This window comes from Aedes aegypti, chromosome 1, assembly GCF_002204515.2.
Source record: "Aedes aegypti strain LVP_AGWG chromosome 1, AaegL5.0 Primary Assembly, whole genome shotgun sequence".
Lineage (NCBI taxonomy): Eukaryota > Metazoa > Arthropoda > Insecta > Diptera > Culicidae > Aedes > Aedes aegypti.
Genome location: NC_035107.1, coordinates 218,565,507 through 218,709,685, shown reverse-complemented (window position 1 = coordinate 218,709,685; position 144,179 = coordinate 218,565,507). Strand labels below are relative to the sequence as shown.

Here is a 144,179-nt window from a genome sequence, read left to right as displayed (position 1 = left end):
CCTATCAGGATATATTCATTAGACTTTGGGTAAGCATATTATACAACGAGTGTCGTGGACTTTTTCGCCAATCGATAAGAAATGCCGGGGGTCCTTGCATTACGAACCTCCGTTGTGTTCGACGCGCTGTCTCGGCGCTCTTGTATATATTTTTACCTTTTAACTTTTTTTTAATAAACATTTTTATTTGACCCGCGCGCGCACCTCGCGTAAGCTTTTAATTTACATTTTTTTTATCGACGCGTGTGCAAAATGAAGTGTGGTGTTGTGAACTGTACACAAAACGACAATCGTTTTCTTTGGCGCTGCCAAGGCAACTGTAAGCGGACCTATCACGCTGCCTGCATTTGCGTACAACGACACCACGAAGAAATTTTACGTACCTTCATGCTTCCTTTGTGCCAAGACTGTCAGGATAAATTCATTCCTGAATTTAATCTTAATGAACTGTCCACATCTTTCAAACATATCTCGGAAAGTATTGGACATTCATTGACAGCAAACCACAAATTAGCAACTAATTTTAATAGCCTTAGTGCTATGCACGACGAGACGCTGGCACATTTTGAACAAATGCTGAGCGAAATTAAACGGAGCATTTCCATCGTCAACAGTAGCAGCAAGACAAGTGCCGCAGAAATAAAACATCAACTATCGGCACTTCTTGACACACCTCCAACAGACCCATGCGCTGCTGTAGAAAAAGCGGTCAAATCAGCAGCAACCGCAGCAGTAGAAGAAATAATAATATCAACATCAGCTGCAGAGCACTCCATTGACCAACTGCCCCAATTAATTAATGACTTGGTCGACAAAAATGCCATTCTAGCTTCCGATGTAAAATCGCACATCGAAGAAATGGCAAAAACATTTTCGGCGACACATACACATACATGTGAACCAATAATGGCAAACAACTTAGCCAATGAATTGGGGAACATCATCAAACACTCCCCCAGCTGGCGCATGCTAGGCAATAAAAAAGTATGGAAGCATGACTGGACTGAATATGACGCTAAACAGCGTTCACGTCGTACACAAGAAAAGAAGGAAAAGAAGGCCAGACGAAGGAGGAAACAACGCCAAGAAATTTACGCCAGGAATCAAAACCACCGAAACATCAACAACAACAATAACAACAACAACAGCAACAACTACAACTACAACAACAACAACAATGGCAATAACAAAAACAACAACAACAGAAGCATCAGTAACATCAACAACAATAGCAATAGCAGAAATAACAGTACCATCAGCAACATCAACGACAACAACCACAATATCGACAAAAGTACTACTAACAACACAGAAATCATTTCAACGCACATGAATTCTGTGCGTGGAAATTCGTCATTACCATTGGACAAAGAACTTTTGGCAGCGGCACGTGTACAATTTTCTCAGCCGCCAAAGAAGGACAATGGACCAAAATTCATAAATTTCCAAAAAGGGGAAACCATCAACCCTTACCCGACCAGAACCAAATAACAAGATTATAACACATTTCTATCAGCAGCTGTTAAAAATAACAGAAGTTGATAAAATTTTGTTATCAAGATGGCTTTGTTCTCAACTTGTTATATTTTTAGTAACAAATTTATAACAAAATTTATTATATTTTTGACATCGCATTTATAAGTTTGTTGCAAATAACATCCGATGTCATAAACAGTAACACAGTTTGCAATAATTTTGTTATTTTGTAACATCCTTGCAACACATTCTGTAATAATGTTGATATAATTGTAACAGGGTTTGCTATATTTTAGTTTAATTTGGTGCAAATTTTGTTAGAATTTTTGTTATTTTAACTACTAACGGTACATGTTTTATAACAACTGGTGATATAAAAAAAATCATATCAGGGGAACACATTCTGTTATAATCGTGTTTCTTCCGTCTGGTCGGGTATCGCCCTGAAAAACCTGTCAGGCTTGAAAACCCTCCACTTTTTGACCCCATGCGTCCACCTATAGTCAGACTCACGGAAGAATCTGCAGCCGGGGACCAACGCTTCCTGAAAGCACGTCTACGGGACCCGAAAATCATGGACATAGTGCGGACCTATCTTTCATTCTTGCATGACCAGACCCCTTCAACATGTATTCGTGGACTTACCAAAACTAGCGCATCTTTGACATTAGCAGCAGAAGGACTACCAGCGGACACAAATCTTTTGCGCGAAATTTTCTTGGACGTTCACGAAGAACTCGGAATTTCGCGAAGCGACGCCTTAGAAGACTTGAAGTCGTACCGGACATTCTTATCCAGCGAGCGCATACAGCGACTGCAGCTTACCAGGGGGAGTGCTAATAAATTTTGCTCAGCCGGCTTACAAAATTTTCGAAAATAAAGACGCATCCCTTGGAAGCAGACATCACTGACGTCTCCACAACATCCACCCAACACACGCTACCTGACGCACATAGTAATGTAAGTATTACAAATAATCCAAAAATTTCTTCGTCTTCTCAACAGAATGCGACTGAAATTCTGGTATATTGCCAAAATTTCAATCGCATGAAAAGCTCAGCCAAAATGAAGGAAATTCAACAAAAACTTCTTCTTCTTTCAATGTAATTCTTGGAACTGAAACTAGCTGGGACGAAAGCGTAAGAAGCGAAGAAATTTTTGGAAACAATTTTAATGTATTTCGGCACGACCGAAATTTGCAACACTGTAATAAGAAGTCCGGTGGTGGAGTTCTCATAGCCATCAATGCAGACTTTACTTCTGAAGAAATTGAAACTTTCAAACACAAAGAATTCGAAAATGTTTGGGCTAAAGCTCTTATTAATGGAGAAACGCATATTTTTTCATCCGTGTATTTTCCACCTGAACACGCTAACAAACATTCTTTTGAATTATTTTTCAAAATTGTCGAAACTATTATTTTAAATATGGAACCTGAAGCAAAACTGCATATTTATGGCGACTTCAACCAACGCAATGCCGACTTCATTGCAGACAACGAAAATGAATCACTTTTTCTCCCAGTAGTAGGCGACTACAATACTTTACAATTTTTATTCAACAAAACATCATATTTTGGCCTAAATCAAATTAATCACGTAAAAAACCAGCAAAATTCTTACTTGGACCTCTTATTTACAAATTGCACTGAAGATTTCTGTGTGTATACATCATTATCACCTCTATGGAAAAATGAAGTATTTCACACAGCAATTGAATACTCAATCTTCATACGTAAAACTTCTCTCCCCAGCGACTGGGAGTACGAGGAAGTGCCGGAATACAATAAAGCAAATTACAAAGAAGCCAAACGTAGACTATGTACAATTAATTTGCAACATATCATAAGTATTGAAGGAAATGTCGACACCGAAGTAGACAAGTTCCATTCAATTATTCAACAATTAATTAATGAAACTGTGCCAACAAGAAGAAAAAGACGTATACAAAATAACAAATTACCGGTGTGGTTTAGCCCACATCTGAAAAACCTAAAGAACAAGAAACAGAAAGCGTATAAATTATACAAAAAAGAAAATACTGCCACCAACTTACAAAATTATCATGACATATGTAACCAACTCAACTCAGCCATTAACTCCGCACATGAAGAATATAATCGTAAGGTCGAATCCGAAGTCAAATCATGTCCTAAAAACTTTTTTAATTATGTGAACACAAAATTAAAAAGTAGCAATTTCCCTTCGCGAATGCATTTTGACGGAAACGTAGATGAAAACTCTTCCGATATCTGCAACCTCTTTGCAGATTTCTTCCAAGAAGTGTATACCACCTACTCTGAAGAAGACCGCAACCGCAATTTCTTTTCTTTTTTCCCAGAAATTTCTAATAGTATATCTATTGAAAAATTATCACAACAAGAAATCTTATCGGCACTAAAAAACCTGGACGCAACTAAGGGAGCAGGACCGGATGGCATTGCACCCGTGTTCTTCAAAAATCTCTCAGAAGAACTAACCCTTCCCTTAGAACGCCTTTTCAACATGTCTCTAAATAATGGAAAATTCCCAGCAGCTTGGAAATCCTCATATTTGGTGCCTGTTTTCAAATCAGGTACAAAATCTGACATACGGAACTATCGCGGAATTGCCATTATCTCATGTATTCCCAAACTCTTCGAATCTCTCGTAAACGACAAAATTTTCAAGCAAGTAAAAAATCAAATTACTTGTAGGCAGCATGGCCTTTTTAAAGGCCGCTCAACATCTTCCAATCTGCTAGAATTTGTATCTTTTATTCTCAACGCAATGGACAATGGCAAGCACGTAGAAGCCCTCTACACTGACTTCAGTAAGGCATTTGACCGAATCGACACACCATTATTAATCTCCAAATTGCAAAAAAAAGAATGGAGCCAGGACTCTTGAGTTGGATCCAGTCATATCTATCACATAGGAAACAAATTGTGCGCTTTCAAAATAAATTATCAGCACCCATTTCTGTAACCTCTGGAGTACCCCAAGGTTCTCATTTAGGCCCACTTCTTTTTATTTTGTATGTAAACGACATTTCCTTTTTACTTAGAAAAATAAAATTTCTTATATATGCAGACGACATGAAGCTCTTCATGGAAGTAAGTAATTCTAGCGAAGCAGAAGAATTCCAGAATGACATTAACTTATTCTTAACTTGGTGCCAAAAAAGTTTACTTCAGCTCAATATCAAAAAATGTAATTCAATAGCATTTAGTCGAAAATATGTAACACCACCAATTGAAGTATTTTTAGGAAATCAAGTAGTGCAGAAGTGTAAAATTGTTAGGGATTTGGGCGTAATCCTAGACTCTAAACTCACTTTTGTAGAACATTATAATTCCATAATAAATAAAGCAAACAACATGCTTGGCTTCATTAAGAGGTTCAGCAACAATTTTCAAGACCCATATACTATTAAACTATTGTATACTACATATGTAAGACCAATTCTGGAATACTGTCACCTAGTATGGAACCCGTATCATTTCGTACACGAAGAACGCATAGAATCAGTACAGAAGCAATTCCTTTTATACGCCCTTCGGAAATTGAATTGGACTGTACTGCCACTTCCGTCGTATGAAGCACGCTGCATGCTCATCAACTTGGAAACACTTAAGCAACGCCGGGAGTTCGCAATGATTCTCTTTATAAACAACATTATTCCGAACCATGTAGACTCTGCTGCTCTTCTTTCTCAACTAAACTTCTACACACCCTCTCGGCATTTAAGAACAAGAAAATTATTTTCAGAAAAATCATGCAGAACGCATTATGCTCAAAACGAACCAATAAACCGTATGATGCGTCAGTATAATGTACATTGCGAATTCATTGGCATTACTATGTCCAAAGAGCAGCTTAAAACACAACTAAAGAACAATAGAAGTAATCCATAGCATGTACGAAAGTATTGTAATTATTGTATGTAGTCTACCTATGCTTGACGAAATAAATAAATTAAAATTAAATAAATTAGATGAGTCGTGTTTTCCGTACGCTGTAATGAGTCAAGAAGATGATGTTCCGTTGGTCGTTCACTTCCCGCTCGAGCAAGAGGGGGAAAATAACCAGTTGGCCACCATAGATGAAATCGACCAAGCAAATGAAGAAGAGGACGTAAATGATGAAGACTCGATTGAAGCACCGAAAAACGCGCTCCCTTCGCCCACAGAAAAACGCGAAATTCCGAGAGAATTGCCGTCGAGGTCTAGCGGACGGGAGCGCAGGCTCCCAGGTAAGTTATTTGACTATTTTACCGGTTTTAGAGCTATTTCTGGCGAATCGATTTCCGCAGATATACCAGAGTCGTTTGATGAGCTGACAGAGCATGCTGATCGAGCCATGTGGATGGCTGCTGTGCGAGACGAACTACGTTCCATGGAAAAGAACAAGGTCTGGCGTTTGTCAAGCTGCCCACAAGGAGTTAGGCCCCTGAAATCGAAGTGGGTGTTTCGGTTGAAAGATAATGCGGCTGGCAACGCGTCCAAACATAAGTCGAGACTGGTGGTGAAAGGATTCCTGCAGAAGGCTGGAGTCGATTACGAGGAGACATTCGCTCCGGTAGCAAGACTTGCCACTATCAGAACGGTTCTCGCTGCGGGTGTCCAACAAGGATTCCACTTCCATCAAATGGACGTCAAGACGGCGTTCTTGCAAGGCGACCTGAAGGAAGAATTATAGATGGCAATTCCTGATGGCGTAACAGCACCTCCCAATACAGTGTGCCGTTTGCTCAAGTCACTGTATGGACTCAGGCAATCCCCAAGGTGCTGGAACGAAAAATTCAACGATCGATTGCTGAGCTTGGGCTTCCGACGATCGCTACATGACTACTGCCTCTATGTCCGGGTAGTACCAGGAGACGAAATTTACATAATTCTGTATGTGGACGATTTACTCATCGCTGGAAGGAATATTGAAACAATCGAAAACTTGAAGAAAGCTTTAAGTTCAAGTTTCAAGATGACGGACTGCGGAAAAATCAGTCGTTTCCTAGGTATGAAGCTAGAGTACGATCGTGAAAACTGTTCTATGAAGCTTTCTCAAGAAATGAATATCGACAAATTATTGATACGCTTCAAGATGACGGATTGTAACCCTAACAAGACACCTATGGAGAAAAATCTGACTGTTTCCCGCGAAGGTAAGGCGACTCAGGAGCCGTATCGTGAGCTTCTGGGGAAAATATGTGCACAGCATCACTAGGCCTGACCTGTGCTTTCCCGTCGGATTCCTCGGCCGTTATCAACAGAAGCCAACAACCCACCATTGGCAGTGCCTCAAACGTGTGGTACGATACTTGAAAGGAACAAAAGCAAAGCACTTGAAGTTCGTACGCAACGAATCAGCGGACCCGTTGGTCGGATATGCTGATGCAGATTGGGCGTCGGATGCAGAAGATAGGAAATCAGTCAGTGGCTACGTGTTCACTGTATTCGGAAATGCTGTATCGTGGTCGAGTAAAAAACAGGTAACTGTTGCTACATCTTCAAGCGAAGCGGAGTACGTGTCCTTGAGTTCTGCTGTTTCGGAAGCCATCTGGTTGTCAGGAGTAATGGCAGATCTTCAGCTGAAGCGTCCATCGGATCCGGTCGTAATCTTTGAAGATAACCAAGGTGCTATAGGTATGGCGAAAAATTGTGAAAGCAAGAGATCAAAGCATATAGATATCAAGCACCACTTCATCAGAGACCACATTGCAAACGGACGAGTAGCAGTGAAGTATATAAGTACCGAAAACCAATTGGCGGATTTGTTCACTAAACCGGTGGACGCGGTACACTTGGAGAAGCTGTGCCAGGGCCTAGGATTGGCCGATTGAGAGGGGGTGTTGGCGTAGTAGGCAATCGGACGTCGCCTCCCTCTATTGAGTTGTTAGGATCCCCTAGCAACAACCAGTTACCTGTTGGTGAAAATTAACAAACTGGTTTATTCCATAATCAAACTCCGTTCGGTTAACACCTAATAAACCTTGTAGTAATACAACACCACAATCTCACCCGCTTCATATTTCTACGAAGCACATACTCATAAATTAAACACTTCCTCTATTTGAGACAGCAACAACCTAAAATCTGACCACCCATATTTGACCTACTGGGAAAGTCTCAGCAGGCCAAGTTTACACAAACTGTATTCTGCCTTCCTTATTATGATACCTCCAAATTGTTACCATATGTGCACAACAAGCACTGTCCGCATTTACGACATCTGTTTATCAAATATACCAAGCGTTGTGCTCACTCCTCGTTCAACCATTCTTTACCACATTAGGTTACCACTTAAGCCTTCTCCGAAATAAAGATTCATTCGTTAACCATCACTCAGTTAGTTAAGTCAAGTTTAATATCCGAAGTCCGGTAACCTATTACATGGCTGACCGTGACGAAAGAATTAGCTCGTCGGTTTAAAGTGAAAATCTGGTGTAACTGAAGCAAAAATGGGTTCAACCCAAGGGGGTGGTCACTCTACACAGTTGGTCGGCGCACATTCTTTTTAAATGTGCCTTCAGAGTGCCAATGTGTGCCGAGCGTGCCAAGCTAGCTATAATACCATATGCTATAAAAGCGCAATGAACTGAAATTACAAAGACACGATCTCAGCTAAGACAAGACGTGACAGGTCAAAGTACAAAAACGAAACCAATTGCCTGTCAAAAAAGACCTTTTCTCATTGATCGTTTTGGCAAAGGCCTACTTTCACATCGTTGAGTTGGATTGCAACAGGGCACTTTGTTGCTAGCTCGGCCGTGTTGCTAGTTCGTACATTAGGGTTTTTATCAAAAGTTTAAAAAAAATCCATGAAATGTTTTTGTTTCAAAACTATTTATATTCGATGTTAAGTTTGCCCAATGTTCTTCTACAAAGTCAAAATAAATAAAAAATACTCTATCAGGTGCAATATAATGGAAATTGTTAAAATTTTCATGAAAAACATCTCCGGTTTTGAATATTAACCGAATAAATAAAAAACAAAGCACCCTCTACTGCACTAAATGAATGAAGCGTGCAAGAAACAACCAAAATGTGTGCTTTGAAATTTGATTTTTTTTCTCAAGATTTGTTTAAAAAAGATACTGGTAGCACTGGCTTTTGTATCGTCAAGGTTATCGACTGAAAAACAACGGGGCAGTCTCTGTTGAGCTGTCACGTCCTGTCCTAGGATCTCAGCAAACATTCGCGATGACGGAGGCAATTACCACAGTTGACCCTATGCGTGAAGCTCCGATTTCTTTACATGGCAAAGCATAGGAAGTCAATTTTCAAATGCTTCTAAAAAAATCAAAACTAAATTTAATTAAATTCTGTTAAGTGTACGAGGTTAGATATATGATAAGCTATAGAATCCGCAGAATATTGAGGAAAAAATATAAAAATCAAAATAATGTGTCTATAATGTAGCCCATCAATAGTCTATCAACATGTACTGAAAAGAATTTAAATAGCTATTGTAATTAATTTTATATAAGCATTTGAAATTTCACTTCCTATACCTTGCCGGGTTAAATTTTCGACGCTTCACGCATAGAGTAAACTTTTTCCAGATGGCAGCACCGTACCTTCGTTAGAGCGGATTGACATCTGAATTTTCTGTCAGTTTGCCTCTCATTCCACAATTTTTCTCTAGAAACGTTATTTTGCAAATTTAGGCAATAAGTCAAACTAGTTACACCGCAGCGTCCTTTTAATTTATTTAATTTAAATTATTTTCAGGATTTTATAATCAGCCATTCATGTTTTGCATCTGTATCCCAAAGCATGCCAGTTATTTGATTAATAAAGAAATTCAGTTTAAATTACATGTAACATTTCACAAATTTTTGTGGTTCTTTCTCAGCTGTTAACTGGGTAAGCGGTATTATAAAACTACAGACAAGCAGACGTAACAGCTAAAACCAGAGTTTCCATCCATCCGGAAAAAGCGGAAAACCCCCAGGAATAACAAAAGGCCGGGAAAACCCAGGAATTTGAACAAAATATCGGGAAAATATGTATTTTTTTACTAGGGGGAAGTCTGCAAACAGACCGCACCAACGACGACCCACTAAAATTAGCCTATGCACTGTACATGAGAAGTTCTTGTTGAATTGCTCAAGTGGTGTACAGTGCATCGACATTGCCCTTGGCCTCAGACCCTCATCTCCCCGGAACCACCTTATGGTATGGGGAGGGGCCAGTGCATGTAGCACAACACATTTAGGTAGCATTATCCTTTTATATCATGGAATCAAGCTTCAAAATAGGCTTTCGAGCCCATCCCCTCGGCCGCCGTTGATCACACCATGGAGTATGAAATTCGCTTGATTTAAAACACAAATAATGTTATTGTCGTAGGTAGCTGAAATCACATATCCTTTCCGGAAACCATTTAGTTTTGTGAACCTAAAATGTAAAATAATCAAATAATTAGGATTAAAATGTTTTCTAGTTCCATGCGAAAAAAATGTCTAGGTGACAGCAAACAAAACATTAGCGAACCATGGCAAGCTAAGATTTTTTCTTTGAATTTTCAGTTCAGTTTTATAGCAGACACATTATGGTAAAATTGTGCTGCTAAACGTGCTGATGTGCGCCCAATGTGCGTAGGGCGCACTGTGTAGAGTGACCACCCCCTTGGTTCAACCGAAACAAAACCAGCAGTGCCACCGGTTACACACGAACAAATTGTGAGCATAATCAATGCTAGCAACGCGAAAAACAAGGAACACGCCGAGAGAACCACAGTTTCGACGTACACCTTAGTGGCCATAGTGATTTTCGTACTTATTTACCTGGCGTATAAGTTAATCACTAACTACGAACGTATGCGTACCCAGACACGCGTGAACAATGCAGTTAGCCTGAACAATCTGAAAACAAGTGTAGTTTAATGCGCGTGGACAAAAGTTAATAAGGGAACACTCACTCAAAATGTATCAGCCAATTGCGCTTTTCTGTGTAGCTGTAGCTCTTATGCTAGCGACATTCTACATCTTGTGCGCGATAATCGAACAACAACTCAATGAAGTGTCACTATTTCACTAAACGAAAACACGGAGTGCACTTGAAAAGGCTTTGAAAAACAGACTTTGACAGTTCACAAATTCAGCAACGGTATCGAAGTGATAATAGTAAAGTACGTCAAACCACCGCACAATGGTCGGGCTCCATATAAAAAGGCGGCCAAAACTACCAAAAACTTTTTTGAGATTTTTATGATTTTTTAATTTTAAAGTATACCTCATGTGTTATATTATTATGATCCTTAATTGAAATTGAACTAAAATTTAAATTTCTATGATTTTTATGACGGCAAACAGGCTGAAGTCAAAAAATTGAAAAATGTAACAATAAAATAAAGCAAAAAATTTATAATTTAGGAATGCAATATTTCCCCAAAGTTACCCACTATCTGAAAGCTTATGGTTCATCACTTTTATCGAGCATAAGGATGAAAAAAAATATTTGGTTTAAGTTTTAATACTATTCAATATTACATTTTAGTAATTTTGGTGATTTTGAATATGAAAAACAACTCTTGTCGCGTCATGTCGCCGCCATTTCGAATATTGCACATCAAAAAACATCCTTAGATCTCACAAAAAACCTTTAAATTTTTTGCAGAAATTTGCTGATTTGCAAGTTAGAGCTATTTGAATAATTCAATATTTTACATATATTTTGACGATATTTTTCATACAAAGTTTATTTAAAATTTATTTAACCACTATTCATACACATTTTGATCAAACTCAATCAAATATAAACAAAATTTGTGCTCGGTTTGATAACAATTTTAAATTAAAAAAATATTTTTTTCAAAGTTACGTAATTTGTGAATAATCCCTTCTGAAACAACAAAAACGCCAAATAACATATTCATATTACATATTTCATCGATTAAGGCGATAAAAATAGTTTTGGCCAAACTTCACTTTTTTCCGACCATTGTGCACCGATAGACAAGTGACAGTTTACAAAAAAAAAGCAGGTAGCTGCTCAACTGTCCCGCAGTGCAAAACGTAGCCGTGATGAGCCAAGCAGAATTAACAGTACGACAGTGCAAAACTTAGCCGCATAGCCGTGATGAGCCAAGCAGCACCAGCAGTACAACAACAACAAGGTATTGGCCGAGTATGAACAGGAACAGCATTGTACAAACATGTATGTATTAGATAACTTGATATGTATTCGATTTTGTTATGAATTACCCGAGAAAACAAATCCCACCAATAGCAAACATGTTATTATTCCCAACTATCAGGCAAGCAATAAGCGACCTAAAAAGAATCAAAGACAACCTTAAAAAGTCAATCTACAAGCAAATTTCTAAAGACACTTTAGAGTCGAATCTTAATTTAGCCAAAGAATTAAAAGAAGTGATCGAAAATTGTCTAGACGAAAAGTTCCAGGAATTACCGTCCAACGAATTCAACGAAATCTGTAAGCAAATTAGAGACATCTATTGGGAAATTTGCACAATAACTAAACGAAAGTTAGCCAGCTCAGACGAAACGCCAAAAATGCTGCCGCCGGAAGTTAATTTTGACCTGAAAAATGCTATTGCGCTGGTACAACCATATGATGATCCGCCACAACAATTGGAAGCCTTCGTTGACGCAGAAAGTTTACTGTCGGAATTAATCAAACCTGACCAAATGCTTACTGCAACAAAATTTGTTAAAACAAGGTTAAGTGGGAAAGCTCGTCTAGCTTTACCCACTAACGTAGCCACACTCCAGGGAATAATCGACGCGGTATCGAATAACTATAAAAGTACTGAGTCACCAGATACAGTGTTGGCAAAATTAAACAGGTTAAGATATACACGCGCAGAAAACTTTTTGGAACAAGTTGAAGCGCTTTCAACCCAATTGACCACCATGTACATCCAAAGCAAGATTCCAACAGATGTTGCCACCAAAATGGCAACGAAAGCTGTAGTCGACGCCTTAATCAACGGCATATTTGACCTACTGGGAAAGTCTCAGCAGGCCAAGTTTACACAAACTGTATTCTGCCTTCCTTATTATGATACTCCCAAATTGTTACCATATGTGCACAACAAGCACTGTCCGCATTTACGACATCTGTTTATCAAATATACCAAGCGTTGTGCTCACTCCTCGTTCAACCATTCTTTATCACATTAGGTTACCACTTAAGCCTTCTCCGAAATAAAGATTCATTCGTTAACCATCACTCAGTTAGTTAAGTCAAGTTTAATATCCGAAGTCCGGTAACCTATTACAACCTAAGCTTTTCATTTCTGTTAAACTGTGCCTATTATTTGGAGTTTCCCTGCCATTCTCTTCAAGATACCGGCCTTCTTGATACCGCAATAACAACAACTACAGAAAATATGTACTCTACGCTAAAAACGGTGGCATCCTATATATCTACTGACCTGCGCAACATAAACGAAGAAATTAGCCGATTAAAACAATTATCAATTGACACAGCGGCAAGTTGCGCGATGAATTCAAATCCAATGCTGGGGCTGGACATCCTGGATGAATTGAAGTCTTTGTCCGCAAGTATATTGGCAAATAAAAATACCATGGCTCTACCATCAATAGAATATCCAAGTTTGGATGCCGAATTGAATAATAAAATTGCTGAAGTGTCAGGATGACGCCTACTTGGAAACAAAAAAGTTTGGAAAGCCGATTGGACGCAATATGTTATACGTAAAAGCTCAGGAGTACAGCGTCAGGAAACTCTGATAGGTGGATTAGCCAATAGGAAAGATTGGCGTGAGTTAAATCCCAGCTCCTGGGAACCGGGAGACGTGACGCTAATGTCAACACCGATCCGTGGGGCCGATGTTTTGCTGAATAGCCGTTACACCGTGGGATTGTCATCGCTTAGCTAGGGCCATCCGTAGGTTAGATTTGATTAAAAGTAGAATAATAAAGTTAGTCTTAGTTGAACACCAGAGTTGAACGTTTCGGCTTTTTATTTCAAAAGAAGTCCGAGGCCGAACCTTGACTGTCGCCCGGCAATAGGGACCTTGTTCGCGGGAAGTGTATAATCGTTCGAAGTGAAAATCCCCAAATGAAAGTGCAACGAAAATACTGTTTTTTTTTTCAAGAAAATCGTGCCGAGCAGCAAAGCCAGGGACACTGAGAAAAAATCGCGATCGGTGTAAGAAACCGTAGAAGCTGAAAAGCAAAAAGGACAACTTCGACGCACCTGTTTGTTGTCTGTTGATAAGTGTTTTAGAAAGGACAATTCGTAGGAAAGTTGAAGGTGAAGCAGCCAATGTTCTAAACGCAAATAATGTTCTGACCAATTGGTTGGACATTAAACACACTCTGATTCTTTACTATAAGGATCAGAGATATCAAAACACTAGACTTTCAATTGACTTTTATAAATAAATCATCCAATAAATCTCTAAATTCTTAGGTACTTATCAAGTACTTCAAAATATTTGGATTGCCAAAAATGATCACTTTCGACCATAAATCAGGGTCTAGAAATGCTCGGTTTGAGGAATTCCTAGAGAGACAAGGAGTCGCTCTGCACTTTGCTAGTGACAGTAGGGGCTAGTGAAATTGTGGAACGCTTCCACAATACAATGCTTTGAACTGCCTCATAACTGCGTTATACAACGACTCAAAACATAGCGCCACCAATTTGAAACATCGAAACCGCTCGCGATAACATCAAGCCAATGGCAATGAAAGAAAACGACAAAACAAAATCGACAGACGCTCAACGTTACAAAAATCTAAATGAAAATCAAGTATTGGTCGAAAAAAGGTGAAACCGCACCCCTCCGGCAATCGATACAGATTGATAGATATTAAAGAACAGACAGACAAGACGATTGATCAGGTTAAATTAGAAGTTGAAGACAGGGCTTGCAAAGAAGATATATTAGGGCCGTGGATTAAAACGAAAGAAGAGATGGGAATTTTAGACATCTCCGGTAGCCCCGACGCGTAAGATTTGCGAATAATAAATAAAACAACAAATTCATTGATAGATCAAAATAATGAACAAATCAAAATTAACCGGCACTTCGAAAATAGGATCAGTTATATGTATTCGTCTGTATTAATGATCATTTCAAACGTCTCGAATGAAATTGTCGACAGGATGAATTCAGTCATTTTGTTATGTAATATAGATGAACTAATCAGACATTTAGAAACGATAAAAGAGGCAATCGCATTAGCTAGGGCAAATCTCCCCAAAAGCCGTCTCATCACCGCACAGGAGTTTCAGCTAGCCAGCTAACGGAGCAGCCCCATGCCAATACAGGAGTGTTGCATCGCTTCCATTTAAACAATGAAAGACCAAGCATCATCAATGAAGCTTTCGAGGGGCTTCAGATTCTGATGTCATCAATTAAAAATGAGCTGGCTATCATTAACAAATCAAGTAGCTTGGCTGGAAGCGTTGCAACCATAAAAAATCACATAACGACGGTTCTTGACATAGTTGCCCAGAAAAGTAATGATCATTTGACAAATACGTCAAAATCTTTTAAGTCCGATGTATCCACTGAGCTACGAAACATAAATGACGATCTATGTCAAATAAGTCAACTGCCATTGGATATGGCTGCCACAACGTCTACAAGTACGAACCCAAATTTATTTGTGGATATTGTCGACGAGCTGAAAGCATGGTCAGCAAACATAATATCTACAAAAGGCATCGAACCGTTGACACATGAGGCGAATCCTAGTTTAGAAGTTGAAATGGAAAAATTCTGAAGTTACTTCAGGATGGCATTTATTAGGCGATAAGAAAATATGGAAGGCCGATTAGAGAAAAATACATCGCGAGAGGCAGCAAAAAATTGCTGAAAAGGCCAAACAAAAACGTAAAAGGCGAAACAGATTGACCCAAAACACACAAAAACCCGCAAGGAGTAAATATATGAGTAATAGTCATCCGCGTCCAGCCACCGTGAATGATAGAAATTACAATGAGCTGAGCTATAACAGATGTTCCATCATCCATCAAGGAAATACGAGTAAGAACTGTTACAACCGTAGCAATATTAATGCCGCTGGTGATATTGACTTCGAAGCAGATACTCCTTTTCTAGATAGAGCATTACTAGCAGCGCACCTTCCACCTTGGTCATTGTTTGGAGGATAGAGCATTCTTCCCATGATAATTGGTTTCGTTATTCTCTTCAGTGTTTTGTTCCACAGAATAGCCAAAATAAAATTGGAGACGGTTCCAAACGTCAACGATCAACATGCTAACCTAAATGTCGGGAAAAACACCGACAACTTCAGAACATTTTCAACAGCGGACACCATGTCCCAGGAAGTACTTTGGCAAATTCCAACGATGGTTCAACAGACCTCAGCAACAGCCGCAAAGTTAAACAGCATCAGAATTTCATCGATTGGCAACAACGGCAATCGATCGGACTTCGCATCAGGCAACACAAGATGCAGCGTAGGCATTGTGGTAATAATCTAAGTGTGACATTCAGTTAGTTAAATAAAGTCAGTTGTAGTTAGGCAAGGAAACCGAGTAGACCTTTTTTAAAAAAAAATGAACTCTCCATCGCGAGATTCTTAACTTGCGCACTATTTAATGCGCAAATGGAAACCCCAACAAGGTATCCGCAATTAAACAAATTCTATTAGAAAACCAAAACGATTTGGCCACTATTTTGTCACACCTTGTAGCATTCCTGCTACGCATTAGACATAGGATTTTTCCAAATCGATTCCGAATCTAAATCCAAATTAGCACAATCTGCTTACCAGATGTGTACGCTCATTATCACGGTCATAAAACAGTAACGTTGGTTATTTTGAATTTGATGCGCTTGCGACCTTTACCTGCAGACGCTGTATTATTATTGTTTATTACTCACGTAGAGAGACCGTTAAGCATGTCTCATGGTTATGCCGAATTGCAACCTTTGCAAGGGCGTCACCCGAGCTATGTTTACGATGCCTCACTCGGGTTATTCCAAATATTGTCTATAAACTGTCTGTGTGAGGTAACGTAAACTTAGGTAAATTCTAGTGGTAGAAAACTTAGATATAAGCTAACGAGAAATACATTATTCACTTTTTTTCTGAATCCAGATACAGTCGTGAGTAGTCTTCATTCTTGATGACAGTCGTGATATACCGTGGCGAAGTTCTAATGAAACAGATGTGATTAGCAGTGATGTTATTTGGCGAACCGCGACTAAGTGGCCAATGACCTGCCTTCTCCAGAAAAAATAAGTTCAGCGCCACGAAACAAAGTGTTGCTTAAGTGTTCGTACAGAGTCGTGCAGTAATAAGTGCTAAAATGGGTTGGTTCACATCAGATAACTACATCACGAACCAAGTGGAAATGAACACCACGGAAATGAGAATCCTAGTAGGCGTGTGATAATTGTATTCGTGATTATTGCGTATCTACTGCTGCGTTTGCATAGCAAGTACATGAAAAAGGGGATCAAAAACGTGGTTCAACACGAGATCCAACTGAACAATGTAAGAAGTTTGTGATCACTAAGAACAACATAACTATCGCGTGTGTTGCTATATGAACATAATGAATCGTGAAAATTGTACACATGTTTTACTCAGTGTGTGATATGTGGGGCTGTTTACCTATAATCGTAAGCACAACAACTACCACGACCCCGTCAACTACAATCGAAGAAACGCAGAGTAACGTTTTGAGCACGGACGTTAATCGTGTAAATAAGCTAGTGGAAAATAGTGAAACTGTCGAAAATCATCTGATATTCGTGATAGCAACATTGACATTAATAATTGTGTCAACAGTGATAATTAGCGCTGTTTGGTACAGACGCAGACAAAAGAAGAAAAGAAGTGAAAAAACCAAATTGATTAAAATAGTCGTTTTGATGGCACAACAGTCCGTTCTAACGGACACGTCAACAGTCAGGGGCGAACGGTCAGCGGTCAATGACCACCCTGAGAACGCATCACAATTCCAGGGCGAACAGTCACAAGACACCCTGAAGACTCATCAATTACCAGGGGCGAACGGTTGCCAGACACCCTAAGAACGCATCACAAGTCCAGGGCGAGCAGTCACCAGACACCCTGACGAAACAGCACACACCCAGGGGCGAACGGTTACCAGACACCCTGATGAAAATTTCAAGCCTCAGGATAAGTACCCATCAACAAAGATGATAATAAATAAATAGAAAATGTAGATTTATAGTTTTTCCATGGTCAAGTGGTTTCGGTAAATTATTTGAAACATTCTGAGTAGGTAGATCGCTTAACAGGCGATGTGTTCAATTCTTGGTCGAATGAAAGAAATGTGTTGTATGCTTGGGCAAAACGTGTGATTTTTCTTCTAAATGAGCAGATTAAGTTTTATCGAGGATTATATCTCCAAAGAGTTTACAAACCTCCGGAAAAGCGTCAACAAGGCCAAAACCCTTGAGACGATAACCTCGAAGGAAGAAACTTTAGGAAATTTATTCAGCGAGTATGTCAGTCTTTTGAAGTCAAGCAAGAAAGAATTTGAACAAAAAGGCACTTGGAAAGCGCATTACGAAACTTATGAAATAACGAAGACGAAATTTGAAGGATGCAGACAACTTTTATCTAAAGCAATTATCAGTTCTAGAACACCAAAATATAAGTTAAAAACTATTGCAAAAACTATCATATTCGTTAATCGTTTAGCGCCTCCAAAAGTCTGCCCACCAAAAATTCAATTTAAAACAGTCGCGAGACTAAGCATACTCCTGAAGCGTTTTTCACCCTCAACCTCTCAAATTCCTCGTCCTCCAAAAATTAAATTCAAATCGTTAGCAAAACTTATCGTATTATTACGACGGTATAACTTTCCGACAGTGTTCGCAGACGCTCAAATTATCAGATTCAAAACACTTGCGAAGCTAATCATCTGGTTAAACCGATTCAACAAAATGACTGATTTTGACATTAAAACGGCTCCTGCATTAGTCCAGCCATACAATGGAGATGCAGATGGCCTAGAAGCATTCGTCGATTCAGCAAATCTTCTAAACGAATTAGTCAAAGCTGATCACAAACCTTTGGCAGCAAAATTTTTACGAACAAGACTAACGGGTAAGGCAAGGCTTGGCTTACCCGAAACGGCCAATACAATTGAACTGATTATTGACAACGTGCGAGACCGTTGCCAAGAAAAGATCACTCCGGACAGCATTATCGCGAAAATGAGGAACGTCAAACAAAAACAGTCCGTTCAAACACTATGTGATGAACTGGAAAACCTTACGGCAAAATTAAAATCCGTGTATTTAGGTAATAAAATACCGGATGATGTGGCGTCAAGTATGGCCAATAAAGCCGGAGTAGATGCCCTCATAAACGGTGTCACTAATAGTGAGACAAAGTTAATTTTAAAAGCCGGAACTTTCAACAACATTAGGGATGCCATTACAAAAGTTGTGGAGAACTCAAATTCTCCTAGCCCGCCAAATGCAGAAATTTTCACACTTTCCAGCAGAGGTAGGAATAATTTCAGCAACAATTTCGGTAGAAATGACTACCAACGAGATTTTCACGGAAATGCAAGAAACTTTCAGAGTAATCATCAAAGGCCAAACTACAACCGAGGATATGGTCAAAATTCTAGAAGACAGTATTTTAATCGAGGTTACAACAACAACAATCATAACCGTAACTACGATTCCCAGAACGAGAACCGTAGCCGCAACTATGATAATCGCTATCGTAATCGCAATAATAATGCTGATAATAGACGTTACGATAATAACAACCGTAACGACAATAATAGCAGTCGAATTAGTGAAGGCCAAAACAGAAGTCGAAATGTGTATTACGCGGAAAACGAGCAAACGTCATCGGCCCGTCCCCAGCCGGAGACGAACGCACCCACCGGGGTTGCTCAACCAAGAGCGTAAAAGTTTTCAATTTAGACATAAATTACACTAATTTTGTTACTCTGAAACTAGAGATGTGTGACAAGTCATGCACTCTAATAGTCGATACGGGAGCGGATGTTTCGTTAATCAAAGAAAACATCCTACAACCCACAACCAATATATACACAAATCATAAATGTATGATTAACGGAGTAACTAGTGGACAAATTGAAACCATCGGTATTTCACACACAAATATCCTAATGAACGGCGTTAAAATCCCACTCAATTTTCAAGTTGTCGATAAAGAATTCCCTATTGCAACAGATGGAATTCTTGGTCGAGACTTCCTGGCACACTATGGTACCAAGATTTGTTTGAAGACATGGCTTTTGACTTTCGATTACCAAAATAAAACCTTTGAAATTCCGATCGAGGATAAATTCGATAGCAAAATCATTATCCCACCCAGGTGTCAAATAATTAAGGAAGTAGATATTGAAGGAGTCACCGAAGATTGTGTCATTATTGGTGATCAAATGGACCCTGGAGTTTTCTATTCTAATACTATCGTAAGCCCAACATCGAAATATGTTCAAATTGTCAATTCGAAAGAACAACCTGTTACAATTCACGTTACTGCCTTCAAACCAAAATTGATACCACTACGAAAATTCGAGTTCAAAACGCAACCACGTAAGGTTAATCGTAAAAAGGAAAGGTTGCAGAAATTATCCGATGAAATAAGTTTAGAGATTTACCCAGAAGCAAAGGAAAAGTTGAAGGAACTTTGTTTCAAATATAACGACATTTTCGCTTTACAAGGCGATACTTTAACAGCAAACAATTTTTATAAACAAAAAATCACCCTTCAGGACGGAAATTCTGTGTACATCAAAAATTATCGGACCCCAGAAGCCCATCTTGAAGAGATCGATAAACAGGTTAACAAAATGTTAGCCGACAAAATAATCCAACCGTCGATAAGCTCTTTTAATTCGCCAATTTTACTAGTCCCTAAGAAATCAGAAACGGATGAGAAAAAATGGCGTTTAGTGGTGGATTTTCGTCAATTGAACAAACGAATAATCCCAGACAAATTCCCACTGCCACGCATAGATGAAATTTTAGATCATCTGGGCAGGGCAAAGTATTTCACAACTTTGGACTTAATGTCCGGATTTCATCAAATTGAACTTGATGAAAACTCTAAAAAGGCAACAGCTTTTTCAACAACTACTGGGCATTATGAATTTAATCGATTGCCTTTTGGTCTAAACATTTCTCCAAACAGCTTCCAGAGGATGATGACGATTGCATTAAGTGGATTACCACCGGAATGCGCATTTTTATACATCGATGACATTATTGTCGTCGGCTGTTCAGTTAATCATCACCTAGCGAATCTCGAAAAAGTTTTTGAAAAATTAAGATTTTATAACTTAAAATTGAACCCGTCGAAGTGTAACTTTTTCAAAAACGAGGTTACCTATTTAGGTCACCACATTTCTGACAAAGGCATACAACCTGATAAGTCCAAATTTGAAGTTATAAAAAATTATCCTGTACCTACGAATTCTGACGAAGTACGTCGTTTCGTAGCCTTTTGCAATTACTATAGAAGATTCATTCAAAATTTCGCTAATATTGCCTACCCGCTCAACAAATTATTGAGGAAAAACGTTACTTTTAGCTGGACAACAGAATGTCAGGCAGCATTCGATACTCTTAAGAGCACACTAATTTCACCAACAATTTTGCAGTTCCCTGATTTCAAAAAGCAGTTTATCTTAACAACCGACGCGTCTAAAACAGCTTGCGGAGCAGTGCTTGCTCAGCAACACGGCAATATTGAACTTCCTATTGCATTCGCCAGTAAAGCATTCACGAAAGGCGAATCCAATAAATCGACTATTGAACAAGAGCTAATTGCTATTCATTGGGCAATTATGCACTTTAGACCATACCTCTATGGCCGAAAATTTTTAGTCAAAACGGACCACAGACCTTTAGTGTACCTATTCTCAATCAAAAATCCTTCATCTAGACTGACAAGGATGAGAGTAGATCTTGAAGAATTTGTTTTTGACGTTGAATACGTCCAAGGAAAACTTAATGTAGGAGCCGACGCTTTGTCTAGAATAAGCATCGACTCCGAAACTCTGAAAAATATACAAACGCTCATTGTCCAAACGCGAGCTAGCTCAAAGAAACTTAAAGAAAAAGATCGAGAACCAACACAGAATAGCAACGATATGCCTGAGCCTGATCAACTCAATGCGTATGAGGCGTTGAACTTAAGTGAAGTTTTTGATTTACCAAAACTCGTCATAGAATTAGCACGAGGAGACTTTAAAGTCAGAAATGTAGAGATACGAATATTCAACAAAACAAAAAAATGTCAGCTAGCGACATCAAAAGGTAAGCTCATACCTGAGAACACAAACATTATGGATATCCTGAATGAAATTGAAAGAATGGCCACAAAAATGAATATCAATGCTTTAGCTCTAGCGCTAAACAGCGATATTTTTCAGCTTGTTACTCCACATATTTTTAAGGAGAAATGTGCACAAGAACTGAATTCTCTGCAAATAATTATTTATCAGCCTAAAAGGCTTGTTGAAAGTAAAAATGAGCAATTAGAAATCATCAAAATCAACCATGACACCCCTTTAGGAGGACATGTTGGCGTCAACAGATTATATAAGAAGCTTAATAACCTATACAACTGGCCCAACATGAGAAAAACTATTACCGATTATGTCAAACAATGCGTAAAGTGTAAAGAAAACAAACACGGTGTAAAAACGAACGAAAACTTTACATCGTTCCCAACAACATTTAAAACTTTTGACTCCATTGCTATGGACACCATTGGACCGTTTAACAAATCAAATACAGGCAACAGATATGCATTGACTATTCAATGTGATCTGTCAAAGTACGTTGTCATTAAACCAATTATTGATAAATCCGCAAACTCAATAGCGAAAGCATTTGTAGAAAGTTTTATTTTAATTTACGGAGCTCCATCTGTCATCAGAACGGATCAGGGCACCGAATACAAAAATGAAGTTTTTGAAAAAAATTCAGAATATTTACACATAAATCAACAATTCAGTACGCCTTATCACCCACAAACAATTGGAGGTTTGGAACGTAACCATCGTTGTTTGAACGAGTACATCAGACAGTTTGTGAACGAATCCCAAACTGATTGGGATGAATGGTTACCTTATTATGCATTTTGCTATAACACCACTCCAAACACAGATGTTCGGTACACACCTTTTGAATTAATTTTCGGAAAACCTCCCAACCTCCCTCAAGATATCCGAAATCCATCCAAAGTTGATCCAGTATACAATACAGATTTATATTATCAAGAATTGAAACATCGTCTCCAAAAAGCAACAATAACAGCTAGACAAATCATAACCAAAATCAAAGATAAGCGAATTATTGATCAGAGTGTAAAAGCAAATCCAATTAACGTAATGATAGGAGATAAGGTAATGTTAACAAACGAAAATAGACGTAAATTAGATAAAGTATATAAAGGACCATATTACATCACAAAAGTTGAACATCCGAATGTAACTTTATCGGATAATAACGGATATACTACAGTTGTGCATAAAAATCGTATAATTAAAATTTAATCACTTCTTACTCTTCCTCTTCTTCAGGGGGAAGGGGACAATCACATTTAATAAATAATCTTATATCAATTATTCTAAAAAAAAAAATAAAACTGGAAAATAATATTGTAATACATCACTGATTTAATCACAAAGGAAATATTCCATAACATATAACATATAAAAATATAATATAATAAAATAAGCTACCACAGACAGAGTCTACGCAATATTTGAGAATAGCTTCGCTATTCTTTCAAAAGGGGATAGGTGTAGCATTCCTGCTACGCATTAGACATAGGATTTTTTGCAATTTCTCATCGTAATAGGCTGATTTTCATCACGCCAATCTGTCATGAAACGGCCTACTTTCCTGCACTGAAGTATGCAGTGCGGGAATAGTCATTACCTAACTGAAACCAGTACTGTAATGATTCATTACGCAACGCTTTCTCATTACGCAACTGTTTTGAGTTGCGTAATAAATCATAACACAATAATTTCCCTGAAATTGTAAAATGATGGTGAATGCATTCTGATATGATTTCTGATACCCTCAAGTGGTCTTCTACGAAATTGCAAAAAATGTTGTACGTAACTCGTTGGAGAACTCGATTTTTACAGCACTCGTCGTAATTATCCTACTCGGCAAGCCTCGTAGGATAAATTTACGACTCGTGCTGTAAAAATCATCATTCTGCAACTTGTTCCGTAAACTACTATTTCCAAATCGATTCCGAATCTAAATCCAAATTAGCACAATCTGCTTACCAGATGTGTACGCTCATTATCACGGTCATAAAACAGTAACGTTGGTTATTTTGAATTTGATGCGCTTGCGACCTTTACCTGCAGACGCTGTATTATTATTGTTTATTACTCACGTAGAGAGACCGTTAAGCATGTCTCATGGTTATGCCGAATTGCAACCTTTGCAAGGGCGTCACCCGAGCTATGTTTACGATGCCTCACTCGGGTTATTCCAAATATTGTCTATAAACTGTCTGTGTGAGGTAACGTAAACTTAGGTAAATTCTAGTGGTAGAAAACTTAGATATAAGCTAACGAGAAATACATTATTCACTTTTTTTCTGAATCCAGATACAGTCGTGAGTAGTCTTCATTCTTGATGACAGTCGTGATATACCGTGGCGAAGTTCTAATGAAACAGATGTGATTAGCAGTGATGTTATTACCTTTTCAATACGAAAAGAGGCGATAGAAATCCTCACAAATTTTACTCAGACGTCAAAGAACTTTGATCCGAAATAAAAATGAATATTAACCTGAACCCAATCCCTATTAACAACTTGATAGATATGTTGACTATTACAAAATACCTAGACAATGTGGGAAAACCTCTCGCATCTATCATTAGACAATCAAAACCAACCATTTTGGAACAAGCATATCAGTCGGTATGCATCAATCGAAATGCTGAATCTTAAAATCGATCAACATCTCTATCCAAAGCCCTCCAGACCAAACCATTCACAAATGACACCAAATGTAGCACAAACTTCAGTGGGAATAGGTACAGACGCATAGAGACAAATCTCAAGTCAGACAAAACTATCACAGACAAGGCAAAAATAAAAACTCACAAGAAGCACGTCAAACGTAATTTCACAGATACCGATGACTAAGACTCAAAACGCTTTTCTTCTTACGGATCATGTTTATGGACGCCGATGAATTATTTCAAAATTGTAATACACGACTTGGACATAAACTCAGATGCCATCATTATCATCGGACCTGCTAGGATAAGTAACAACTTTTTTCGTATTATTCATCGTATCAAACTCAATCAAAGTAGGAACTCAACAGATTCACTGACATATGCTTATGTACAAAATGGACTTCTTGCATAACTTCTGATCTCGCCCTAAAAGCCATTGGTAACTGGAGTCGGTGGATGGAAACCTACCATCAAGCAATTCAACGAAAATACTCACGCAATGAGAACTGCCGACACTACGAAATGGCAGAAGTCCGCGAGGTTCACCACGCTAAGAACCTTGTGGCAGCGAAGGTAATGGGTCAGCACATAATGTGCCCTCAGCGACAAAACCAACAAACAGACCAGGCATTGTGCCGATAAACCAACGGCTCATTCAATGTATTCTCAGTAGTCATAATCAGAATGTGGCCGTTCGGGAACGAAGAAATCGTGGAAAATACCATTACCGCACATGATGTGGTATCGTATTCAGTAGACGGAGCGTTTGTCGTGATCTTGGTAGCCGCCGTCCTCATATGGAAATGGCGGACTAATGTACGACGTCTCAAGTCGTTAGAGCAAGAGCCCCGAAGGAGAAAAGTGGACGTGTGAGTGGCTGACATCCGACACCCCACCGCACTGGAATATTGGTGCGCCCCGCATCAATGTAAGAAGTCTGAGCGTGGTCACCCGACACCTCAGCCCAACGGACAACTTGGTGCGCCCGGCACCCACGAAGAGCAGTACATCAATCGACAGAAACTTCTCGGTGCATGCCGCATCGTGAAAAACACGGAGTCAGCAGAAGGTCCATCGGTGCACACAGCACCAAAGTAAAATGAAGTCAATAATCAAACTTTGTAAAATAGAAAGATTCAAATACAATCAGTTAGTTTCAAGCAGTCGGCGAGGTCAAGGAAGAATCGCCTAACTAGCCTTAAGCTAGTTAGTGCCACACCCATTTGGTGACCCCGACGTGATGTGGATGCAATCATCCTATCACGAGTAACGCGAGTGAAGTTCGTAAAAAATGTGAAGTGATGCCCCCGTGGCATAATCAGTTAAATACAATTCAATCAAGGGCCTCGCCGCCCACAAAGTGATCGCCAACATTGGCAGTTTAAGGAAGAAATCACAGCGCTGAAGAGTGATGCCCCGAGTGGCATGAAAACAGTGATTACATTTCAATCACGGGATTCGCTGCCCACGTAGTGAATGCCTCCACTAGCAAATAGGTTAAAAAAACACAGTGCGGCAAAAGTAATGCCCCGCGTGGCGTAAAACAAGTGATTTAAATTTAATCACGGGGCCTCGCTGCCCACGTAGCGAATGTCACCGCTGCCAAATAACAGTAAGAACCGTAGTGCAACAGAAGTGATGTCCACGCAGTATAATCTGTGAAACAAAATCGAAAAACGGCCCCTCATTAGCCATCGCGGGCGATCAACTAGAAGAGAATCATATTAACAAAAAATGTGTGACAAAGAAGTCTAAGAAGCCTAACGAAATCAACAAAAGGGAAGATAAAGTGCGTGTCAACAAGATGAAACAGAAGTTTAGGAAGATTCCGGCGGAAGAAGTGCCTAATTTTGTCGGGACAATTCAACCTGGCCCAACATACGGACCAGCAGGCTGCAGTCAACTACCCAGGAAGTTCGAAGGTGCGGAAGGAGCAGCCAGCCTAAGCTTTAGGCCATAAAAAGTAAGTTCGTTCCAACTTTATTAATATAGACAGTAATATGTCGGAACACGGCGACGATGACCCCGTTGTGGGGTGTGGCACCTCTGCATCTTCATTCACCCATTCTGCTATCAATATATCAACACATGAATCCTCCAGGGCAAGCACTCTTTGCTTTGCCAAGAATACGAAACCTACTTTATAGCAAAACAATAAATTACAGAACACACTTGACATTCTTCTGCTTCGACCCACATCTGGTAAAAGTAGAACAATGCTGAATGTGTCTTTTCACCCTTACTCAATTTACAAACATTACCATTACGTCTATGTATCTTCCGTACCATGTGCGTAACAGACGACGCAACGTTTAATGTTTATGACCAATTGAAATCCGAAGCGGCGAGTTGTTAAAGCATCGCCTAGTACATGTTTTCAAAACCTTTTCCTTCGTTCCATGTAAGCTCCAAACTTCTCTGACAAATTCTAGATATAAGCAAACTTCTATGTATAGGTGAAGCAAACTAAACTATGTAACTTTATAAAAACCATTTGAAATGAAATATACGAGAGATTCTTACATCAGACACCGTTGAGACTAGTGCCTTCTCCGAAAGTACACACGCCACATGGCGAACCGTCGACAGTCTTGATGGTAAATTAGTAGAATCTAAGTTTAAATCCAGTCACGTCAGATTTCAGAAGATAGTAGTCACGTTAGATTGAAACCGAAGTACGAAGTTAAAGCGCGAAGTTAAAGTGCAAAGTTTAAGTGCGAAGTTAAAGTGCAAAGTATAAACTTCAAAAATACACTTGCAAAATGTCGTGGCTTTTCGGGGACACCTACGTGCAACAATCGATGAACTCGGTAGAGATCAAAGTTATCACTGGTGTAGCGGTAGGTTTATTGGCATTAGCCGTAGTATACGGAGCTTTGCGTCTCCACGGCAAATTTATGAAAGCCAAGATAGAGCGAACAACTCGCAAAGAAGTAAGATTGAACAATTCGGTGGTAGTGTAAACCAAAAGTGATGGAGGTGGTTTAAGAAAAACAATTCCGTGAACATTGAACATTCCAGCTTAAGCTGAACAGTGATAAAAAAGGGTAAAATAACCAAAATTAAAAATATTAATCGAGCAGCAGTACCAATCCATGAATAGCAGCGGAGGCGGAATGCAGTGTGCAGCACCAGAAATGAACGACACTGAGTAGCAGCAGCAGCGACGAAAAGGTAAATAAAAGGAAAATTAAACCCAGCGCAAAGCGCGATGAGACCAAGAAGCGCATGGAAGGAGTGAAGAAAAGTGAAACTAAATATGATTTTATTGATACATGAGATATGAATGAACATGATTTTTTTTGTTTCTGAACTAAGTGTGGATTTTCATTTAATGTACAAAATCATTATTTAAAGTGTTTAATTCGTTTTGCGAAAAATAGGTCGATGAATATGAACAACATGAATACATACAAATAAATGGAACAGATAGAATTTGAATTCTCAATACTAAAGAATATTAGAAATAATTTATTAAAAAAGCCGAAAAATAGAATTTACACAAGGAGCACAATTTTGAATAAATTAAAAGAAACTAAGGAAGCACATGATAATATAAGTGATATATTAACAATTTTGGAGACAGATTTGGATATCGAAACCTTTAATAAAATTAACAAGAAAGCAAAGGAAATTTCTAGCGCAATTTATTTGCAGTTGCATCAGATGTTAGTAACTTCCACAACATCTAGCAAATTTAAAACTTATGCCATTCTTGTATTAAGTGTAGTGAGATTCAGGAAAACTTTTACGATGGCCAATGTTGAAATAATCAAAACGGTGAGTACATTGATGCCTTCTTATGATGGATCAATGGACAAACTAGATAGTACAATTGATGCTTTAGAAGTCATAGAAACTTTGGTAACCGATGCAAACCGAGCTACCATTATAAACGTTATTTTAACCAAATTAAGTGGCAGAGCACGACACACATTTGTTGTGAAGCCAGCAGATTTACAAGAGTTAAAAACCAAACTTAAAGCAGTGGTAACGGTTACACCACCCGAAACAATAATTTCAAAAATGATCGCGACTTTTTTTTTTTTTTTTTTTTGTCGGTAGCGATAGGGGTAGTACTGGCACTCTTAATCTGCCCTAAGCTCCTTCCCAGCATTTGCTTTTATAAGCCTCTATTGCATTCATCACACAGACGTTCCTAAGCAATGTTGCTCAAATGGTCACTGTGTACGCTAGCAGCAATCAGCCCTTGCCGTAGTTTTGCAGTCTAGTAGTTCAAAATACTATCAAACTATGATAAGGCCTGAAATGCTACTAGAGTGGTTAAAGTGAAGAACGAAATAGTTTTATTAAAAGGTCCTCATTCCCCATTTCATTTCATCACTCACCATCGTCACTTTTATTTTCGACACTATCACGTATATCACCGATTATCACTCATCAACTTTCGTATTACACTTCAGATATACTTTCTATTATATCACTTTTCACATCACACCATTTTCATATAAATCTGTTAGCATTACTAAGTAATTTAAAAATATTCAATTTAAATGTATCATTATTTTTGTTGCTGTAGAGTCATTACTATTCAAACTACGATTTAGCACTATGATCAAGAAAGTTACATTAAAAAAAATCAATTCGATCCATTCTTCTGCACTCGCTGTCATTATGTATTAATACTTTTATCATGTACGTTTGAAGAACTAGGCAATTGAGTTTATATTCAGAAAAATGATTGCACAATGTATTATGGCCATTATTAAATTAGTAGAGTTCACATCATTATTATTATATTTTTAACAAAACTATCAGAATCACTTCACCTTAATTTTCAAATTTTCATCACTATAGATTTAATTATAAAATCACTATTAGCACCTTCACAATCACTAAATTTAATAACGACGAGTGTAACGCACAGTTTCACCAAACACCCATTCTTATGTTGCATTATAAAACGATTGATCACACGTTGGCTTCGAAACTTAACCACCATTGCTGATTAGTACAAAGGATGCTACAGCTCGTGTAAACGAATTGAAACATCAAACAACCAGCACTGGTTTATAAGTAACTAATGAGCCCTGGCGGTCCCTCCGTTCGAAGAGGACCTGATAATATGCCGAAACATATTAACAGATCCTCCGCCTGAATGCAGCCGTTTCATGATAAATCATGAACCGTTGGAGGTGTGCCAAAGTATTGGGAAGGTGATATGTTTCACAGACGGGTATTATTATGGTGCACCTTCTACTTTGGCACCGTCAAACCCTGTGATCGTGGCCAGGGAATTTCAAAAATGATCGCGACTAAACAAACAACTGATTTAGCAACATTCACAACGGAAATTGAATCACTTGCGACTCAACTTGAAAACGCCTATATTTCAAAAAAGATTCCAAATGACGTAGCAAAAGAGTTATCTACAAAAGAAGCTATCAAACACATGGCTTCTGGCCTGAAAAATGAAAAGACGGCTCTCATTTTACAAGCTGGAACATTCAACCAGCTGACCGAAGCAATAAACAAAATACACGAAGTGAACCCCACATGCGAAGCCAATGTAATGTTTGCAAGAGCAAACCGAAATGCAAACAAACCGAGTCAGTCTAATGAGACTTGGATGAGCAGAAATGCACCATACAACCAAAATCGTTTTGGCAACAGGTACTCAAACCAACGTTTCAATCCAAATAGCCAAGGTAGGTCAAGTTCGCGACATCAGCAGTATGGTCATAGATATAAAGGTCGAAATGATGATCGACAGAGTTTTTCTAGAAGGCAGAATTTTAACCATACTCAGCAAGGTCACTACAGCCACCAACCAAATGGTCACTGGCGTAGTAACAACAATAATAACAATCATAACTGCAACACTGATCGCAACGATCGTAATGTTTACTCTACGGAAAACGGGCGCGGGCCAGCTGCAACTCCCCAGGCCAGCTGTGCCGTGCCAATGAACCAACAAGGGGAAACCCGACACCAAGCAACAAATCCAATACAGCAAGTGCAACGCACAAACAACCAATGAATGTATATAATTGCAATATTAACTATTCAAATTTTGTAACACTAAAATTAGAAATGTGTGAAAAACCTGTCACATTAAGGGGCCTATTTTGTAAATCGAGCAGATTCATGTGACTCGTCTGTATTCATTGTCGATCAAAGCAAACATGCATATTTCAGATGTCACCCGTCGACTCCCATACTAATCCAGTCACATAGAGTGACAACTGTCGAAAAACTCGAGTGACAGAGCTGAGTCGAGCGAATTTTTCGGTCGACAGTGACTCCAGTCGAGTCGTTTTGATCGACTCGACTTATAAAATAGACCCCTAATTGTTGACACCGGAGCTGATGTTTCATTAATTAAGGAGAACGTATTGAAACATCTTACCAATATATATATATATAAAACAGAATTGTATTATTAATGGAGTGACCGATGGAAAACTTGAGACCATCGGATGTACATATACGAATATTCTTTTAAACAACGTTCAAATACCACATACATTTCAAGTGGTCACTAAAGACTTTCCTATTTTTGCTGATGGAATTCTTGGCCGTGATTTTCTAATTAATTATGAATGTAATATATGTCTCAAAACATTGCTTTTAACATTTGAATATAATCATGAAAAATTCGAGATACCAATTCAAGATAAATACAACGACCATTTCATTATACCCCCTCGATGTCAAATTATTAAACAAATAAACTTAATAAATGTCACCAAAGAAAGTGTTGTACTTTCAAAGCAAATTAAACCAGGAGTATTTTACTCTAACGGATTAATAGATAAAGATACTCAATATATAAACATAATGAACGTCAATAATTGTTCTGAAAAAATTTCAATGAATGATGTATTATCAAATATCAAAATTTTAGATTCGAGTGAATTTGAAAAAGTTAATAATAAAATCACCCGAAAAAGTAATAAAAACAGAGTCGTTAAATTGAAAGAAGAATTGAATCTAACACAAGTATCAGATGATATTAAACCACAATTAGTGAAACTGTGCACAACTTATAACGATATTTTTGCTCTAGAGAATGATTCTCTAAGTACGAATAATTTTTACAAACAAAAAATAACTATGGAAGATGAAAGCCCTGTTTACATAAAAAATTATCGCATACCAGAGACTCATAAAATTGAAGTTGACAAACAGATTGATAAAATGCTTAATGAAAAAATTATACAACCTTCGGTATCTCCATACAATTCACCAATTCTGTTGGTACCGAAAAAATCTAACTCTGACGAAAAGAAATGGAGGTTGGTGATAGATTTTCGCCAACTAAACAAGAAAATAATTGCGGATAAATTTCCACTTCCGCGTATCGATGAAATTCTTGACAATTTGGGCAGAGCGAAATATTTTACAACGCTTGACCTTATGTCAGGATTTCATCAAATTGAGCTAGATGAAAATTCAAAAAAATATACCGCATTTTCTAGTTCTTCAGGACATTACGAATTTAATCGTTTACCTTTTGGGTTGAATATATCACCCAATAGCTTCCAACGAATGATGACAATCGCTCTGAGTGGTTTACCACCAGAGTGTGCGTTTCTATATATCGATGATATTATTGTGGTGGGATGTTCAATAAATCATCATTTGAAAAATTTAACTATGGTTTTTGAAAAACTTAGACAGTATAATTTGAAATTAAACCCATCGAAATGTCATTTTTTTAGTAGTGATGTCACTTATTTAGGACATCATATTACGGATAAAGGTATTTCACCTGACCCTTCAAAATATTTTACTATTGAAAAATATCCAACACCGTCAAATACTGATGATGTAAGACGTTTCGTAGCGTTTTGCAATTATTATAGACGATTTATTCAAAACTTTGCTGAAATAGCACATCCTTTAAACAAATTATTAAGAAAAAATGTAAAATTTAACTGGTCAACTGAATGTAAAACAGCATTTGAAACACTTAAATCCCAACTCTTATCACCACAAATTTTACAGTTTCCAAATTTCAAGAAACAATTTATCTTAATAACTGATGCCTCTAAAGTGGCATGCGGTGCAATACTAGCACAAAAGTATGATGATGTCGATTTACCTATTGCATACGCCAGCAAAGCGTTTACAAAGGGTGAATCTAACAAGTCTACTATTGAGCAGGAATTAACTGCAATCCATTGGGCAATTACACATTTTAGACCGTATTTATATGGAAGAAAATTTCTCGTTAAAACGGATCACAGACCGTTAGTGTATCTGTTTTCTATGAGGAATCCATCTTCAAAATTAACCAGGATGCGTTTAGAACTCGAAGAATATGATTTCGAAGTTCAGTATGTACAAGGCAAAACCAACGTAGGTGCCGACGCGTTATCTAGAATCAATATAGATTCTGAAACATTATCAAATTTACAAATTTTAAGAGTCGAAACGAGAGCACAGAAAAAACAAAAGGTTCAACAATTAAGTAATGAACAACAAACAAATGTGATTCTAGATGATGAGCCTGATCAACTCAAAATTTTTGAATCACTTAACATCAACGAGATATACGAATTACCCAAACTTACCATCGAAAAGACGTCTAATACTAAAAACCATGGTATAATGTGCAAAATTATGAACAAAAAATTCAATAAGGAGTTGGCTCGAGCGCCATTTATTCCTCTGAAAATCAACAAAATGAAGGAAACCCTAGGTAAACTCTTAACGAAAATTGATGAAAAAGCGCACAAGTTAAAAATTACACGGATAGCTCTAGCGTTATCCAGTACAATTTTTAAAATGATGAGTATAAACGAATTTAAAAAAGCATGCAACCAACATCTTCGTTTTATACAAATTTTACTATATGAACCCCAGCAAGAGTTTGACAACAAAAATGAAATCGCGAAAATTATACAAGAAAATCATGATTCCGCAATTGGTGGACATACTGGTATAAACAGACTATACAAAAAACTGAAAAATTTTTATATTTGGCCCAACATGAAAAATACAATTAAAAATTACATTAATAATTGCATTAAATGTAAACAAAATAAACATTCTTCCAAAACTTATGAAAAATTTGAAATTACTCCAACTCCCCAGAAACCGTTTTCAATAATAGCTATGGACACTATCGGTCCATTTACTAAATCAAACTCAGGTAATAGATACGCATTAACTATTCAATGCGACTTTTCAAAGTATATTATCGTCAAACCGATTCCAGATAAACAGGCTGAAACATTAGCTAAAGCATTTATTGAAAACTGCATTTTAATTTATGGTTCTCCATCCATTATACGAACGGATCAAGGAACTGAGTATAAAAACGAAGTTTTCAATAATATCAATCAAATGTTACAAATTACACATAATTTTTCAACTCCGTATCATCCAGAAACAATTGGTAGTCTAGAGAGAAATCATCGTTGTCTAAATGAGTTTGTAAGACAATTTGTCAATGAGTCACATAATGATTGGGATGATTGGTTGTCTTATTATGCATTTTGTTACAACACGACTCCTCACTCTGATTTTCCATATACACCATTTGAACTTATATTTGGAAGAACAGCAACGCTACCAAATAATCTAAAAAATCCTAAAGAAATTGAACCAATATATAATTATGAACAATACTACTCAGAACTGAAATTCAAAATGAAAACTGCAGCACAGAGAACACAAGAATTAATTAACAAAGCAAAACTTAAAAGACAACAAAACCAAGAAAATATTGCAAAACCATCGTCAATCAAAAAAGGAGATTATGTTATGATAGAAAATGAGAATAGGTCAAAACTCGATAAAATTTATAAAGGTCCATATAAAGTAACAGAGATAAATCATCCAAATGTAACGATATTTGACGATAACAAAAATCAATATTACACAATCCACAAAAATAAATTAGTTAAATTCAAATAAAACAGAAAACAATTTTTTTTTCCTTAAGTAAGCATAGAATAGTATATTTCCAACTACTAAACTCAATTTTAAATCAACATTTATAGTTATTAAATACATACCAATCAATTACTATATTCATTATAAAACTTTTATAAATGCAAAGATTTTTGGAGCTTGAATTTAAAAAAAACTAAAATGATCTCGCGATACTCAATCATTTTTCTCTTAGGGGGAAGGTGTGGCATCTCTGCATCTTCATTCACCCATTCTGCTATCAATATATCAACACATGAATCCTCCAGGGCAAGCACTCTTTGCTTTGCCAAGAATACGAAACCTACTTTATAGCAAAACAATAAATTACAGAACACACTTGACATTCTTCTGCTTCGACCCACATCTGGTAAAAGTAGAACAATGCTGAATGTGTCTTTTCACCCTTACTCAATTTACAAACATTACCATTACGTCTATGTATCTTCCGTACCATGTGCGTAACAGACGACGCAACGTTTAATGTTTATGACCAATTGAAATCCGAAGCGGCGAGTTGTTAAAGCATCGCCTAGTACATGTTTTCAAAACCTTTTCCTTCGTTCCATGTAAGCTCCAAACTTCTCTGACAAATTCTAGATATAAGCAAACTTCTATGTATAGGTGAAGCAAACTAAACTATGTAACTTTATAAAAACCATTTGAAATGAAATATACGAGAGATTCTTACATCAGACACCGTTGAGACTAGTGCCTTCTCCGAAAGTACACACGCCACAGGGGCTACTCAGGCAATTAACGGCGATGGAAGGGTCTTTTAAGGCCATCGCCGACTTTGCAAAAGAAGTAGAAGAAGCAGACCTGCCCTCATCAGCAGAACTGGAAGTGAGACAACTAGTCTTGGACGACACTTGGAGGCAGGCAACGAGCATTTTGCTTAAACTAGAGGGCCTAGGGGAAGCAACTCAGAGAAGAGGCCCTCTGATGCAGACATACGTCACGGTAAAGGCAGAGCTAATAAGGCTCACAAAGCTAGCAGAACACGAGGAAGGGGTGACGGGCGGGTTTGAACCCACTGTGGTGCACAGTCAAAAGACGTGCCCATCTTCAGTTAAGTTAATTCGGTGGAAAAATATATGCTGACGCGAACGATGAACCAACATCTAGATTCCTCGCATTTGCGGGGAGCTCGATTAACAGTTCGATCGATCGCGATAGGCAACGATCGGACCACAATTATTTTGTCACGCTGACCTCAGCATATGTGCTCCAGAACTCTTCACCCATTACTTCTAGGCAAAACCATTAATGTAGCACATACCGGTGCAACACTTTTAGGCCTATTTAAGGAATCCAGATTCATTGAATAAAAAAGTTCAATTTGGGTCTTCGAACAAAACAAGTCTTTTAATCAATGATTAAATATCACCTTCATCGGTCTAGTAGATGGCGACCTAACGACAGGTAGAATCTTTGGGGCCTTCTCCAAGTGCTAAGCAAAGTGACCGCTTAACTACAAATCCGGATAAGTAAGTTGAAGTGAAAAATCGAAAATGCAGTGCACGATAACTGCCGGAATAATCGCAGTAGTACTTTTCTTAGCTGTACTAAAACTAGCAGCTGATTTCCTAGAAGAACAAAAGGAAATTATGAAATTGGCCAAGATCGCCATCCAATAGTGATCAAACATGGGGAGCACGGAGTCTAAAAGAGAAGAAATCGTAGTGCAGCAGCAACAGCAGCAGATGCACCCAGTGACATCAACAGGAATTGGCCCAGTGCATGTGATTGCCACATACATGGTGATTTTTATTGTTGCTATCCTCCGTGTAATTTGGCAAACCCTGATGCGCGAAATGGAAAGTCTCCCGCGCCGTACAAACAGTGTGATAACGAAGGTTTGAAAAAGTGCTAGTGCATTAAATTTATGAAAAATGAAGAACAGAAAATCTAATGTGACTCATGAACACCAACAAGTTTTAGAAGAACTGAAAAGTCGAAAAATAATATTGGCGCATAAATTTACAAGTAATCCAACAAAGAACATTAAGAAGAAAGAATGCTTTAAGGTTTCTGAACCCCCGGTAGTTCAGAAAAATAACATAGATAATAACAAACTCAAGTGGCTAAAGCACAGTGCAGCAGAAAAAATACAGTGCCTAAAGGTTCCTGAACCCCAGCCAGTCCAGAGAAATAATATAAACAACCTACAATGGCTGGAGGAGAGAGCAGCAGAAAATGTACGACAGTGGGGCGTGCGCGCCAAGGTTAACGTGGCAAAAATCCAGGCGTTGGCCGCAACGCTGAAATACGAGACGGAGCGCAATCGACCCGAGCCGGCCAAACGCATTAGGAGCCGTGACTGCAACAGGAGCCGAACGATTATGATGTAAGTGACTGTTTTTGTTTTAGCTTTACACCGGTATGGACGGCGTAGATGAGTCCATACGCAAATTGACAAACATTTTAAACAATTTCAAAAAGTCTCCTAATAGGAAATATACTAAACAGACTTTAATAAACAAAACAGAGGAAAGTCGTTATTTATACTTAGAACTACTTGAAAAATTAGAATTTCATTCTAACGGGAAGTTTGTTTTAGTAGGTGTACGGAACGCCTATAGTGAAATTAAAATTTTCATCGATAGTAGATTAGAGCTAAACTCTCATCTTTTTAGATTTAAAACAGTAGCACAAACAATCTTAGGTGCAATAAAGATCAAGCACATTTTTGCAGCCACCAAAATGGCTACTATATTAGATGTTATTAAGACAGCTTCCACGCTTGTCCCAATTTACGACGGAAATCCTGATAAATTGGAATCAGTGATATCCCCTCTAAACGCTCTAGATACCATCGTTACTGATGCGACCAGACCAGCAGCTATAAACGTGGTATTATCAAAATTAGAGGGCAAGACACGTTCAGCCGCTGGAGCCACACCACAAACGCTCAACGCAATTGTGCAAAATTTAAGAGATAAATGTAAAAATACCCAAACGTCCGATTTAATATTGGCGAAATTATCCACAACAAGACAAAATGGGACACTGTCTAATTTTACAGATGAGGTCGAAAAATTGACGACCCAATTAGAAAATATATATATAAACGAAAGAATTCCTGCTGATACAGCAAATAAGATGGCCGTGAAAGCAGGAGTAAAGGCGTTACAAAGTGGAATAAAAAATACTCAAACGCAGTTGATATTGAAGGCAGGCAAATTTGAGACGCTTAATGAAGCGATTAGTAAAGCCGCAGAAAATGACACTAACATTCAACACAATTACGGCAACGCGCTTGCTATGCAAAGGAGGTTCAACACCAACATTAGAGGTCGAGAAAGAGGAACAAGAAACTATCCCAGCAATAATCGTTTCTCCCAAGAAAATGGTTATTCAAGATATTACAATCAACAGTACAGAGGAAACGCAAATAGGGGCAGAAATAATTGGTCCTCCAGAGGAAACTTCAACTCCTCTGGAGGTCGAGGAAGACATAGGCAATATGTATATGTAGCACAACAAGAAAACATTGGAAACCATGTACAACAAATGCAACATCATCAACAACAACAACCAAATTCAATACGTGTAATTTGGCGTGCATTTATGTAGAAGGTACCAGAATTGACCAGTCCTTCCAAATAGTGACGAAAGATTTTCCAATACCCACTGATGGTATCTTAGGGAGAGATTTCATGATTAAAAACAAGTGTAAAATTGACTATGAATTGTGGATGCTTTTTATTTCAAACAAAAACGAAGAGCTATGAATTCCAATTCAAGATAACTTACATGGAGCTATTTTCATACCTCAGCGATGTGAAATAGTTAGACGAATTCCTTCCTTGATACAATGTCAAGAAGATTCAGTAGTATGCTCACAACAAATTCAACCAGGGATTTTTGTGGGTAATACAATTGTAAATAGTGAAAATCCATATGTAAAGCTAGTAAATACCTTAGAGGTACCAGTACTTATAGAAAATATTCAACCTTTAAAACATTTTTATATACATACAAATATAGCAGCTCGCGATGCTATGAGTCAAGCGAGAGCTAAAACATTAGCTGATAAAATAAAAATTGATAATGCCAATCCAAAATTAAAATATAAGCTACAGAAATTGCTAAACGAATACAATGACATATTTTATTCACAAGGCGATAAGTTAAGTACTAATAATTTTTATGAACAAAAAAAAATTAAGCGATAAGCAACCTGTGTACATACCTAATTATAAGCAAATTCACGCACATGCACCTGAAATTGACAGGCAAGTATAGAATTTGCTAGAAAATGAAATTATAGAACCTTCTGTATCGCACTACAATTCTCCGATATTGTTAGTGCCGAAAAAATCTCATAATGAACAAAAATGGCGATTAGTCGTTGACTTCCGTCAGTTGAATAAAAAATTACTTCCCGATAAATTCCCATTGCCGAGAATTGATACAATTTTGGACCAACTTGGCAGAGCGAAATACTTTACAACCCTGGATTTAATGTCAGGGTTCCACCATATTCCGTTAGAAGAACATTCCAAAAAATATACTGCATTTTCAACTGCAAGCGGTCATTATTGTAAATTTTGCACCCTATCGGACGCGACGATTTGTAATCGTCGCCGGTGAAACCGTCGCCAAAATCGTCGCCAGCCAAGCAACCGCTGTGAATTTGACGTTACACCAGTCTTACCAACACAATGGCAAATCACCTCCTTTGATTTATTTTCTGGCATTTGACGTTTCCCCAGTCTTGCCAACACAAAAGCAAAGCACCTCCTTTGATTGGTTTGCTGGCGATGATTGTTTTTCAGTCTGTTCGAAAGTTGTCGGCGCGTTTTGTTGTGAATGAAACAGACAATACCATTTTAAAAGATTACCCTTCGGACTTAATATTTCACCGAACAGTTTCCAAAGAATGATGATAATCGCTTTGGCAGGCCTAACACCAGAATGTGCGTTTGTTTATGTAGACGACATTGTGGTGATTGGTTGCTCTGAAAATCATCATTTGAGGAACCTCAGATTAGTTTTTGAAAAATTACGCCAATACAACTTAAAATTAAACCCAGAAAAATGTTTCTTCTTTAAACAAGACGTGACGTATTTGGGACATAAAATTACAGACAAAGGCATTTTGCCTGACGATTCAAAATATGACATAATAAAAAAATATCCAATACCCAAAAACGCCGATGAAGTAAGGCGCTATGTAGCTTTTTGTAATTACTATCAAAAATTTAAAGAAAATTTTTCAGAAATTACCCTACCACTAAATAAGTTACTGAGAAACAACACACCATTCAAATGGTCAGATGAATGCCACATATCATTCGAAACTTTGAAAGCGAAGCTTCTAAACCCCCAAATTCTTCAATACCCAGATTTCCAAAAAGAATTCATATTGACAACGGATGCATCATCAACAGCTTGTGGCGCTGTTCTTTCACAAAACTATAACGAAATTGACCTTCCAATAGCATTTGCCAGTAGAACCTTCACGAAGGAGGACTGAACAGAGCTATTATTGAAAAAGAATTAGCTGCAATCCATTGGGCTATTGAATATTTTAAACCGTACCTATTAAGACGAAAATTCAGAGTGAAAACAGATCATAGACCCTTAATATATTTATTTGGGATGAAGAACCCATCCCAAAAACTACAAAGGATTCGTCTTGACCTGGAGGAATATGACTTCGAAATAGAGTATGTTAAAGGAAAACAAAATGTAATTGCTGATGCCCTCTCACGCATCAACATTACTTCAGATGAATTAAAAACAATTAATGCCATTACACGAAGCATGACTAAAATTAAAACATCTGATGACGACAAGGTAAACATCTTGCAGCCTGATCAACTCAGGATGTTTAACGCTCTTTCATTTGAAGAAGTTATACAACTTCCGAAATTAGAATTTAATACAGCTAACAAACATAACAGCATACTGTGTACACCAAAAATCAAAAATAAAAAAGGCACAAAGGACCTCTTGTTAGTAAGTGGAATTCATTTGATGGCAGAGGATAAAGATGCATTATTGCACTTGTTCCAAAATATAGAAAAATGTGCAACCAAGTTAAACTTAGACCAGCTAGCACTACCTACTGAAAATGAAATTTTTGATTTTATTTCCGCGGAAGAATTAAAAAGAGTAGCAAATAAATCCATGAAATACATTGAAATATTGTTATATGAGAAACCAAAAATTATAAAAGATCCAAGAATGGCCTCTGAGATTCTCGAGAAAACTCATAACAGCCCTACCGGAGGTCATATTGGTCAAACTAAAATGTATACCAAATTACGAAGAGAGTTTTATTGGAAAAATTTTAAAGAATCAATCAAAAACTTTGTAAACAATTGCATAAATTGTAAACTTAATAAACATCAAAAACACACTCAAGAAAAATTTATAAAAACAACAACCCCCTGCAAACCATTTGAAATTATTTCAATTGATACTGTTGGACCATTTCAAAAAACCAATCATAACAATAGATACGCAGTTACCATACAATGTGATTTTTCAAAATACGTTTCAGTTATTCCGATTATAAACAAAGAAGCCTCAACCGTTGCCAGAGCTATTGTAGAAGAATTCATGCTAACATATGGAACAAATATATCAGCAGTTAGAACAGGTATGGGAACGGAATACAGGAATGAATTATTCAAAAACATAGCACAGTTATTAAAATTTGATCATAAATTTTCTACACCTTATCATCCACAGACAATCGGTGCATTGGAGAGAAATTACAAGTGTCTCAATGAGTACTTGCGAATTTTCACCAATGAACATATAAATGACTGGGATGAATGGGTCAACTATTACACATTCGCATATAATACTACACCAAATTTAGATCATGGATATACTCCTTTTGAACTTGTCTTTGGCAGAACAGAAAAAATACAAAACCAATTCCTTACAGAGAAGGTACAACCAATATATAACTACGACGATTTTGTAAAAGAACTACAACATAGATTACACACGGCACATAAAAGAACCAGAAAATATATAGAGATTACCAAGCAAAAAACCATCAAAAACCAAAACAAATTCAATCCCATCGAACTAAAACTAGGAGATCAGATAGCAATAGTTAACGAAAACAGGAAAAAGTTAGATCAAATATACAATGGTCCATATACGGTTGTTGAAATTTCAAATCCTAATGTTAAAATAACAAATTCTCAAGGAACAACTCAAATTATACACAAAAACAGATTAACTAAATTATAAAAGAGTTTTAGGGCAATGGTCTGAGAGTCAAAATGTTAACACCATTCTCCCAAAAGGGGGGAGGTGTGGGGCACAGTCAAAAGACGTGCCCATCTTCAGTTAAGTTAATTCGGTGGTCATAAAAATATATGCTGACGCGAACGATGAACCAACATCTAGATTCCTCGCATTTGCGATAGGCAACGATCGGACCACAATTATTTTGTCACGCTGACCCCAGCATATGTGCTCCAGAACTCTTCACCCATTACTTCTAGGCAAAACCATTAATGTAGCACATACCGGTGCAACACTTTTAGGCCTATTTAAGGAATCCAGATCCATTGAATAAAAAGGTTCAATTTGGGTCTTCGAACAAAACAAGTCTTTTAATCAATGATTAAATATCACCTTCATCGGTCTAGTAGACCACGCCCAATGCCATCCAAATTGACCAAACGCTGCTACACGGTGCTGGCAAATCTACCAATTTGCCCCGGATAGAATTTCTCAAATTCACAGGATCTCCAACCGAATGGTTGTCATTCAAAGGCCGGTTCGAAAAACGAACCGCAACAATAACGGAAGATGCAGAAAAATACATTTTCCTGCAAAAAGGGCTGGAAAGTTTTGAGCCCGCGTACAATGCCTGCAAGGCATTTGAAGATTCCGGTCTCACATTCGCTGACGCATGGAAGAAACTGGAAGAGCGGTTCTACAAAAAGAGAATTGCATTCGAAGGACATTTTAACGAAGTCCTAAAATTCAAGCGACCACAGAAGCAAAACGCCAAGGCGCTTCTAAACATTGTGGATGCCGTCGACACAGTGGTAACGTCGGGACTGCAAATAGCGGGAGAACCAGCTAACAGCATGGATTGCATAGCTAATGGTCTCCTCGTGTGCCTCGTCAAGGATCGAATTGACGAGCATACGCTCACCAGGCTAGAAGATAAACTAGACCTGCAGACCATATACAACTGGGACGATTTCAAAAAGGAAGTTGAGCGAATAGCCAATCAACTGTGCTGTAACCTCGCTTCCGAACACCCCAAGCTTCCATACAGCAAGGTAGTAGTAGTAGCAGCTAATCCGACACACAAACCCACGAAGCCCAAATCAGAAGCCAAATGCACCATGTGCGGAAATACTAGTCACACCATTTACAGGTGTGACGTTTTTCTAGATAAGCCGGTCCCTTCGCGACTAGAAATGGTTAGGCAGACCCAGCACTGTGTAGCATACCATTTGGATCCATAACCCAATATAAAACCCATGTTGTAAAATAACACACACCAACCATCCTAGCACCAAAGCAATGACCAGGCAATTATGCAATCACAAACGGCACATATGGAAGTCATTAACCACCGAGGTGCATCGTTCTATCGGCTCACCTTACCTCCCTCGGTGAGGTCCGGAACTGGTTGCAGGCAACTCGGAGGAGTCAAATAACAAGCCAAGCCAAAGTGATCGCGACAAATAACCGATATTGCTTAGCATGCAAAGATGAACTTCGTCTCACCTATGCAACAAATTACTCTTTCTATCATACACACTTTAGCAAACTGTTCCAGACCTCGAAAATGTATAAAAACCTTTGAACTGCAATAAACGTGTCGATTCTGATACATTAGCTCGACCCAATTGGACGTGTCCAAATTTGGCCATCGACCACTAATTGAAGAACCCTTAAGCGACCCAACTGGCAGACGTCAGGATGGCTATCGTTTAGTAAGTAAAGTCAAGTTCGTCGCGATTCAATTAAAAACAGCGAGGTTCGCAAAACCACGTTGTACCGCGGCGTACCAGTGATCGCGGCGTACTAGTGATAAGTAACCTAAATGGCGACCGGACTAGTGAACCTGTAAAAAGTATTCACGCTTGAAAATGTGAAAAGGCGAAAATAAAGATGAACTCAGAAGAAAGCAAACAGTTTTGGAGTGAAATTGATGCGCAAGCGCGTCAAGATTATAAAAAATGCGTAGAAAGTACAGAAAAACACAGAATTGGGCAATGTGCAGATAACGGATGCTGCAACTGGCTGGTGAACTATTGGCGAAGAAATTACCCGAAATTACAAATTACAAAAAGTGGAGATGTATATTTCGGTGATGAAGTTAAATATTATCAAAAAAGTAAATGAAAAGACTACAAACAAAAATCATGTCAACAATAAGTGAACTGAAATCTACCCTCAGAAAATTTGGTGAAGAAAGTGATCAACAAAATATGAGAATAAAAGTAAACAAGACTGTAGAACAACTCCTTGAAAAATTAGAAGAAGAGCTATATATTAAAGTGTTAGACTATGGAACAAATGAAGCAACCATTAATATAAAGTCAAGTACAAAATGGTTTGTGTTATCAAGAACAATTAATGCACGACGAAACGAACTTCTGCAGTGGGCAACATTATTTTTGCCAACAATAGTAAAAACTCATCATGATGCGATTTAGTGTAGAATTGGTGGACAAATAATTGGATTCGTGTTTTAAAAGTGTTCTAGAAAAGTAAAATGAATAATGAAGTCACAACACTAGCCCCACCAAGGGTGCCGGAAGAAATTATCAAAATTGTGAATACTAACGTACAGTAAACAGCTCACTTAGAAAGATCAGCTGACGCAACGACGAAACTGGTGTATATTGGAACTGCAGTTTTAGTGCTTGTGTTTCTATACGTTATTTATCATATCATCATCAAGCTCGAACGACTGCAAACCCAGGAAGCTATAAAGCGAGCAGTTTCGCTTGCCTCCGTAACAGCAATCAAGTACGAGCAATGACATTTCAAGTGCGACGCAGTGACAGTGAAATCAACATGAGAATCAACGGTCCATCCTTGCTGCTAAAATACATGTACAACTGGCTGTGCGAGGAACTGCGAGACTGGAAGGAAAATATACAGATGGCGAGGAACGCAATACGGTGACGTAAACGGCATTGAAGTGAGTTCGTTCCATACGGAATTATTTTCAATACATTTTTATATTATATTTTGATTCTAATTTATTTGATATGAAAACACACGAAAATAGAAATATCATCAATGAAGGTATCAAACATTTGAATATCCTGAGAAATCTTAACAAAGCTCCGAACAGAAAATACCGAAAAATTACTTTAGAGCAAGAATTAGGTAACGCAAAATTAACTTATGGTAAAGTTACGGACGCATTAGCTATAATTGAAACCGAGATCAAAGAATCAGAATTGTTTTTTTAACAAATGCTATTAGACAAGTTTATAGCAACGTACACATATTAATATTATCTTAACATGAAAGGGCTGTAATTCATAAACTAAGCCTGTTCACATTATCATACGCAATTCTCTTTATTAATAAATTGTTAAACAAGATAAAATCAAAAATGGCAAAAGTAAACATTAAAACTGGTGCCACACTAATCAATATGTATGACGGTAACCCGAAGAATCTTGACGCATTTCTAGATTCCGTTGCACTATTCGTCGATATAGTTAATAACGAAAACGCGGCTGCTTCACAGGCTGCCAAAGACGCAGCAAACGCCACCACTCTTAGATTTATCAAAACGCGACTTACAGAAACCGCTAGACAATCAATACCTGAAAACGCAAATCTTGATCAGTTAATTGATGCATTGAAGACAAATTGCTCATCAAAAACCACCGCTGAGAATGTTTTAGCGAAACTTAAAAATACAAAACAAACGTCTTCCACAGAGGATTTCTGTACTGAAGTGGAAAAGCTCACACAAGAGCTGAAGTCCATCTACATACGAAACAGAATACCGGGTGATATAGCGTTACAAATGGCCACCAAGTGCGGGGTCGACGCATTAATTGCTGGGACGAAAAATTCAGAAACTAAAACAATACTGCGCGCTGCAACATTTACCAGGCTGAACGATGCTATCCAAAAACTACAAGATAATGACGCGGTACAAAAACCTCAAGAAGATAAACATAAAAACGCAAATGCCATGCAAGCTCAGGTTTTCATGGCCAACAGTGTAGTAGCATTACTACATTTCTCATAATTCAGTACTGTACCCATGACCCACACATGGTAAACATTTTCATTAAAGATATCCTATTTTAATTGCTTTCCTAAATTTACGACGACCTCACAGTCAGTACCAAAATATGCATAAACAACTGCGACCTCCCAGTCAGCAGTTAAACTGTCCTCAATTCCTTGTTTTGAAACCTTCGTAACTGTTGCCACATGTGCGGTACATGGTCATGCAATGTTTTACAAACGCACTCACTTCGCTCGTGCAGCATACCCATAGAACTTTCTCCTTTTACTTTCATTTCAATAAACTTCATTCAAGATTCTGAGTTCAGAGTGTCAAGTCACATGACTACAACTATCCGAAGTCCGAAGATGCCAAATGGCAGACCGTGACAGTTTGAACAGAACCAAGACACAGTGAATCAAGCCTAAAAGTATCAAAGTGAAGGAAGATTTCTAAGTGTTCAAAAACAAAAAGACTTGGTGGAATTGCAAAGTTGTCACGATGGGATGGTTTAACGCGGATAATCATATCGTGAACCAGATTGATCTCGCTACTATAGAAATGAGGATAGCCGTCGGCGCTATCGTAACCGTAGTGATATTGATGATTGTGTACCTCGTACTCCGAGTGTACAACAAATACCAGAAGAAGGGCATGCAAAACACAATACGTCGCGAAATCCAACTGAACAATGTGCGAAGCGATAAAGTGTAAAACAACAACAAACAAAAAAAAATAACAGTAAAACATTTTGTGTGACCGTGAATTTAAATCAGCGTGGAACCAAGGTGCGATAAACATTTAATTTCGACAACAAACGAGCTTGAACCAAGGTGCGACACACAGTAAAATGAGACGAAGCATAATTTCGTCAATAATCGAACATGAACCAAGGTGTGAACGAGACGAAAAGTAATTGCAGCAGTGATTGAACGAGAACCAGGGCGCAATAAACAAGACGAAACGCAATTTCGGGAACAGATGAACCAACCAACCAACGGGCAACAGCGGCAATCGAGAGCAGCAATATGTGGGATACGAATCGCATACCGCGAGAGGTCTCAAAAACAGATAAGTACAAAAAGTTAGTTAACTAAGTGATGACTTTCGATAAATTAGTGAACAATCTTGATCAGTTAACACGAATAGAACAGAATCTTAGGAAATCTATTAATAAAAGTATAACAGTAGATACATTACAGACAAATTTAGAAAAAGCTTTTTGGTTGTTTAATGAGATAGAAACCGAATTAATAGAAAACCAAGATAAAATCCCTGATAAGCAATTTTTTATTTATATCAAAAAAGCAAGAACTTCCATTGACTATATTAAACAAGTAACACATAGCAAAATAGTAATTCAACCGAAACCAATTATAAACCCAATTTCCGAAATCATGCCTTTCGACGCGAGACTTGCCTCGTCAATCTTATTGCCATTCGACGGTGATTGTGAGAAGCTGTCTGCTTTCAAAGACAGTGTATTTTTTTTAAAAACAACTCAAGCTGCCGACCTCCCAACGTTAAAGTTATTCATATCTACGAGAATATCTGGAAAAGCGCGAGATGCATTGCCGAACGATATTACTGGAAAATCAATTGAAGAAATTGTTGACATAATTAGCCAGCACTGTGAAAGCAAGGTAACTTCAGACCAAGTGATCGCTAAACTGAAAGGTGTTAAAAAGGGTTCTCCAAAACAACAATTTTGCGAACAAATTGAATCACTTTGCAATCAGTTGACTAGAATATATGTCAAAGAGGGCATCCCACAGGCGACCGCAAAGAAAATAGCCACAAAATCAGGTATCGAGGCGCTGGTAAAAACTGTTCCAACTGAAAATGCGAAAATTGTACTCCAAGCTGGCTCATTCTCAAGTATTGAGCAAGCCATTCAGAAATTTAATGAATTACCCGATAACTCCGAGAACAATGAACTTAACCGTATCTTCAGCGTAAACGCGAACCAAACAAGATATCAAAATAGAAATCAACATAGAGGTAATGGAAGATACGCCCCACGCGATGCGGGAAATAGCAATTTTTACCCCCGTGGAACACCGTCTTACAATCAGCGGTTTAACTTTAACAAAACCCCACCGCGTTTCCAAAGGCAATTCTTCCCTAACGGTAATTATCGTGGAGGGCGACCAAACAGCCGTGGTCACCCACACCAGGGACAGCGCGAGTTAGCAACGGAGCTACCCGGTTGGCGTTAACCAAAAATGCTGACGACCCAGCTGCAGCGAGTCGGTAACGGAGCCGCCAGAATGGGTGCAGTGGAGATTGCTGACGACGGCATCGGGGCGGATGTAACCATCGGTCATCGACGCGATCCAGCTGTTTCGATATGCGACGACGAAAAGTGCTAGTGCAGGCAAATGAAGTGTAGTTAATAGATAGATTGTAATAAAAGTTTAGTTCGATTTCGGCTCTAGGGTAGTTAAGTAGCTTTTTTTAAAAAGAAACTTCCATCCGTGAAAATTTAACTGGAGGCTCCGGCGAGATCCTCCATATCGGGAACAGTATAAGTGATATAAGTGAAATGTAAAAATCTTTGAAAAATTCTTCTAAGTGGTTCCAAGAGCCACACCTTCAATATATCACAAAGCGACCCGCAGGACACCGTGGATCACCCGATCGGCGTGCCAGGACCCCAGTAGCGCTCCAGCAAAAAGGACAATCCAAACTCGCCTGCCTGCGGATCCCCCGAGTGTGAGGACGACAGCCACCAAAAGACCAACGATCCAATGTTGGCCGGACTCAGGACACGGTCCTTTATGTAAGTTTTTCCATTTTTTATTATAAACCGACTAAAGGAGTATTTTTTTTTAATAAGAGAAAGTGCAATTTATTGATGAAATCAAATCGAATTATCGAATAGTGATTATTCTTATAAGTGCAATCAATTTTTAAATCTGAGTGAATACAGTGAATCAAACGATACAGTAGATTTAGCTTTTAGTGTCTCATAGTTTTGCTACATTAGAATCAAACAATAATGGCTAATCCAAACGCCGCTATCAATGGAGAGCCGGTTAACCCACCGCTAACCATGCAGCAATTTATTGAGTTAGGGAAGTTACCAGATTTTCTGCGTGACCTACAACCCTTTGACGGTCGACCAACCGAATTAATTAATTGGTTAGCCGACGTTCAAGGTGTAATCGATATGTATCGTGAACACGGTGCAACCGATGCTCAACTTGAGCTTATCGGACGTTCTGTTCGAAGAAAAATTAAAGGCGAAGCCGCCGACATTCTTAATGCAAATAATATCATGCACAATTGGAACAATATCAAAAGTACACTTTTGCTGTACTATAAAGATAAAAGGGATTTGAAAACCCTAGATTTTGAGTTAACGTCCATCAAAAAAGCACCTAATGAAAGCTTAGGGAGTTATTATTCTCGTGTTAATGAGCTACTATCGTCAATTATCGCTCAAATTCAGACAGAACCAAAATTTTTCCTACATGCAAATTCACACATTGATTACTTTCGAGAAAAGGCAATTGATTCTTTTATTAGGGGGCTAGAAAAACCCTTATGCCAACTTCTGAAAACTTTATCTCCAAAGACACTAAACCATGCCTATCAGTTTTGCCTGGAATATTTCAACATGGACACCCGATCGGCTCCATATCGAAATGAACATGCATCTAATATCCCAAATCCAATGGATTTAGGAACACCTCCCAGATTGCCACCTAAAAAACAACCATTACAACCTTTTACTAGAAGTTTTCAACAACCATTTGTGCCTATGCAACCGTTTCAATGGCCTAAATTCAATTATGGACCCCAAGTTCCACAATTTCCACCAAGACCTTTCATGCCAAACCAACAATTTCAACAAAACAGTAGAGCATTTCCTAAACCGGAACCGATGGAAGTGGATCCAAGTATCAGGTCAAGGAACATAAATTACGGTAATAGACCTCCCATGGGAGTCAAAAGACCACATCCGTTCCCATTTAATCAACCACAGCATTTTAAACGAGTGGCTCACCCGCTCGAATATAGTTATGCATATCCTGGTTACCCAGAATGTGATTCAGGATACGAAGATTTTTATTACCATTATTATCAATCGCAATTTGAACCACAAGAGCACGAAGAACAACCACAGCCCGACATTCATCGTGATGATGTACCAACAGCTGAAGAGGGCCCCGTCAATCAAGAAGATCCGCAACCATCCTCATCATCTCAGACTAATTTTTTAGAATGGAATCCGAGTTGGTAATTCCAACTCTTCCGTTTATCTATTTAAAAACAAATATTGGCGAGTTTCCATTTCTTGTAGATACTGGAGCGAATGTTAACATGATTGAACCCAAATTAGCCTACAGTTACAAGATTTCGAAACCGTACGACTTCAAAGCTGACAATATATCCAGTGCGAATGGTAATTTTAACGCCTCATCTGCTATCGACATTAACTTCTTTTACCCTAAAATCAACCACAGTGCTCAATTTTTGCTTCGCCAATTTCATCCATTTTTTAAAGGAATAATTGGTACAGGTATTCTACAATGTTTGAATGCAGTAATTGATTTAGAAAATAACGTTTTACATTTAAGAAAAGGTAAAGAAACCTTAAGTATGCCACTTTCAAGATATAATCCCGCAACTCCAACATCAAACAACTTATTCAGAATTTCTCATTTGTCAACTGACGAAAGAGATAAGCTTCAAAAAATATTAGATTCTCACAAAGAAGTATTTCATCAACCCAACACCAAACTTACTTGTGGTACCACTGTGGAATGTTCAATAAATACCCCTGATGATGTACCAATCCATCAAAAGGTATATCCTTATCCTGCAGCCTATACAGAAGAAGTTAGGAAACAAGTTGATAAACTTTTAGCCGACGGTATAATCAGACCCTCAAGATCGGCTTGGACTTCACCGGTATGGATAGTGCCAAAAAAGGCAGATGCATCTGGCGAGAAAAAGTTTAGAATGGTCATAGATTACAGGAAGTTGAATGAAAAGACAATTTCCGATCGATATCCAATGCCCGAAATTGGTTATGTAATTGATCAATTGAAAGGACAGAAATATTTTTCCACATTAGACCTTGCGTCTGGCTTTCATCAAATACGGATGAAAGCAAGCGATATTGAAAAAACGGCATTCTCTATACATAATGGCAAGTATGAATTTACAAGAATGCCATTTGGATTAAAAAACGCGCCTGCAACTTTTCAGAGGGCGATTGATGATGTTCTTAGAGAACACATAGGGAAGATCTGCTACGTGTATATAGACGACGTGATAGTTTTCGGTAAAGACCTTGTAGAGCATTTGAAAAATTTGGACACTATCTTCAGAACACTGAACGCTGCTGGATTAAAGATCCAGTTAGATAAATCAGAATTTCTTCATCAAGACGTTGAATTCTTAGGCTACATTATAAGCTCAGAAGGAATTAAACCAAATCAAAAGAAAATTGAAGCCATCAATCAGTTTCCAGAACCTAAGAATCTAAAGGAACTTCGAGGGTTTTTAGGAATGATGGGCTATTATCGAAGATTTGTCAAAGATTTTGCAAAGATTGCAAAACCCCTGACGAACCTTCTAAGGGGGGAGAGAAGCCCTGCCTCTAACAAGAGAATAAGTTTGAATGATAAAGAAAAACAATGATTCCAGAAAATGAAAAGCTTACTTTCATCTTCCGATATACTCATATACCCAGATTTTAATAAACCTTTTATCTTATTATCGCAATTGGTGCAGTCCTGTCTCAAGGAGAGTTGGGAAAAGATAAACCGATACACTTTGCGTCTAGAACCCTTTCAAAAACGGAAGAAGGTTGTTCAGTACCCGAAAAAGAAATGCTTGCGATTTACTGGGCACTTCAAACATTTAGAAACTATTTGTATGGAGCAAAGTTTAAAATATTTACGGATCACCAGCCTCTTACATTCGCATTGTCTCCTAAAAATACGAACGCTAAACTTAAGAGATGGAAAGCGTACCTTGAAGAGCATGATTATGAAATCATTTATAAGCCGGGGAAATCGAATGTAGTTGCTGATGCTTTAAGTAGAATTGTCTGCTCCATGACAGGAACCCAACACTCTGCAGACAACAGCGACGATTTTTATATCGAATCCACTGAAGCACCTATCAATGCCTTTAAACACCAAGTAATTTTGCAGGAAGGTCCGGACAAAGTAACAATAACCAATCCATTCTCTAGCTACACTAGAATAAACATTTCTACTCTTAATACTAATGACGACTACCTTTTGCAGGTTCTTAAAAATCATTTTGATTTATCGAAGGTTAACGGATTATTAACAACAGAACACTTGATGGGTAAAATCCAAGAAATTTACAAAAAACATTTTGGCTCCAAGAGAATGTTAAAAATCCGCTTTTGCCAAACGATGCTTCAAGATGTACCACAAGAGGATGAACAGTGGAATATCATCCGACGAGAACATTACAGAGCTCATCGTGGAGCTGAAGAAAACAAGTTACAACTATTGAGGAGGTTTTACTTCCCAAAACTCTCTCAAAAGTTGAAAGACTTTATGACAAATTGCCAAATTTGCCACGAAAGTAAATACAATCGAAACCCTATCAAATATCCTATCCAGGCCACTCCAATCCCAAATGCCCCTTTCAAGATTGCCCATATCGATATCCTTTTCCTTGAGAATCACCACTTCCTAACCTATATCGACAAATTTTCCAAATTTGCCCAAATTAAAAGTATTGATTCTAGAGCTGCTGTCGATATAGTTCCCGCAATTAAAGAGATCCTTTTGAAGTACAATACACCAGAAATATTAGTAATGGACGGAGAAAAATCCTTCATGACTGGAGATTTGGTAAACTTTTACAACACCCATCATATTCAACCATATATTACCGCAACCGGACGAAGCGAGATGAATGGTGTTGTGGAGCGTTTCCACTCCACAATTCTAGAAATTTATAGAATGACAAAAGCAGAGAATCCAGGGAAACCTGTTAATGAAATGCTCCTTTTGTCATTGAATAAATACAATTCCTCAATCCATAGTACCACTAAACATACTCCTCTCGAAATTATCCTTCCTTCTCCCAGAACTCCAGAAATAATAGAAAAAGTTTTCAAGAACATTAAGGAAAAACAGAAAAAGGATTTGAAATATCATAATAAATCAAAAAAAAACGATTGAACTGGAATGCAATCAGGAAGTGTATGAAAATGCTAGACAGAGGATGAACCATAAACCGCGATTTAAGAAAAATAAAATCAAACACGTTAATAACAGTACGGTTACTATGGATGATGGAAGAAAAGTTCACAAAAATGATGTCAAGGTCAGGAAAATCTAACATCTGTCTTTCTTCATTTCACTTTTCAGAGTTTTTATAAGCTTAAGTATAGTAATAGGTAGTAAAATAGACGTTAACAGAATTGATCATTTGCCGATTGTTATTTTTCATTCAGGTTCAGCAAGAATTCAATTATCATCCCATTATTATATCCATCATTTCAATATTACTTCATTAACTAATCATGTAGAAGGTCTTAGAAGTCAATTCGAACAGCTAAAATTTAATCAATTCACGAAGCTTATCCTCCAAAAGTTTGACGAGATTCATCAAACACTTAAAAATTTAGCTCCATCAAAAAGAAACAAGAGATGGGATAGTTTAGGAGCGGGATGGAAATTTATTGCCGGTAGCCCAGACGCGAACGATTTAAAAATTATAAACTCCTCAATCAACGAACTTGTTAATAATAATAATCAGCAGATCAGAATAAACAGAGCCCTAAATTTGCAAATGAAAGAATTGGTTTACAAAACAAAGGATGCAATAGACCTCTCAAATTCAAAATCATTGGAAATCTATTCGATTAATATTTTCCAAAATAGGAATTTTAAACGAAAAAATACTAAGTCAAGATGAAGTAGAAGTTTTGTATCAAGATTTATCTAAACAGAATATTACACTTCATAACGTCTTGGAAGCACTGAGCCTTGCAGATACAACGATCGCAACCAACACCAAGGAATTGACCCTTTTAATAAAGACACCCATCTTAGATAAAAGGATTTTCAACAAGATTCACGTCTTCCCTGTAACATCCAATCATAAACAAATTCATTTGGCGAAAAGGTATTATTTGAATCATGATACCGGTAACTACATTGTAAATTCACTGGAATCAACCATTTACAAAATTAATGAAACGGAATTCGACAACTCCAAATGCGTACCAAATCTTCTCTCTGGACAGCAAGCTAGCTGCAACTATACCATGAACCCACCTGATGAGGAAGTCATTATTATAAACGATGGAAACATTATCCTGAACACAATCCAAAACATTTCTCTTACATCAAATTGTGGAATTAGTAATCGTACTTTAACTGGAACGTTTTTGCTATCATTTCACGATTGCGAAGTAACCATCAACAATACCAGCTATTCAAACACGGTTCAGAATATGGCAGGAAGCCCAATACAGCTACCTTTAGATGGAATTTCAATACAGAAGCAGTTTACAATAGCAAACCTGAGTTTGGAACATTTGCATAACCTGCATCTGGAGATGAGAAAGGAGATGGAGTATATCCGATTGAACAACACCAGCTTCAGCATCAAGTGGCCCTCTTGGCCCGCCTTTGGGGGAATCATCTCGTTCCCCTGCATGATAATCGTAATTGCGATTCTTTTCAAAGTTTTCTCCCACAGGTCAGCCACTATAAAGATACAGGCATCTAATGACATAGCTACTCAGGAATCAGTGGTGGACATTCAACCCAGGATCAAGCCTTTGAGTCTAATGGACGTGATTCGCACGGAACCTCATCTCTCAGGAAGGGACGAGTTAGCAACGGAGCTACCCGGTTGGCGTTAACCAAAAATGCTGACGACCCAGCTGCAGCGAGTCGGTAACGGAGCCGCCAGAATGGGTGCAGTGGAGATTGCTGACGACTGCATCGGGGCGGATGTAACCATCGGTCATCGACGCGATCCAGCTGTTTCGATATGCGACGACGAAAAGTGCTAGTGCAGGCAAATGAAGTGTAGTTAATAGATAGATTGTAATAAAAGTTTAGTTCGATTTCGGCTCTAGGGTAGTTAAGTAGCTTTTTTTAAAAAGAAACTTCCATCCGTGAAAATTTAACTCGCGTAAACAGAATTTATTTCGCTGACTCACAAACAGCCGCGCCAACACCGAGCATGCATAATAACTTCACTCCGTACATGCAAAACCCTAACCAACCGCACTGGAATATGACCCCTCAGGTACATCAACCTACGACAGCTACGCCACCACAAAACGAAATTTTTTTAGGAACGGTGGATCAATTTTCTCAATTAATGTAGCAGCTTCAAACTTTGTCAACCTTTCGATAAGCACTTTCGATAAACCCTGTTCGTTTTTAGTAGACTCTGGAGCAGATGTTTCATTGCTAAAACAAAAATTTCTAAAGCAATCGACCTCGGTGAACCCAAGCAAAAGCTGTATATTACGTGGGATAACTTTTACTTTCATTTCAATAAACTTCATTCAAGATTCTGAGTTCAAAGTGTCAAGTCACATGACTACAACTATCCGAAGTCCGAAGATGCCAAACCTGCAACATTGTCTCGGCTTATGGATCAAGTCCTAGGGCACGGTGAACTGGAACCAAGAGTTCTTGTATATTTAGATGACATTGTCATCGTCAGCGAGACATTCCAAGAACATGTTGAACTACTAAAGGAAGTTGCACGTCGCCTACTCGCGGCAAACCTCGCTATAAATTTGGCGTCGAAGAACTGCCATTTTTGGGTTATTTACTATCCACTCAAAGTTTACGACCGAACACCGAAAAAGTTAAAGCCGTGATAGAATATGAGCGTCCAACAACGGTAACGAAGTTACGCAGATTTTTGGGAATGTGTAATTATTAGCGAAGGTTTATACAAGACTTCAGCGAAGCTACGGCACCCCTGACAGATCTACTTAAAACTAAGAGCAATGTTTTAGAATGAGCGAGCAGAAGAAGCTTTCTGTAACATAAAAGAAAAGCTCATCTCCGCTCCCATTCTCATGAGTCCGGACTTCCGGAGTTTAACTTGCAAAAATAGCGTTGAGAACATTCAAGCCAATTGTAACAAATATATAAAATGTCTGTTGTATCCACTTATTAGCATTAGAAATTCGTAGGTGGTACAGTCCTAGACCGTTGTTGTATGAGGGTTGCCTCCTTCCCGTCCGTTACCAAAGCCAGAGATTTGGGACTAATCCCTGCTTCTTAGACAAAAATGACACATTCTCCAACAGTAGAGGGCTGTCCTGGCCACGTCCTTGCAAATGCTGGGGAACGGGGAGGAATGGTTAAGTGAACACCTACTTTAAAAAGACGCAGAGAACTCTACGACCTCTCATAGGTGTTACGGGATATTGCGGAATGTTAATGAGAAGGGTAAAGCCATAGGATACGTCCGGTAGACGTTCTAGCGAACAAGTGAATAATACTGGCACATTGGCAGCATATAGAAACAAACTCACCGAATTCTTTTTTCGAATTCGCTCAGCAAATCATCCCTCGTTTCTCACAAGCATACTGATGACGCGTGGGAGACTGCTTGTTTCTAACTGCCGCAAAGCATTGGCGACTCCACCATGCTCTCGCTGCTATGCAATCAAAACGCGAAAAACGAATCAATTTACCACGTACAACGCGACACGAAATAAACTATTTTCTCTTCTACGGAAGCAGTTTCCAACAAATTAAAAAAAAAAACATTTGAATTGTTCCACTGCCAAAATAACACTCGCGAGTGTCCGGCCGAAGCACCAGCGGAATTCTGTTGTATCCACTTATTAACACGGCCACATTGTATGCCGTACCAATATGGACTAGTTGTTAAGAATTCTCCGCCTAAGATTCAAAATAAAATTTTGAAAATGATTCTGAAGCTCCCTCTCTGATATAGTACTAATGACATAGGTACATAGAATATAGGGTTTCAACATTACATTGGAACAAGTGTCGAATCAAATTATTAATTTTAGACAAAAATCGTTGGTGAAATGGTAATATGTTGTTAACAAAATGTTAATAAGCGCTTAATTTAATTTTACCTAATTAGGATGATAGTGTTTTCTAACACATAACTAAATATAAGAAATGAATGTTTGGAATGATACCAATAAAGAAATAAACAACGGGAAACATTTTTTTCATCGAACTTTAAACGCGAGTGGTCACTCTGTAAAGAGTGAAATAATGGGACAATTCGAATTCAAATTTTTCAGATCAATTTGTTTTTGGCATCTCTTGTGTTACTGCTGCAAACCAATATCGTTCATCATATGCTAGTGCTAGTCTCTCAAGTACTCGAGGCGCGAGTACGTACCCGATCCAATATCTACATCAAAATTACGCATTGTTGTGTTTCTGATAAAGAGCTAGCTTTTTACAATATCCTTACACAGAACATACATAAAACCTAATAAATGCATTAGAAGTAAAAATATCGGAGAATACACGGCACCCCCCCCCCCCCCCCCCCCCCCCCTTAAAAACACAACGCGTATCTGTACTCAACCTCCCATACCGACTAATTCTGCATTGCTCGAATATGGCCACTTGCTTCCCATCCCTTCCTTATCTATATCCCGCTAGTGTCTACTTACTCTTAATGATCATCACCTTTTTCGCCTTCCGGTGCTTGCTGTGCACTTTGGCTATGTGTCGGTTCAGCGTGTACCCCCGGAGGAACTTCAGGCCACAGTACTCGCACGCCGTCACGGTCAAACCGGGAGCCAGCTCCCCGTGCACCTCGTACATATGGCGCTTCAGGTTGTACGACTTGGTGAACCGCATCTGGCAGGGATCGCAAGCCAGGGAGCACCGGGTGCCACGATCCCACGCGTGAACATTGTCCATGTGCTGCTCGAAGTCGTAGTGGGTGGCGAAACTCTCCTGGCACACCTCGCAATCCGGTGGGGGTTTGTTCGGATCGAGTTTTCCCTTGCGGAATGCAACCCGCGAGGGACGGGACGATTCTATCGCCGAAACGTTGGCTGGTGGTGTCGTCGCGGATGGTGCCGGCAAACCGGCCATCAATCCGGGACTGCTGCCACCGAGGGAAATCTGATTTACCTGTACTGAAATCGAAAGGCTACTCGTTTGAGAGTAAAGAGAAATCTCGGCCGGTGACTGGAAGCTACCGTTGTTGGCCACTACTAGACTAGAATCTGCTGACTGTGACTGTTCCTCCCCATCATCGTCGTCATCCTCATCGTCATCCGGTTCGTCCTTGCAGTCATCAATGACGATCGTTGGGGGTTCCTCCGAATCTTCCTCTTCTTTGATCAACACGTCCGGCTCGATGGGTATCAACTGTTGAGCTGCTTGGGCAGCAGCCGCGGCCAACTGTTGCTGCTCTGCAGCCAAACGTCGTTCCTCCTCCTCAAGTCGTTCCTTCTCCAGTTCCCTTCGCGCTCGGATCATCACATCCTGCCGGAGGCACTCCTCCCGGAACTGGCAGAACAGATCCAACATCTGCAGGCATTTGTCACATATGACCGCACTGGAATCCTGTGTTCGGGTCAGGGTGACCGAGGTCAGAACGTCGATCATGCGGACCAGTTCGTCTTTGGGGTCCTCGTCACCGGGGGGAAACAGCGGGTGAATAACCACCCCCTCTGAGGCGCACAGTCTACAGAAATATTCCAGCGAGCTGGGGGGAAGGGAAGAACAAGAGAAAGATGACGGTCAATCGAAATGAGGAAACTTAAACCGGAATATCCAAACAATTCGAAGGGCTACTCACAATTCGTCATTGTCCATGGCATCTGCAGATAGGTCCGTGTGAGTTGCACCAAATCGTATGTGGAAATTTTCACGTTTTACAGTGCTAATTCAGGATTTTTGTTTCACTGTCTCGCTGACGAGACACTTTTACCAAACACACAATCAGGACGGTCTCTCGTGTTTACAAGCTAATCGGGAACCGAAAAATGTTATGACAGCAGCTGACTGACGGTGCGGCCATAGTAACGCGTCCGCGAACGCGATGCGATCAAAGGATTTCCTGTTGTTGATATTCTGCTTTGCGGGCTCGCACACGCGCACGCATCGCTCGACGCGTTTACTATGGCAGCGCCCTGACGAGACGAGAGAGCGCGACATCGACTCACCTTCCGACAGGGGCACCGATTCTCTCGCGTACGCAGCGTGGTGAAAACGGTGAAAAGGGTGGTGAATTTGGAATAACCGTTCTGGTCAGGCTCATTGAGCTCTCGCCGAGCGGTGTCACGAACACGTGCGCAAATTTGCTGGTTGAAAATACTGCCGTTTGATTTTGCTGGGAACAGCTGATCTTTGTTTATATTTTCCACCAGCACTCTTTAAGTAGTGTTGGTGACATGTAAAGTGTATATACACGAGCGCAGAAACCACTATGGCACGGGACGACTTTTAGCGTAGTCAACATCTCCATGTGTTTACTCATTTTCGGGTAATTTGAATCGCGAGTGCAATCAGAATGCGAAGTTTTGTTTAATGTTTATGATCCATACTCGAGCAAGTGTCGCAATCAAATCACTGATTGCTTGCTTGGAGGCTTGCAGGATGCCTTTTAATGTTTGCTCTCCTTCCAAAACCATCGAAATGTTGAATGTGCTTGAACTTTTTGGCACTTTATTAGCTGATTTAACAATATCAAATACTGATAATCAAACCATAACAAACAATTAAACAAAGCAATGGTCTTTATTTTCACAGTTGTCACAACTGACAGTGGGCGATATTCACTTATAGGCCTTTTCATGTGACAGATCCGTCTATGCATTTGTTTACATCGGTGGAGGGCCGGTGCTAACACGGGCCTGTCATTTTTATAGAAGAACTGTCAAAGTGCTTCCGGATCAGCTGATTTGAGACGTCATGTGAATAGGCCTATCGCCCGGGACATCCTGGCTACGAAGAACACTGTGTATCGATATATGGTTGTCATGGGCTTGGCTTAAACTCAAATGTGGGTGTATTTTGTTTTCCGTGTCCCTTCCGAAATGTCAGATAGGAACAACCCCAGTGTTAAAACTAAAAGCTCTGTGGTGTTTTTGTCGACTAAGCAAACGTCAAACATGATCAAAAGTGTCAAGGTTCATTTATGGACCCAATTTTTAAATTAAAGTTTAAGTATGATATAGCCGTTATTTGAACGGGAAAAATTGCTAAAGTAGTTGCAGTAACATGCTCTTTCGTGTTAGGGCCCATTCACATATTTCATAACGCTGAAGGGGGTGGGTAGGTTGGTTGGTTGGTTTGACTTTATTAACGAGATTTTTAGCCCTAGGCTAGTTCATCTCGGGACCAACGGCTTTACTTCCCTTCCGAAGGAAGTCGTCACTATAACTTTTTACGTCATAAGTGACTATGTCGGGGATGGGATTCGATCCCAGGTCCTCGGCGTGAGAGGCGAGTGTTCTAACCACTACACCAGGTCCGTCCCCAGGGTGGGTAGGTGTCCTCGTGATGTTACGGCTTATACAAAAAAATTAAAATATTCATACAAATAGCGTTACAAGGGAGTGGGTGGGTGTCAAAAATAGCCATTTTTAGCGTTATGAAATTTGTGAATAAATCCTTATTAAATAAAAACAAGATTTAATTAAACGTTTTAGGACCCTATTGCTGAAAGTGCTCCTTCCACCTGACAGCCACCGCCGTTTTATCGGTCAGCAAATTCCCTTCTCGATCATTGCACATGGCGGGCACTGGTACGGTATTGTGCCGCGCACCATTGACCGTTGCATAGAATCTCCGCATATCATTCCGGTTCATGCTTTCTTGAGCGTCAGCTACCACACTTTGTTCGTGCGGCCTTTTCTTTCTGCGGTGGATTCGATTTTCTTCGGCTCTCGCTGCCCTGTAGCGCTCTCTGTTCTATCGGATACCGGCCACAAGAATACGGCTTCTGGCGACATTCTTCCTGTCTGTCCCTCTCAGGCACTCTTCATCGAACCAGTCGTTTCTCGTCTTCGTCGTTGACCAGTGCCAATCATTTCCCGGGCCGTTATTGTCACAGCTTCGTGGATAGGGTCCCACAGGCTGTCGACGTCTCCAGCAACGTTGAATTCTTCCCAACTGCTCGTCTAGTAGCTGACGGTACTGTGCAGCTACCCCATCAGTCGACAAGCGTTGTATATTGAAGCGCAGCGTTCTGTTTGTTGTGGAACTCTTGGCGCTTGATAACCGCGCCCGAATGTTAGCTACTACGAGATAATGATCCGAGTCGATATTAGGGCCTCGCCAGCACGTGCTCTATTTGGGAGCAGGCATCGCCACTCGGATGTCGCCAGGTGTGATTCGTGATATTCTTTCGTGCGAAGTATGTACTGCTGATTGCTATCCCTCTAGCAGCAGCGAAGGTTACTAGCTGCAGGCTATTATGATTGGTAACGGAATGAAGACTTCCCGTTCCAATGACGGGTCGGAAGATCTTTCCCGATCTGCGCATTTGTAGCCTACTAGCTGCTCAGGGATAGGATCACTACCAGTTACGGTAGTTATGTTAACAGGGTCGCTTATGCTGTCAGGTAGTTACACGCACACAATTACAGCTATGCTCATTCGAAGGGGATCAAAGGGGAAAACAAGAAACTCCGTCCCACTGGAAAGGTGAACCACAGATGTCTCACTAATTCACTGCTCACAAGCCACACTAATCTTCCCTTCAGCAATGTCCAATCAGGGCGAGGCCTGAAACTCCTTTACGAGCACGGAAAATAGGAAACAATTCAAAAAAGATGTAAATTACTCAAATCAAGAATCACGGAGGGAAAAACTAAACCATTAATTTCAATCTCAACTTGAACATTTTGGATTTTATTCTTAATTTATAAATTGGCCTAAAGTGACGTCACTAATCCTAGGAATACTTGCGGTTTTACAATTGTTGTAGGTAACAGTGGCAGTTGGTACGGTACAGGTGGGCAATGGCGGAGGAGGTGGTCATACGGGGTCTTTCGTAATGGCGGGTAACGATTTGGAGGTGGCGGGTTTATCTCTCAGTGGCGTAGCAAACTTCTTGGCGGGCTCTCGGGACTGGTATGAATTTCTGTCCGTTCGGTGGGGGGGGGGTTGATGATCGAAACCAATTGGCGATGTTCGATCCTTCAGTCCAGGGAAGTTCGAAAGCTAGGCCAGCCACTAGCATAAAGCACAAGAAAAAGGCCCACACTTGTTGGACCTACCAAATTAATTAGCACCTTTGAACCACCTGAATAATTGCCCTTCCCTGGTAACATAACCACTGCATTAAAACCGTAATTACCTTTTTCTCTTAGTACTAAATGCGCACTATTGTTTCTTCTATTAATTATGAACAAAAGATTTCTATTCACTGCAAGACAAACAAAGAATTGCATTAACACACAATAGATTTTTGTTTTTTCTTCGACTAACCGTACTATTAACTGTGATACTAGTTTATAAAAGCATTTCAATCCTAGTATTAAGTTTTAACCTATAATGATAACAAAAATTTAAGAAATTTACACCAATAATTTTACAACTCGGACACACACTATAACTTTATGGAACACGTCGCGCACTTCTAATTCCTTGAAAGGACTCGGACAGAAAGACAGATTCTGATTTAGGCCAAGCCATCGAAGGTTAAAATTTTGAGAACCGGACCCGAATATTGCCGAAAATTTGATAAACGGGTCCTCCGTGGGTTACCTTTCATGCCGTTAAACATTATTTCTTGCATGCAAGTTAATTGATTCAAACCGCTACAAACAAACAAGACGGAATGGGTGAGTGACGAACTGACAACATGTGCGGGTGAGTTCTTTAACGAGGACAGGGTCGAACTCTAAACAAGGGAGAACTCACAATTGGATTGTTTAGTGAAGAAAAATTCACAGTTTGTTGCAGCTTGATCGAAAGAGCACATCATTCGAAGTATAATACGATTTTATTGCACTCCAATATCTCAATGTTGATATTATAAATGATTAACAAAAAGTTCAATCCGTTGACCTAATGACGTTTCAATTTACACAATGACAGTTCGCCCCGAAGTAAAATTTGCCGAGGGGTGATTCAAAAGTGATTTCCATACTAATTTCAAACGTGTTTTAAAAATAGTCCCAGGTAACGGAAAAATGTGAAACTTTGGATTCTACTTCAATTTTTAGTGTAGATTCAGAATATGTAAGAAAATTGATACCCCTAAACAAGCCAATTGAAGGATTGGGAATTGCTTGTGGTGGAGCTACAAGTCACATAATGGGACCAACGGTTACACATTTGCGTCGCCGATGACTATCTTGACTTCTTGTTTTGGGCACTCTCCGTAGTTGAAGAACTTGCCCTTCATTCTCAACACACAGATTCGGTCGCTTACCGGTTTCCACCAAATAATTCGCTTCATCTGCTTCCCAATCACTATGAAGCCAACTCCACGTTCTGCTCTGTCGCCACCGGTATAGTAGATGTGGTACTTGAATGAAGTGTAGGCGATGGGGTCCACCGCTCGGAATTCGCGTTATCCGGTTCTCGGCCAGCGTATTTCCTGGATAGCACAGTTCACGAGCCAGGAGCGCAACACGCGCGGGTCTCACGTTTCAAGATCCAACTTTCCAAACGTTGTCCTTTATTCGTTGCCGGGTCTGTTGCCGTAAAATCAATCCGTTTGCTCTACTTTTGCCTTTCTTGGTTGGTGAAGAGTCGTCGATAGGCCACCTAACCAGGGTTGCGCTACCTACATCGTGCTAGAGGGGATGCCTCCTCGGTGCTGACACGATACAGCATTGTCCGCTTGTTCTTAACATGATAACCACGGTCATAGCCATCACAACCATCCACCTTTATCAGGGCTTTCGACCTGTAGCTCTGGTTCTCAATAATTACAAGTTCTTTCGGACATGCTACTATGGTGAGCCGTCATGCGCTAGCGATGTTAAACGTGACACTAAGCGTAAGTTTTATGGGATGAGTAATGTTTTATTAACAATGAAAGCGAAGTAGCCGAAAAATTTGAAATTTTCATGTCATTTTATACCAAAAATGTGATCCTAAATTTTCAGCTTTTGGGGGGGGGGGGGGGGGGGTTGGGTTTTGTGGTTTAACCCTAAACAGATTCCAAAATGTCAGATAATCCTGAACAGAGACAATTATCTCCTTCCAATTTCACCATGAGAAACGTTAGATATTACCTGAGAGAAAGAGAAGACAGCTCACTGACAACTGGCTGGTTTTCTTGGTTTCTTTGATTTATTCTTCTCATGTTTGGGTTGTGCACAATGGTTCGGAGAGCACAAGCTGGGTCAAAACCTGGGAGGAAGAAACCGATACAAAATTTATGTACGTCATAGTGAGCCGAGATTCTGCTGTCACGAACTGTCACTGTGAGCCCAGATCTTGAAGAATGGACAAACTTGATAAAAGCGCATAATTGAACAAAACAAATTTTTGCATTCCAACAAAGTTGACAGCAGTCGGTTGAAAATCAATTCCTGCAACACCCAAAAGCAATGCCACGATAAGTACCTTTTAATTTGATCGAATATAAAGTAATGAAACACGCATCTTTTTACTGTTTTTTCATTAAAATTGAATGCACATAAAACTATGGCCCTTTTCCAAGTTTGTCCAGAAAGATCGAAGGTACACAATAAAAGAAAACTAGCGATTTTTCCCAAGCCTGCCTTGATTGTCGTTGGTGAGCGGGAGTTATCTTGCAATTTGGAAAAAAGTGTTGTGTCATATTTCGTGTGTAGTATCGGTGCCTCCATCCCAGGTCAAAACTATTTTCACATCCCATTTGTTATTAAAAAGAACACAAAATTAAAAAAAAATCAATAGCAATTTGAGTCCAATCGACAATAACTAAATAATCATCGATTTTATATGCGAGAGCACAGGGAAATACTTGAATTTTCAATCATATCCAGTTTTAGTTTGGCCATATTTTGATGGTTTTTCACGCTCTGCCCTTCGAATGTGCGGTTTTCCACTAACAAATGATGACGGGTTCACTTGACTTTTGGGAGCTCGCAGTCTAAGCCAGCTGTCTCCTCTCTCTCAGGATATTACATGAAAATGTTAAAACTGCTTGCAAATACAAAAATTGGCCCGGCGTACAATATTTTGTTTTGCTTATTTGGCCCGCAGCTCAAAAAGGTTGGGCACGCCTGGTGTAGAGCGTACACGTGCAGGGCTTCATGTTTCGGCATAAAAAAGTCCAAATATTACACATAATGTTTCGTATAAAATTGTATGCTATACTTTTCAACAGATAATAAAAGGTATAATTTTTTTATTCGTTATAAATGTATCAAAAAAATAATAAAAAATTAAAACGGAAGAATTGTATCAACAAACTACCGTCCTTCGTCGGCGTTGCCGGTGTCGACGAAAGATCTATTTTTTCCTGTGTCATCATCATTCTATTAGAGTGGTCTACGCGCATTGCGACGCGTTTCGTCTATATCTCTCTCATGCTACCGGAACCGCGGCCGTCCGTTACTTTTTGACGAATTTTGCCTTCGATTCGTCCGCCACCCACGACTGCTTGTGGACGTTGTAAAGATGGCCTAGCAACTGGAAGCGCCGTGGGAATCGCTTATCACACTGATCGCACGGAAAGGGTCGCTCTCCGGTGTGCGTCCGCAGATGTTCCCCGTAAGCAAACTGACTACGGAACTGGCGGCTACAAAAATTACAGTTGATAAGTGGTTTTGGGCGCTCCTTGGCGCGACCCCGAGACCGGATACGATCCTGGTGGGCGAGTAGTAGGTGTTCCTTGAGCTGTTGTAAATTGTTCTGATCGGCTCCGCAGATATAGCATGCATACGAGCGTCGCTCCAGCAGTTCGATTTGGCGACTTTCTTCGTCATCTTCCGCGGCGGCACCGGCTGCATGATCGGCTTGTGGCACTGCGGCCGCTGCAGCTGCAGCGGCGGCGGCGGCAGCAGCTACGGCGGCTGCAGCTGCAACTGGCCCGCCGCTGGCCGCAGCCAAGGCAGCCGCAGCAGCTGCTGCAGCAGCCGAATTAGAGTTCTGCGCCGCTATCGATGTCGGTGGCACTGTTGACGGCGGCGGTGGCGTAGATTCCGGAGGTGCGATATGAGTTCGCATATGGAGCACCAGTTTGGACCGGTTTAGGAAAGGCCGACCGCACAGCAGGCAGGTAAAGTCCATACGGCGGCGTTTGCGAGACTCTGTCGACTCCGAACTGCGCCGCCGCACGCTCGGAATCCTATAGTCAAAGGCACGATCCTCGGAGTCATCCGTATCGTCAGAGTTTTGCTGTGCGGAAATAAAATATGCTGGTTAGACCGGGTATTAAATACTTCGAAGGCAGAGCGTTAACGATAAAACAGAAAATTAATCATAAATTGTTATTAGGATTCTTTTTTTTTTCATTTTCATTTTGCAGAGTTTAAACGTGGGGCAATTGGTGGGGCAGTAAGAGTGCAAGTCAATCCAAGGCCGATGATAGGAGGGATAATGGCTGAATCAAACAAACAACTAGCGGAACGTAAAGGAGAGGCTTCTGGACCCATTAGTAACCGGATCCATCAGGTTTCCGCCAAGAAAGGAGGCGACCAACATCAACTTAGACTCTTAGACACTGTAACGACGGCAGGCACTGGCCGCCATAGTGCAACATGTGAGGTGATCGATGAATCGCGATAGGGAGTACCTCCCGAACAGTGCGCATCGTACCTTCGTGCTGTGCGTACACGAATTCTCTCTGCTCTTGGAAGTTTTTTAAAAACTATCTAAAGCAATAAAACAGTACTTTTCAGTGCTAAAATTAAAAACGGTACTTTTCAGTGCTACTAAAACAGTACTTTTCAGTGCCATTTTTTCTACTATTGATCCCTTTACGATTCATGTTTGGACCCGTGCCTTCGATTTTTCGTTGGACCCGTTGGCGGAAGCTAGCGGTGGTAATCCTTCTTGGAAAAAAAAAACTCTCGAAGATCACGTCTTCTTTCGTTTATTCACTAAACATGGTTGCAACAACAAACAAAAGAAAGGGTGAATCTCTGAATTCACAGCTTCCTACCAAAAAAAATGGGATTTAAAACTGTCACTAAACGTAGCAAGAATGGAAGAAAGGACCTTTCTCCGGAATGCGAACTTTCTTCCAAGGGTGAAATGAATAATGTTGATAATTGCATCGAAATGAGCAATCAGTTCGATGCTCTAGGCAAATTTTCCGAACACCAAATCGAAGCAGCCTCTAGCCCAGGCTCTTTGATTCAAGTGAGGAAGCAAAGAGTGCCGCCTATCGTGGTCAGTTGTTCCGAATTTGGGGGATATAGACAAAAGATCTTGAACTCCAATACGGGAATCAAGGTTTCTTTCCAAATCGCCAAGAAAGGAGACTGTCGCGTTTTGACGGAAACTCTTAAAGATCGCGAACCTCTTCTCAAACATCTTGAAGAGAAGAAGCACATTTTTTTTACTTATGACGACAAAACTGAACGTTTGTTCAACGTCGTCTTGAAAGGTCTCTCAAGTGACTATAAGTAACCTGAAGAAATTAAAAAAATCACTTTAACAAAAAAGAACTAAATAATATTAAAGCTTTAAAAAAAGCAAAACTTATGTTCGATGTCCGTGTGACGTTGGAACATTTCCAGAAACCTGGAGGAAATTACCAGAACCCCACTCAGTGTCGTCGGTGCCAAAAGTGGGGTCATGGTACAAAAATTTCCCGCATGGATGCTAGATGCAAGATTTGCAGAGGTTCTTCTCACGCTAAGAACGTCTGTCCAGTGAAGGAAGATACCACCAAGTTTATATGCTCGAGTTGCGGGGCCAATCATAAGTCAAATTTTTGGGATTGCCCTTTACGCAGGAGAGTCGTTGAGGCTCGTGCCAGGCAGATGAAAGATAATATCCGTTATGATAACGGTCGTTTCCGGAATTTCCCTGGTAGAGTATCGAACAATACTCATTTTTCAGTTAACGATCGCTTGATTAGGAATCATACTCATCAGGAAGATCATAATCATGCTCATTCACAAACTAATTTTAATCCGCCGGGTAGCCGTTCGAATCATTTAATTTCGAATGTGTCTACCCACGGAAAATCATTTGCCGATACCCAGTTTGCCGGTTAATTTGAACTGCTCCCCTATTCGTTCCATGAGTACCCATTCTACTTGTTTCAAATCAAATGGAAAAAAAAACCCTGCCGCCACAGGTAACTCCTACTCCGTTTCTTCGTCTACCGAAAATTCTAATGGGAAATCATCAGATAATGTACCCACTTCAAAAGATATGTCTGCCTCTGATTTTAATTTTCTAACTGAACAATTGTATCTAATGATTGATGCAATGTTCAAAGCCACCACTATGACTGAAGCAGCCCAAGTTGGTGTAAAATTTACTAATCAAATTGTTATTGGATTACGTTTTTCTAATGGATTCAATAAATAATAATTTAAATATTTTAAATTTGAATGCTCGTTCTTTGAATGATAAAGAGGACGAGCTGTTTGATTTTCTTACAGCTAAACCTGGATCAAAACTTAAGATCCTAACTTTTTTTGTTTGTCGTAATGATCGACTTGATGGGGCATGTGAGGGAGTTGCAATCATCATTCATAGAAAGAGGAAAACATATATTATATATGATATATTTAACAAATGTTTTCAATTAACATATTTTCCTGACAAATGGAAAAATGCTAAGGTTGTTCCAATTTTAAAACCAGGCAAAAATCTTGCAGAAGCTTCTAGCTATCGTCCAATCGGTTTGCTTTCCTCCATCAGTAAACTTTTTGAAAAGGTATTTTTGAACAGGATGATGGTCCACATCAACGAAAATTCAATTTTTGCCAATGAACAGTTCGGATTCCGCCATGGACATTCGACCACTCATCAACTTTTACGTGAAACAAATTTGATCCGTTCCAACAAATCTGAAAGCTATTCTACTGGTCTTGCTCTTCTAGACATAGAAAAAGCATTCGACAGTGTTTGGCATGAAGGTTTGATCGTAAAATTTAAAAACTTAAATCTTCTAACATACATTGTTAGAATAATTCAAAGTTATCTGTCAAATCGTACACTTCCTGTAAGAGCTGGTGTTCCTCAAGGCAGCATTTTGGGACTAATATCGTACTATATTTTCACATCTGACTTACCTGAGTTACCCCAGGGATGTCAAAAATCCTTATTTGCGGATGACACAGGCCTCTCCGCCAAAGGACGAAGTCTGCGTGTCATCTGTAGTCGATTGCAAAAGAGTTTGAATATTTTTTTATCTTACTTGCAAAAATGGATGATTTCTCCTAATGCTTCGAAAACTCAACTAATAATATTCCCACATAAACCATAAGCTCTTTATTTGAAACCTTCAAGTAAAGATGTTGTCACGATGAGAGGGGTTCCAATAAATTGGTCAGATGAAGTTAACTATCTAGGACTCATGCTAGATAAGAATTTAACATTGAGGACATTCAAGCCAAATGTTACAAAAATGTTAAATGTCTCTATCCGTTCATTAATAGAAAATCAAAACTTTGTCTTAAGAACAAACTTTTGATATTCAAACAAATTTTCAGGCCAGCCATGTTGTATGCTGTACCAATATGGACTAGCTGTTGTAATACCAGGAAGAAAGCTCTGCAGAGAATTCAAAATAAAATTTTGAAAATGATTCTGAAGCTTCCTTCCTGGTATAGTACCAATGAGTTACATATAATATCCAATGTTGAAACATTGCAACAAATGTCAAATAAAATAATCAATAATTTCAGGCAAAAATCGTTACAATCTTCTATTGCCACGATTAATGCGTTATATGTTTAGGCTAAGTTAGGTTAAGTAAATTCAAAGCGTTTTTTTTCTCTTTTAAGCAGGTGAAATCAACTCGCCTGTAAAAAATCTGAACTGCTACGGCAAATTAAATGTAATATGTTGTTAACAAAATGGTAATAAAATCTTAAATTTGTTTTACCAAATTAGGATGATAGTGTTGTCTTACACAGAACACCTAGATATAAGAAATGAATGTAATGTTTGGAATGATACTAATAAAGAAATCAAAATAAAAAAATCCCGAGCGCGTGCACGGAAAGAAATAGCAATTGTGATTGAAAACAAATCTGTAGGGGAAAATCAACTGATGATCATTGTCGTTCTACTATTATCACACGTTGCGTGAAAAATTATTGCAAAAAATATTATTAACCCTGTAATACCCAAATTTTTATTTTCGATTTAAGTATTATTTTTCGTTATCTAAAATCGTTCTAAACACGTTTTGGGCAATTATTTATTTTTATTTGCAAATTTTTAAATTTTGGTTTTTGATTCTTATAATTTTCATTTTTGAACATCCCTAGCTATTTTCATTTTTTCTTTAAGCCTTTTCTAGTTGTTGATTTTTGGCAATAATAAATATTTAAATTTTTACGGTGCTTTCAAAAACATATTTTTTTTAATTTTTTTCGGAGCGTATTTTATTTTCCGTGTAACTAACGGAAAAACAGGTTTGAAATTATATTAATACCAGGCTCTTTTTTTGTGATAGGTTGATCGTAGAAAAATATAAAAGGTACGATTTTTTATATTACACGTTAAATGAACCCCAGGCTATATAAGAAAGCAATTTTTCAAACAATTTTTAAAAATACAAAAAAGTTTCAAAAGTCATAAAAAATATTTCTTATGTGCGTGTTATGAGTCAAGGTATAAGCCAAAAATAAAATCATTTTGATTTCCGAGCTATGAAAAAATACACAAAATTCTAAAGTGTACCCCGTCTAAAGGCGGGGTTGGGTATTAGAGGGTTAATAAAAATAAAATGCACTTTGCTCAAGTGCGCAGCAATGGTAAATCGGTCTGATGTATTCTGCGCAGTTCTTACTTGTTTTCCACACGCTCTCCTATAATTGTTTTTAATCCACTTCGATACCGTCGATCCGCCCGGATCGGAACCGGAACCGGATGGCGTACAAATCACTCAGTTCGCCGCAATTTGTAATTATGTATTGAGCATTGCTCATCATTCACGTATGTACGTGACGTATATATATGCTATATGTTACAAATATGTTAATATATTAGTAGTGGTGCTAGAGGACTTCTTGTATGTTAATATATTAGTAGTGGTGCTAGAGGACTTCTTGAAAAACCACTGAGAGTCCTTTCAGAAACCCTTCTGAAATTATTATATGTAGTTATTTCTTTGATCGCTTTTCTTCCAAGAACCTCCTTGGAACTTCCTATTGGATTATCCCGGAAACCCTCCTTCTTCTTCTTGGCATTTACGTCCTCACTGGGACAGAGCCTGCTTCTCAGCTTAGTGTTCTTATGAGAACTTCCAAAGTTATTAACTGAGAGCTTTCTTTGCCAAAGTTGCCATTTTCGCATAGATGCGATCTGTATATCGTATGGCATGTACGATTATACTCTATGCCCAGGGAAGTCAAAGAAATTTCCTTTGCGAAAAGATCCTGGACCGACCGGGATTCGAACTCAGACACCTTCAGCATGGCTTTGCTTTGTAGTCGCGGACTCTAACCACTCGGCTAAGGAAGGTCCCGACATCCATTTCCACGATTTTAATATTATCCGTCTGGATCGAGGAGATGGGTATGGAGGGGTGCTATTGGGGATCAACAAGCTCCACTCCTTTTATAGGATCAATTTCCCCCCGATGACAGGCACTGAAGTAGTTGCATGTCTTGTTACAATCCATAGTAAAAATTTTAGCATAGCCATTGTATCACACTTAAATTTTGTTCGCGAGCTCGGCATTTTTAAATGCTGAGTCAACTCGGCTTCTGCCCATTTTGCTGAAAACTCAGCTAAAAAAATAATTTAGCCAAGATTCGGCATCTTCTGAAACTGAAATCTTGGTTAATTCTACTTTTTACCTGTAGGTATCTCGGCAATATTGTAAGCCGAGCACCAACGTTAACAACGTTTTCACCGAACTCAGTTGTCTCGAATGCTGATATATCGGTTTCCATCTAAGTTTACCGAGATTCTCAGTATTTTGTTTTACCATCTGCCATCTTGTTTTCATTTACATTCGGAAAAGTGCATCGGTTTTGTGTACACGTAGAAAAGCAGTGTAAATATCGTGGAAAAGTTTCTACAATCAATTAAATGCCTGAAATTATAAGTCTAGAGGAAGTTAGATTGTACGAACTCTTCTGTAAGTATGCTCAAAGTTGTTGTTTTTTATGTAATTTAGTAAACAATGTCGTGCGCTTGCTTAAAAACACTAATGTAAACTAAATAAATTTAAAATATATTCTGCGGCCAAAAGTGCCTCAATAAATATTGGTTTTTCATTTTTGCTGAGATATCAGTTTGCGAGATGCCGAGATTTTGAGTTTAACACGGTAGATAAATTCTTTCACAGAAACCGAGTTAATCAGTTAAAACTATTTAACCGAGATGACTGCCGAGCGCTCGACTGTGTGGATCTCGGTTTCCAAAAGCCGATATTCGGCATTTGATTCTAAGTGTGATATATACCGCTAAGTGCTAAATTATCGCACAGAGATTTTTCGGCGATATGCTGTGCTATGCCAGCGCCATGGTTGGTCTTAGGAGATTTTACTTCTCACGGTACAGCCTGGGGGTTACCGAAAGACGACAATAGCGCAATATTATTATATGATCTCGGCGACTATTTCAATTTGACAATTTTGAACTCTGGGGAAGCAACTCGAATAAAACCTCCAGATCCTCCAAGTATGTTAGACCTCTCAATCTGTTCAAATTCACTATCTTTGGATTGCACGTGGAAAGTAATCCAGGATAGTGGATAGCGAAGAACGAGTCGGTGATCGCCTGCCGATAAAAATTTAAATTACCAATAATTCGTGTCAAGTTCGCCAGAATGACCTTGCGTACGACCTCACGATTCGAATCGTGAGTCACGAAACATATTGACTGGGGAAAATACGCTGAAGTAATCACCGATGGCAAGCAGTTGGTCGAGGTTCTTCCTCCATTGGAAGAATATCGATTCTTGTCCGGGTTGATCATTGATAGTGCTCTTCAAGCACAGCGTCGCGCAGTACCAGGATCATCAATACGTCGGCGGCCGCCCACTCCGTGGTGGGACGACGAATGTACCAGAGTTTATCGAGAAAGATCTACCGCGTTTAAAGCATACCGGAAGCGCGGTTCACGGGATAATTACGACCGATATACTTCCTTAGATCGTAAGTTCAAGAGCCTCGTAAAGGCGAAAAAACGCGGCTATTGGAGACACTTCGTGAATGGTCTATCACGGGAGACTTCGATGCGAACACTTTGGTCGGTTGGAAGGAGGATGCGAAATGCGGTTTCGGTGAATAAGGATATAGAAAGGAGAGCAATGGATTTTCGACTATTCGAAGAAAGTCTGTCCGGATTCTATTCCAGTACAAGCGATTGTTCGGGATTATCCACACGAAAAAAGCGAAATGGATTCAGCTTTCTCGATGGTAGAATTCTCACTAGCTCTCCTTTCATGTAATAATTCTGCCCCAGGAATGGATAGAATTAAGTGCAATTTGCTGAAAAACCTCCCAGACGTCGCGAAGAGGCGCTTATTGAACTTGTTCAACGTATTTTTGGAAGTTAACCCTCTAATACCCAAATTTTTATTTTCGATTTAAGTATTATTTTTCGTTATCTAAAATCGTTCTAAACACGTTTTGGGCATTTATTTATTTTTATTCGCAAATTTTTAAATTTTGGTTTTTGATTTTTATAATTTTTATTTTTGAACATCCCTAGCTTTTTCCATTTTTTCTTGAAGCCTTTTCTAGTTGATAATTTTTGGCAATAATAAAAATTTAAATTGTTACGGTATTTTTAAAAATATTAAATTTTTAATTTTTTTTCGGAGCGTATTTTATTTTCCGTGTAACTAACAGAAAAACAGGTTTGAAATGATTTTAATACCACCAGGCTCTTCTTTTGTGATAGGTTAATCGTAGAAAAATATAAAAGGTACAATTTTTTATATTTACGTTAAATGAAGCCCAGGCATTTGTAGGTTATATAAGAATGCAATTTTTCAAACAATTTATAAAAATACAAAAAAGTTTCAAAAGTCATAAAAAACTTTTCTTATATGCGTATTATGAGTCAAGGTATAAGCCAAAAATAAAATCATTTTGATTTCCGAGCTACGAAAAAATACACAAAATTCCAAAGTGTACCCCGTCTAAAGGCGGGGTTGGGTATTAGAGGGTTAACATTATTGCGGATGATTGGAGACAGGTGAGAGTTATTGCCGTCCAGAAACCTGGAAAACCCGCGTAGGATCATAATTCGTTTCGTCCTATTGCGATGTTGTCATGTGTTCGAAAGCTGCTAAAGAAAATGATTCTCCATCGGCTTGATAAATGGGTTGAAACGAAAGGCCTTCTCTCAGATAAGAAATTTGGTTTCCGCAGAGGCAAAGGAACGAGCGACTGTCTTGCACTGCTTTCTACTTCTTGGATATTAAGGCCGCTTTTGATGCGGTTTGCGTTGATGTCCTTTCAGACAAACTCCACGAGTGTGGGCTTTAACCAATTTTGAACAACTACTTGTACAATTTGTTGTCTGAGAAACATATGAACTTCGCTCAGGGTTACTCAACAACTTCTCGAATAAGTTACATGAATCTCCCCCAGGGCTCATGCTTAAGCCCCCTTCTTTATAACTTTTACGTTAGAGACATTGATGACTGTCTAATAGAAAATTGCATGCTAAGACAGCTTGCGGATGACGCCGTTATTTCTGTTACAGGACTAAAGGCGGACGATCTGCAAGAACCATTGCAGGATAAATAAATTGTACAAAAAAGAAAATACTGCCACCAACTTACAAAATTATCATGACACATGTAACCAACTCAACTCAGCCATTAACTCCGCACATGAAGAATATAATCGTAAGGTCGAATCCGAAGTCAAATCATGTCCTAAAAACTTTTTTAATTATGTAAACACACAATTAAAAAGTAGCAATTTCCCTTCGCGAATGCATTTCGACGGAAACATAGGTGAAAACTCTTCCGATATCTGCAACCTCTTTGCAGATTTCTTTCAAGAAGTGTATACCACCTACTCTGAAGAAGACCGCGACCGCAATTTCTTTTCTTTTTTCCCAGAAATTTCTAATAGTATATCTATTGAAAAACTATCACAACAAGAAATATTATCGGCACTAAAAAACCTGGACGCAACTAAGGGAGCAGGACCGGATGGCATTGCACCCGTGTTCTTCAAAAATCTCTCAGAAGAACTTACCCTTCCCTTAGAACGCCTTTTCAACATGTCTCTAAATAATGGAAAATTCCCAGTAGCTTGGAAATCCTCATATTTGGTGCCTGTTTTCAAATCAGGTACAAAATCTGACATAAGGAACTATCGCGGAATTGCCATTATCTCATGTATTCCCAAACTCTTCGAATCTCTCGTAAACGACAAAATTTTCCAGCAAGTAAAAAACCAAATTACTTGTAGGCAGCATGGCTTTTTTAAAGGCCGCTCAACATCTTCCAATCTGCTAGAATTTGTATCTTTTATTCTCAACGCAATGGACAATGGCAAGCACGTAGAAGCCCTCTACACTGACTTCAGTAAAGCATTTGACCGAATCGACATACCCTTATTAATCTTCAAATTGCAGAAAATAGGAATGGAGCCAGGACTCTTGAGTTGGATCCAGTCATATCTATCACATAGGAAACAAATTGTGCGCTTTCAAAATAAATTATCAGCACCCATTTCTGTAACCTCTGGAGTACCTCAAGGTTCTCATTTAGGCCCACTTCTTTTTATTTTGTATGTAAACGACATTTCCTTTTTACTTAGAAAAATAAAATTTCTTATATATGCAGACGACATGAAGCTCTTCATGGAAGTAAGTAATTCTAGCGAAGCAGAAGAATTCCAGAATGACATTAACTTATTCTTCACTTGGTGCCAAAAAAGTTTACTTCAGCTCAATATCAAAAAATGTAATTCAATAGCATTTAGTCGAAAATATGTAACACCACCAATTGAAATATTTTTAGGAAATCAAGTAGTGCAGAAGTGTAAAATTGTAAGGGATTTGGGCGTAATCCTAGACTCTAAACTCACTTTTGTAGAACATTATAATTCCATAATAAACAAAGCAAACAGCATGCTTGGCTTCATTAAGAGGTTCAGCAACAATTTTCAAGACCCATATACTATTAAACTATTGTATACTACATATGTAAGACCAATTCTGGAATACTGTCACCTAGTATGGAACCCGTATCATGTCGTACACGAAGAACGCATAGAATCAGTACAGAAGCAATTCCTTTTATACGCCCTTCGGAAATTGAATTGGACTGTGCTGCCACTTCCGTCGTATGAAGCACGCTGCATGCTCATCAACTTGGAAACACTTAAGCAACGCCGGGAATTCGCAATGATTCTCTTTATAAACAACATTATTTCGAACCGTGTAGACTCCGCTGCACTTCTTTCTCAACTAAACTTCTACACACCCTCTCGGCATTTAAGAACTAGAAAATTATTTTCAGAAAAATCATGCAGAACGCATTATGCTCAAAACGGACCAATAAACCGTATGATGCGTCAGTATAATGTACATTGCGAATTCATTGGCATTACTATGTCCAAAGAGCAACTTAAAACACAACTAAAGAACAATAGAAGTAATCCATAGCATGTAAGAAAGTATTGTAATTATTGTATGTAGTCTACCTATGCTTGACGAAATAAAAAGGCCAAAATACTGGACAAGGATGCTCTGGACAATTTGTCTACTTGGGCCCTAAATCTAGGTATCGAATTCTCTCCGGAGAAAACCGAGTTAGTTGTCTTTTCTAGGAAGCGAGAACCGGCAAAACTAGAGCTTCAATTCATGATGGGTAAGGAACTTACTCTGGGTTTTTCGCATATGTATCTAGGGGTCTGGTTCGACTCTAAATGCACCTGGGGAAAGCACATTAAGTATCTGCATCAGAAGTGCCAAAATCGAATCAACTTCATGCGTACACTCACCGGAACATGGTGGAACATCGAACAACGATTCTGTCGGCCATAGAATACGGTAGCTTTTGTTCTCAATCCGCCGCGAAAGCTCACATTCTGAAGCTCCAGCGTATTCAATATCGCTGTCTTCGTATCGCGTTGGGCTGCATGAACTCGACTCATACCATGAGTTTGGAGGTATTAGGAGGAGTACTGCCTTTATCAGATCGATTCGTGGAACTGTCGCTAAGGTTCCTCATCCGTTATGAGATGTTTAACCCATTGGCAATTGAAAATTTTGAAAAGCTGACCGAACAAAATCCTCAAACAAAATTTATGATGCTGTACTATTTGTACATGACTCTGGAGATTAACCCTTCTTTGAATATCCTCCACAATGGTTGCTTTCCTGACTTCTCCAATTCCACTACAGCTTTTGATCTGACCATGAGGCAAGAAATCCGTGGAATACCAGAACCATTCCGTACGGAGCATATACCAAGAATGTTTGCAAATAAGTGCGGTCACGTCAGTAGCAACAGAAAGTTTTTCACCGACGGGTCCAAAACAAACGATTCACTGGATTTGGTGTTTTTAATGAATTTCATAGCGCCGCCCATAAAATTCAGAACCCTTGCTCCGTCTACGTCGCAGAATTAGCGGCTATACACTACGCATTAGAGCGAATTGCCACTCTTCCCTGTGATGAAAACTTCATTTTTACTGATAGTCTCAGCTCAATAGAGGCTATTCGTTCAATGAGGCCGGTAAAGCACTCCCCGTATTTCCTCCACGAAATACGATCCACTCTGAGTGCTTTATCAAATCAATCATATACTATCACCTTGGTTTGGGTCCCTTCACATTGCTCGATTCAGGGCAATGAGAAAGCAGACTCTCTCTCCAAGGTGAAATTTATGAACGTCAAATCGCCTTCAATGATTTTTTCTCAATTGCTCGTCATCACGCCTTGATCTATTGGCAACAAAAATGGGATGGTGGAGACTTGGGAAGGTGGTTACATTATATTCTCCCACAGGTAATAAAGAAACCGTGGTTCAAGGGGTTGGACTTAAGTTGAGACTTTATAAAGGTTATGTGTCGACTTATGTCGAATCACTACCCACTGGGCTCGCACTTTTACAGAATAGGGCTCACAGGCAGCAATCATTGCAGCTGTGGTGCAGGCTACCAAGATATCAACCATATATTATGGGAATGCAGCGAACACGATATTGCCAGATCTAATTTTTGTGCTTCCCTTAGGGCCCAAGGAAAACCAGATAAGGAAGACATTAGAGATGTGCTAGGTAAGCGGGATCTCGACTATATGAGAATCGTTTTCGAGTTCTTGAAGAAAATTGAAGTCGCTGCTTAATCAATTCCCCCATGTCGTTTCACTGGTCGCCTCGTTTCCTCTGGAAATTCGTTTTTTTGTGTCGTTACAGGTTGTCGTTATGTTCGCTCTACGTTGATCAGCAGCAAAACCGCCAGAAAACTATGCTGTCGAATGTCAACGGAAAGATCCCTTACCCCATCCTTACCTACAACATTTGTTATCCCTAACCTCGACCAAACCGCGAGTTTTAACGGTTCCCCAAAGCTAATACTAGGGTGCCGGTACCAATGGTTGTAATGTACCAGTAGATTGGACTATTGAATAAAACGAACGTTTTTCGATAAAAACGACATGTGCTATTTTTGGTGGATAGATCGTCTCTAGTTTAGTCGATTTGCCAAATTTCAGCTTTTTATTTTATCAAAAAGTCCTATAAATAATTAGGTTTATGCAAAAAATTTGCTCCCTCGCACCAGTAGTAGCCGTCGTGTTCCAGTAGTGGATCAACGGATGGAAGCAGTTTTTAAAATGGATGTATAAAAATGAAGAAAAGCCCTAGAGATGATCTTTATGCTTCATTCGAAAGATATTAATTGCTGTTCCGAGGGAAAAATGTTAAACCTATGTAAAAATTTACCATTTTGTTTAAAATTTCTTGTATCATTCCCGAACGTCTACTACTGGAGCACTAGCCCAACTACTGGAACACGTGTACCAATAGTGGCTCAAGCGATTTTATGTTATGTTATTAGTTTTATCACTCTTTTTATATTTTTCCCATGTAGTAGAGGTTAAAATCTTTCTGTTGACGCCAAAAGATCTCTGTTAAGGCTTTTCGTTATTTTGTTATGATTTTTTATAGCTTAGGTAGTCCACTAATGGCACCGGCACCCTAGATATTAAGAAATAAACTGAATTGTAATAAAAATTCAAATGAATTCGGCTCCGTTATGCCTGATGGCGCTTGAGCCTGTAAATAAACGAATGAGTAAAAAATGACGATCTAACTACTGATACTGGCTTATTAAAAGGCCACTGTTACAGCAAACGTTGCCTCAAAATTACAGGTAAATTGCAAGAGGATATGTGTCGTTTCCGCAAATTAGAAAGGAAGGGAAAACAACATGGCAATCTTAACTTCTGCTTCCATGTCTAAACACGTTTTATGCCGAATAAATAACAATCGGTAAAACTACTACCTAAACATTTCAATTAGCGTTTTAATAGCGGCGCAGCCGAACATTTGTTGATTGAAAAAAATGTTGTGTCACAAAAACGACATATTCTACCATGCACTGCTTCAAAATAATTTCCCTGATTGTAGCCAAAATTCGCTGAGAGCTGTAGGATTTTTCCAGGTTGAAAAAAATCCCTGATAATCCCAGGTTTCTCCAGGTAGTAGACACCCTGGGACAAGCTTTTTGCTAATTCATAAATTGTGGTTTTGAAAAATGTGTAAATAAGTGAAAATTTCTATTATTGCCAACTATTTTAAAGACAACATCAAGGCTTTTATAATTGTGGGACCAGTTCATTTTAAATTTTATCATTGATTTTCCTTTTTCAATCGGTCATTTTTCTTAAAGACATTCATCTTAAAGACTTTTGGCGCCATGAGCAACTAAAGAGTCAGCTGAAATCGTCCCTTCTTTGAAAAATATGCTATTCTTTCGTGTTATATTGCGGCAACAATAATAGAATGCGAGCTACTCATATTTGAACTAATGGTAATCGGGCATGTGTCATTCGAACTAGCGTTATAAAATCAATGCCTTAAGTTGAGATATCCTTCAAAAAGAGATGTTATTGGCTTCAAAAAAAGTGACAAAGCTACTATGAAGTGCTCGTCACCAGCCTTGCCCATACAACAGTGTGTAAGTTTATCAATATTTGACGTGGAATCGTTAAAATGTGCATAGTTTAAAATCCCATGCGGCCTTGCGGCCACTCTTTAGTAAAGTGATAACATTCAGATTCTTACCTCATTCCTCGCCTGCAGCTCCTGGAACATACTGAGCAGCATCTCCCGGTTGGCTTGCTCGTTCGGGTCAACCGTCAGCTCGCCTTCGCTGTCCTCATTCCCACCGTCCGAATCGTTCCTCATGAAGAGGCTCCTCAGGTAGGAAACTTCCGGCTTTTCCAGCTGTGCTTGCTGTTGTTGCTGCTGCTGCTGTTGTTGTTCATGCTGGGACGTCGAGTTGGTGGACACTGTCGTCGTTGTCGTCGATGTGGAAGCTGCAGCAGCGACGGCTGCCGCTGCCGCGCGGTGCTGCAGCAAAATGGCCCGCAACTGCGACGCCAGCGGTGTCTCGGAATGTTCTTCGTTGTGGTTTTCGTCATGATGATGATGTTGCTGATGGTTGATTGGTGGTGGTTCTTGCTGCTGTTCCGTTCGGGTTGGCGGTCTGTGATTTAGAGTGCTGGGTCCTTCCAGGGGGGATTGCCGATCCTGGTTGGAACCGCTACCACCTTCCAGGAGCATTCGTTTCAGTAGGGATGGAGAGGCTTCCAGGTGGCTGGGGCCAGGATGTGCAGGGGAGTGTGTTTCGCGAGTTGGGAAACCCTGCTGCTGGAGTAGCATCTGCTGCAGGAGGGAAGCTTGAGCCGGGGGAAGTTGCGATTGTTCCTCCTTGGGGGCAAGATCTTTGTGATCTTCATCTTCGCTGGGATGAGCAGCGATGGCTGAGAGATTGTCTTGTTCTTGATCGTGTTCAGCCGAGGCCGTCGAAGCTGCACGACCAGATTCGCGACTTTGCAGCAAGATACTGCGAAGGATTGATGAACAACCACCGGGGTCTTCTTGTTTGACTGCTTGCGTGTGCTGATCCGGTTCTGGGGGTTCCGGAAGGGCAGCATCATCTTCTGCAACGCCTTGAAAGTCATCTTGATGTTCCGGTTCCTGTTTGACTTGCACCGGACCCGGAGGGCGCTGTTCCTGAGCTAGTTTGGCCTTGCTGCCGCGATGAGATTTCAAAATTTTATCGTTCTGCAAACATCGCTTTCGATAGTGGTGGAACTTGTCTAACGTCTCCAAGCACTTTTCGCACACTTTCGAGGGGTAGTCTTCCGCCAAGGTTATCTGGCCGAGAGCAAAACAAAAACATCACGCGAAAAGTTAATGCGCCATAAGCGAGGGACAATGACGATGTAGGGAGATACTTACCCGTATCGAGGTGCACTCTAGTATCATGTCGATCACCTCCCGACTGGGTTCGCCTCCGGGCTGGAACAGGGAACAGGTGAGATCCTCCATCGAGAAGCACAAACGGCAACGACCCTCAACGTCTGCTGGTACTGCTGCTTCTTGTTCCATTTTTGCTACTCCTCCTCCTCCCCAAGAGCTCGACTTTTACAATGCTCCTCCTTACGCTCCTTTTCGGCCCAAACCGTTCCCAAACACCATTCCAACGCACACTTGACCAACGGATCGCGCTCCCGGAATCCCCCACAGGCACTGGAATCACTAGATTTCCCCGAAAAATGGCCAATTTCCGACCAGAAGTACACTTTTTCGTCACTGCGCTTAGTATTTTTTTTTCTATGCCTTCCTTCTCCCGTTTGTGTGACTGCGACTCACTTCACTGCTTGTGGCTCAAAAATCCACACGACTTCCACGAAGACAGATACCTATCTCGTCGTACTACACTCTCGCTCACTCTCACGTTTGGACTGCTGCTGGTGCTGGCTTATTCGCACTCACTCTCCCGCGAAACCGCGAACGGCCATCGCCGATACCGAGACGTAAACACAAATACAGACCCCGAGCGGACGAGGTCAAAAACAAAAATCCCGACATGTGTGAATAATTCACCTGCGGTGAGATTAAACTTTGCTTAAGATGAAGATGCATCGAAGCCAAACCTCGAATTTTCAAGAGCACAAATCTAGAGAACCTAACAACCATTCGTGCTGAAAATCTAATCGATTGATCACCACCAGCGAGTGACCAGTGAGTAGCATTTTCAGCACAAACGGTTGTCTGGTTCTCTAGATTTGTGCTCTTGAAAATTCGAGGTTTGGCTTCGATGCATCTTCACGTTAAGGCTAAGTAGCCCGTCATTCGTTTTGACAACAACGATGACTTCTCAGCTTGCGTTTCAAAGTGATAAAACTCAGTCTTGATAGTTTATATTGACTTTAAAAAGTATCATTGTGCGCGCTAACATGCATAAAGTATGCTAATACTTTTTCAGCTGTGTCAGTGCAAAACCAACTGTTTTTCTTTGATTCTAAGTCGTGAGATGAATTAGCAACAATCATCAACGACGCGTACAAATTTCAATGACGGCCTACTTCGCCTTAACGATTTTCGACGGGCCCTCCAAGCTTGTATGTGCAGAAATCTCGCATACTCTGAGATAACGCCCTAAAAGCCATTGGTAACCATGTGTGTAGCTCGTTGTTTCTGAGCAAGTGAAGGAATAAACATCCAAACCAACATCACTGGTAGGTACACGGAGACGGAATTCAACTCAATTTTGGGTTGTTTCAACGCAATTCCGTAGTTGAGCCCAATAACTCAATTTTGGCTAAATTTCCAAGGTCCCCACTAGGTAGTTTGGCTTTAATTCCATAAGAAAAATATACTCAATTTTGGGTTGATTTAACGCAAAATTGAGTTCTTTCGACCCAAACATAAGAAAAGTTGCATTTACCCAAATTTGGCTTATTGGGCCAAAGTACCCCCATTGGGTAGATGCAGCTCTCTCTATTTTTGACAACATTCGTGTGGGAAAAAGAGAAAACCGAGAGATTTTGGGTTGAAACTATAATCGATATACTTAATTTTGGGTAAAGTAAACTCAAAAATTAAGTAAAAATATTTCTCCGTGTAGATAATGACCCTTTCTTCACCATGGTCTAATCCACCGGTGTACTAAATTTGCTCGGTCTGAGAATTGTGACACTTGAGCGGGGCACGCTCCCGTATGGTCGCCACATGATCTGGACCCGCTCTAGTGTCAAAATTCTTCGACCGAGCTGGTTTAGTACACCAGTGGATAAGACCATACAGTTGTTAAACAACGTGTAAATCCATTCAAATGCTCAGAAACAATCTCGCATAACTTATGATCTCGCCCTAAAAGCCATTGGTAACCATGTGTGTAGCTCATTGTTTCTGAGCATTTGAATGGATTTACACGTTGTTTAACAACTGTATGGTGAAGAAAGGGTCATTATCTACCTACCAGTGATGTTGGTTTGGATGTTTATTCCTTCACTTGCTCAGAAACAACGAGCTACACACATGGTTACCAATGGCTTTTAGGGCGTTATCTCAGAGTATGCGAGCAATGAGCTACACACATGGTTACCAATGGCTTTTAGGGCGAGATCATAAGTTATGCGAGAAATCAGATAGATGCAAATTTTTTAACTCGCAGTAGATTTTATGTGTCGCATATCAATTTTATTTGATATCAATGAAATAAAATCACATAAAATGTTCATGCACATATTTTTCACTTGCATTGTAATGCATTATGAAAGTCACGTTGTTACAACCTATTAAGGTTGCACATTGAATTCAAGAATAGAAACTCGTAGAGCAACGGACACAACAATATGACGCCTTCTGTATCATCATTTTTTGGAGGTAATCCCATTTTTATTATATGCATCGTATTAAACTCTACGATGGTGAATGCCATGAACTGCCATGGAATCAGTGCCACGTTCCTGGAATTAACAGGATTCTCCGACTCTGAACAAATTCTAGCGCAAACACCCATCGCTAATCCCACCTACAACATACAGTTTACTTCATCACTATTAAGGCCACAAAAATGCAGCCGTGAGTTCAATAAACGCAAATGAGCCTTCAATTAGTATTCGATTTTTTTTATTTAAAGAAATGGGGAAAAATAAACATTTTGGTCACAGTTTATTTATATTGGCGTTATTACTTAAAATTATGTGCAATCGCATTTATTTTATAAAGGCACTGCATTTAAAAGCTAAGCGTTACTGAGTCGTAACTTTTATGTGCAGAATTAATAAAGTGCAAATGAGAAGCTTGATTGCAAAAATATATGTGCGCTGCACATACAATCTAGATGCAGTTTCAGCTCAGTGTACCACACTCACAAAACATGAACGGTAGGCGTACCTCGTTGCGTATAGTGGTTATTACGGCCGATGGTATGGATGCGCTAGTGTAGATGTAGTTATGAACCTTACAGGGAAACAATATGCACTCTGTCTCGAAAAACACCCAGAAGCCGGGTATACATTTTTCATATTGGGTAATATTTCCATATGCATTTTGATGACTCTGGAAAGCGTATGCAAGTTTCTTTGAGGGAAACAAAAACAAACTGTGTATGACGAGCGTATGCTAGTCTACGTGTGTTCAAATGCAACTAAGATCTATAAAATGAGTGTGTGCTCTTTTCGACGATTATGGGTAAACTTTACCCATATTTGGGTAGACTGATCTTAGCGTGCAGAGCGATTCATAGGAAGGCCTGTCATTTCCATAGAAGAACTATCAAACTGCTTCTGGATCAGCTGATTTGAAACGTCTTGTGAAAAGGCCTATAATAGTGGTGGTACTTTTAAAATGAGTGGGTTAAACAATTTTCTACAGAGCCCCCTTTGAAATGACATTTCTTCTCAACTGCAAACGGCGATCAGAAAAATGTGATTTTCTAGATCATTTCTGCCTCGCATCGAGATAAGCGATTTCTTTTGTTGTCTGTAGCAAACCAGCCTTTAGCCGGTATTATGCACTGGATGCGAGCATATCGATCAGGTTACTATTCGCAAAAAGCTGCAAGGCTGTTGGCTGATCATCTGCACAATATACCTTCCGCCAAATTCTGGATCTGATCTGTACTTTGCTTGCTCATCAGTCATTCAGCAAATTACGAAGGCCATGTCGGAGTCAGATATTTTCCTGCTGCTACTCGACTTTAATCTTCCAAATCTTCGCTGGCAATTTGACGAAGATATCAACTGATACCTTCCATCAAACCAAAGACAAATTAAACGCTTCCACTTCAAACTTCCTGATCAAACGCTTCCACTGAGCAAGAGCTGGCACTCGTCGAGGGCACTATTGCCAATGGTCTCCAGCAGATGAACAACATCGTGAACGCCAACGGTAATCTACTAGATTTAGTCAGGTCCGTCCCACTCGGGCTCAGATTGGGTACCACTTCTAGTACTGCATTTGGTCCCTCGGTAGTGCAAAAGGTACCCAAGTTTGACAGATCGCAGTACACTTTTTACGGCATTCTAGATTACCTTATGAGCCATAAAATTTTGAGCAACTGCAAGGGACATGGAGGTCTTTAATTTGTCTTTGATCTAGTCTTTGTAAATTTACCGGAGCATCTCGATTTAGTCGAGCCACCCCACCCCCACTTTTACCAGTGAACGCACATCATATGGCATTCGTCGTACTTTTCAGCACAAACTTTTCCGATGTCTTTGTCGACCAATCTGAAGACATTAGCTTCAATAATGAAACAGTGCCGCGAGTAGTACCCAAGTAATCACAAGCATTATAAAATTGCACGTATTCTACTGCATATCAACACCATTGATGCAACATTGCTTTTATTCAACAAATTTCAAGAGCTGTCAAGTAATAAAGCATTTACCCTACATAACAAATGTATCAATGCACTAACATCACTTTATAAATTGTACTGCTGCATTAATATTACTTTATAAGTTGCTTCATTGCTTTATCGTCCTTTTTGCATTAATTTAACTGTAAAAGTGCCCTTTTCCACTTTTAAACTACTTTAATGGTAGGCTTACGGCAATGAAGCTGCATTATATATGCAATTATATAATGCTCTATGGTTACTTGGGTAGTGTTTGATTCTTCGACCTGGTTGCTTGCTCCTGCGGGGGCGGGTGACGAGGGCTGGATCAAACATGTCACGCGTTGTCGCGTGATAATGATGACTCCAATTAAACAGCATACGTGACCGTCAACTCCGCAAGCTCCAGCGCGTTTGAAATAATTTCGGGAGTACCACCTCGGCCCGCTGATCTTCATTATTTTTGCGAACGATCTGTATCTCGTCTTGCAATTTAATCCTTCGCAGACGATCTTAAGCTATATCGTGTAATTCACTCTGCTTTGGATTCCATAGCCATGCAAGCAGACGTCGACGCCATACATGTGTGGTCCAGGGACAACGGAATGCGAATCAATAGAAACAAATGCAAGGTGATAGGTATTTTCACTCGCTGAAATTTCCACTTTGTGCACTAGTGTCTTAGCAAACTAGAATACGCAGCTCCCGTGTGGTCACCATATCATGTGACGCGAACATTGAGGATTGAACGAGTTCAGAAGAAATTTGTGCGTTTTGCCTTGCGCCGCCTATCGTGGATTAATCCTTTCGATTTTCCTCATTACCCATTGCCACACGATATACGATTGCGAAAATAACAACTTTGGCAAAGAAAGCTCTCAGTTAATAACTGTGGAGGTGCTCATAAGAACACAAAGCTGAAAAGCAGGTTCTGTCCAAGTGAGAACGTTAATGCCAAGAAGAAGAAGAAGAAGAAGAAGGAGTCCTTCCTGGTCTGCGTGGCTGATTGGAGTTTGGTTGCCTTTAGCTGAACACGATAGAATAGAGAGGAATAAGAAGACCGAAAGGGGCATTTTCCTTTGAATGACGAAAGTGGCTAAGATATCACACAATGATTTCTGTGCTAGGAATACACGAGAAAAATGTGTTTTACTGAGGAAAAAAAGACATGCCTCGTTATTTAGCCATTCTTCAAAAGTCATAAAAATCAATAGTTTTCGTTATTGGAGTCGATTTGTAGAAAGATTTCCAATCAATTGGTACAAGAATCTTGAGAACTTATCGGCGTTTGTAAGCTATAATTAGTCAAAATCTAACCACTTTTCGCGACGCGACCGATTTTGATTTTTCGAAATTGTACCCCAGTATGTTACCACAGGCAAACAGACGTAACACTTAGAACAAAAACAAAACAAATCGCAATCAAAATCATAGTCGATGGTGGTGGATTGGCCACCTACCATATATTTGAATCGACCGTTAAAAAGGGTGTCGATGGACTTCGTTGAGAGTGTGACGTCTGTTTGTCTGTGATGTTTCCGTAAGGACCTGTTCAGGGATTGAATCCAGAGAAAATTGAGAGAATCTCTCACGTATCGCTCTCTGTAACTATCATAACATGCTGCACATTATGAGAGACTGTTTCTCGTATACTGCTACAACTTTGATCTGATTGGGGGGATAGTAATGCATGATCAAACCCCTCTAAACATGCCTCAAGCCTAGGGGACACTATTGCTATTGAAAGTTCGTGGATTGTTTATCTTGCCAGTAAAGAAAAACACCTATCCCCAACGGTAAACAAGCGAGAAAAATGGATTTTATCATCGCTCTCTCTTTGGGGCTCTCGCTCGCTGCTTCCATTTATCAGACTTGTTACACTTTGCGATACAATGACGATCGTGGACCGCAACAGATGGGATATTTTTCTTTGCTTGCTTTGATCGTGCTTCATACTCAAATGAGAGCGAATTCTGCAATGCCTGGGCCTGTTGTATCCTCGAAACGTTACAGTTACGTTACGAAGGGGTGGGTGGGTGTTAAAAATGGACATTTTTGGCGTTATGAAATTTGTGAATGAATTTATTTAAATTATTAAATTATTAAACGTTATTTATCCAACATCAAAAAAGGACTTTGTCTCAAGATTTTGGATTTTCAGACCATTTGAATACTCTCGCAACAAAAGAACAGTAAACGAAACGTCAAAAATACTCACCACCCCGCGTGAGAGCGACTGCAACACGCAAATGGGTTATCCCTCGTGCCTGCTTGAAGCTTGAAGAGAGCACCGCAGGCAGCCGCGAAAGGGAGGCCGTTTTCGCGTGCAGCAGCTAGCTGAGTGCAAGAGTGGGTGGGTGGGCGGTCTGGGAGAGTATCACGGACGTCTTCTGCGGGACCTCGACTGGCGGCGCAAGCACAAATACCGTGCCACTCTGTTAGTTGAAGGCAACCCGCTCTCCTTGCTGCTGCTGCTGTTGTTATTGACTAGATGCGAGAAGCGGTCGGTCACAAGAGCAGTAGTGTTGCAAAAGGAGAAGTTAATATGAATCAGCTGCACATTTCGGTTTATGTGTGCAGTAGAGTGAGTGCCGGTCGTCGCCAGCCAGCTATAAAAATTGCCAACCATGGGTGAGAACGAGAGGCGGGATAGGGGGTTTTCGCACGGGCAACAGAGAGAATAGACCAACGAGAGGGGGGAGGTCGTCGACCTTTCGCAGCGTGAGGTTTTGCTTTCTCTTCGCTGTGTGTTTTGGATCTAGCGAGGCGCGCGGGCTGGCCGACAACGATGAGAGGGTGGTGAGCGCGGTGCAGCGAGAGCGATGTCGTCTCTGCTCGATTGCAGTTCGAGCAGTTTGAATCTGATGATGATGTACCTAGATGTTGAAGCCGGGACGAGATAAGAGCGGAGATGACGTCAAATGCAACCGGATTGCACCATTACACACCGGAGTAATTTAGGTCAATCATGATCAAAACTATTCGTTGTCTCAAATGGTCTTGTGATCTCCTTGTGCCGATATAATGACTAAAAACGGTTAAAGTAGAAGTACGATTATGGCTAAAATATAGCGGCTTATATTCACAGGAATAGTAAAGATACTTTTTTTTATGATAACTAGAACTTCATATGGACATTCGAGCAATACACTTAAAAAAATAAACATAAAATATTGATAATAATATTACATTTTGATAATCTTGCCTCACATATGGGGATTTCTTTTTATTTCCGTACGGGTTTGAGCCGAAAGGTCTCAGATTTTCATGAAACTTTTTCCACAGACAGGGCTCATCAATATATGAATAAAAAAAAAAAAAAAAAAAATGAGAAAAATTCAGGGTCGCCTATTTTTCCGGAAAACTCAGTTGGATTTTTTTTTGTTTTCCCCTGACACTACTTACTTTGAGAAATCATAACTCAAGAACGAAGCATCATAGAAACAAAGAAAAGGCTTATAGAGTCATTTTCCACAAAAATTTCAGCGATTAAAGCTTATGAAATTACCTTCTCAAAAATATATTTTTGAATGTTTTCCATTAATTGGAACATATTTTTTTCCGACTTTTCTTAACGAATTTTCTCAACGGTGGAAAATGTTTTGGAAAACTTCTTCCAGTTATTTTTTTTTATTCCTGAGAAAATTTGCTTTCATTTTCATAAAAAAAAACTTTGTTTCTACGATGCTTCGTTCATGAGTTATGATTTTTCAAAGTAAGTAGTGCCAGAGGAAAACAAAAAAAAATCCAACTGAGTTTTCCAGGAAAATAAGCGACCCTGAATTTTTCTCAATTTTTTTTTATTCATATATTGATGAGCCCTGCCTGTGGAAAAAGTTTCATGAAAATCTGAGACCCTTCGGCCCACTTTGTACGGAAATAAAAAAAAATCCCCACATGTCACCTTCTTAGCAGTTTACAAAAGGACATCCGTTACGAAATTTATGTTTTCATCCGGTAAAACTACTTCAACCGATGAATGTAAGTTTTCAAGTGACAACAAATAAAAACATTTTTCTGGTAAGCAATCCAATTTTTACCCGCTGGTTCGCTACAGACAAGAAAAGGAATCGCCTATCTCGATGCGTGGAAAATTTCTTCCAAGAAATGGTCCTGAAAATCACATTTCTTTGATCGCAGTACGCAGTTGGGAAGTGTTGCAGTAGCGACCACTAGTTGTTTAGTACGTATAAACGTGTTAATACATTTTCAACACGCGTTTCCATTTACTCTCAAGTGGTTATAGGCCCAGTACAGGCTATAGTTTGAAGAATTTCGACGATCACAATTCGTGTAGTTCCTGAGATGATTCCAAGGGATAATTCAAGTTCAACTTCTCAAAGCGAAGGAATGACTGGCGGTAACTAGAGACAGATAGCTGGAGGTGACTGGTCAACTGCAAGCGGGAGCAGTGTGCGGTCAATAGCAACTGTTCGGACTTTTGGAAGCGCGGTAACCCTACCGGCCATTAAGGAATTGAAAGGAAGGCAGAATTTTGCATCATGGGCTTTTTCAATGCAAGTGGCGCTTATACGCGAAGGTACGTGGCGTGCAGTCAAACCGTTGGAGAATGCGGCAGTGGATCCCGACATGAGCCGATCCCGACTAATCCGGAGGTTTGATCTTCTGGACAAATTGACGACTGTCAAGTTGGAAGATTGCGAATGCGAATCTGTTGAAGACTACGTGGACCAGTTGGTGACTACAGCAAATGATATGAGCGAGATTGGTTTTGAAGTCAACGATCAATGGCTGGCTTCATAACTGCTGAAAGGTTTACCATTACCTGAATATTATAATCCGATGATAATGGGTCTTCAAGCTGATGTAGTAAAGACGAAGATTACCCAAGCCGTTAAATGGCCTTTGAAGAGTTCCAGCAGTGAAGGTGCACTCTATTCAAAGCAGAAGATGAAGCGAACCAAGGGTAGTGCCGAAAAAAATAATGGTACCTGTTTTACTTGTAAGAAACCAGAGCATTACGCAGCAAACTGTCCCCAGAAGCAAAGCTCAAATTTTTCAAACCCGAAAGGTAAGGCATTGGGTGATATGAATAAAAAACGTTGAACTTTACTACATGTAGCATCTACTCAAAAACAAAATCCACAAAGTTTACTACACTTTGGTATGAATAAAAAACTTTTCGAACATGTAGTACTTACTACTTGTAATTGCAATAACATGCTCTTTCGTGTTATTGAACAAAAACAAGATTTCATTAAACATTTTAGGACTCAATTGGTAGTCGTTAGAATTCAATGTGGATCTTTCCTAAAACTCCCGGGTTCTCTTTGAAATTATTAAAATTCTTATCGATTTCCCAAAAAATCCCATTGAAATCTATAAAATATGTACCGACATTCAAAAGGTTTATGTTCTTACAGAAATACCGTCTCAAAGATACCCACAGAATTCCAAGAGATTAATATTCGGAATCCCATTCCCACCCCAATTCTAGAGTTTTTACCAGATTCCTAATATTCCCGCAATATTCCTAGAATGGTATTTAAACCTCAAGAATTATCATAAAAAATCCGACATCCCTATCGGAATCTCAAAGTTCGTACAGGAATTCCGGAATTCAAAAGGAAATCTGAGATGTCAGAATTTACACGTAAAATTCAGAATTACATTATCTGAATTCCTACCGACATCCTAAAATTCCTAGAAAATAACATAATTATCGTAATGGCAGAATTCACACGGATATTACAAATTTGCCACTGCCGGTAATCTTACCGGAATCTCAGCATTGGCGGGGCGAATGTTTTCGTAACCTCAGAATTCCTAAGCAAAACTCAAAATACCTTCCGAAATATCAAAACTCATATCGTTTCCCCATGATTTGTACTCAAAATTAAATTATTCCATTCAATTCCGCAATCTCAAAGCATGTGTAGCAACCTCTGAAGCCCATTGGGCCGTATGAATAAAATGTAGTAAAGTTGAGTTTACTACTTTCTCGGTAGTAAGCGCTATATGTGGAACACGAGTGGAACATGTTTGTGTCATTTTCCTTTCTACACCTTTCGAACATACTACAAACAACGCATTGCTATGAATAAAGGTAGCATTTACTATAAAGCTACTGGTAGTTAGCTTCAGAGGTTACTACACATGCTTTGAGATTGCGGAATTGAATGGAATAATTTACTTTTGAGTAAAAATCATGGGAAAACGATGTGAGTTTTGATATTTCGGAAGGTTATGAGGTTACGAAAACATTCGCCCCGCCAATTCTGAGATTCCGGTAAGATTGTAATATCCGTGTGAATTCTTGCATTACGGTAATTATGTTATTTTCAAGGAATTTTAGGATGTCGGTAAGAATTCAGATATTTACAATGTAATTCTGAATTTTACGTGTAAATTCTAACATCTCAGATTTCCTTTGGAATTCCGGATTTCCTGTAGGAACTTTGGGGTTCCGATAGGGTTGTCGGATTTTTTATGATAATTCTGGAAGTTTAAATACCATTCTAAGAATATGGCGGAAATATTAGAAATCTGGTAAAAACTCTAGAATTGGGGTGGGAATGGGATTCCGGATATTAACCTCTTAGAATTCTGTGGGTATCTTTGAGACGGTATTTCTGTAAGAATTTATGAGATTGCGGTGGGATTCCTGCAAATTATTGTGTGAATATTTGTAATTCTGAAAATCAATCTTTGTAATTATTGTAAAAACCTTTAAGATTCCGTTGATCTCCAGTTCCGTTGGAATTTCAAAGCAAAGCCTTAATATAAACCTTTTGAATGTCGGTAAATATTTTATAGATTTCAATGGGATTTTTTGTGAAATCGATAAGAATTTTAATAATTTCCCTGGTGTTTTACGGGAGATCCTCATTGAACTCTAACGACTACCAATGGAATCACTACCATGACCCCACAGTTATGGATCAAATAGTGTGGAGTCCAACCTATAAAATTCAATAAAACGACATGGAAAACGTAAAATTGTAATTTAAGAGCACGAATCGAATCGTTTCGAATTGGAGCTTCGGTTAGTAAACTGTTTTGAGTGTAATATTTACATAGGATTGCATAAAAAATAAAAATTGTATCGATTCCTGAAAACCATATTATGGATCAATTTTCATATTATGGATCAAATTGTGACATATTACGGATCAGTGCGCAAAATCAAGAGATTTTCAACTCAATGCATCTGTATTGCATGGTATGGCGAATGTTAACAATGTGTCATATATTACTGCAAAACATAGCAGTGATAGAGCTGGAAACAAGGGTAAAATGACCTTTTTTGTGATACTGCATTGTAGTAACTGAGACATTAACTGTTTTCGCTTCAAACCAAGTTTTCCACCCATTTTTGTCTTTAAAAAAATTAAATTTACAAACCTTGATGTTTTATTAGTTTTGTCGTTATTGCTATTGTCTGAAAATGTCGAATCCAATGCATAAAATAGCAGATATCTACATTCTTTGGAAGTGATCCATAACCGTGGTAAACGATCATTTCCTGGTCCATATTATGGATCACTAGCTAGAAGTGCTAATATTCGGTATTTAGAATCAACAATCAAGAAAAATGTTTTCCAAAGATGAATTCATACTAAATCGAAGCGAACGAGCATAAAACATTCTATAACATTTGAATTTTACCACCTGTGGGAGCTTATGAATGCTGACGGCACTTCTTACAGAAAACGACCATATAATGATAGCTGAGTGGTACCAACTAAACATTTGTCAAGTTCACCGTTATTCAGCGGTTGAATGTTGTGCTTAACATTACAAATGGTAGAAGACAAATAGTATAAGATGGGAAAAATATGTTTTACGTCAACGTTTATGTTTTGAGCGAGTTATCCGATGTTGAACGCCAAAGTGATCCGTCACTGTGGGTGATCCGTAACTGTGTGGGCATGGTATATATCACCCATAAAAATCTCTACATTCTAAGTTCTAGAAATTCCAAGGATCAGAAACCCCACCGAGAATATCACAGAAACACTTAGAACTTCCGGAATTCAACATGCTTTTAAGAAAACACACGGGGAGCATCAAAATTCTACCGAAATTTCACCAGAATCTCAGTACTGGTGCTAGAAAATATGTGGTTCCTAATTTGATTGCTGTAGTTTCAAGATCTCTTCATAGATGTTAGGCTAATATTAAAAAAATCATCAATCACTGGTGTTGGCGAAGACCGAAAGCCATTTAGAAAATTCTTTGATGAACCATCATCATAAAATCATAGACATATATCTTTATAAAGAGAATACCAAACTAATTGCAAAATTACACTACAAATCTTGTCAAGTTACAGCACCTTCATGATTTTTGAGCAAATTGTCGCGTAATCAATTAGATTCCATGCATTTCCTTCATATGCATGATTGTATTAATTTTAAACGTCTCTCTGAATAGATTGTTTTTTACGTGCAGAATCAATCTGCACTCTGCATGGAAATTTCTTAACGTGCAGCTTCAGTCACTGCTCATGTTCGAAAGTAGTAAGTACTACATGTTCGCAAAGTTGTTTATTCATACCAAAAGTGTAGTAAACTTTGTGGATTTTGTTTTTGAGTAGATGCTACATGTAGTAAAGTTCAACGCTTTTTATTCATACCGCCCATTGTGTGCTATGTTGGCTACAGGAGAAGGAAGATAAGAAGATTGGTTTTTCGATTCCGGCGCAACATCACACATGACACATGACAACATGACACATGACAACATCACACATGACACATGACATCAAATCCGCTGCAAGAGGTATAGTGAATCTGGAGTTAGAAGAAGGACCAATACATGTGAAGGACGTTTAGATAATTCCAGATCTGACGACAAACCTGTTGTCCATTAGCAACATATGTGCCACAAACATGACAGTCTTGTTCAAAATAGACGGATGCGAAGTTCGAGACGAAGATGGCGATATCGTTGTTACCGGTAATCAAGAGAATGGGATGTACAAACTGAATACGAAGAAATAGGAAAAAGCGTTTCTGGTGAAAGATTCAAGCTTGTGGCACCGCAGGCTAGGACATATGAATCAGCAGTATATGAGCAAACTTACAACGATGGTGAACAGGATGCCGCTACGATTTGGCGTCACAGCGGATGGTGTGGCATGCGCACACCAGAAGTTCTTTTCATTCTAGTTCCTCGCGTGCACAAAACCCGTTGGACCTGGTTCACTCTAATGTCTGCGGACGGGTAGAAGTTTCATCGATTGGTGGAAGCCGTTACTTCGTGACCTTTGCGAACGATGCCAGTCGCAAGGTTTTCGTGTATTTCATCAAGTCCAAAAGTCAAGTAAAAGAAGTGTACGAGAAATTCAAGGCATTCGTTGAACGACAAACGGGACGAAAATTGAAGATATTACGGACGGATAACGATACAGAGTATATCAACTCCACGATGAAGAACGCGATGAGGTGATTCACCAAACCACGTGTCCTTACACACCTGAACAAAACGGGACTGCGGAGAGGATGAATAGAACAGTTGTGGAGAAGGCGAGGTCAATGTTGAACGATGTCGGACTCCAGAAGTTTTGGGCGGAGGCCGTATCCACGGCAGCGTATTTGGTGAACAGATCTCCAACTCGATCACTAGAAACAACACCAGAAGAAGCGTGGTGTCAAAAGAAACCAGATTTGAAGCATTTACGAAAATTCGAATGTCAAGTAATGGTTCATTGTCCAAAGCAGAAGTTCGATTCCAAATAGGTCAAGGGCGTATTCGTTGGATATGCTGAGAATTCCAAAGGCTTCCGAATGTACGATCAAGAAAAAGACAAGATGATAATAAGTCGAGATGTCGTGTTCATTAATAAGAAGCAGAAGTTTCAACCAAAGGATGTAAGTGAACAGTTTCAAGATCATCCTGTTATTCGACTGGCCGGAAAAAAATGCTGAACAAGAAAATGAAGGCCCAAATGTTTAACCACCGTCAACCAATCAAAAAATATCTCCTTCCGTAGAAATTGCCGAGGCCAGCACTGCGCTCCCACCGCAATCTGGTAGAACCGCCGATGAGCAGCAAGGATTCGGGCGCAGCGGTTGGGAGCGCCAGCCTCAAGGCAAGTATTCCGATTTCATGTGTTTTAGTTCTTCTGAGCACAACCAGTACACACGCGTTTCCATTTACTCTCAAGTTTGGAGAAGCAAGGTTTTTCATAGGGCTGAGAATCACACGCGATAGAGCGAATGGCAATATTTGGCTGGACCAACAGCAGTACGTTAAGGATGTTCTCGAACAGTTCAACATGACGAACTGTAGCCCCGTTTCTAATCCGGTTGATCCTGGCGCAAAGCTCGACAAATCGATGTGCCCATGCGAACCAGAAGAAGTGCAGAGCATGTAGGCCATCCCATACAAAGAGGCAGTCGGGACATTGACATTCATCGATGATGCAACAAGACCAGACAGTTCCTTAGCTGTAAATATGGTGAGTAAGTTTAGCAGTAACCCTGGCCGTAGGCATTGGGAGGAAGTGAAACGAATCATGCGTTACCTGAAGGGCACTTCAAACAATCGTTTGAAATACTCGATGATTGGCAATCCACATTTTACTGGTTATACGGATGAGGATTGGGGAGGAGATGAAGATCAAAGATTTACCACAGGTTATGTCTTAAGCAAGATGGGAGGAGCACTCTCATGGAACTGCAAACATCAAGATGTAGTGGCATTATCAACTTGTGTAGCCGAATATATTGCTTTATCAAGAACTACACAAGAAGCTCTCTGGTGACAGCAGATGTTGCAGCAAATTAACAGAGTTCTACAAGTGCCAATTCTATGCAACAACCAATCTGCCATATGCGTTGCAAGAAATCAAGTTTATAACCCCCGTCCGAAACGCATCTCAATACGGTATTATTTCGTTCGTGAAGCTCTGGATCGTGGCGACATTGGACTTTCGATTATGTTTCTACAAAGTAGCAGCCGGCGGACGGATTTACCAAGCCATTAACTGAACTGCTCGGTATCGTAGGTTAAGGAGGAGTATTGCGGTATGGTGAAGCTAAGTAACTTACGAATAGCTGTCGTTATGCCTAGCAACAAGAGATGGTCAAAACGGCTCATTTCAGTGAACGGATCTGAACCGAATCACTCATTTTAGTGAACCGGATCTTTTGAACGGTTCAGTGGCTCGTAAAGCAAGAGCTAACGGAAAAAAGAGCGGTTCACTCCCGCGACATGCGTCGTTCCTTTTGTACCTTTATCTCTCTCATATTCTCTGTACCTTCACTACCCCAGGAACTCACGATACACTCGGCCAATTTTCTCTACCCCAACCAAAATATACTTTGCTGTCATTCAAGTGGGCACTTTTTCTCTCTATCTTATATCTGCCTGTGTGCGGGGCATTTTTTTCTGTCTATGCTGAGAGCGCAGAGAACATGGAGCAGCAGAAAACTTTGGTTGCTTGCATGTGTGGAGTGGCGCGCAAAGCAAGGCACGTGTCAAGCGTACAATAAAGCCGAGAAATGTACGAAAGAGAAAAGAGTCACTTTATGTTTGATCCGTGGTGATCAAATGAACCGACTCTCGTCAAAAAAGAGCCACAGATCACTCGTTGATGGATTCGGATCTTTTGAACGGCTCAGATTTTTTTGCCCATTTCTATTAGCAACCCACTTGCTTGGTAGCGACCCCTAGTTGTTTAGCACAATCAATACATACACGTTTCCATTTATTCTCAAATGGAAGAAATGTCATTTCAAATGGGGCCCTCTGTAGGAAATTTCTTGACCCATTCAGTCCAGCAATTTCTTTACTTTTCTTGAACAAAACAGCAAGCTCAGCATTAAGCAAAGTATGCTGTTTCCCTCAAGAAAAGTAAAGAAATTCCTCGACTGAATGGGTCAAGAAATTTCCTACAGAGAGCCCCCTTTGAAATGACATTTCTTCTCAACTGCGTACTGCGATCAGAAAAATGTGATTTTCTGGACCATTTCTGGGAAGAAATTTTCCACGCATCGAGATAGGCGATTCCTTTTCTTGTCAGTAGCAAACCAGCCTTTAAGCCTGATCGCTGCTGAAAAGTAATTTCTTAGCCTTCTTGATGCATGGGAAATTCCTGCAAGGAATCGATAAAGAATGCGCTTTATCTGATCGTAGTACGCGGTTGAAAAGAAATGTCAGTTCAAACGGGTGTCGCTGTAGAAAATTTCTGCAAGGAATCGGCGAGAAATTGCTGCATTGTGTAGTGCACATTTTATTTATTTTTTGTTAAATTGATCAAAACCAAATGGCCGCCAAAGACATTTTCTATGGAGAATGTCGGTCCCCCAAGGTTTTTTTTTAAATTTGTGAAAAATGGTGCAAAAATATCGAGAAACAAAAAAAGTTATCGCGATTTGATTTTTGTTAGCATTAAAAAATGAAGCTGCCGGTAGATTAAAAAAATGATGAATTTGCTAAATTTTCATAGCATTTTCAGTAAGCTGGATTAATCTGTAGGAAATTTTGAGAACTCCTAATACTCGAGGAATTTCCATTAGGTTTTTAATTTTTAGGTTGACAGCAATATTCCCCAAGGAATCCTCAGTTTTCATCGACGAACAACTTGTTAAGTATAACAAATGTGAATAATGTTCAAATAAACGTATAACCCATCATGAATTCAATCAGTCTGATTTTCTGTCTATTTTCGGAAAGTTTGCGCAGTTATCTTCAATTTCTGTTGATACTTACTTGATTATTGATGGGCTGCAATTCGCTACGATGAATCTGTGCCAAACGGATGAGTTTTCTCCACTGGGCTCGGTCCTGGGCTAATCGCTTCCAGTCGCCCTGAGCGTTAAGTGCCCTTAAGTCCTCCTCAACTGCAAAAAGCCATCGTGTGCGCGGCTTATCACGAAGTCGGCGGCCTCGTCCGAGTTCTCAGTTGACTATTATCTTAGCTTGTCTTTCTTCCGGCATACGGACAACGTGACCAGCCGTGCCGTGTTTTGTGCGCTCGGCAATATCCACCTCTTTATACGCTTGATACAACTCGTGATTCTTGCGACGCTGTCAGATGCTGCAGGATAACCGGAAGAATCAGTGTCTTGTACAACGCGAGTTTTGTCGTCTTTCCACTTCACGGGTAACGTCATTACCGCACGTCACTAGTGTTCCGAGATATACAAATACTCCCACCACTTCAATCGTTTCACCACCTAGCACCATTTCGCTACCACTAACACGTTCGGACCCACGTTGACCACTAGGTATCATGTACTTTGTGGTGTTGATCGTCAGTCCGATGCTCGCTGTCTCCTTCTTGAAATGCACGAACGCCTCTCCCACTGCCCGACGGTCAATCCCGATGATGTCGATATCGTCCTCAAAGCCAAGGAGCATATGTGAACGTGTGATAATGGCACCGCTTTTCTGCACACCGGCTCTCCTGATAGCACCTTCGAGCGCTACTTACGTTAAACAGCAAGTAAGAAAGAGCGTCACCCTGTTTCAATCCATCTAAGGTTACGAACGATGACGAAATCTCGCCTACCACCCGAATAGCGTTGCACGAATCAGTCTAATCGGCTTCGCCGGAAAACCATGTTCGGACATAATTTGCCACAACTCGTTTTTCTTCACTGAATCGTACGTTGTTTGCAAGCATATGATGAGTCTGCAAGATCTCCCGAAATTTATCTAGGATTTGACGCACGGTAAACATTTGGTATTCGCCGACAAAGGACTCATCATGCGGTCTCAATGTGTTGAATAGAGTTCCAGACATGATGTTGATGTAAACCTAAATAAATAAATAAAAATAAAAACAGAAACCTCTGGTGAGTCGTGAAAAATAAGCTCAATGGCTAGCTGGGTCGTTCATCAGAAAAGATTTGGAACCTATGCTTTGTTTTTTTTCAAATAAAAAAACTGCAGGCTTTGTTTTCGTCGTCATGGAACCAACCCAAACTTATAGCTATTGGGCTTGAAGTTTGTAAAAACACACAAGATTTGGCCGACAAAAAGCCCCTATGGCAAAGAGTAAATTCCCCTATCTTTTGGAAAATTTGAAAACGATAATTCTAAATGCCTGTAGGGTAGATGTACCAGTTATGGACATAATGGTTCCCTATTTCGCCATACGTGATAATTTATTTATTTTAAATTTTTAACCATTCTTTGTGTTTTAGTAGTTTGATATCAAATGAATCTTGATGTTAAAACATTAAAAAATATTCGAAATGTGAAAGTTTTTGAGAAAGCACATATGGCCAAAAAGGGAACCACTATAGCTATAACTGGTACACTTTCCCTACATCTAATATTCCTAGGTTAGAGTTCCCAACCAGTGGTCCGCGGACCCCCAGGGGGCTGAGACGACTTTGTAGCAATTTAAGCCATTGCAAATAAGTGTCGTGCTGCTATTAATGAGTATATGTATGTGAGAAGTCTCCAACCTTGCATGCTTTACCAGATTACCGCATTATCACCGCATTCCAGATTTTTGATACTTCACATAATATAATTTTATAACTTACTAGTGGTCCCGCCAAACTTCGTCTTGCCATCAAGTAGGCTGTTAAAAAACGTCATGGCACGTCCATACAAAATGACAATCCCGTCCACTCTCACTGTTTCGACTATCATGGTGAATATCCTGAGCATTTTATACACACAAACACGTCGGAGCACTTCAGGAACATAACTACGGAAGAATTTTTGAAATCCGATAATCCGTTCTCCAGCCATTTCGTGACATACAAACACCATTCCATTTTTATTTATATAGATTATGATTTTTCTAAACTGCGGAATATACGTATTACCTCCAACGTCATTATTGGAACAAAGTATTCAGGCAATTCGAGGCGAGAAATATTCATTCACCATTGACGAAATCTTCTTAAATTTATCACCAGAGTTTTTCGTTAGATTTTCAAATGATATCTGTAGTATTGAGCATCAGTAGAATTGGGCGGCAATTTTGACAATACAGTCGCCTCTCCACATCTCGATATCGAAGGGACCATCGAGATAGGGAGAGATCGAACTCATTGAAAATCACTCCGTTGCCAGGAAAATTAAAAACAAACAGATGTCATTTCGTCTTCGCAAATTGTTTTGAATCTCTAAAATCTAGTCTAGTAACCTTTGATAAAGGGCATATCGACATACGGAGAGAAAATTGGGAACGAAAATCACATCGAGATAGGTGTGGGGACGGACCTGGTGTAGGGGTTAGAACACACGCCTCTCACGCCGAGGACCTGGGATCGAATACTATCCCCGAGATAGTCACTAAAAATTTCAGTAGTGACGACTTCCTTCGGAAGGGAAGTAAAGCCGTTGGTCCCGAGATGAACTAGCCCAGGGCTAAAAATCTCGTTAATAAAGATAGAAAAAAAAACATCGAGATAGGGAGAAATCAAGATAAGGAGGATATCGAAATATGGAGAGTGAAAATGTATGCAGAATGATGGGACCGAAAAAATCATCAACCTAGGGAGAGATATCGAGATGTAGAACATCGAGATGTGGAGAGTCAACTGTATTTCTAAGAGTTTTTGGTGAAAATTCTAATTGTCGACTGTTGGCACATCAGAAAAAGAGCTTCTTTCCTAAAATATGTAGCTTCAGGAACTGATTTCTAATGGATACCTAATTTTTTTTTAAATCCTGGCAAGACATTCTTGGATTACTGGTAAAATTCTTGAGGAATATCTGAGGAAACATTCAAATCTTATTGAAAATTCGAAAAATGGGATGATTAATGGAGAAGTAATCTTATACATACTCTTAATGAATTGCTGGCAAGATTTTTGTTCGAATCTTCCCAAGTAGGCATTCGATTTTTATTTGGGCAAGATACGCTTAGGAGGTTAGATTTTATACAAAATGGTCAAAATGAGAGATTTATGATGACTTTAAACTTGAGATACAGAGATCCAAGCATCCAAAGATGACATTTTTGTAAAAATAACGACAAATTATGTTATTCTGTCCAGAACTGTAATTGCAAGACTCCTGGCTAAATTTTTACCGAAGTTCATAGCAAAATTCTTACATTATCAGTGGTGAGGCAATTTTTAGGTTTGTCTGCCAAGTATGTTTTATTCCGAGGTCTTTGGCAGATTTTCACTAATCTTGTGAAGAGCATCCGATTGATCTTTTTGGTACTTGACGAGACCATACGCAGAAATCTCGCAAGATATAACTGCTTCAGTTATTCAATCTGTTTTTGAGCTAAATTAAGATCATTGGAGTTACAGTCATCCCTCCATGAGTCGATGTTCCATTACTCGATATCGACTCATGGAACCATACTAAAAACATAAAATCATGGTTACTATGATGGTCCCTTAAAACAGCTTTCCAAAGAATAGCTGTTCCATGACTCGATATTTCCATGAGTCGATGGTCCCTTCAATATCGACTCATGGAGGTTTGACTGTATAATTTGGGCATCGTTTCCATGCTTTGATTTCAAGATCATTTATTTTCAGGGGTCCGCAATATGTTTTTCGAACTTCGAAAAATTGAGAACATCTGTTATAGGTATAAACCTATTGTTTTTTGATATATGTAACCACAACTGAGGCATGATCTTAGCTATGTTTAAAAAATGCAGCGCGATCAAACATCACAATTTTCAAACTTGAAATAATGGCCACGATTTTGTTCTAGTTACTCCTCTGTGCATCGGCGAGAATCGCGCGATGACTCGAGAAGGACGAACGTTGATTGAAGATCACCTTCGACAACACGTTCCGACAGCGGGGACGTTGCGTGGGAGGTTTGATTTCTCATCTTCACCCATCATTTGCCAACCCCTACGGCACACTTTTCAATCTTCACATGTATTTATTAAGTATCGACAGTTGAAAGGTGTTTAGAGCAGCAGACGAGGTACCCAAAGGTACTCACAAAACTTTGAAGAGGGTGGCCTTCTGGCTGTGAAGGCTATTGGCGCGTGCTGCTGGCGGCAATGACGTGCGAAGTTCTTCGATCGAATAGGTACACCGTGGCTGAGCGAGATATGAGAATAGCAGTCGTCAGTATAAAGTGCGGCATGGCGACGAAGCGGCTTTTTCCGAACTGAGCCTGTATGCTGTTGCATTTGGTCGGTAGGTAGGTATAGGCAAACGGCCATGCAAAACGAACGTTAGTGCACATGGTTGCATTTTGGGTCGTTATGACACTAGTGATGGCGAGGCGAGGCGAACGAGGACGGCCTTCAACTGCGCGCTGCAAAGCGGGTCGTTCACAACAGAGAGAATGCAAATCGGGTTCGGTGGCTTGGTGGAGGATACAGCGCCGATCCAGGGTCGCGTGGTAATGCTTTGTGCGATGGGCTCTCTCTGTATGGAGGGGTGGTAGGTCATTTGGCATAAAGTCGTTTGGCATAAAGCTGTTTGGCATAAAGTCGTTTGGCATAATGGTCATTTGGCATAAAGTCGTTTGGCATAATGGTCGTTTGGCATAACGGTCGTTTGGCATAACGGTCGTTCGGCATAATGGTCGTTTGGCATAATAGTCATTTGGCATAATGAGTCTGAAACCAAGAATTTCTTAAGATGAGATTCGGGCTTGTTTTGGAGTCAATAATTGACAATAATTGATACAAAATGTCACCTTATTCTACAAACATATGCTCTTGAATAAACTAAAGCATATTAGGAAAGTTATTGTCAATAATATTTTATAATTTATGCAGAAATTACCCTTCTTTCAAATATTTATTCTTCTTTTGAGTTCCGCTTATTAAAATCCGCTTCCGGATTTTTTTTTTAAATATGATGTAACCAATTATAGGCATAAAAACTATTCATTTGAAATTGAAACAAATTTCACCTTCTTTTATACATAGGCTGTTCTTTTAAGATTTCTTTATTTTTTAGATATTTTTTTAGATTTTTGATAGACTGACAAAATGGCGGCAATTGATAACATTGATCTGCTCAAGTTATCAGCGAAAAGAGAAATCGATTACTGCAGTTAATTTGATGGGTTGTGCTACTTTTTCCGTAATGTCGGTTCCCCAAATGTCATTACCCCGAACGCCAGTGTTCCGAATACCAGTTTCCCGAATATCCCGCTTCAACAAAAAGTCCACTTCCCCGAAAAGTTTGTGACACTCATACTTGTCGTAACTTTAAACATTTCAGGGTGGTTAGCGAACTGACCATCCGATATGCACCCTTCTTTATTTAATTGGCGGTTCTTTCGAGTTTTACCGTCCTCAATATTTTTGCCAACATAAGTATAGCCAAGAATGACAGAATACCAGCTTGTTTTGATTGCTTATCGTTCTTGCTGGTTTACCTTCCAGCCACTAAAGACTATTATAGCACCTATTTCAACTGCATCACTTTTCGGGGAAACGAGTCATTCTAGGAACTGGCATTCGGGGAACCGACATTCAGAGAAACGACATTCGGGGAAAAGTAGGACAAGAGCTATGATTCTGAACGCAATGTTTGATGTCTTTTCGTCTTACTATGCCGCAATAGTTTTTGGCGTCCAATCTTCTATTGATTTAATCATAAATTTTGCCTTCTTCTAAAAATAGGCTGTTCTTTATATTTATACTGTTTTAAATTATATTATTTAGTCAAGCTAAATGTTTACCATTTATATATTTCGCAATTCTTGCAAGATGTGCTGTTAAAATAATAATTACTTTAGAACCTGTAAATATTCAACATATTTTTTTGCAAACACAAGATCTCCTTTCAACATATGCTGGAAAAATATTATTTCAAAACCAAATTTTCCCTCCTTTCGAGAATAGACAGCGTTTTTAATGTACACTTTCAAAATCAAAATTTATATTGAATCGTTCAAAAGTTTTGCCACATAAATTTTCTTTCAAAAATGTGTAGTTTATTTGAGTTATGTTGTGAGAAGATATACAGTGTTAGAGCCGTAAACATTTTAAACGAAAAATAATCTGCTCTTGTATATAGGCTATTTTTGCATTATGCTGCAATAATAGATCTTTGGATAGGAGCTTTTAATATTTTGCAAAAAAATTTTTCCTTCTTCTACCAAGTAATTTTCATCAAATGTTACGTACAAACTGGGACAGTGCTTGATCTGCAGCAAAATGTGTGCGTTCCCTTAATTAATTACTGCGAACTTTCTTTGGCAATTTACTATTTTCAAATATGTATATCGCAACAACTCAACGACACTTTATGTTCTTTTTGCTATGGGCTCAGTGGTGCTGATCTCGGTAAAAGTTTCGAAAATGCCGATATTCATTCTAACTCAATCATTATGCCAAACGGCCATTATGCCAAACGGTCATTATGCCAAACGACCATTATGCCAAACGGCTTTATGCCAAACGACCTTATGCCAAACGACTTTATGCCAAACGGGGTACAATCGTATGGTGGCCACTGCTCTGCCTGTAGAAATTTGTAAGTGATAAAACTATGGCGTTTAATACACCTGAAAGATGTAAGGGAACATGTCAATATCGGTGTCTTGAGAAATTTTGTACACGAAATTCTTGATAGCCGATCATATCCCGTTAGCATCGAATCCTGATGGTGGTTTCGGTGCATTCATTTCTTGTAGTTGACGGAACAAGTGCATCGAATGCGTCGAGATGGTCTAATCAGGCCTGCCCAACCTTTCTGAAACGCGGGCAAAATCTCAGCAACAGTAACAGGTGGCGGGCCAAATTTCGTGTAGTCCACATAAAAATCCATCTTCATAAAATCAAACAACAGTAAATTAATGAAAAAGGTTTTTTTTTAAATAGAAATATATATTTGTACTGAGCATGTCACCGAGGACTAGGTGAGAGCTGAGCTCATGATTATATAATCTAGCCCAGATTTTCATATGCATCCAATCCAAGATTATATTAGAAACCTATCGTCAAACAAGGTTACATATAACGACGCACAGTGATTCGTGTCCATACAAAAGTTGGAAAAAAGTCTAATGAAGTTTCTTTACCCTAATTTATCAAATTATGTATTTCTTGGAACTATTTATCGTCATCGCATGGTTAAACCCATTTTTAGGTGATTATACATATATGAGTTCTATGTTATCAACATGTGATATTAGCTTCGTCAAGGTGTGCTGCATTTGAGCCCAGTTAGTGAATGGCTCGAAAATGGAATCATTCAGTATCGTTATATAGCTATATTGTTGAATGATTTCAACAAATATGCCTTTTAATTAGCACTCAAATAGAAGTATTCCTTACAGTTAATAATTTATAATCGTACTCAGTATTGTCCCATTAGACTGATGCAAATTTTGAAGTTTTTGCTCCCCTATGCTTAAACGATGTCAATTATGATGAAAATGATCCTCCCAAAATTTGAAGTGATTCGGAAGAAATTTGACTGTGCACACGCCATTTGAAGTTTACTATGGTTACTATGGAAAACGCCAATCTTTTGTGTTCAGCCCTCTATCTCTTCGTCATGATATTTTATGGAAAAGAAAACACACTCATCTCATGTGAAAACTTCCCAGCTACAACTTTGCTGAAGACCACATTTTGATGGGACGTAAAGATAATTTGTTATTATTGATAACAAAGCCTATTTCATGATGAGATGATTATTTAATTACTTCAATAGCAACACTGCTTTTTTGCTGTAGAACAGTGGTGCTCAAGCTGGAGCACGTTGCGGGCCAAATCATGATTTTTCATCAGTGCAGCGGGCCGCGATATTTGAATCTGATTGGTGCGGTCTTTGTTTATTTGCTCGTCTCGCAGGAAACCATTTTCAAGATGCGCACTTAAAATACTACACACAAAGCTTTTGCAGTTTGTTGCAGGCAATAAGCTCAATAAATCAGCTGAATTAGATAGTTTCTGAATCTCCAAGTTCTGAAAAACTAACGCATCAATAATACCAAGTAAACGTTTTTCCAACAATTGATAGTTTTTGTGTCACATAAAATGTAGCACGATCGATTTCTTTCTAAAGATTTTAAAGATTCTAAAGATAAGAAAAGATTCAGAATGATTTGCAGATTAATTGTTTTGATTTTTTTTGTAAGATTCTGCCTGTGAATATAAACATTGAAAATAATTAATTGTGAACGAACCAGATTCAGAATCAAGATCAAATCCAGATTTTTGAAATTATTATGAAAATATTCATATTCTTCAGCATTAAATCAGTCATTTAACTGTTACATATGATAATATCATTTTTCCCAACGACGTATTTGACAAGAGATCCCAAAACATTTAAACAAGAACCACAAAAATAATAAAGACCAGTACGAGTTTTTTTCCCATTTCTTTGGAAGTATTGGAAGTCCTTACTAAATGTTATGCACTTTTGTAATTGTAGAATAAGAATTTTCTTCTTTTCTCTTAAAGTGTTCCGCGGGCCGCAATCTTGGGCTCAGAGAGCCACATGCGGCCCGCGGGCCGCAGGATGAGCACCACTGCTGTAGAACATAGTAGCCTGGATTACTTTGATCTATTCTTCCCGCCAGGAGCACTACTGTTGCCTGCCGAACAGTTGGTGAAGCATGCTACATGCAAACCAACTTTATGATGATGAATAACAATTTATCCTGACGTCCAATCAAAAAGTGGTCTTCGGCAAAGTTATAGCTGAGAAGTTTTCACATGAGATGAGAGTGTTCACTTTTCCATAAAATATTATGACGAAGAGATAGAGGGCTGAACACAAAAGAATGGCGTTTTCCATAGTAATCTCCATATAAACTTCAAATGGCGTGTGCACAGTCAAATTTCTTCCGAATCACTTCAAATTTTAGGAGGATGCTACTTACCATAATTAAAATTGTTTAAGCATAGGGGAGCTATAATTTCAAAATTTGCATCACTCTATTGTCCCATCCAATCCGTTGCGCAAGATGAGTCAAAGATTTACCAAAACCTGACAGAAAAAATAAATAAATCAAGACTAATTTGATATGTGTTCAAGTGTGTGCTCACATTTAGCATAGCATAGCATAGCATAGCATAGACTGACTGTACATGTCAATGGTTGCTACTCCGTGATTGATCGGAACTGGTAAGAATTGCACTGGGATCCAAATGAATAAGGGATGGGAGTTTCCGCTTACTCTCGAAGTGCAATTTTAGCAGATCTAATATTATTGATCAATAACGGCGCCGGCCAAGTCCTTACAGTCAGTTGGGATGGGGAAGGAATGTTAGGGTGTAATGATTGTTGCTTCTAGAGACCGAGAATACCTCTGCATCTCCACAATCATCACGGGAAGGGTGTTTATTAGTGAGGGAGGAAAAGATCTGGGAGTCACCTCTGGTCGGTGATGCGATCCATGGACAAGGGGGATATATACGACTTATATTTAAAGCTAGTTTTGGGAGAAGCTTTAAAAAACACGTCAACATCTATATTGTCGAACAATTCAAAAGACTTTTTTATTAATGACAAAAATTGAAAATTACATGTATATATTTTAAATTATATGAAACAGGAATAATGCCGACACTTGTAGTGACGAACCATACATAGTTTGTTTGAAAATTACATATAAGTATTACTGTGCATTTTGTCTCGATATGGTAGAAGTTTAAAAAAATACGTCAACATTCACAATGTCGAATAATTCAAAAGGTAATTTTTAATAATGTCAAAAAGAGAAAAATATATGTATATTGAAATTGTATAAGAAAAAAGCCGACACTTATAGTGACGAACCATACAAAGTTTGTTTTAATATTACTTAAAAGTTACGCTTTCAAGAAAATATGTGTTATCATAAGCATGAAACGAACTCACCAGTTGGTAATCCATCCTCGACTGAACACAAAACTGACACTGACAGCAAAACTTCTTGGCGTACCGAAAATAAACCGTCTTGCTTGGGCCTTCCCAAATTCCTACCCAGCAAAACGCTCCAAAACAGGAAAAAAAATCGGCGTCGAAACCACGCGCGAAACCGTGAGCAAAATCTATCGGACGACGCAAAACCGAACTGTCCTGCTTGGGCTTCACGAAGCACTACCCAGCAAGACGCTCCAAAACAGCAAAAAAAAAAATCCCATATCTGTCAAAGGATAGAGACTCTAGTTCGATTTTATCCAGATTGTCTTTGGAGAATTTCCTCCGAATCCGGACTGGGTGGTGGCCGGAGCGCCGAAAGCCGGTGTCCCCGTAGTACTCGCCCCGAACAGTCCACCTGCGGCGTTGCGGTTGCGTTTGTCCGAAGAGCGAAGGCGTCGCCTGTTGGCCAAAAGCGGGCGTAGCCCCAAAGGCCCCAGTCGTCGCCGGTTTCCCAGAGGTACTCGTCTGCCCGAATGGACTGGCCGTGACTGTGGTGCTTCCGAATATGCTGCCAAATCCCCCGGCAGCACTCGTTTGGCCGAATGCTCCCTGCTTGGGGCCAAACATGATAAATTTCCAAAAATTCGCTTGAAAGCTTCCGAATCGCTATCACTTTTGTTTTGATTTTTGCTCCGTCCCAGCTCAAGTGTGTGCTCACATTTAAAAACTAAGTTGAATTTTATTTAGTTTGCTCCATATATTCGGACATATACTTCAAAATGCTCCTAAAAAATTCGATTTCTACTCAATATTAATGTGATCTTGGTAAAAGACTATTCAACTATCGTATAAAAATACAAACATATTTTAGAAATTTTTAGAGAAAGTTTGTTTTTTACCTATTTCTTGCCCTCGCATCACTGTGCGACGGGGTGTCTTGAGACACATGGTAATTTACAATCAAATTTCACTAAAAAGCACAATATCAAGAGAAAAATTATTTTTAATCGGTCCTACAATACACGTGACCAACAATTCAAGTAGTGGTTACAATTGAAGCTGTCATTGGAATTATTTTAACTCTTTCAAATCTCTTGAAATCTGTTACTTGACGGAGTTTAGTAAGTTAGATTTAATTTACAAAACTAATACTTACTATTAATGGCTTTCTTATCTATATTAATAAAAATGGAATGGTGTTTGTATGTCACGAAATGACTTCCGAACGGGTCAACGGATTTGAATGATTATATTTTCGTTTTGTTCGTCAAGTATTCCGACGTGTTTGTGTGTATCGAAATCTCAGGATATAGGCCTATTCACATGACGTTCCAAAACAGCTGATCGGGAAGCTCTTTGACAGTTCTTCTATGAAAATGACAGCCTCGTGTATGCAGCGGTCCTCCACTGATGTAAACAAATGCATAGACGGATCTGTCACATGAAAAGGCCTATTCACCGCGAAAATCGGAAAAACGAGCGTACATGGAACTGTCATATTGTATGGGAAGATTCATAGCGTTTTTGAACAGCCTACTTGATAGCAAGACAAAGTTTGCCGGGACAACTAGTAACAAATAAACAAAAATACTTCGCATTTTACAAAATAATAATACCAACTTCTTAATAAAAATACTTTTTATAAAAATGTTCCAATGTGGGATGACTTACAACACTTAATATCAAAGCAATTTAGAGTTAATGAAAGTGGAATACTTTTGTAGTTGGTGTACTTTATAATTAAGCGTAATAATTCATTAATCCACTACATACCCCCGGTTTGAATATTGTTCAGCTAATGTATAGAACCTTGATGCTATAACCCCTCATTTTTCCTCACACAAAATCCTAATTAGTTTCTTACAAATAAATAATCAAAACGTTCATGATTGAATGCTTTAAATACATGGATAGCAATACTTGACAAGTGCGACTAATAAAAATATCAACATTTTGATGAAAAAAAAAAACTAAATTAGCATTGCACGATGACGTCAAAAACAACGGTGCCAGTACCTGTCAAAGTTGACATGTGCCAAAAGGAAGGACGTTTCAAGTAATACTGTTTCATATGATATGCCCTCTTCAACATCTAATCCAATTTCTCTCGCCTTTCCTTTACGGTCCATCTAGTATTTATTGCTTTCTTCTCCATGCTCTCTCTTACTTCGAGCAAAATAGACCGATATGCCGGTAAACAGATTCAAAATATAGTTATCACGGTCGATACCTTTGTATGTAACATTTCCTTAAGGTGGCCAAACTTTTCCACTTTTCCCTAATTCGTTTGATGATTAATTGTTTAATTTGTTTCATTGTTTAATTGATCAAAAGTTTTTTTTTTTATTTTTCAAGAGATTTGCCAAAATATTTTATCCATACTTTACAGTCCTTGCCATGTTTTGAAAATACTTATGGTACTGATCATAGTCTGAACATTAATGGAATAACTCCTTGATTTTTTTTTGCAAAATCCTCAAATGATAGGGGAAGGGGTGGTAAAATAAACACCTTAAGGAAACCAACTTGTTTCTGTTAGAAAAACGAGGAAGTTGTATGGATCTACCCCACAACATCAAAAACAGGGAAGTTATCTATAGCAGCGACACGAATTCATACTAAAATAGCTGAATTTTCACATATTTTTGTCGCTAGTAAAAATCGATGTAATAATGTTCATTTTAGCTGCACTATGTGGGTAAAATGAACAAAATTCAAAATTCAAAATTAAATTTCTGAAAATTTTATTGCCATTTCGGTATGGTATATCCATTAATGACTGTAATCCATTCAAAAAGAATTCTAAAGGTATCAGATTTGACCTATGACGATATTCACCTCACTGAAAAACCTCAAGTCTTCCGAGCTAAAAGTTACGTCAGTTCTAATTTTCAAACGTGATTTTCTAAAATCTTAATTTTCGTTAATATTTTCACTTCAATTGACCTACGTATCATCTCAAACACTCTGTTTTATGTTATAAATCGTCCGTGCGTGATAAAAAATCATCGAAATTTGTTCTTTCTAGAATCTAGAATCTAGATAAAAGTCAAGGTGTTCATTTTACCACCCCTGTTCATTTTACCACCACTTCCCCTACTTGGAACAATAAAGGTTGTTTCTTATTCATTACATTTTTTATTGATAAAACATACTTGGCTTATCGAATTCCTATCCAAGGATCATTGTTGTCTTTCAAGTCATTGCTACTATCATTACTTGTCTATATCAGGGCGTTAATGATTTATCATAAATTTAATCATGATTAATGATTAATGATTATGATTAATCAAAAATGTTAATCATTAATCATAAAAATTAAGAGTTAATCATTAATCACTAATCATTATCATTGCAATATAATGTTTTAATCATTAATCATTAATCATAATCATAAAGATCGCCAATTTTATTCAGTAATCATAATCTTAATCATAAATCAAACACTTAATCGATCATCAATCAATCATTGAACAAAATTTTACAAATTTTATAACATTGCCTTCTAATGTATAAATAAATTTTGCATTTCTTATGCTCAAGGAAGTTTCAAATTCAACCAAGTACAGCATGACTTTGCTTTGTATCCGCGGACGTTACCATAAGACTAAAAAAGACCCTTAAATATTTCCTTCATGTACGACGGTGCATTTTCTCAGTTGTATTTGATCCGAATCCCAAGACCCGATTGGACGCTTGTGAGTAGTACCATTCTACCTGAAGGATTGCTGCTTATAGGCGCAGATTACCAAATTTCGACCAAGCACTAGTTTTCTAGCCGTTCATAAGATGATTGTATACTTTGTATGAAAATCCGAAAATTTGCACAAAATTTTTTAAAGCTCCCTGCTGTTCTTGTTCACGTTTGATGTTTTCAATCCTACATCGCCTGAAGATATCCACTGTTAAAGTTTAAGTAAAAATGGCAAAACATTCAAAACTGAAATAGCAGTTTTCTCCTTTAAAAATATGAAAATACACAGCTTTTTTATTTAGAAAATAAAAGGGAAAACTGATTTTTCAGTTTTAATTTTTGCACTATTTTTACTTGGGCATTAAAGCATTTCCATTTGAATTATCCTCTTCAATAATGAGTAAAGTCATTCATTTTTATGTTTATGGCACATTCGTTGCATACGTGCATACGTAGCGCTAAAAATTAAAATTTTTAAACTCTCCCCTCTCCGTAAAGCTTTCTGTATGAGAATTTTCAAAATTTTGTTTGAGTCGTACCACATGAGCCTGCCTTTCCCTTCGAGTATTACGTGATTTGCAGACGGTGCCATAGTGACATGCCATTTAATCATCATTTTTATTGATAATCATTATTAATCATTCAAAAGCTAATGATTAAATACTCGAAAGTATGCACTAAACGCCTTGAAGTATGCAACAAACGGATTATTTTAATTTTCCATTGGTTAGCAATAAATCTGAAATAAAAATCTTTTGAACTTCTTTACAGCAAATTTTTAATCTCAAACCGTTTTTACTGGAATCTAGATTCAGATCAAGGCAGAGCGAAAGTTCCTTTAAAACATTGTTTGAAACAATATAAACGGGTAGATTGATAAGAGATTTTCATACGTATTATTGAAATAGTCTCAGGGTACGGACAATTATGAAACTTTGGGTTTTGGTTCAAACTTTAACATAGATTCAGAAAATATAAACAACTGGATACTCCAACACAATTCTTTGGAAAAATCTGATATCTTATACTTCAATAATTCTCTTGAGAATGAAATCAATGGCTTTCTTTGCAAAATTCATGAAGTTCGGAAAGCTAGGTTTCAGAACTACCAATATAATATTTAACTTATTTATCACAAGATAAACAGCATATTAGAATTATTTTTCGTAATTTTTGAATCGAAACCCGCAGTTCTGAAGACAAACATCAATCCTGATATTTACAGAATTTTGTTAGAAGACGACTAAAAAACATAATTTTGAACAAATATCGTAAAACTAAACATTACATATATTTCCTCAATTGGATAAAATGGGAAAAAATGATATGAAATTTGCGATAAAGTTAGACGTCTTCTCGGTGCGAATCGAGCTCACGACTCCTTGTTCACTAGATAGGGCGCGTTACCCCTACACCACAACTCTACCCTACGGACTCATGGACACAACGGTTTCTACTGTTGAATGCCTAAGCCGAGAGTGCATTAGTTATTAGGTATAGAAAGACCATGTACTACTCGCCAACGACGTGCTGGGCGAGATTTAGTATAGTGCAGGCTCACAATGGGTCGCGACGTTCTCAATATAAATACGATAAATGATAATTTAAAAAGTATTATTTTGAAATTGAAAATTTTGATCAACATTGACATTATTCACGTAAGGGTTAATCATAATCATTAATCACAATCACTAATCATATTGAGTTTAATCATTAATCATATTCATTAATCATCTTAAATTGAAATTTAATCATCAATCATAATCATTAATCATACTTTGGCCTAATCATCAATCACAATCATTAATCATGTCTTCAAAAAATTTAATCATTAATCATAATCATTAATCACGATAAACTTGAATTTAATCATTATTCACTTAATCAATCATTGCGACCCGTTAATCATTAACGCTCTGGTCTATATCTTGGCGGAGGATTTAAATTTGTTGATTTTCTGATAAAAATTGAGGTATACAAGGATTAAAGGCATTTAGGAAAAAAAGACACATCCTGGTGAAGTCTTGTTAGATCTCTTGAGACTTACTTACTTGATGACTTATGATGAAACCCTTTGACAAATTACTGGTGTGATATCCTGATTAGATTCAATAAGAAGAATAAGATTCCAAGAATCCTCGAAGAAACCTTATTGCAGATCGTTTTACAACAAGGAATCATGTAAGGAGCAAATTCAACTCTTTCGAGGGGTGAATGAGGGTGATTCGCCTAGAAGAAGTGATGTACATACGATGACAGTTCAAGAATCATACAAATTCTATTGATTATACTTAATGTATCATGCAAATGTTTCGTGCTGTGAGTTTAAATATGCAGAGATAAGAACGGAAACAGTCTCACTGTAATTGAAAGGTAGTAGAAGAACAGCTGAATGGCGCGAAAAACACAGCCATTGATGATCAAAGCCAGTAAGAGAATTATACTATAAATCCAAGGTTTCAATGTGTTTTCGACCAGAACAAGAAATTTCGAAGTAATTGAACAGAGAATCGATATACTTTTAAGTAGTTTATTTGAAGATGCATGCATCATTTGTGAAGTAAAAGATGGAGAAGCAAACCCAAGCGCGTCTGCTGATCTTACACACGTTTGATGAGAATATACTTCAATTTTCCGGTGATTCATTTGAATAGTGTATGCCTCTCTTAGCAAAATAACATACTTACGCGATAATGGCTGCGACTGAGCTCGTTACCTTCTGGTAACCTATGACATCAATAGTAACTCATACCTAAAAAACTAACGCTTTATCAACGTTCGCTTTCGACATACTCCCTGACGATTATCGGAATGCGGTTGTGCAGCTCTCGAATGTTCAGCGCCTTCAACGTCGACTCGGGTCTCTCGAAGGTCACGGTTGCGATGGTGGAATTCTCGTAATGCCAAATGAACTCTATTTCGCCACAACTATCGAATCGGGCGTACAGATCGCGCTCCGGAACGGCTGCAACAAGAATCGCATGGATCGATATCGACGTTAGTCAACGTTCTTCATCGAAGTCAAGCCACCGCTAAATACTTACGTTCCGACATTTCCACAATGACGCTGTACCCGTCCCGATTGGCCGGCTTGCGGCAATTCAACGCCACTCTCAACCGCTTGCCATTGATCTTCACCCGATTCATTTCCAGTGCCCTGAACGCGTCCTCCCGCTGATGGTAATCGATGTACACCTCGCCATACTTCTCCAGAAAGCTGAAATCGCACAACACTATACGGCCGTAACGGGCAAAGGTGGCCTTTAGTTCTTCCTCCCGAACTCCGCTAGCAACGTTACCAACGAAAACTGAAACATTGTGTTCTCGGTTAGGAAAAATATCTCGATTTTGTTTTTGAAAGTCTTTGCATTCTAATAACTTACCGCACTGATCGGATTTTCCTTCGCGTGGCCGCCCCAATTGTCTCATCTCATGCAAAAGCGATTCCGGACTTTTGATGTTAGCCTCGGAAGGTCGATTGTAGCGACGTCCCCTTTCCACCGATCTTGAACGACGCCGTGAAGTGCGATCCCTCGATGAGGACCGATCACGGCGGTGGCGATCGGACGAGTGTGATCTGCGGTTCCTTGATCGACTTCGACGATATCGGTTGTACCGTGCGCGGTATTCACGGGATCGGCTACGCGAAAAGCGACGCCTTGCACCACGTGATGAGCTTCGACTGCGCCGCTCCCTCGATGGACTTCTTTTCGTCGGTGGATTTTTCGCCTGCTCCTGGTCGTGGCGTTCGCGCGACAGTGAGCGAGCTCTTTCGGCGAGCCACAGTTTCTTCGCTTCCAACTGCCGCTGAATGTCGGTGCACTCTCTGTCTAGCGCCGATTGACGTTCGCACAGAGCGGTAAACTCCCGAGATTCACGATCGCCCTTATTACGTAATAGGCTGAGCTGACGGGTGACGTTGACCTTTTCGGCACGAATCTCCTGGATGCGATTGTGCGCTTTACGATCACTTGGCGAAACGGAGCGTTCCCGGGAACGACGAGTGGGACGTGATGAAGACCCACCGACGTCGATCAACTGCTTGTCCAGCAGATGTAAGCGGTTCTGGATTTGCCGTTCCTTCTCGCGAATGTAATTTTCGATACGATTAATCTCTTTGGGAGAAACTGGACGGTCCGAGTTGCGATCATCGTACTGATGACCTAACTCTTCCGTAGGATCGTAGGTGTCCTTCGATCGGGTGTTTCTCTTCTCAGCTAAGTAATTTCGGAGATCTCCCTGCTGTGGCACGGGATGCATCGCCGATTCCGGTTGAATACGATGGATGGTTATATTGGGAATCGGCAACGCTAGAGGACCTTCGAGAATGTCCGTGCCTGGAGCCGGTGGTTGTGGAATGAATACGCTTCTGGTTTCAGGAGGGGGTACCATGACCGGCGGAACGTACATGGGACCTCCTGGAGCCCAACCTTGAACGAAATCCCTCGGTGGGCCTCCCAACGGTAGCATGTTCGGAGCGGGAGGATTAGTATACACTAGAGCTTCTTCCTGTTGACGAAGGTAATAGTTGTTGTATCCTTGGTCGAATTGCGGTTCCTGGAATTCGTTAAAGAGTTCAGGACTGTAACGCTGCTGAGCAGGTGCCGGGTCGGGCTGATCATCAGCGATATCCATATCGATCGAGTGCCTTCTATGATCTTTGCGACTGGAGGACCGTCTACCGCTGCGTTCGAAGTCGCGCTCCCACTCGTTTGAATCATCCCGACGTTGTCGTTCTTCCCGCGGTGAAGGACGATGTCCATCGCCCTCGTTCAGAATGCGTCGCTGCAGGTCAATCAAATCATCCATCGGAATTGGAAGATCACGACCGGATTCTTTACGTCGCCGCGGTCGCTCTTCTTGGCGCTCAGGAGATCCAGCCTTTGGTGGACTACGTTGTTTAACCGGAAGATCTTTAGCATTCTGTTGGTTCATTACATCACGATACACTAACAAAACGAACATTCATCTATATAGCACCTGTCCTTTTAAAAAACCGATTTTAAATACTTACACAATGATTTTACCGGTGTTTTGGCCAAAACTTTCAAGTTGACAATTTTCTTCGCAGTTTTAGAATCCCTGCAGATAACCAAAAACCGTTTATGATCAACCTTGTCCACAAAAGTTATCGCTCCGTGTCCCACTAAGCTGTTGTACATTTTGGTAACGGAGACGTCATCTGAAACGGTGCCGAAAAGAGACAATTCTTTAGCGTTCCTCCATCCCGAGGCAAAAATAAGGCCAATTACCTTGCTGACACTCGATCTCCACCGTTTCGAGCGAGTCGAACTTCGGCCTCTCGCTAGCCATGTGCTTGAAGATCGGGTAGTTGTGCAGCGGGCCCTTCAGGCGTACGGCGTTGAAGGCGTCCACGAACGAGCCGAAGCTGGCGTACACCTTCCAGGTGTTGGTATCGTATGGCGACTGTTCCCAGCGCATGAAGGTCACGAAAGCTATACTGATAAAGTGCCGCCGGAGATCCTTGAGCGTCGTGCGCACCGGACAGTTGTAGATGACGACTGTGGAATGAAATGACGCTATTTCAACGGACGGCCATGTTGAAAGCCAAGTGCCCCGTGTTTCTTGGGGGGCAATTGGTTTCAATGCTGGTGGGTTTCCCACGATGGTAGCTAACTACGGTCCAGAAGGAGAACAAACATCTAAAGAAGACTTCGAAGATTTGAGAGTATTAGCTAATTAAGTTCTACAATACTTCTTATTGCGTAGGCAACAGACGCCTGAATCGAAGAGACTACACAGCAATTAAAAAACCATGCTCATTTTAACAAATATTGAAGACAAATGGTTAAGAGTAAAGCAAAACATTTTATTAATCCGTTTCTAACTAATAAGAATTCTTTGTTATCATATGACGAACAGATCGAGAAGAGGAAATTATTGAACTAAGCACTAATGGATTGGAAGAGTAAAACTGTGTAACAATAGATCTGAACAACGCAAAACAGAGGATCAATGAAAAATGTGACTTTTATTGATAATGATAAATCCTACCATGATTTAAAACAGATACCTATTCATTCTATATTAGAACAAATTATTTGAATTTAAGAAATTTGTGCAACTGTTGTAATTTTAGCTTAAAATCTATAAATTCCAGCAGGTCCATCTACAAACATGTACTTTATCGTTGACACATTCACTTTCACGCGGATCATCAAAACATTCAAATCTTTAAATTTCCATAAGTACATACGCGAATCCGCGAAACGAACTTATTGTCTGGATGTGTTGAAAATGTTTCAGGGCTTCTAGCGCAATGTTGAACAATATCACACTTTGTCGTAGTCTCCGGTGAAATTCAAACGAGTTGTAGCGTTCGCCTGGAATGTTCAACCAGTTCTGCACAGTACCTGTCGTCGCTTTTATCAATCTTGTAAGCTTCCCGACGAAACTTCTCGTTCAAGATCAATACTATCGTATCTTGTCCCATTTAATCTACACAAGTAACACTTATGAAGAATTCGGTGCAGTTTGAAATATCTTTTGGTAATTGGAATCTTTCATAGAACCATAACCAATGCTTTTTTCATATGAAGATGAACCAGCCACGGGCTGAAATCTCCCTAATAAAGCTTATAATTATTATAACAATACCAATTATAATTATAATTAAAATAATAACAACAACCAAAAAGTTATTATAAATTATCATTTAGTCTATTCTATAGCATTTTCAATTGTTTTCTGGGAAAAAGGCCCCCTCAACGCTTTGGCCCCACATTTGTTAATTCAGCCCAGATTGTATGTCTTCAAAATCTACAACTTTGACAAAAATCGTATGCTTGAAGCAGTTGAAACAGAGTAGCCCTGAAGATTTTACCCACAAAAAATAACATGTCATGATTTTGAATGTATCTTACGTATGGTTGATTTAAGATATGTGCACAGGTAGTTGGTTCAACCTACATGATTGAACGAATAATTCAATTGATTGAACCTCTTAACCATGTTTTATCGGGAATCGAACGGGGGGAGATAAAATTTATGGAATCACATGCATTTTCACTAATGTATCACAAACTTTTAACGCTAGTAAAACCTTTCTCTTACACTTTATCGAAAACTTCTACAACATTTAAACAATCACAATCACTGTTAGAGATACATCATTTGTTTGTTCTCGAACTTGTTCTACCACTCACTATTTGCTAAGCTATTTCTTGAGTCGTTACACCACTGCCACTGATTTCATTTATTTTTTAGGAGTAGGGAAAAACCCGTTTGAGTAGAGACCAACAATTTGAACCTCTCTCTCTCAAATACGCACAAAACCTACCCGTTTTTTCATATCAACAGAACACAATTCCAAATGATACAAAGACGCAGCTTAATCTAATACTTAATTTTACATAATCTTTTCAAACATCGAATCTTATTCTAGACACTTAACACTACAGCAAAGCGAGTCTTCAAAACAGCACGAGATAGATTATAATCAAAGACATTACAGTACTGATTAAACAAACGACACATACTATTTACAACTTCAATTCTATCGTAATTGGTTCTACACAAAGGTAGTCGAAAAAATGTGTGGGAACGGAGTATGCGACGATGAATATCAAAATTAAACTTTTCTATCAGTTCAGAACAATCAACTCTAGACTGTATCACATCACAGGGGAACGAAAGTTTAGCAAGGTTTCGACGAGTGGAGAGTAAATTATGGTTAAATTACTGATACCTATCTATGTACTCTGGTGACGGATCTGTGCACGGTAAATTTCGTAACGTAAATCGAATAAACTTTCTTTGGATTCGTTAAATACGTAAAATACTGTTCTGATATTGTGGGGGCCAAACACTAGCTGCATATCGAGATTAGATCGCACCAAAGAACAATACAAAGTATTAAGGCAATAAATATAAAAAAATTGTTTCCCGGCACGAAAAATGAAACCTAGACTCTTACCAACAACATATGAGACATGATCACGGAATGATAGGTTGCTGTCCACGATGACACCAAGGTATTTGATTGAACTTACGCGTTTCAATGTATGGTCAGAAACATGGTAACCCCATTAAACATTTGACAGTTCAACAGCCGACTAAATTGATTGAAAAATCGGTCGATTGTTGCACCGACGCTTATGGAAGTTTAACACAGCGATCAACTGACTGATCGCTAGATTAAATCGGGTGACCGAGGAAATCTGATGTTTAGTAGGTCAACTTGCTTGGATTGTACTTAAAATACCGATTTATCCACCTATTTACCTAGTAGGATTGCGTCCCACTCTATTAAATCGGGTGATATTCGGTTGATCCCTGTGTTAATCTTCCATAAGCGTCGGTGCAACAATCGACCGATTTTTCAACCAATTCAGTCGGCTGTTGAACTGTCAAATGTTTAATGGGAATCCGACATCATAGTTTTAAATACTGCATTCCAGCACTCGGCATGAGCCTCTGTACGTGCCATAAATTCTTTTGTTCTCATGACTTTTACTGTACGCCGTGTGTTGGTGCTGTCTCGCTCTCTCTCTCACGGGCAACTTGAAAACAGAGCGCACAGTAAAAGTCAAATATTTTATAGGATGCACAGGCTCATTCGCACACATTGTCTCTATTATATTGTCGGGGGACGTGTCCCTTCCGCATGTAGCGAGCATGCGACCTCTCACAACAATGAAACGGGGGCAATCGAACACGACATGCTCCGCTGTTTCCTCCACACCAGCACAATTGGGGCACGCAGGAGATTCTGAGTGCCCGAACCTATGCAGGTACTGTCTATAGCAACCATGTCCTGACAGAAATTGCGTCAGGTGGAATTTCACTTCCCCATGGTTTCTACCATACCACTCTGACACATTTGGTATTAGCCGATGGGTCCATCTACCCTTAGTGGAGTTATCCCATTCCTGCTGCCAGCTTCTAAGCGTTTACTCTTTACACGTGTCGCGGACTCCTCTGGTACACCTTTGGTTGAAGCATTGAACATCTTCCTTGATGATGAGCCCGATGGGCGTCATCCCGGCTATGATGCACACCGCCTCTTTAGATACCTTCTGGTATGCACTTGCTATTCTTAAGCACATTATCCTGTACGTGCTTTCCAACCGCTTTAGGTTTCGGCTCGTTCTAAGCGCTTCTGACCAGATTGGTTCTCCATACCTTAGTATGGATAGCGCCACGCTTGCCAGGAGCTTGCGTTTGCTAGCAATTACAGCAGAGTTGTTAGACATCATCCTCGAAAGCGCCGCTATAGCTGTAGATGCCCTTTTACAGGCATATTCAACGTTTCTAGCGAAGCAGAGCTAGTCATCGATCATTACCCCAAGATGCCTAAGGGATCGCTTGGTCTCTATGGTGCAATCACCTGCCGAGATAAGCGCCCGTTGCTCGGACTTGCGATTGTTGACAATCACCACCTCAGTCTTGTGACGGGCCAGTCTTAGTTTCCTAGACTTCATTCATTCCTCAACTATGGAAATAAAGTGCGCTGCTGTCAACTCTACTTCCTCCATCGATTCACCAACGAAGCCAACAATCTTAACACCCGTCGGAAGGGGCAGCCTCAGTACGTCATCGTACATCGCATTTCATAACAGCCGGCCCAGGATTGAACCTTGAGGTACTCCCGCGGTAATTCAAACGCTTTTCTGCCCCTCCTCTGTGTCATACAGTAGAATCCTACCATCAAAATAGCTTTCTAGAAGCTTACACAACTGCACCGGTACCTTGAGGCGGTGAAGCGCATCTGGGAAGATTCCTTGATCAATGCAGCGTTGCATCGTGATTCTGAACATGTCCGGACCCGCGTTCACTGTCGCTTGTACGGCAACATTCGGGATACCATCAGGTCCCGGTGCCGTGTTTGACGCGAATGATTTCACGATTTCTGCCAGCTCTTCGTTCGTTACTCTCGCCACTTCTTCTCCTTCATCTGCCGCATACGGCGCTGGGGGCCATGGGCTTATGGGATGGTGCGGGAAGAGTACATCGATTATCGATCGCAGTAACTCGGGCGACTTCTCTTGGGGCGCTATGGCACCTTTGATCTTAGCCATTACCACTCTGTTGGCGTCACCCCATGGACTTGAATTGGCACTCTCGCATAGACTATCAAAGCAAGCCCGTTTTCGACTCTTGATTTCCTTTTTGAGAGCCAACTTTGCCTCTCTGAATGCTGCACCGCGTTCTTTTGTGCGTGCGCGTTGCATTCTTCGTCTAGCCCGAAGGCAGATTGCTGGAAGATTTGCAATTGATTCGCACCACCAGTACACCGGCGGCCTGTTCTCTCTAGGAGGGGCTTTTCTCGGCATGGAAGCATCACATGCTCGTGATATCACAGCAGCTCTTCACCGTTTAGGTCCAGAGTGTTTCGTTCGCGCCTCAGGGCTTCAGTGAATACTTCGCCGTCGAAGCGCGCTGTCCATTCCTTGTTGAGTGCTCGCCCGAGTCAGTCGACTATCGCGCTTTGTGACATACCGAAACCGAAGTTCACCAGTGTTTTTTCCAAGTATATGGTTTTTTTCCTGGCTACGATTGGAAAGCATATTGCCGATAGTGCACCCGCACAAGGAGCAGCTACCATTGGCCGAGCCCAGTTTGGTAGACTGAACATCTTTAACCACATCACCACCAGCATTAATCGGTGGCAATAATACCACAAGAGGCACCATCTAATTCGCACCACGTGGCAGAACAAAGGCGATCGGCGTCATCGTTTCATCGCATCAAAACAAGCTGCAGAAATAGACGATCGCACCACGCCGGTACATCTGTCCTCGCAGCTAAAGCAGCAGAAAGGAGATTGTAGGTATTGTTCCTCTCCAGTTCCATACCATCCGCATTACTTGGTTGCTGTTAGTCCCCGTTGTTAGAGTGATATTCTCACAGTGGTCTCGAAGTGCTCTTTCGCTCAATTAATTGGCATATTTTTTGATAATTTTTTCAAAACATTGTGTTGGAGTAATATTCACACACCGTGTGACACAGTGGTCTCGGAGTGTTTTATTGCTCAATTAATTAGTTTTTTTTCCGCTTTATTTATTTATTTTTTTTTTTTGTAAATAAATATATATATATTTTTTTCTCTTTTTTTATTATTACATTTTTTTTTGTAAATACTTTTTTCGTTATTTTTTTTTCTCTTCGTTAATTTTTTTTCTTGTTAATTTTTTTTTTTCGTTATATATTTTTTTTTCGTCAATATTTTTTTTTTTTATTTTTTTTTTTTATTTTACACTATTAGGAATTTCTTGCCATACTAGTTATAGCACGTAAGTTGGTTTTTATTTAATTCCTTTGAAAACAGTGTGATTAAATTAAGTGAAGTTAGAGTTAGAGTTGCTCATTAGAGTGTTGACCTTCCTTTGCGGTAGAGCAAAAATTGCTCCGCAATGGAACCAAATGATACTGGCGGGGGCTCGCCGGAATATTTAGTCTCTTCTGACGATGAGTTAGTTTTGGGTCAGATAGCTCAAATTCTAAAAACCCAACATAGTGAGGCTATGGAGACCATCGATGATGATACTCCTTCTCCTCCTTTATCTCCCTCATCTGTGCCTCCAGTACACTCAGGTACTGCATTGTCAGGAGATGTTACGGTTAATCCCTCTCTTCATGATTTACCGCATTCGTCTCAAAAGCAAATGGTTACTAATTCTGGTCTGCCCGGCAGTTTAAGCCAATCCCATGCGTTTCCCCCCTCTGGTTCCTCCTCCAACCCGGCGCCCCCCCGCCATAAAGCTTACCCACCCGGATCTAAGGGTCCCTTTCTGGTTTTCTTTCGGCCCAAAGCGAATGGTAAACCATTGAACAAACTTCAAATTGAAAGGGATCTGGCAAAATCGTTTCGAGGTATCCTCGAGATAGATTCACCCAGCCGTGATAAGTTGCGTGTCACAGTCGGTGACCGCGACCAGGCGAATAAAATTGCTGCCTTTGAGCTCTTTTTGATGGAGTACAGAGTCTACATTCCCAGTCGAGAGGTCGAATGTTATGGAGTGGTCACGGAGCATAACTTGACTCGCGCAGACATCATGTCAGGAGCTGGTGGGTTTAAAAATCGTGCCGTTCCGCTAGCCCCTGTTCTTGATGCAAATCAAATGAACAAAGTGTTCCCCGATGGCTCAAAACAGCCGTCAAATTCGTTTCGTGTGACCTTCTCCGGATCAGCCTTACCAAGCGTCCTTGTGATTGGGCGTCTTCGATTACCCGTCCGTCTCTACGTACCGACGGTTATGCACTGTGAAAAGTGCCGGCAGTTGGGCCACACTGCACCTTACTGTAGCAACAAACCACGCTGCGGTAAGTGTGGCGAACAACATGCCGATGGTTCCTGCAATATGGAGCCAAGATGTACCTCTTGTGGCCAAGCTCCTCACGAGCTCAGTGCATGCCCGAAGTACCTAGAGCGGGAGAAACATACCATAAACTCCCTGAAACAACGGTCTAGGCGATCTTATGCAGATATGCTGAAAAAGATCGCTCCGACTGTTGTTCCATCGGCCCACTCTATAACCAGTAACAATATCTTCGCATCCCTGCCGGATAATGATCAATGCGATGACTCTGAGGATGGGGAAGAGTATACCATAATTGAAACAGGAACGAAAAGGAAGCGTGCGGTTACAAAACGGCACTTGAAGCAACAGGCTTCTCAGAACGTTCCTGTTGTTCAAAACTCTCCTCAAAACCCTTTGGCAAAATCAAGAAATGGCGGAAATACCAAAAAATCCTCACCTCCAGGTTTCAAATTTTCAGCTGGAGAATTTCCGTCACTTCCGGGAACATCTAAAACCCCAGTTGCCCCAGTTTTTCGCCCAGAAACTCAACCAACTCGTCAGCAGGAGCCAAACAGTGCTTCCGGTAAACTGACCCTTTCTGGGATAGTGGATTTCATCTTCGAAATGTTTCAGATTTCACCCGAAACGAGAAACCTAATCAACATGGCACTTTCTTTGGTGAAACCTTTTCTAAAGCAAATAGCTTCAAAGTGGCCGATTCTTGACTCGTTCATATCTTTCGATGGCTAACTTATCCAATGAGGTCGGAGATATGATCGAAGTGCTACAGTGGAATTGTAGAAGTCTTATAAAAAATATGGAGGCGTTCAAATTTTTAGTACACAGCACTCGCTGTGACATATTTGCTCTTTGTGAAACATGGCTAACTTCTGATAAAAATATCTCTTTCCACGATTTTAATATTATTCGTCTGGATCGAGGGGATGGATATGGAGGGGTGCTCTTGGGGATTAATAAGCTCCACTCCTTTTACAGAATCGACTTCCCCTCGATGACAGGCATTGAAGTAGTTGCATGTCATATCACAGCTCGAGGGAAAAGCCTCAGCATAGCCAGTGTATACATACCGCCAAATGCTAGAGTATCTCGCAGAGACCTTGCGGCAATATGCGAAGCTATGCCTGCGCCATGGTTGATCTTAGGAGATTTTAATTCTCACGGTACAGCTTGGGGGTCACCGAGGGACGACAATCGCGCAACTTTAATATATGATCTTTGCGACTACTTCAATCTGACAATCTTGAACACTGGGGAAGCAACACGAATAAAACCTCCAGATCCCCCAAGTATGTTAGACCTCTCAATCTGTTCGAATTCATTATCAATGGATTGCATGTGGAAAGTAATTCAGGATCCCCATGGTAGTGATCACCTGCCTATCAAAATTTCAGTTACCAATAATTCGTGTCGAACACACCAGATCGACGTAGCGTATGACCTCACGAAGCATATCGACTGGGGAAAATACGCTGAAGCGATCTCCGTAGGTGAGCAATCGGTCGATATACTTCCACCGCTGGAAGAATATCACTTCTTATCCGCGTTGATTATAAACAGTGCTCTTCAAGCTCAGCGTAAACCGGTTCCAGGATCTTCAGTTCGACGTCGGCCGCCCACCCCGTGGTGGGATGGCGAATGCACCGGAGTCTATCGCGAAAGATCAGATGCGTTTAAAGAATATCGGAAACGTGGCACGCGCGATAACTACGATCGGTATTGTTCTCTTGACCGCAAGTTCAAGAGCCTCGTGAAAGCGAAGAAACGCGGTTACTGGAGAAACTTCGTCAACGGATTATCACGGGAAACTTCGATGCGAACCTTGTGGACGGTCGGTAGAAGAATGCGGAACGTACAATCGGTAAACGAGGATCGTGAAAGCTCTTCTCGATGGATATTCGACTTCGCCAAGAAAGTTTGCCCGGATTCTGTCCAAGTGCAAACGATCACACGAGATTATCCAGACGAAAGGAATGAAATGGACTCAACTTTTTCGATGGCAGAATTCTCACTTGCTCTCCTTTCATGTAACAATTCTGCCCCAGGTATGGACAGGATTAAGTTCAACTTGCTCAAAAACCTCCCAGACGTCGCAAAGAGACGCTTGTTGAACTTATTCAATGCATTCTTGGAGAGCAACATTGTTCCGGATGATTGGAGACAAGTGAGAGTTATTGCCATCCAAAAACCAGGAAAGCCTGCTTCGGACTACAACTCGTACCGTCCTATTGCGATGTTGTCGTGTCTTCGAAAGTTGTTAGAGAAGATGATTCTCTTTCGGCTGGACAAATGGGTTGAATCGAATGGCCTTCTCTCAGATACTCAATTTGGTTTCCGCAGAGGCAAAGGAACGAGCGATTGTCTTGCGTTGCTTTCTACTGAAATTCAACTGGCCTATGCTGAAAAAGAACAAATGGGCTCAGTCTTTTTGGATATTAAGGGGGCTTTTGATGCAGTTTGCGTAGATGTCCTTTCAGACAAACTCCACGAGTGTGGACTTTCCCCGATTTTGAACAACTACTTGTACAATTTGTTGTCTGAGAAGCATATGTTTTTCTCACATGGAAACTCGACAACTTTGCGAATAAGTTACATGGGTCTCCCCCAGGGCTCGTGTTTAAGTCCTCTTCTTTACAATTTTTACGTAAGAGATATTGATGATTGTCTCATGAGAAATTGCTCGTTAAGACAGCTTGCGGATGACGCCGTTGTTTCTGTCACAGGACCAGAGGCGGACGATTTGCAAGGACCGTTGCAAGATACTTTGGACAATTTGTCTGCATGGGCTGTGAAGCTGGGTATCGAATTCTCTCCGGAGAAAACTGAGTTAGTTGTCTTTTCTAGGAAGCGTAATCCTGCGGATCTAGAGCTTCAATTCATGGGTAAGGAACTCTCTCAAGGTTTATCACATATGTATTTAGGGGTCTGGTTTGATTCTAAATGCACCTGGGGGAAACAAATTAGATATCTGTATCAGAAGTGCCAACAACGAATCAACTTCATGCGTACACTCACAGGAACATGGTGGGGAGCCCACCCGGATGATCTGATAAAGCTATATCGCACCACGATTCTGTCGGTTCTTGAATACGGTAGTTTTTGCTTCCAATCCGCCGCGAAAACACACATTCTGAAGCTCCAGCGTATTCAGTATCGCTGTCTTCGGATCGCTTTAGGCTGTATGAACTCGACTCATACCATGAGCTTAGAGGTGTTAGCAGGAATACTGCCTTTATCAGATCGGTTCGTGGAATTGTCGTTAAGGTTCCTCATCCGCTGTGAAGTGTTAAACCCGTTGGTAATTGAAAATTTTGAGAAGCTAATCGAACGAAATCCTCAAACAAGATTTATGACATTGTACTACTCGTACATGACTCTGGAGGTTAACCCTTCTTTGAATCTTTCCAATCACGGTTGCTTCCCTGACTTCTCAAGTTCCGCTGTAGTTTTTGATCTGACCATGAAGCAAGATATCCGTGGAATACCAGATCTGCTTCGTTCGGAGCAAATACCAAAAATTTTTGCAAGCAAGTTCGGTCACGTCAGCTGCGATAGAAGGTTTTACACAGACGGGTCAAAAACAAATGATTCCACTGGATTTGGTGTATATAACGAGTTTCATAGCGCCGCATATAAACTTCAGAACCCTTGCTCCGTGTATGTCGCAGAATTAACGGCTATACATTACGCATTAGAGCGAATTGCCTCTCTTCCCTCTGATCAATATTTCATTTTTACGGATAGCCTTAGCTCCATAGAGGCTATTCGTTCAATGAGGCCGGTAAAGCACTCTCCGTATTTCCTCGGTGAAATACGATCTACATTGAGTGCTCTATCGAATGAATCATATACTATCACCTTGGCCTGGGTCCCTTCGCATTGCTCGATTCCGGGCAATGAGAAAGCGGACTCGCTTGCCAAGGTGGGCGCTATGGAAGGCGATATTTATGATCGACAAATTGCCTTCAATGAATTTTTTTCAATGGCTCGTCAACATGCATTGGTCAGCTGGCAACAAAAGTGGGATGCCGGAGAATTGGGCAGGTGGTTACATTCCATTCTCCCGCGAGTATCGAAGAAGCCGTGGTTCAAGGGGTTGGACTTAAGCCGAGACTTTATTAAGGTAATGTGTCGTCTTATGTCCAATCACTACTCTCTAGGCTCTCACTTCTATCGAATAGGGCTCACAGATAGCAATCACTGCAGCTGCGGTGCAGGTTACCAAGATATCAACCACGTAGTTTGGGAATGCCCCGAATACGGTTTTGCCAGATCTGATTTTTGTGCATCCCTCAGGGCCCAAGGGAAACCAGAAAAGGAAGACATTAGGGATGTGTTGGGTAAACTTGACTTTGTGTACATGAAGCTTATGTACAATTTTTTGAAACAAGCTAACATTCTTGTTTAACTCCCCTTTCTTGTCGGTCCACTTGTCCACCTTGTGTCCCCTCGAAACCCGTCTTTTTGTATCGTTACAGGTTGTCATTGTCCACTCAACGTTCGACCAGCAGCAAAGCAAACACGTCACACCTTAAAGCTGCTGAATGTCAACGGAACGATCCCATTGTCCTATCCCTTCCTTTAAATTATTGTTACCCTTAACCTCGACCAAACCGCGAGTTTTTCGGTTCCCCAAAACTAACATAGAAAATTAAGAAAACACCATGAATTTGTAAATAAAATCAAAAGAACTCGGCTCCGTAATGCCTAATGGCGCATGAGCCTAATAAATAAATGATCAAGTAAAAAAAAAAAAAAAAAGCGCGCTGTTTTCCATCCTCGGGCTTGGGTCGAGTTACATCGCGCTGCCTTCTGCCCGCCTGGTATTATACTATAGCGAATCGATTGATGATCGCTATGAGTATAACCGTCATCAACGCGCCAGTTCATGGTACCTAAAAGGTTTGGACGCCACGAACCGATAATCGATTCTGCACCATTTCTGCGGAAGGTACTCACTGTACCCACATTGGCCAGCTCTACATTCAATGCGGCCAGGGATTCCTGGCCTCTTTCATTGGTGCAGCGGCTACCCTACTCCACTGCCCATGCATTAAAGTCGCCAGGTATCACTACTGGCTGCCGATTAGCTAGTTCGGCTATCATCCTGTCGACAATGTGGGGAAATTCCTCAATCGACCACCTTGGGGCGCGTAACAACTGCAATAGAACACGCCGTTGATTTTTGCTATCGCAAAACCGTCATTTGAGCTAGAGACTACTTCTTGGATTGGATATCGTCCTGTCGTCCCTATAGCTGCTAGCTGTTGAGACCTATCCGCCACCCAGATCCCGTTGTTGGCTGGTATACGGTATGGGTCCGATAGTAACACCACGCCAGTCTTGGTTTCCGAGACTGACTGCCAAAGCAGCTGCTGGGCTGCATCACAGTGGTTTAAATTTAACTGTGTTACTTCCGTTTTGGCTGCTTTGATATTCCGCTTGTGCCTGGACATTTGAGTCCGCCCGTTAAGTGTCCGTTGTTTGCTCTGTCGACACATATTAGGCACTTAGCGTTTGCTTGCAATCGCTTGCCCTATGGCCTTCGGTGCCGCATTTTCTGCACATCTTACTTCTGTCGGGACCATTGCAATTCCACGATTTATGGCCCTTCCCGAAACAATTGAAGCAAACTTCAGGAGGCTGTTGTATGCTCAGCCGGCAAACCGACCAGCCTACCTTGAGTATGCCCAAGTTCTTCGCTTTGTTGGCCTCTACGACCGACAGCTCTGTTTTTTCTTATTTCCAACTCGTATCCACGGGTTGATGTTGCCTTGCGCCCATGGTGCCTGTGGATGCACTGCCTGGTTTGGGTTATTCCGTGGCTCATTTTGGCTTTCTTGGCCTTAGGCTTGGTGTTGGCCTCTCCTTTGTTGCCATGTCCTCTTGATCGCGGGGCTTGGCTCGTGCCAGCTTTTCCGCTCTGGAGGACGACCGCGTAGGTCATTTTTCCCTTAGAAACCATACGTCTTTTCGCCACGTAGTCATCCCCGGAAGCTCCCCTCTTCCGCATCGCGTATCGAATAATATCATCAGATATATTCGCGTTGCCTATGAAAGAAAACGCTTCGGTCTGACACGACCTAGTGTCTTTTTGGCCTTCTACCTTGCCAAGTTGTTCCTTGGCTTTCTCGTAGTCCTGCTTTGCAGCTAGCACTGTTTGTCGCAATTTCAGTAGACTTGTTTTCAAATCTTTGCTGATATTGCTTTTACTTTTAACAAACTCGATGATGACATCAAGTTGCTCAGCAGCTACCTGCATTTTAGGGAGGTACTCGCTATTGCGATCCATGACTTCGATTAGTCCAGGGCCATCGGTCACCTCACATGTTGCACTGGAGCGGCCAGTGCCTGCCGTCGCCACAGTATCTAGGCTTTTGCCCACACTGTTTTCACTAAAGTTGATGTTGGTCACCTTCTTCCTTGGCGGGAACCTTAGCCGATTACTGATAGGTCCAGAACCCAGACAACCAAAATGTACGTATAACAAAATCATCACTTATAAGATTTTTTTTTCTATCTTTATTAACCCTCTAATACCCAACCCCGCCTTTAGACGGGGTACACTTTGGAATTTTGTGTATTTTTTCGTACCTCGGAAATCAAAATGATTTTATTTTTGGCTTAAACCTTGACTCATAACACGCATATGAGAAAAGTTTTTTATGACTTTTGAAACTTTTTTGTATTTTTGAAAATTGTTTGAAAAATTGTATTCTTATATAACCTACAAATGCCTAGGGTTTATTTAACGTGTAATATAAAAAATCGTACCTTTTATATTTTTCTACTATTAACCTATAACAGAAGAAGGGCTTGGTGGTATTAAAATAATTCCAAACCTGTGTTTCCGTTAATTACACGGAAAATAAAAATATTTTCAAAAAAATATTTGAAATTTATTATTTCTAAAAGTACCGTGAAAACTTGAATTTTTATTGTTGCCAAAAATCAGTAACTAGAATAGGCTTCAAGAAAAAATGAAAAAGGATATGGATGTTCAAAAATAAAAATTATAAAAATCAAAAACCAAAATTCATAGATTTGCGAATAAAAATAAATCACACTCCAAAACGTGTTTAGAACGATTTTAGATAACTAAAAATGATATTTAGATCGAAAATAAAAATTTGGGTATTAGAGGGTTAACGAGATTTTTAGTCCTGGGCTAGTTCATCTCGGGACCAACGGCTTTACTTCCCTTTCGATGGAAGACGTCACTGAAAAAATTTTAGTGACTATCTCGGGGATGGGATTCGATCCCAGGTCCTCGGCGTGAGAGGCGTGTGTTCTAACCACTACACCAGGTCCGTCCCCCACTTATAAGATGTCGTGAAAGGCCTTCTACGTACAAAAGTGGAGGTGATATACGTGCATATATTATGTGATGAATAATAGCATACAATGCAAGTGTATAAATTTTCTACCGAACTAACCTGTGATCTTATGTGACTTAACTTATGATAACAAATGTTGATTTGACAGCTGCTACGAATTGATTCGACATACTTTGTACGAGTGTACGGGACGAAACAAAATGTACAAATGAACTCAGAAGAAAAGCGTTTTATGCGAGGAAACTCATCAATCAGACTATTTCATCCACCGTGTCTTGCGGGTTTGATGTAATTTGTATGAATAAATGAGTTATTACGTGAACTTTGATGCGATTTCTGGTTGTCTGGGAAGCCTCTCCTTCACATTCCGCTAGTTGTTTGTTTTGGTTGATCATCTTTTATGGGTCCTCCTAAGAGTCGCTATCCAACTCCGCTGGAATAATCGCCATTATGATCCCATGGTTAACTATGCAAGCAGTGAGGCCATGCTAGGGTTGGCATAGTCCTTTATAGGGTACTAGGTTCAGAGCCGTATCGTCGCAGGTCAGGTAATGACATCTGAGCCTACTCCCGCCCAGTTGGAACAACCAGGCGACGGATTTGGAACGTACTCTAAGGCCTGCCACGGTTTTTCGGGACGGGGGCAGCCTGCGCCATTAACCCACTCGCCGTTTCGGGCCAGTGTCACCCGACCCTACTAAGGGAGTAGAATGTCGCCTCTGTCAGCTTCAAAACATATACCGTTACTTGTCCTTAGTCGTGCGCTGCCAATATACATAAATGGGGCCTTACTGGCGTTGGTCCCATTGTGCTCGAAGCACTCCTACTCGTAGTTCCATGCCTTGTCCGTTTGTATCGCAACCAGTATGCCATAATCAGGACCTTACTGCCATCAATCCTGATGTGCCGGTTGGCACTCTTGTGAGTTTGGGCTAGGGTTCATTGGTACTTTGAGCGGCACCGGTCGCTTTGACAGAGTTGCATTGGGATTTTTGTAGTTTTTATGAAGGTTCATCAGAGCCCACTGTGAACTCCACCACATCCTGGGCAGCTCCCGAACTCGAAAAGTTTCTGGGAGGGGTGGGGGGTGGTGGTTTCGTTAAGCCCCAAGACTTTCGTCCCTGCTGCCCCGAGGGATATAATTCTAGTTATGCCAAATCGCCATTATGCCAAATGGCCATTATGCTAAATGACCATTATGCAAAACGACGTTCTGCCAAATGACCTTATGTCAAATGGTGTTATGCCAAATGACCCGCTCCCTTTCAAAACGGTATTTTCAAGCTGTTAAGATTATTATCTAACAGTTGTTCAAATTCGGAAAAGTGCTTATAATCTAGCTATTCACTTATTTTCAAAATTTGAAAATTGATCTTGAAATTGAATAAAGACGGAAAAGATTGGACTGCGTATGTTCCTAATTTCAAATTGATAAAACAATCAACGGGTCAGATAAGAGATAAACCTTCAAATTATTCGCATACCGCACAAAATGGGGTATTGGGCCAGATGCGGTCCGTGGGCCGTGCTCTGGGCAGCCCTGGTCTAAGCTAAGCTAAAGCTAAAAGCTGTAAAAATCAACTGTTTTGTTTGAAATTCCTTGAATCAATACCGAATGGTTGCTACTGTAGCACTAGCGCAACTGCTGGACCACGTGTACAAATAGTGGCTTAAGCCAGGCTTAAGCCATTCCATGCTTGTTTCCATTAGACTTGAGTCTACTATGAATCCAATACCTTACTTTTTACTTTTGCTGGCTCTACGTCCTTCAAGACATGACCTGCGCCACAATGTTACGCCAACTAACTCGGTCCATGGCTGCTAACCTCCAATTTCTCGATCGCCCCACACTTCTAAGATCCTGCTCCACTTGGTCAAACCACCTAGCTCGTTGCGCTCCCCTTCGTCTTGTACCGGCCGGATTTGAGGTTGCGGGATTGTTGTCCGGCATTCTCACAACGTGTCCCACCCATCGTACCATCCCAGCTTTGGCGACTTTCTGGATACTGGGTTCACCGTAGAGTTTCGCAGGCTCGTGGTTAATTCTTCTCCTCCATACGCCGTTCTCACATACTCCGTCGAAGATCGTCCTGAGCACAAGTCGTTCGAAAACTCCTAGCGCTTGTAGGTCCTCTTCGAGCATTGTCCACGTCTCATGCCTCATGAATCCAATACCGTGACATCCATTGTTACTTAAGACCGAGATCACCTCTGCATCACAATAATTTTATTAGTAAAGGGAGATCAAAAGCTACATGATCTGGATTCACATTGGTAAGTAATGCGATTCATGTAACCTGAACTTCATCTAAAACACGTTGGCACTTTCAGTGTCGAACTAGTCAAAGTGTTGTCTTCAAAAAATCAATAAATGTGTATTTCGATTTAACGTAAAACTTGCCAACTCTTGTAGTGCCGAATCATCCATAGTTTGTTATGTATACTTCAAAGATTGTATTGGTACCGTTCTTCTTCTTTTTGGCGTTACGTCCCAGACAGAACCTGCTTCTCAGCTTCTTATGAGCACTTACACAGTTATTTACTGAGAGATTTCTTTGCCTATTGGCCATTTTTGCATACGTATATTATATGCCATGGGAATTCCGGTAGTTTCCAACCCTCGACTTGGTGGGACTCGAACCCACGACCGTTTGGTAGTGCAGAATGACTATGTTTCATTATTGTTGACTCATTTGAAACAAAACCATGAAACGAGCTCACCAGTCCACCCTCGATTGAGCTGTCACAAACCACTTTCGATATTTTTATCAGCACACACGATGAGACATAAAATCATGCTGGAGACGAGCGTAAACGAACTCGGATGGTCGGATCATCTCCAATAGGACGCGCGCGAAACGAGAACTGACATTTATAACTTGAAGAATCGATAATTAAGATTCAATCGCCTATTCTAATCAATTCTTTGATGTTGGTTAGGAGTCTTTGATACATAATAAAATTTACCAACGACGACTGACGTTCACAGTTTCAATGGCACAAAGTAACAACCAAGGTATGCACTAACAACATAAATTTCCCGACATTCTACGACAGATTCCGGTTGACAGTGACACCCAACCCGACCCCTCCACTCACCTTCATTTGACAGATTCTTCGGGTCCGGGTTCCGATAGTTCGGGTTATACACCGTCTTTAGGATCATGTATTTGTTGCGTTCCTGTTCTTCCTTCATCTCGATGTCAACCATGCGCACGTTCTTGAGCGGCTTCTTGGTGTGCGGTGTGCTGGCATCTTTCAGCCTTCGGTTTTCCGCTGTAAGCTTGCGGAAAAAGCCTTGGTTGAAGGGAACCACCCGCACCTTATCGCCGTCGATTTCCACCACCTTTTTGGCCAGGTTCATTGAGATTCGGTGCCGGAAGTGCACCACACTGGCAGTCGTGTTCCGAGGCGTTTTCTTCAAGTAAATTACCTGACCCACCTTACGGAAGGCATCGGCCACGTCCTCGAAAACCGTGCTGTTCGAGATGTAGTCCACAATGACGCACCTCCCTTGACCATCTTGAATGACATCCTCCGGTCGTAGGGTGAAAAGCGTACAAACTACCCCGGAGAATTCGCATTTCCGCATGAAACATTCCAGTACCCTCTCGGCAACTGACTTCTGCTGGTAGATGATCGTATAAACCTTGCTGAAGATGCAACTCGTCGACTGTGCTATCTCAACGCTTGTAATCAAACCGAACTTAGCAAAGTATCGCACGATGTCCTCGTCATAAACCTCCCGCGGGACGTTCTCCACCCGAACGGCACTGTTGGACGTCGATACCACGGCCGATTTGCCGAAGCTGATTTCCTTCCTCCTCACCTCCACTGTGGAAAACTCCGCATCATCAGCAGGCTCATCTTCGTCGAACAAATTTCGCCCCGCAATCGGTGATTCCTGCGGCGATACCAAATCAATCGACACTTCGTCATCGTTTTGTCTCGTCCACGGAATCGGAGGCGGAATCAAGAGATCCCCATCGTCGTCATCGTCGTCGATTATTTCCTCCACGTAGACCGGTTCTTGCTCCTTAGCTGGTGGCCTCCCATCCTTGGGCTTGTCGTAGAAACGGTTCGTAGTGGGATCATAGATGCGATTATCCTCTTCGTCCTCGTAGTCATCGAAAGCGAAAGGGGCAGCGGATGTCCCCGGCCCTGGCCCCGCTCCGGCCGAATTCCCCGATGTCGGTTCCGACACAAACTCGTTATAATCGTACTTCAGTTTGGCATCCATCAGCTCGTTGTAGACCCGTGGAGTTTTGAAGCTATCCAAATCTTCCAATCGGACGCGCATATTACGCTGGGAAACCTGGACCGAGATCTTCGTTTTGCCCAAAACGGTGTTGTTCAAACGCTGGGCAGCTGCCGCAGCGGATTTTTCCTTAAATCCAACGTAGGCATAGTTGCAGGTCGGAATCTGGACCGCTTCGATCATTCCATACCGTCCGAAGGCTTCGAACAAATCTTCCTCGTTGGTATCTGCAAAACAAGGAAAAGACAAGAATCAGGGCTGGTAGCGATTAAGTGCCTTGAAATTGGGAACTTTTAGAGACCAAAAAGAGACCAAATGTGAACGAAAAAAAATCAAACATTAACTAAGAAAACTAGAAGAAATCTAACAGGAATCAGGAGATGAGAGTTTGATTACTCATAGAATTTGACCAGTAGTTTCTCTAAGAATACCTTCAACTCTTTTTTATTATTTCCTCTAGTAATTTGATTAAAAATAATAACTGAACTGAATTCGCCCAAAGTAGCTATCAGATATTGTAGAAAAGTAAAGTATGTATAAGTTTTCCAGGAATATATCCAGTAATTATTTCATAGGGCTTTATTTAAGGTTCCCGTTAAGAACATCGTCAAGAATTCAACAAATAATTTCTTCAGGGAATTTCTGAGGTTTTCTCCAAATTTGTAGTTCAGGATTTTTCTAAATTGCTGCCAAGAATTTCTCTAAGGATACTTTTTGAAAGTACACTAGAGATTTCTTCTAAGATTCCTTTAGGAATTATTTCAGAAGTAAATGAAAACTTTCATCAGAAATACCTCCCGGATCAAAAAAAATAGTTTCTAAAACTTTGCCTTGAGATTTCCCTGGATATCGTAGGAAAACGCCCGGGAGAAATCTTTGAAGACTTCCTTGGTAAAAAATTTCGAATATGATAATAAATCTTCGAACTTTTTAGTGGAAAAGTAAATGAAAACCGAATTTAGTACTAGGTACCATGCCCACACAGTTACAATTCAATACAGTACCAGAATAACGGCCAACTGACAAATGTAAACAAACTGAGTTTTATTCACCTAAAAGTTTATTTGATAACTTGCATATTGCACAGCTGTTTCTTAAAAAGAACGTTTTTCACGAAATAAGTGAGAAAAACATAAAGGTGCATTTGATATAATATGAATATAATATATGAAAATATATGAAAATAATTCAAATGGATTCAATTTCAAAAATGCCTCCTTAGTAATTTCCATACCAACCTAAATCGTTTTTGGGCCACCACCTAGAAGGCCGAAAATTTCAGAAGAACACTATTTTTATGGTGAGTATTGAAAGAAAGATGTGCAAGATTGGATTTTCAAACTTTTTTGAATTGTTTGAATTTTTTGTGAACCGCCCCAATGAACCATTCCCAACGTATTATTTCAAACGAGTTGTCGTACACTGTGTAACAAAAGGCCTTCCACTGGGGTGTATTTTTTTTTGTATGTTATTCAGTTGGAGCTCTGCCTGACAGCTTATCTTGTCAAGGCTGAACCCTCGGTCTGGCTTTTGCCAAGTTTCCCCTCTACCAGGACCAATACTCAGACGGACTAGGTTATGGTACCCACATGAACACTGTTTTTTATTAGTATTGTGACGTGATAGTTTTTGAAAAATACCCATAGGGGCAATGGGGGCAATATGAACATACGAGGCAATATGAGCCACCCCAGTTTTGACCTCAAAAACATTGTTTTAATGTCTAGTGTCATTATGATCCGCTAAAGGATGCCTCAAATAGCCACCACAATAAAAACCATAAGAATATTCGTTTGAACACTCAAGATTTTTACAAAAATGTACAAATTTGTCATTCGTCATGAAAAGCTTATAATTTTGTCAGGTTTTAATTAAGCCTATAAGACAATTATATTTATAATTCTGGTAAATTTTATCAATCCATTGAAACTTCTAATCATAATGAACAGTTCGTGAGCAAAATTAGATTTGTTCGTAAACAAAATTAATGAAAAACAATATATTTTTTTCAAGATGAAGGGGCGGGGCAAAATGAGCCACCTAGATTTAAGCAAAACAAACGATGTTTTGAACATAAAAATGCATTGCCTAAATATACCAGATTATTTTTTTACTGCATAGTCATCTTTATACACCATTCCAAGTGAAACACTTTGCTAGAAAATACGTTGAACCAAGTATCGCAATTTGGTACTAGTATAACATGGTCTGTTTACTATGTATTATGCATCTTTCAAAAATAAGCCGCTAGAATCAATAATTTCAAGCAAAGCTAATTCAATTTCCTTTCCAATAATGTACTCTTCACCACTAACTCTTCTCTATACTGTTTTAAATAAAAATCATTCGATTGAATGAGGTGCCTCATACTGCCCCGTAGGGTGGCTCATAATGCGCCATATGGTTGGTGACCACGTAGAAAAACATGGTTTTCCAAAAAGTTCCTGAAATAATTTGCAAGTTGATGTTAACATGGAAGATAACATTCTATAGTACAAGTCACTTGCATTTAAACCATAATTTTTGCTGTTTTTCTATGCATTCCATGACGTTTTCCTTAGGCGGCCCATATTCCCCTATCAACGCTATATCATCTTCTCCAAATTTTGCTCACAGGTACTTGAAAGACTGGAAAATCATTTGGTGGAAAGATATATATTTTTAGAGGTGCTCATAGTTGAGGTACAAGGCACACAAAATAGTTAATTTTAAGATGAAAAACTCAGATAACATAAAAACCATAAGAAATACAACTTTGGTATATTCAGCAAAGTTGTAGAAAATGATAGGTATAAAAAATTTGTAGAACATAATAAGCCAATAAAACTAAAAAATAAAACACTTAATCTAAACTAATCTAATCTAAGCGCTTGCACAACCAATATTGAAAAGCATCCTGGAAATACTGGAATTTCTTCAAGTCTTTTCTTGTCAACATTAATGTTTACAGAATATCGGTGATATTACACAAATATTAAAATGGCCAGGCCCACTGTGCAGACTTGGTCTTGAAGATAACTCAAAAGTTCACGTTTATGAATAATGTGATAGACGTAAATGTTTGAATTGTTTTGAGGAAGAAACGGGGACAACCGTACCAACCGTCTCATTTCAGGGGGCGAGTTTAAATCATTGGGTGTGGCGTTGCTAAGAATGTTAATGCACACTCCATTGTTGTGGGTGCTCTTTTTTCAGGGATGGGACACGGGTATTTCTCCCTTATGTCCTGGCTCGGAAGCCTAGGCTAAAGCGCCGTTACTCGCTCTCTATATAATATTAAGGTTGACTCCCCCACCCCTCTGTTATTTCAGAACGTTTCAAATCATATAAATATCAACAAATTCTTTATAGAATACAAACACTAAGATAGCTTGAAAACTTAAATTTTGTTAGATCAGGGCATATAAGACCATAAATATTCAAATATGCATCCCCTCCTTGATCTTGGCTTCTGCTTGTGTTTCAATTCCAGTCGTTCCATCTTTTGTTGGATTTCGGTGAGCAGAAGCACAACAGCCAAATATTTTCTCCTATTCGAACTCCAATACTTCCGGAACATGATTCTTCTTAGCAAGGCTGGCTGGTAATATATCGCTTTCACACACCTTTTCAAGCCATGTTCACTAAACATCAGAACTTAGAATTTTAATTAGAATCAATTCAATTTCACAATATTCCAATATTGCAATCCGAAAAATCTGATGGGAGCTTTGCAGCAGTAAAAAATAAAACACTTAAGAGCAAAAAACTTTTTTTTTTATTAAAAATACTTAATTATCTTGGCACTTAAGCAAAACCGAGAAAAAGTTTGTTCGGCAAAGTTGATCCGTACATTTTGTAGTACAGAAAATTCTGAACATATTCTCAGAAGAAACTATGGCTCTAAAATCAATGAATCTTGGCGAAAACCTCATGTCCGCCTAAATTAGCGTCCTGGACCAGACTGGTTTGGATGACTAATGAACAGAGACCGAAGAAAATTTTATTTCGATTATTTAACATAACTGCATTGATTAATTTGAATTTATTCTAGGTTGCTTTGTTGCACGTGATTTGGATCAACATACAGAAAAATCACCTAACCTTCATGATATCTGCTAGAGAAGTAGTGTTATACGTAATGCTCTGCTCGAATAGAATCAGTCACGAGTTGACGGATTGGCATGTATCAGATGAAGAATCATTATCTGATGATCGCTACAGCTTCTTTGAACATTCGAGTGTAACTTCGCAGACTTTGCGTTTTATGAATCCCCGATTAACTAATCCTCTCCGTCCATCGAAAATCCAAGTGATTTGGATGATGCCGTTGATACTCCAACATCCTACATTATGAAAGCTTTTGAAGAAGCATGTCCTTTGCGTTCTGTGAAGACTACAAGAGGGACCCCATGGTGGAATTCCGATTTAACTAGACTCAGGGAACGTTGTAGAAAGTCGGCTCGCAAGGCTTACAAGAAGGCTCTTTGTTCTGCTGAGCGATTTGGCTAGGAAAACCTTTGTACAAATGTTTCCAGTTTGGGTGAAGTTAGTCGGCTGAACAAAATCCTTGCAAAATCTAAGGTTTTCCAAGTGAACGAAATTCGCTTACCCAATGGTGACTTTACTTCTTCTGATGAAGAAGTTTTAGAATGTTTATTCAATACACATTTCCCCGGATGTGTGGACATAGCATCTATGGATGAACCAAATGTCTTTTTATGTAGGTACGAATCTCTGGCTACGGCTCGCAATATTGTACCTACTGAATCGATTGAATGGGCACTTGATAGTTTTGCTCCTTTTAAATTTCCAGAAGCAGATGGGATTTGAATTTATCAAACAAGTTTTGAAAAAGCTACTTGTAAGCTGTTTTGCTACCGGGTATATTCCCAGATCCTGGCGTGATATTACTGTGAAGTTTATCCCGAAAGGAGGACGTGCCGTTTGAGGAAGCGAAGATTTTTAGACCAATCAGTCTGACCTCTTTCCTTCTGAAATGTCGTAATCGAGAAAGCATTCGCTCAGAAACAATCCAGCTTGGGTGTTTTCTTGGATATTGAGGGTGCCTCTAATAACGTGTCTTTCGATGGCATATTGAAAGCTACACGAAACCATGGGCTACCTACAATGATTACCAATTGGATTCATCAAATGCTCAAAAACCGACATGTCTTCTCGACACTGCGTCAAGCTGCGATTCGAAAATTGATTGTTTGCGGATGCCCCTGAAAGGGAGTCTTATCATCACTGGAATCTTGTAGCAGATACGCTATTGAGGCAATTCAATAAAAGCGGGTTTCCAACTTGTTTACCTAACTAACTTTGATAGTTGGTGTGTGTTTAAGCACCCTGTTCGACCTGCTAGTCGAGAGGTCAATATGGCCTTTCGATTAACCCGAATAAAACAGCCGAAACCGCGATGGAATTCGACCTTTACGTCTTTTTGGCACTGAGATTAATATGACTGATCAAGTAAAGTATGTCGGAGTCATTCTAGATTTCAAACTTTACTGAAAACTTCACATTGAATTCAGAGTCAGAAAGCTTATATGGCCTTCGGTCAGTGCAATCGAACCTTTGGTAAAACTTGGGGCCTCAAATTCAGGAGGATTTCCTAGACAAATTGCTAAGATAATTAAAAAATAACTCTGGAGAATATCCTGCAAGAATTCATTGAAAATTATCGAACGAAATACCGCTTCCCAAACATTTTGCGGGAATGATTGAAGGAATTATTGGAATAATTCTTGTAGTAGTAACTGGTGTGAAACCTTACATGAACTTTTGAAGAATCTATGGAGATTTTACTTGAGTAATAACTCGAAAAATAGGAGATATTTAAGGATTTCTGGGAGTAAATGTGAATGAATTCTTGTAAGATAACTAGAAAAATTCTTGTAGAACTGGCTGGAAAAATTCCTGAATGAATTTCTTCAAAATTCTGGAATGAACCTTAGGCAGCGTCCATTTATTATGTAACGCTAGAATTGGAAAGATTTGAATATCTAGAGAAAATCCTGAGATCGTGCTGTTTTTTTTTTTCATTTCTCTGGGAAAATTTTCACAGTAATCCTTGTTTAAATTACTGGAGGTAGAAGCGAAGGACTGGTCAAGGACTTGCCAGAGAATATTCTGAACAAATTCCTCTAAGCTTCTCTTGAAACGCCACTGGAAGAATTTCGGGAAGAATCGGTGGAGGAATTAATAGAGTAATTTCTTGAAGGATCTCTGGAGATAATATACTAGAGGAAAATTTTGAAGCTTTTCCCTGAAACCTCGATTTAGCAGCAGAATTAATTTCCAGTAGAATAAGGAAAAAATGACTTTAGAGACCGTTTTCGTTAAAATAGATACTTGTCATTAAAAATAAAGATCTTTTAGAGACTTGACTAAAAAAAAACTCACCCGACGAAATGTTTCGCACGATGACGGTATGGCCGGCCCAGAAGTACCGATCGTCCTTGACCAGCATCACTATCACCCGGTTCCACTGGAAGATGGTCTGATCGAAGCTACACGCCTTCAGGGCCTGCATTTCGTTCTCGAACAGCACGAAGGCCACCTTGGTCCGGCAGTCGTTGCGGTTCTCCCGCATGAACGACACCTTGATTACGCGGCCGACATTTTTGAAGAATTCCCCAAGCTCGACGTCGGTCGCCTGCTTGGGAACGTTTCCAACGTAAACGACCTCGTTCAGGTTCATACCTGGCACCTCGGAGCACTACTTTTGTGACGATTTCTGCTAAACTTTATCGAAAAATCAAGATTTTTGCGAAGATTTTCGTTTTTGGACCACAATCAGACACAAATTTGATACAAAAATGTTATGACAGCTCCGCTGCTGTTTAGTGTTTTGTTTAGTAAATTTCCGTGTTGCCAGTTTGATTATAAAACCAAGATCTATAAAAGTGAATTCCACTTTCTGCAAGCGGAAATAAGCCTTTATACGAGTAGTTTTAAAATCAGCTGATTGATGATCTAGCGCAAAGTTTATTTAGGCTGTGAACCGTTTCACCAGTTCGTTTAACTATTAGTTAAAATTTGACATTTTGATAGTTATTTTCCCCTCAAATGGTTAAATTGAACTTCGCGGTCGACCCATTTGAGCTTTGACAGTCGAGTAGTTATTTCAGAACAAAGTTGACAGATGGTTAGTTATTCTCAAATTCACGGGAGCAGAAAATAACTTTCGCACTGTCAAGTTTAACCATGCTCCAGAGCAGGGTTGTTTCTAACCGGAGGGGAAATAACTATCGAACTGTCAAATTTTAACTAAAAGTTAAACGAATCGGTGAAACGGTTCACAGCCTTAGTTAACAGATCGAGGCGACATTTTTTTGCCTGTCTAGTGTTAGTAGTGACCAACGCTACAACAGCCGTTCAAACCCAGGACGTTAGGCAACGATTTGTCGCTTCTATTGTGTTGTTCATATTGACTTCGCAGCACTGGCAGCACTAAACCGTAAGAGCAACTTTAACGGTGCGCGACTAAACTAAATTACATTGCGCAGCATCATTACGCTGATCCGTACCGGGCGCTGCTAACCGGGGTAGCAAAAAGACAGCGCTGCTTTCGGGAAGCATCGGGTGAGCAAATTTAGTTGCGCGATAGTAGCGCTGCTATTCGATTTTAATTTAAGCATACAGTTGGAGTTCTGAGATTCTGGTGGGGATTTTTGTAAATTTGATGCGCATAAAGTGTAAATTATGAAATTTAGGGAATTCGGGTAAAATTTCAAGGTTTTTTTAAGAATACTAGGAATCTGATGTGATTATTGGAAATCCGGGAGAAATTTTTGAAATATTCGATTCATCGCAAGAATTTATCTTTCAGGATTTCACCTCGAATCTTTGGGATTCCAATCGGAAACCTTGAGATTCCAACTGGAATCCTTGAGATTCCAACCGGAATTTTTGGGATTCCAACCAGAATTCTTGGTATTCCAACCGGATTCTTTAGGATTCCAACCAGATCCTCCGACTGGAATCCTCGGGATTCCGACTGGAATCCTCGGGATTCCGACTGGAATCCTCGGGATTCCGACTGGAATCCTCGGGATTCCGACTGGAATCCTCGGGATTCCGACTGGAATCCTCGGGATTCCGACTGGAATCCTCGGGATTCCGACTGGAATCCTCGGGATTCCGACTGGAATCCTCGGGATTCCGACTGGAATCCTCGGGATTCCGACTGGAATTCTCGGGATTCCGACTGGAATCCTCGGGATTCCGACTGGAATCCTCGAAATTCCAACCGGAATCCTTGGGACTCTGACTGGAATTCCAAGAAAAGGATTCAAAAAATCCCAAGGATTCCGGTTGGAATCCCAAGGATTCCGGTTGGAATCCCAAGGATTCCGGTTGGAATCCCAAGGATTCCGGTTGGAATCCCAAGGATTCCGGTTGGAATCCCAAGGATTCCGGTTGGAATCCCAAGGATTCCGGTTGGAATCCCAAGGATTCCGGTTGGAATCCCAAGGATTCCATTCCGGTTGGAATCCCAAGGATTCCGGTTGGAATCCCAAGGATTCCGGTTGGAATCCCAAGGATTCCGGTTG

At 39.8% G+C, this 144,179-nt stretch overlaps 4 protein-coding genes across 4 annotated transcripts; 1 reads left to right on the top strand and 3 right to left on the bottom strand.

Moving 5' to 3' along the window:
- Positions 1–46,222: 46,222 nt before the first annotated feature.
- LOC110681553 lies at positions 46,223–48,073 on the top strand. Its single transcript, XM_021857605.1, has 2 exons — positions 46,223–46,346; positions 46,436–48,073. Exon 2 carries the CDS (start codon positions 46,614–46,616, stop codon positions 47,730–47,732), a length of 1,119 nt encoding a protein of 372 aa, XP_021713297.1. The 5' UTR covers positions 46,223–46,346; positions 46,436–46,613; the 3' UTR covers positions 47,733–48,073.
- An 8,849-nt stretch (positions 48,074–56,922) lies between these two features.
- On the bottom strand, positions 56,923–58,492 carry LOC110681552 (zinc finger protein 148-like). The gene is made up of 2 exons (XM_021857604.1): positions 58,309–58,492; positions 56,923–58,215 (listed from the first exon to the last, which is right to left on the bottom strand). Exons 1-2 carry the CDS (start codon positions 58,323–58,325, stop codon positions 57,159–57,161), a joined length of 1,074 nt encoding a protein of 357 aa, XP_021713296.1. The 5' UTR covers positions 58,326–58,492; the 3' UTR covers positions 56,923–57,158.
- Positions 58,493–64,748: 6,256 nt separating this feature from the next.
- On the bottom strand, positions 64,749–81,511 carry LOC5571624 (zinc finger protein 853). The gene is made up of 3 exons (XM_021857603.1): positions 80,995–81,511; positions 79,813–80,910; positions 64,749–65,801 (listed from the first exon to the last, which is right to left on the bottom strand). Exons 1-3 carry the CDS (start codon positions 81,142–81,144, stop codon positions 65,016–65,018), a joined length of 2,034 nt encoding a protein of 677 aa, XP_021713295.1. The 5' UTR covers positions 81,145–81,511; the 3' UTR covers positions 64,749–65,015.
- A 32,768-nt stretch (positions 81,512–114,279) lies between these two features.
- On the bottom strand, positions 114,280–142,469 carry LOC5574044. Its single transcript, XM_021857601.1, has 7 exons — positions 142,027–142,469; positions 134,481–135,866; positions 117,016–117,285; positions 116,778–116,945; positions 115,147–116,712; positions 114,808–115,071; positions 114,280–114,728 (listed from the first exon to the last, which is right to left on the bottom strand). Exons 1-7 carry the CDS (start codon positions 142,322–142,324, stop codon positions 114,535–114,537), a joined length of 4,146 nt encoding a protein of 1,381 aa, XP_021713293.1. The 5' UTR covers positions 142,325–142,469; the 3' UTR covers positions 114,280–114,534.
- Positions 142,470–144,179: the final 1,710 nt, after the last annotated feature.

Coding starts and splice junctions, on each gene's coding strand:
- LOC5574044 (XM_021857601.1), bottom strand. CDS start 142,324: ATGAACCTGAACGAGGTCGTTTACGTTGGAAACGTTCCCAAGCAGGCG. Junction 116,946..117,015: donor GGAGATCGAGTGTCAGCAAG/GTAATTGGCCTT, acceptor GCACCGTTTCAG/ATGACGTCTCCGTTACCAAA. Junction 115,072..115,146: donor AGGAAAATCCGATCAGTGCG/GTAAGTTATTAG, acceptor ACAATGTTTCAG/TTTTCGTTGGTAACGTTGCT.
- LOC5571624 (XM_021857603.1), bottom strand. CDS start 81,144: ATGGAACAAGAAGCAGCAGTACCAGCAGACGTTGAGGGTCGTTGCCGT. Junction 80,911..80,994: donor TAGAGTGCACCTCGATACGG/GTAAGTATCTCC, acceptor GCTCTCGGCCAG/ATAACCTTGGCGGAAGACTA. Junction 65,802..79,812: donor AGCTGCAGGCGAGGAATGAG/GTAAGAATCTGA, acceptor ATTTCCGCACAG/CAAAACTCTGACGATACGGA.
- LOC110681553 (XM_021857605.1), top strand. CDS start 46,614: ATGACTTTCGATAAATTAGTGAACAATCTTGATCAGTTAACACGAATA.